The following is a 144,179-nucleotide window of genomic DNA, read 5'->3' on the forward strand; positions in this document are numbered from 1 at the left end:
CCACTTGTTTTTATCCTCGTTTAAGCGATCAATGGAAGGACTAACCAAAGGGAGAGATGGTTCTCCATGATTTGAGAGGGAAAATGGGTCATCTTGCCCATGAGAAAGCTACCCACCTGCTAAGTATTCATGCAAAACTGTCTTTAAAATCCACAACACTGAACTCTGTGGACTGCTCCCTGTTTGTTCCTTCACGGTGTCCCACTCCAAGCTCTTTGGTGTATGCTTCGCTCTGGCAAACAAACTTCTGTCTTAAGTCTTCAATCTCTTGATTTAGCCCTCTATTTAGAAAAAGAAACAACCAAGAGACCCGCCCCCCCCCCAATACCAGTGTTATTTATTCAAACTAGTGAGAAAAAAAATACATAATACAGTAACAGTGGAGTTATACATGAATAAAGAAAAGAGTGAAGGGTGCGCTGGGGAGAGAGCACAGCAAATAAAGGCCCTAGCCGCCAAGCCTGACAACAGAGTTGGCTCTCCGGGTTCTTCGTGTTGCCCTCTGACCACCTCCACGCGACGGTGTGGGTCCCGCTGGACACAGTGTTTTGGAAGCTCGCGGACCTGAGTGGGAACAGCTTTTGGACCAGCAAGGGAGGCTTCGGGTGGGTTAAATAGCACTCTGCCATGGAACCGACCACGAGGCCCAGACGCACCCCGCGTGACGTCAGCACCACGTGCCGCACGACTCCTCGCCGCTCCCAAGGCGAGACCGCCTTCCTGATGTCCGTCACTTCCGGCTGACGCTGCGCGTCTACCCGCCGTCACTTCCTGCCGCTACCGGTGTGGACGGTGGTGGTGGCGGCGTGCCGGCTCTCCGGCGCTCCCCTCCCCTCCTCCCTCCCTCCCTCCCTTGTCCCTCCCTTGGCGACCGCGCGTCGCGGGGACTCCGGACCCGGCCTCGGCGTGAGTGCGGGGACTTAAAGCAGCCCGAGGCGCCGCGGCTGAGAAGAAAAGCGACCGTGACTCTCAGTCCCCGCTCCGCGTCACCGCGCTCGCCGCCGCCGCCGCCGCCGCCATGGCCATGAGGCAGACGCCGCTCACTTGCTCCGGCCACACGCGGCCCGTGGTGGATTTGGCCTTCAGCGGCATCACGCCGTACGGCTACTTTCTGATCAGCGCTTGCAAAGGTGAGCCGAGCCCGCGGCTCCCGGCTGCGGAGGGGGTGGGTGGGTCATAGCTGCCCATTGAAGCGGGACACAGAGCTGCTGGGGCAGAGGCGTCTGCTCGCCCCTGCCACCAGGCTTTATGTGCCGTCCTCCCCACCGCGTTTAGTGCTCCTACTGAGGACCCTGCACTGCGGCTGTCTACACTCAGAACTACGTTCTGTTTCCCAAGGACTCACGGGAAGAAGAGATTGGGCCAGGCCGAGAGGAGTGCCGCTTACGTCTCCTCACTCATCTCGTTGTATCATCCCATTGTGGTGCGAGCCTCGTTTTTCAGAGGATGATGTAGTTTCGCGTTATTTGGCCCAAAGTAAAAACGTCTATTTAGGTACCTTTGACACATGTCAGTGGTGTCCAGCCTTATGGTTTTTCAAAACGTTTTTAATCGTGTGTGCCTGTGTGCACGCGTGTATATGTGGAAGGTGTGCCCAAAGAGCTTAGAAGAGGGTATCAGATTCCCTAAAGCTGGAGTTTTAGGAGGTTGTCGGCCTCCAGGAGGGTGCTGGGAATCGGAATCAGGCCCTCGGTCCTCAGAGCATCTCCCAGCTCTTTACAGTTGCTTTGTAGTCCAAGTTTGCCAGGGTGGCGGAGGCCTCTGATAGGGTCCCAGAGCCCCTTATGCATCCCAGGAAGAGTGACCAGGACTTCATGGTGCAAACTCTCTGCTTAGTCAGAGTAAGTGGGAACAGTCAGAACAAGAACTTTGCAGTTGGCTGCTCAGTATTTGCTATTATGTTGTGGACTTCCAAATCACACGTGTCTTCAAATATCTTCTAGATGGCAAGCCTATGCTCCGCCAGGGAGATACAGGAGACTGGATTGGAACATTTTTGGGTCATAAAGGTGCTGTTTGGGGTGCAACATTGAATAAGGATGCCACCAAAGCTGCTACGGCAGCTGCAGATTTCACAGCGTAAGTGAAACTAGCTTTCTTCTCTCTGAATCGTGTGCTGACATCATCAGAATCTTCAACTTCAGTGAGGCATAAAGATCTGACCCGGCTGGTGCCATAGAGAAAACACAGGATTCTGCCCTGGGTCTCTGAGCATCCCTGTCTTCACAGAGTCCCCAAATGAGTCTCTTCTGATTGAGACCCGGAATCTTGGTGATCATTATGCAGCTTGGATAGCAGGTGTTGGTGATAGCCTTTACAGATACTGTTCCAAAGTTAGTGCTTTGAACAGCGATGTCCCCATAGACACTTTCACTCAGTCTTTATTAACTGGCTCTAGACATATTTACCACTGGGTCCCAAATAGTCTTAATGATGGCTGTCGGAAAGATTCTTGGTTTTCCTTAGATCCTCATTATCGTCGATTTTTTTATTCTATCAGAATTCATCGCATTCTTATCTCTTGTGTTTGCCGCTGCCTACATTCAGGCTCACCTTAGCGCCGAACTGCTGGGGACTTTTTCCTTCTGTTATTTGTATTGCGGTCACGTGTCTTCTTAAATCAACTAAATCACACTGCTTCTCTTGTGAGGATTTGGTCTTTAAGTTTCTCTTCATCACCTTAGGTGCAGAGGGTCGGAGTCTGGGGAGCTTCTAAACTATTCAAGTGCTTGCTTAGTCTGTGGATAAAGTCCTTTTCAGCTCAGATGTTTCCTTGAGTGATCTGCAGTCATGAACCACTGTAGTAATGGAGACGTCACCTTGGTGACTAAGTTTACTTTGTGTTTTGATATAGTCTGAGATTGGCTAAACCCTTGCCACGCTACACTTTACCTGTTCTTTGGGTTTTGCATATATTATCAAACTGACTTATAATGATTCTCTTTGCTCTTTTGAGGCATGTGTCATATTTTCATATAATTTTTATGTATGGCTACTAACCTGTGTTTGTAGTCACCTTTGTTTTTAAACTAAATTTACTATTGTGTGTGCAGGTGCATGCACGCCGTGTTGGGTATATGGAGGAGGTCAGAAGACAGTTTTGGGGACATGGGTTCAGGGATCCAATTCAGGTGGCCAGGCACCTGCTTTTGCCTACCCAGTCATCTTGCTGGCCCAGAGGCAATGCTAAGAGCTGCTGTGTGATGATAGAGCAGAGAGCCTGTAGAGTGACTGTGGTCTGTTGATTTCTTGCTGAAAAGAATCTCATACTTAGAAGCAATTGCAAATGTGTTTCTAACGTTGATTTAAGCAAATTAAAAGTAAATGGTTGTGGAGTGTGGTGGCACACACCTCTTTAATCCCAGCATTTGGGAGGCAGATGCTGCAGGATCTTAAGTTAGAGACCAGTCTGGGAACGTATCAGCTCCAAGCCAGGACTGCTGATAGTGATCCTGCCAAAAAGAAAAAAAGACAGAAAGGAGGATGGTCAATTATTGAAGATAGAAAATTAAGTAGAGATTAGCATTTAAGATGAGGATGCAAAGAAGTTTGAGCACACAGATATGAGCATCTGTGAGAGCTGAATGTGGGGCTTGTCTGTGAGGAATAGGTCATCTTGGGTGGCTAGAGTCAGGGAAAAAAGAGGTTGGGGCAGAAAAGAGAAGAGACTGCAGCAGTTATAAGAGAAATACTGTGACACTGTTTCTCTCAAACATGTTTTTACAGCCATTCATAAAACTCTTAAGTATGTAATGTGTAAGATTAGATAATGAATCACCAGTTCCTGTTTCTTAGGTTCATAAATCCTGGTTCTTAGGTTCTGGTAATGCAGAATGCTTTGCATTCTTGGCCCTTGGTGTAGTTCTGCTTGCTCCTTAGCACCTCTGCCGCTGTCTGAAATCTCTGGACTTTTTGCATGCACACTTATGTACTTGGAGTGGGCTGATGGTTGCTCGCTTTTATTTTATTTCTACTTATATTTGTGTTTTGAGAAAGGTCTGTGTAATTTAGGCTAACCTAAATCGGAATCCTCCTTCTTGTAAGTGTAGGGATTATACCCACCAACACCTAGCCTTCCACCCTCTTGATTTACACTTTGTTTGCTCTGTATCAAGGTCTAATACTGTAAAATTTTAAAGTAGTTAAATTCAAAGAAGTCCTTTATATTTTGCTTTGGCATGCAACTAGATAAAAGGATGAATTGAATTGGTTAAAATATTCTTTAGGCTTGGTTAAAAAATACATACGTACATATATATGTATATATTAACTGTAAGCTGAAAATTAGGTTGAGTTAACTCATGAATCTTGTATAAATTGTTATTTTTCAATGTCAAAGAAAATTAAAAGTTAAAAAACGTCCTACGGAAAAATCTTTTGATAAATCAAGTATCTTAATGAGTACTATGGGAGATGCATAATACACTTATGTAAATATTATGCATATAATTTTGTATTGATTTGAATTACCATTATGTTTAACCTTGTAATAATGTTATGTATTATTTGTTTCTGTTCACATTTAGCAAAGTGTGGGATGCTGTCTCAGGAGATGAATTGATGACCCTGGCTCATAAGCACATTGTCAAGACTGTGGATTTCACACAGGTGTGAGAAAATGGAATTTTGGCTAGGGATGTAGTTGAGTGTGCTCCACTGTTTGCATAGCACAAGATAAGTCCTGAGTTCCATTTGAAATCAAAGAAGTATTGCTGGGTGCAGAATGGCAGTTCCTGTGGTACAGGGAGGAGATGAAGAGAAGGCGGGGGCATAAATGGCAGCTCCTGTGCTACAGTGCAGTATATTTGAAGGGAAACTTGAGCTTGGCAATTCTAAGACATTCACAGTGGGCTCCTAGAAGAACTTTGGCTACAGTTGTATCTTTATTGGTAATTATATTTAACTAACTATTAAAGTGGTGAGTCTAACGTTTTGTTTTGTTTTGTTTCCAGGATAGCAATTACCTGTTAACTGGGGGACAGGACAAGCTGTTGCGCATATATGACTTGAACAAACCTGAAGCAGGTAAACACAAATCAGCACATTGTGGTTTTGCCTTTCCTTGCAATAACTGGCTAAAGAGCTATAAAAATTTGAAAGTTAAGATAATCACCAAAAAGAGGCATCCATTATTCTCCTTCATTGTTAAAATCTTAGCTTTTGTCAAAATGTATCCTGTCAGGCTTTTTTTTTAAATGAAATCTGCCATTTTAATATTTGCATATTTTATTGCATAGCTCAAAACGTCATTATGGTGATGATTTTTTATTTCATGATACTAGGTTCTGTAAAGGTACTAGACCAGTGTTGCTAGATTTAGGGTAATGAGTAGTGTGGCCTCTGGAGGAGAGGATGCTGAGACGACAGGATGCATGGTAAGGGTTAGGGTTTCAACTATTTAGCTGTGTTCATTGTTCAAAAGAAACATTCTGTAGGTGAAGACAGGGTTATTTATGAATTCAAATTGACATTAACTTTTAAAAAGTACATTGTGATTAAGCAGTTACTCTGTAAGAGTTTGTTTGGAAAAACCGTTCTAAGGTGGTGGACTGTCCTTGCCGCCACTAACTGCATTCATTACCTGCTATGCATTTTTCTCTCTGCCTGCTTTTTGGTATACTTCTGCTAAAACATCAGAGTGTTATTGACTTGTCTGACGCAGTAAACGTAGTTCAAGGTTTGGGTGGGCGCTCCTCAGCCTCACCCCTCCCCAGTCTGGTTTTGAAGGTGGCTTTTCCAGTAGATGAGCAGTAGAAGTGATAGCAGTTAATGGCGCTTTGACTGGATGTCAGACAAGTGCTAAGCACCTTAGGTGTATGTTTTCACTTGATCCTCATATGTACAATTTCTATTGCCCTTTTGTAAAGATGAAGAAATGAAATGTCTTTCATGTGAGTTGCTTATTTTCCCTTTCTCCATCCACCCTCTACTTCTTTGTGTGCGTGCGTTTATGTTTGTTTCTCTCTTGTTAGTTACTGCCAACAGTGACTTGGACAAAGGTCCTACAGGGAAATTTAATAGGAGGATTAGCTTAGTACACTCTTGTTCCTGGTCCATGTTCCTGTCCATTATTAGTATTTTTGGTGTGCTAATTCTTTTGAATATATAGCCAGTGTAGTAAACTACCTTTGAGGGGATGTCTCAGCCTCACAAAGCCAGGTTGATTTCGGTTCGGTTCATTGTCATGCAGATGAGTTAGTGGTGCACTGTAGAGAACCTGAGCTCAGCTGATGGATGTCAAGCTGGAAATGCGCTGGGCTTTGGGAAGTGTTGTAAAAGTAACAGTTGTTTTCATACTGCTCAATTTAGAAGCCAAATATTAATTATTCATTTAAAACTGTTTCATCTAAAGAACCCAAGGAAATTAGTGGTCATACTTCGGGTATTAAAAAGGCTCTGTGGTGCAGTGACGATAAACAGATCCTTTCAGCTGATGATAAAACTGTTCGGTAAGTTGGTTTTTCTTCAGTAACTTAAAGTTTGAAAAGTATTTTACCTTGGGGTTTATAAATATTTTTAATAATCATGTAGGAAAAATGTGTATAACTTGAATCAGTACATATAGGTTGCATTGACCTGGCACTACTATCATGTGGGGTAGAGTTCAGAAAGTCACTAAAGCTGCTGATGTGCAGCTGCTCCGAGCATAGTTCGGATAGATTGCCTGAGGAGGTTTATGATGCCCTTAAACCTTTGTGTGTTAACAGCTATTGGATTTTTCTGTGAAAAGATTTGTAGCTGTGAGATAGACCAGAATAACTCTTGAGATTAGTTAAGCTAGGACTAGGTGTTTTATAACATAGGAAAATATAAAGTTGATTTTTTTACCAGCAGCCTAACAAAGATTTTTACATTTCATAGGAATTTATAATTTGTAATGGAAATTCTTTCAGTTTTGATCATTTCTCGTGGATTTATGAACAGATAAAAATGAAGTGTTTTTTTTTTCTGGTCTCTGAATAAATATTTCTTATATACTCATTCATTCCTTCATTTATTTGCAGGCTTTGGGATCATGCTACAATGACAGAAGTGAAATCTCTAAACTTTAACATGTCTGTTAGCAGCATGGAATATATTCCTGAGGGAGAGGTCCTGGTTATTACTTACGGGCGGTCAATTGCTTTTCATAGTGCAGTAAGGTTTGTCTGATAAATTCCTTCATTTATTTTGGGGATGAAAAGGGCAAACTAGCTTATTTTAAAAGTAAGGGTTTGAGGCTGAAGAGATGGCTCAGAGGTTAAGAGCACTGGCTGCTCTTCCAAAGGTCCTGAGTTCAATTCCCAGCAACCACATGGTGCCTCACAACTATCTATAATGAGATCTGGTTTTCTCTTCTAGCATGCGAGTGTACATGCAGGCAAAACACTATATACATAATAAATAAATCTTAAAAAAAGAAAAATGTTAAGGGTCTGGAGTGCTGGCTTAGCTATTTAACAATGGCTGTGCCTCTTATGGAGGATTGTGTTCCCAACACCATTAGGCAGCTCACAGTCACCTGTGACTCTCCAAGTACATAAAATAATCTTTTAAAAAAATTAGAAGGGTTCTACCAAAAATTTGCATGTGTGTTTTCAAGACAGTGTTTCTCTGTGTAACTGTCTTGGCTGTCCTGGACTTGATGTGTAGACCAGGCTGGCCTCAAACTCTGTGACCTGTCTGCCTCTGCCTCCTTGAATGCTGGGACTACAGGTGTGTGCCATCATGGCTGGCTGTTGCATGATTCTTTTAAAGGCAGACTGTTACCTGTGCTGTATAACACACAGGAAGTGTTTCCACACCCCTTAACAGCTGTCTCTTAGGGTGAGCATACTTTAGTCAAGAATTAGCTAAATTACAGCTACCTAGGATTTTTTGGCAAATTTTATATTCTATTTTTATTAAAGGAACCATTGACATGATACTATATATTCCTTACTATGTAGAAATCACTATGATACATTTTTTCTATTTTCTAATTACAGTTTTAGAGAATCGGGGCTTGGGGGTACAGCTCTGATAGTGCATGTATCAGTTGCTGTTTGGGCCCTGTAGCTAATGTTGTGGTACGTCTTGGTTCTCAGTACTGGAATCCTGTAAGCACAGTGTTGAGGCTAGCTGCAGTACAGATGGTACAGTCCTCAGCCTTGACACTTAAAGGGCCTCTGTGAAGATTACACCGCATCACCCTCTGACTGTAGTCTTAGGGTATGGTTCTGAGAATACTTCAGCGTTCAGCTTCATTGAATGGGAGACAGAAAAAGTGACATGGAAGTTCTAAGAATGTAAGAGAGCACAGTAAAACTAACAATGCTGAGAAATACCAGATTGTACAGCTATAGCTTTCATCTCTGGACCATGCATTTCTGCTGTAGACTGTTGCCTCAGATCTCATTTGGTAGAAATTGGCCTATTGAATATTTGAAACAGCCAAGTGTGTGTCTGTAATTAGAGATATGTCACAGCTAACTTTAGGGGTTTTGTTTGTTTTTGTTTTTTGAGACAGAGTTTGTATAGCCCTGGCTGTGCTGGAATTGTCGCTGTAGACCAGACTGGCCTTGAACTCAGATTTACCTATCTTCCTGGGTGGAATTAAAAGTTGTGTGCCACCATGCCTGCCTATTCATATGTGGCATGTATTAATTGATGTTCTGTATTGAAATAGTTTTCAGAACTGAACTGAAGCATCAGAATGAAGCTGATAAAGGAGTTAGACTAAAGTCCCATATGACAGCCAGCTCCATGCATCAGACTGTACAGTCGCTGTACAGTAACAGCAGCAGGCAATAGTGAGCAGTCTGAAGTAAACTCCATACTGATCCTGTCTTAAAAAAATAAAAGGTCCCTGCCTACTGTTCAGAACATGGAGTTCCCACTACCAGCTATCTTCCTGAGATTAACAATCTTTTGAAGTTTTTTGCTCATGTTAGTTTTTTTTTTAAAGTCCATTTACACTTGACTGAATGTATATTTAACGACTGTGCCTTGGGTTTCAAGATTTAGGAATAATTATAATGTGGATAGTTATTTTATTAATACAGGAGTAAAATTTTTGTAGACATTTATGTTTTTGTGGTTTTCTTCACAGTTTGGAGCCAATTAAATCCTTTGAAGCTCCTGCAACCATCAATTCTGCATCTCTTCACCCTGAGAAGGAATTTCTTGTTGCAGGTGGAGAAGACTTTAAGCTGTATAAGTATGATTACAACAGTGGAGAAGAACTAGGTGAGCCCCCTTCCTTGTCCCTGGATCAGCACCCTCAGCTTGTGGGTTGTGACCTCTTTGAGGGTGTGTGTTAAATGACTTTCCACAGGGCTTGCCAAAGACCATTGGGAAGAGACACAATCATAACAGTAGCAAAGTTACAGGTGTGAAGAAGCAACAAAAAAGGCTATGGTTGGGCATCCCCACAGCACCAGGAACTGCAGTAGAAGGTCGCAGCTTTAGGAAGGTTGAGAGCCACTGCCTTTAAATGATTGACTGTCAAAATATTAAGTTCTAGCAATGAGTATCTTAGGTATTAACCTATGGTGTGTTGAAAGTAAGTTTTCCAGCTAACTAAAATGTAGTTTTAAATGAAAATCCCAGATCGTTCTGGTCTACCAATAAAGACTCAGAAGCTAGATGCTGTGGTGAAAAACCTGCTAGCTCAGAGAGCCAGAGAGAAAGCACCCAGCTGACCTTTCAACTCAGCTCTCCTCCTAATGGGAAAGGCCCAAAAGGCTTACTAGCTCAGCTGACAGTCCATGAGGAAAAGGCAAAAAATCCCAAGGTCAAAGGCTTGTGGCTTAAAGCCCAAAAAGCCAAAGGCCAAAGAGCTGAGGAGCTCAAGAGCTAACAGCCAAAGATCTAAATGCTCAAGAGCTCCTCCTGCTTCTACATGCTGTCTTAAATGCCCCTCAACTCAAAAGTCCCTCCTACTCTTTTGTCCCTGTCAATTTGTTTCTTGCTCTACCTCTTGGCCTAGGGTTAACTTTATTAAATTCTGTGTACTGAAAACTTTTGGACTAAAGGTGTGTGTATGTGTGGTAAGGCTGGCTGAACCACATCTTAATCACCTGTTTACAGTAAACAGAAAATTCTTGGCCTTAAAGGTGTGTGTTAGGGCTCACCCACGCTAAACAAAAGACAGGTTTTTACTGTTCACAATCTCAGGGATCACACAGGGATCAAGGTTCGTGCAATACAAAAACTCAACTCGTAATATTAAAAAACAAAGATGTTTTCTCCATTTTGATTAGAAATACAGACCCATTGACAAAATATGCTGAACTCTGTTTCCTTTTAACTGAGTTTATCTTGATACTTCTGTACTGTACTGTACTGACTCTTCAGACTTTATGCGGTGGGGGGGGAATAGCTGCATTTCAGGTGAAATATGAAACATGCAAGGATATTTGTTCTTTCTAAGGAGAGAGCAGGTACTAAATCTCATTTACCTATCTTCCTTTCTTCAACTGGGCAATCCCCAAGAATCCTTAAGAGTCTCTAGAGAACATATAAAGTGTTATGTTAATTATATATTTAAGTATTATATATTATTTTAATTTTTTCTGAGTCTTGCTACTTCCAGAATTGTTATTTCATAATAGTTCTTAAGTAGAATGGTTAAGCTGGGTTGGTGGCACACTCTTGTGATCCCAGCACTTGGGGAGTCAGAGGCAGGTGGATCTCTTGAGTTCAAGGCCAGCCTGGTCTACAAAGTGAGTTCAGGACTGCCAAGGCTACATTCAGAAACCCTGTCTTGAGAAACAAAACAAAACAAAACAAAATGGTTGATAAATGATAATTTGAAGCAAATATATCCTAACTTGTAGTATGTATAATAGTAGCGAGATAGTTCAGAAAGCAAGACTTTTTGTTCCTTACTTACCAAATCCAAATATGTTTTGTTTTTAGTTTGAAAATCTTTTTTCTGTTTATAAACTGAAACTTCTTTTTTCCTTACCTGTATCTAACTGTTCTGGTTTTCCACACAAAGAGCTGGGGTGATACACAAAGAATAGCAAGCAGCTTTGTTTTGTTTCTTGGTGTAAACTGGTGTGGACTGGGGTTGCTTAAGTCGGGGTTAGAATGTTTCAGTCCCATGTTCTTTCCATTCTTCTCAGCTTGAGAACACTGTGGCTGGGCTGGGGGAGGCGCTCAGCAGCCATAAGACCCAGCCTGTGCTTAAGGCAGGAAGGGATGGGTAGATGCTGGAAATTGGACCTGGCCAATTCAGGCTTTGTTCACATAACGTTTTGTCTTGGTGTGGCTCAGGGTGAGGGTTGAATTCAGGAGCTTTGTGTATGATGGTAAGTGTTCCTTCCACCCAAGTCCCTCTCAGATGCTTTCATTCTCTGGCTAGTCAAAGATGAGAAACTCCAGAGTAAGATGGCGAGACATTAGATTATATATGAGTGACACAAGTAAGGGTTGTACTGCTGTAGAAAACCCTGTGATCCATATACTTCTCCTAAAATGTCTTTTATTACAATGTAAGGCCAATATTGAGCCTGTGTGTCACCACTGCGGTGGAATTAGGAAGCCTCAATAGCCTAGATAGGGAATTAAGAGATAAAGTGTAAAAGAGCTCCATCTGGTGGCTCTCTCTAGACATGGATGAAGTTGGTTCCTCTAAAAGCAGGTGGTAGATTCAGGACATAGAAACTGGGATGAAGCTGACAGACTTCAGCTCTAGTCTGTAGAGAATTTAGTCTTTATTGACAGCTCTCAACTCTCAGTGGGCCATGAACCCTCTTTTTCTTTTTTAAAAGACAGTCTGTGTTGGAACACGGTCACAGGAATGATGCCTACTGAATAATAGCTGAGGGGACCGTGAGAGGCCTTTACCTCAGGTGCATTTTGTCTTATGGATAGTTCTTGGGTATGACTTCATGCCTCCTGTGAGAGACATTTACATTCAGTTTATAACATTCTTATTCTTGATGTCAGAACATAGCTATAGAGCCCAGCCTGGTGACAGGATGTGCTGAATGCTGCTGTACCCTGAAGCTGGATATGGCCTTCTGCCTTGCTTTTGTGCTTTCTCAAATAAAATCTCTAGAACCTACCAGACAGTTGTGTTTCAGTGGACTGTCCTGAGAAAGTCCTGGGAAAGGGCTGCTCTGTTAATATTTAGTATGTGCATATTGGAGTTTATTTACACATTTTCTGAACTCAAGCAACCTTTCTTGGGTCATTGATTTTTTTTGTTGTTGTTGTTACCGTTGTATATAAAGTATACTGAAAGTGAAGTAAGGTTGTCTACAGCATTAGTAGGTTACAGCGGACTATAGTGGCCCCATTCTTTCAGGTCCACAGATCCCACGTCCAGCAGACAAGATATGTAAGTTGCCAAGTCTTCCTCTGATATAGTGAATTAGAAAGGGCTAACCCTAGGGAAATGGTAGAGATGATCTCCCCAGCAATGCAGATGGTATCTTTTTAAGTAAATCCGGATTTCTGTAAACATTACCTTTACAGTTATTAAAATCTGAGAGCCCCTCTCTTCCCCTTTTTCAGAATCCTACAAAGGTCACTTCGGTCCCATTCACTGTGTGCGATTTAGTCCTGATGGTGAGCTCTATGCCAGCGGTTCAGAAGATGGGACATTGAGACTGTGGCAAACTGTGGTAGGGAAAACCTATGGCCTGTGGAAATGCGTGCTTCCTGGTAAGAACTTTCAGTCAAAGTTACCAAATTATAATGCATAGATTTTGTATCACTTATTCTGTTTCATTGTATCTATTTCCTTTAGATTTTGAATTGTGTAATAGGTATAAGCAAAGTGAAACCATGATTCTAATTGAGCAGTGTCCTTTATGTGATGAATTGAATGAACTGAATTTAACTAGGGAGATGGCTCAGTGATGACACACAAAACAAAAATAGAACTTGTTGGAAAACCGTCTTACAGTATTACTTGATCCTTACCACTGAAACATGTTTAGTTTAAAAAAGAAACCAACAAGCCAAATGCTAATTACTAATCTCAGAGTGGCTGTAGTAGTAGAAGTGATGTTGAGCTATCTGTCACGGTAACTTTTAAAGGAGGGATTGTCTGTGGGAGTCATGATGTCCTTTTGTGCTTTGTAATCAGTTGTCAACTGCTTTTCTCTTTACAGAAGAGGACAGTGGTGAACTGGCAAAGCCAAAGATCGGTTTTCCAGAAACAGCAGAGGAGGAGCTAGGTAAATTACAAGTTAATTTAATTTTTCTAAGAGTTCTGGGGATGTAAAAATTGAATGTTTTGGTCAGTAGCCAAAGTAACTTATGAAATGTTAATAAATCATAGGAAGCTTAAACACAAGTGTGTAAGCATTAGCCACAGGGTTCCAGGCCTCATGTGCACTGTGGACATGGCTGAGGGGAGTTCCTCTTGTAAACTCAGGTGGCAGGTATTGTTTTCACAATTCCTTAGTTTAGAATTGTGAAATGAGGTATGTCCTGCAAAAGTGACATTTACACTTGAGACTTTGGGATGGGCAGGGGCGGCTGGTGAGGTTTTTGAGGATGCACTGTTGATGACAGTATGGACAGCAGAAAACTGAAGACAAGCCAGGGAGCCAACAGTGAAGAACGCTGTTGTCTAGCTTGAAGAGAAAGAGCAGAGTGAGAGAGGAGAAGCTGGACCATCCAGTCCCTTGTTTGCTCTGTTACAGCCTCTGGTCTTAAGTGGAGGAATAGATAGAAATTTAGGAAATTGCCTTGGCACATAATGTGGAGAAAGAATTACACTAGGGACAATACATTCTAGGTTAGTATCTGTGGGACAGACACCAAGAACAGGAGGAAGGTGAGTTTGTCCTTACTGGGAGGGTTGGCAAGATTCATAATGGTTGGATTGGAAGCTAGGTCTCTGCTCATCTCTGCACTTGGGGTGGTGAGGAAGGGAGAGTTGACCTCATACTCTAAGGTCAGTGTCCCTCCCCCCTTTTGATACTATTAGAACCTGCGCCCCCTCACTTCCACCCCAAAGCAGTGTTCAATGGTTATGGTTTTGAATTGCATGACCTTAAATACTAACCTTTGATTCCTAAAGGACAGGGCAGGACTCACAGAGGAATGATTTTAATTAAATGCTGATTGGGTATTTGGAGTCAGTCAAAGCTTATCCTGAAAGGAGAGGAGTGGGAGTTAAACTGGTGTGAAGACGACAAGTGGCTATGTCTGAGCTGGAGCATGAGTATGGTGGCCTGAGTCCAGCTGATAATGCTTTGTGTTTTCTCATCCTCCCCACAGCATACTTAGCCACTTTCCTATTCATTTCCTCCTTAAACAGAAATAATTCCTCCCTTTATTCTGTTGACTGTTTTTGTCTTTTAATTGCAGAAGAAATTGCTTCAGAGAATTCAGATTCCATCTATTCTTCAACTCCTGAAGTTAAGGCCTGAGCATTAAATGGATGCTGCAGATACCAGATCATGGACTGAACAGCAGAGACGAGCATCAGCCTTCAGTTCTCTCTGCCTGAGGCAAAGAGGACACAAAATATTGGGGAATACAAATTAGCTCCAGTGCGCGAACACTATTCAGGGTTGCCTGTGAGTGAAAGTAGCTGAGTGTGTGAGGTGCAGACAGGAGGACCAAGCTCACGTAGTGCCATGACCTGCTGTCTTGAACGAACAAGCCAATGTACAGTTTCCATCTTTACCTAAATTCCTCATAGCCATTTATGTTATGGAGAACAAAAATATATTGGCCTATTTTTCTGACTTTACCCACAAGCCAAATGCCTTTTTTCCTCTTGGCTTAGTTGTGAAGAAGAGGAAATACATGATAAAGTAACTGGTCTGATCTCTTTCGTTGTACACTGACTACTTCTAAACAGCTAATATTTTTTAGTTATCTAAATAAAATGCCTTTAAAACAAAATAACTTTTTTTTTTTTTTTTAAATTCTGATACATTTAAATATTAAAAGTGTAAATACCCAGAAAGTTTTCTACATCATCACAGCCATCCATAGCAAAAGACAATTTGGCTACAGAGTCTGAACTAAACATTTTCTAATTTGAAATTCAGTTATTTGCTGGGTGTTCATTTATCTCCTTTCAGATTGATAGAATTGCTTTTTATTGCCTCTTTAAACGTGCATGTTAGTTACTGGGAGGAAGAAAGCAAGCGAGCATTAGAGCAGAGGGATGACTTGAAACCCCAGTTCTTCTGCAAGCCACTACTGTCCATAGAACGTCTGCTTGTTTGTACAGACAGACACATGGTTCTAGGGAACTGTGTTAATCATTAATTTGCAGTATTTTACGACATATCGACTATCACATTGTTAAAGTTTGGGTCATTCAAAAAGTCATCAGCCTTCTAATAAATTGGATCAGTTGAGTAAATTTGTAGTTTATTTACTTATGTTACAATATGAAGAGACTAAATTAGTAATTTGAAATATGGATGAACGACATCTGTTAATTTGCTTTCTTGTAATTTTTCTTTTGAATACCTTTAATACTTTGCTTAGAGGAAAAAAGCTAAGGTTTGACTGGTTGGCGACAGCTGAAAGAAGACACTACAGGCAGTGCTGGTCTGGGAGAGCCAGGGGAAGCATGTCTCAGGCAAAGTCCATTGACGGGCCTCTGGCGGTGGTCCATGTTTAACATGCCTCGTTGTCTGTAGCAGAATTGTTAATGTACTGAGATTAGACTGAGAGTCTGACCGTAAATAAAATTTACATGCATCTTTTGGAATGGAAGTTGCTTGGTGTTAATGAAATTAATAAATTAAGGGCATTTCTTAGTTTTGTGCCATTGGTTTCATATTGGTGCAGCAAGTTTGGAATCTGAACCAAGATGTTTACTAATAGATCACAGTGTCCTGAGGCTGAAACATGTCTCCCTTGAATAAAAGTCCAAGGTGCTGGCAAAGTGACATTTTGCCTGGAGTCACCAGGAGAAACTTGCTCTACCTTCTAGGTGCTCCAAGATATTTTCAGCCCTCAATCTCTCAACTCATTGCAGTTTCTTTAGTGACTGATGCTACCTTAAGTTCAGGTGCTCAAGGGAAAAGGTGTGGATGACCCTACATGCATGTTCTGATCTGTACAGTGCAGATGACCCTACATACATGCTCTGATCCGTACGTACAGTGCGGATGACCCTACATGCATGTTCTGATTCGTGTGTCTGGCCGCGTGTCTGACGTGGGGCCTCTCCAGATCTGTTCTTTGCCTCTCTTCTGTTTCCACCCTGGCCAAGCTGCTTGTGTCCTCCCTCGGCTGTGTTGCCTTCCTGTCTGCTCCCCTCTGCCTTTACCTAGTGCTCATCCTTACCGCCCACACTGTAGGAAAGGGCATTGCTTTAGAAATTGAGATTAAGGAGGTTGGGTTATTGGGTTTGGGTGCTGATAGAGAATAACAGTGTGCCAATTCTGAGTGGGGCTACAACTTGCGGTTTGAAGAAGTGGCATGGGTGAGTTGACTTAGTAAAAGGCATGCTGTGCAGGTTTGAGGAGCACCCTCCTAAGAAGTCAGACACGGTGGCGAACATGCCTGTGCCACACATGTGATAGGTACATATTAGTCATTGTGGCTGGGGTAATTCCGTGGGTGTTTGTGTTGAGCATGAATATTATGGCCATGCTTGACGTTGGCATTCTTGGTGGTCTAGTGAGTTCCAGAAAAGCTCCAGGTTTGTATGTATGCCTGCTTTTCTTTTTGGCAAAGAAGTAAAAATAGCATAATTTTATTACCATTATATGATCTAGACACAGCCCAAATACGTAGAAGCAGCTGTGTGTGCACTAAACTAGATGGCAGCTCTGTGTAAGGGAATAAACCAACTTTTATTTAGCTGAGTAATTATGTTTCCGACACTACCACTAATAGCTTACATTTATCATGTCCTCCAGTATTTATAAGCCATACAACTTTGCAAGGCAAACTTAGTTTGATTACCCAATTTTATAGTAAGTAGACCATAGCATCCCTAGAACCTTCTAGTCATTAAGTACAATTGAAATATGAATAGGCTTAGTTCATTAGTGAATCCTCTACCAGGTTGCTGCTCAAAATGTAGGCCTCTGACAGGGCTTTGCTGACAGGAAAATGCTTTCGCACATCTGAAAACACCTACAGTAACTGACTCAATAGGCAAACCTGTAGCAGAGTTTTTCTGCCAGCAGAGATGATTCCACCTGTGAGGACATTCCATGACCAGCAGTCTGTGCTGAACCTGGAGCAATCTGAAGAAGCCAGGCTGAAAAACCGCCTCGCGCCATCTCAGGTTTAGAGAGGCAAGTAGCTGTCAGGATCTTTCTCTCACAGATAACAGAAAATGAAGTTCACAGAGGCCAGTAGTGTTCCCAGGTCACATATTCAATTATTCACAGAACTGAGTTTTAAAAAGTCCCTTCACTGCCGAGTGCAGTGGCGCATGCCGGTAATCCCAGCACTTGGGAGGTTGAGGCCAGCCTGCCCTACAAAGTGAGTCCAGGACAGCCAAGGCTACACAAAGAAACCCTGTCTTGAAAATAGAAAAAAACAAAGCCAGCCAATCAACCAACCAACCAACCAACCAAAGAGAGATGGCTCAACAGAGTGCCTGCTCTTCCGTAAGACTAGTTTGGATCTCAGCTCATGACCACCTCTAACTCTTGGCCCAGAGGGTCCTGTCCTGGCTTTTGCAGGTACTTGCACCATATGGTACATACACGCGTATGTATAGAAAAAATAAAAATATTATGTTTTTTTAATAATTAAAAAAAAAACCCAATCTTTTGTTGAATGTGGTGGCAGGCACCGTACTCCCAGCAGTGGGGGAGTTTGGGCAGGAGGAACACTGAAGTTTCTGGGCCCCGAGTTAAAACAAACAAACAAAAAACAAAATGGTTACTGACTGAAACCCTGTCTTAAAACAAGAAACCGGGTCTTACCAGGTTCATGACCTACCTGCTCTTTCATTGAGTCCAGACTAGACATCACTGCGTGCTCTAGGGCCTAGACTGCCTTGGCATCTGAGGGCTGGGGAACACTGCCTACAGTCCAAGGCTGCAGAGCTCTGCCCATGCAAGAAGAAACCCAGTCCTGCTACTCACGTGGTCCTACAGCTGAAGTTCCTAAAACTCATTCTGTTTAGCTCAGTTAGCAATGTAAGCATTTTTAAATGGTCTGGGAAGACTTCTGGGAGGTGGAACATGCTGAAGTCACGTGCCTGAACCGGAGGGACCAGGCAACAGTAGAGGGCTTGGTTTAGTGTCACGCCTTGGCGCTGGCTTGGGGAAAAAGATTGAGGCATACAAATTGTGGGGCGTGAACATGAGGGGTGGGGCTTAGGAGGGCGAAGGGGCGTGTCTAGGGGGCGGGCACTTGGCAGGAAGTAGGAAGCATTGGCGCGAGTGTTGGTCTTTCAGGGGTGGCTACGATGGCTGCGCACTGTCGGGGCACAGAGCTCGGTAAGGGTTGGTGGGTCACGCTCCCCTTTGCCCGATCGCGTGCTGAGGGTGGGGAAGCAGGGCGGTCGCCGCTGGACAGAGACCTGAACCGAGCAGAACCCCGGAGTTCCCTACTGCTCTGCTCTTTGCAGTCTTACCCTTTAAGCGGAAGCAAGGAAGAATTAGCTAGACCTTTCCACCTGGTGGCAAAGAAAGCAAACCGCTGAGAGGCCGGACGGAGTACCCGTGCCATAGTCTGCCCAATTCACGTAGCCATACCCAAAGTTGGCGCGCTGGTGGAGGAGTTGTCATGGTCTTCTGCTAAAAGTGATTTAAGGTGCTTACATACAATGTCCCTTTTAAAACGAATGATTATTTGGCTAAATTACTTTGTGCTTACGTGTACTCTTTTGTAACATAGTTATTAGGAAGGTACTTCTGTATGACGGTGGTTTGGATACTGCGAGGCGGGAACTGGTAGCCTCTGGTACATTTCTCTCACTTAGTATTGAAGCGAGTGGTAAACACGTTTGACAGGGACTTTGTGTAGCAGGTTCGTTTCATTTTAGGCTTTGCCCCCGACAGACGATGACTTACAATATGTCCTCTCCCTGGAATGTGAACATTAGCAGTGGCCAAGCACGCCCTGGGTTGGCGGATCCTTGAAGATGGGGCCTATAAGGGTTGAAGGTGAGGTGTGACTGTGTCTATGCACCTGTGGAGGATTTAGCACAATTTTCCCCCGAGCAGTTATTTTAAATTTTTCACATTTTCCTTTCAGGAGATGTAATTAAACCATTTTTACTTTTGTAATGTGTATGTCCAGGCTCTGTGCTGTTACACACATCTGTAACCCCAGCATCAGGTGTGTGCGGGGCCAGCCTGGACTGTATTATACAGGAAGAGCTTTTCTCAGAAAGCAGTCAAAACACTACCTCTCATTTGTTGAAAAGTAACAGTGTAGAAAGAAACAGTTGCTATTTAGAATAATAATAAGTGTATAATAATAAATTGCACTCAGCACCCCACTTAAAGGTTATGTTTTTCTTACTTTTCTTGCTAAGATCAGGTAGATTGCAAGGGTCTTTCCTTCCCTGCTCTGCTATCAACCTTAGCAATGACAGCTTGAGTCTAAACCACTAAAATAAATGATGTGAATTATATATGTACTAGGAAAACATTATTCTATATTAATTTCACCATTGCTTTAATTGCTGATATTTGTGTTTTTTGCTGATTGAAGACACCTTAATACTTTTAGTGAACCAAGGTGGCCAAGGCTACACAGAGAAACCCTGTCTCGAAAAACCAAAAAAAAAAAAAAAAAAAAAAAAAAAAAAAAAAATTAGATTTATTTAAATACATTTTTATTAAAACATTTTTTTTAAAAAGTGCAGTTATCACCAGACAGATTGTAGAATTCATTTCATTTTAGTTTCATTTTATGTGTGAGTTTTGCCTGTACGTGTCTGTGTATCATGTGCATGCAATGCCTGTGAGGCTCGAAGAAGCCGTCCATCCCCTGGGACTGGTCTTTCAGATGGCCTGGGACTGCCCTGTGGGGCTTGAACGCAGGTACCTCTGGAAGAGCAACAAGTTCTCTTAACTGCTGGGACATCTCTCCAGCCTTTAACCCAGATTTTAAACATTAAATTTATTTAGCTACTGTTTGCGTGTGGGGTACGTGTGCGCGCACTTGTTCACACGCCCTGGAGGGCAGAGGGCAGCTTTCAGAGTCGATTCACTTTCCACCATTTGCCACCTAGGACTTAAATTCAGGATGGCCAGCAGGGCAGTAAGAGTCTTTCCCCACTGAGCCATCTGGCTGGCCCTAATCTTGATTTTTAGGATGAGAATTCTGCAAGGAAAGCTTCTTCCCAGCCTGGCATTTGGCTGTGTGTACGAGGTTTTCCAGATAAGAATGCTGTGATTGTAAGATGGAGGTCCAACCATCCGGGCCTGGGTGGTTCTGGAGCACACTCAGGGGACTACCATGTTGGTTGCATTGTTACTTCCTCCAGGCTCTGTTTACATGTTCTAGACTTTTCTGATGTTTTCGTAAAATGTAGGTGCTGGTAAGCATGGCTTTTCTTTAGTCCCCCGAGTAACTAAGGCAGATGGAAGGCCTTCATGTGTGGAATGAAAGAATACATCTTGAACAACTGACTGCAGGGGACTTGTCCATGCACCTGGGCCCTGTGTGTGAGCAGGAGCTATGAGTGCCATACCTTCCTAGTTTTGGATGTCAGTCAAAGGCAGTTTGATGACGCCCTTTGTTAAGGTCTAGCACACTTATCAGGGCGGTAGGCAGTGGCTTTGTCCTGGGGTTTCTATTGCTCTTAATGAAACACCATGAGCAAAAACAAGTAGGGGAAGAAAGGGCGTATTTCCCTAACTGCTCATTATCGAAGGAAGTCAGGGCAGGAACACAAATAGGACAGGATGTAGGGGCCATGGAGGAGTGATGCTTCCTGGCTTGCTCCTCATGGCTTGTTCAGCCTGCTTTCTTATAGAACCTGGGACCGCCAGCCCAAGGATGGCACCACTCACAATGGGCTGAGCTCTTTCTGCAACAATCACCAGCTAAGAAAATGCCCCACAGGCTTGGCTATATCCTGATCTTGTATGAACATTTTCTTTTTCAGTTGTGGTTCCCTCCCCTTGGATGACTAGCTAATGTCAAGTTGACGTAAAGCTAGCCAGCAGAACTTCCTTTTGAATTTGTGCATTGCCAGAGGCATCTGGAAAGTGGGGATTTTGTATGAGGGGACATTTTAGTAATGTCTTACTTTATGTCAACTTTTTTCTGTTAAGGGAAAAGTTTTAAACAGATCTTAGTTGTGAGGAAATGGGGACAGTTCATTCAGCGGATACTGTTACTAACAAGAGGTGGATATAGCTACAATGGAGGGTGTTCAAAACAAAGAGTAATCTTGATGTAGCACAGAGGAACACCGGGAGGAAGCCAGAGTAGCTCTCTTTAGGAAGGGTCTCCGGAAGCCAAACAGTGCTAGCACGCACCCTGGGCAGGCAGTTCACTTGGCTTTTATTCTAAAAAAGTCATGACTGTGTCTTGTCCCTGTTTGCTGCGGTCCAACTTCAGTCTTTTGAGGCTGGCTGGTTTTGTTTTTTAAAGATTTTATTTATTTTGTGTGTGTGTGCGTGTGCGTGTGCGTGTGCGTGCGTGCGTGCGTGCGTGCGCGCGCGCGCGCGTTTTATCTGCATTTACACCTGCCTGCCAGAAGAGGGCAGCAGATTCCAGTACAGATGGTTGTGAACCACCATGTAGTTGCTGAGAATTGGACTCTGGAACTCTGGAAGAGCATTCTGTGCTCTTAACCACTGAGCCATCTCTCCAGCCCCCTGGTCTGTTTGTTTTGGTTTAGTTTTGTTTTGAGATAGAGTTCCTCTATGTAGCATTGGCTGTCCTTTGCTTTGTAGACCAGGCTGGCCTCAAACTCAGAGATCTGCTTGCCTTGTCTCCCAGAGTGCTTGGATTACAGGCATGCACCATCACACCTAGATTTGTGTTTTTGTTTTTATGTGTATGGGTGTTTTACTTGCATATATGTAGGAATACCATGTATATTCGTGGTCCCCTTGGAAGCTGAAAGAGCTCACCAGATCTGGAACTGGAGTTTCAGACACATGAGACATCATGTGGGGTCTGGGAATAGAACTCGGGTTCCTTGCAAGAGTGGGCAGTTCTCTTAACCACTGAGCCATCTCACCAGGCCAATACAAAATCTTTTTTTAAACAGACTGTAAATATTATAACCACTCATCTTTCATTCACCATTTATCTTTGTGCATTTATGAAGTTAGATATATCCAGATTTTTGGGGGGGGGGAGTTGTCTCTGAGATGGTTGAGATCTTGTATTATATTTTATTTTACACGTATGGGTATTTTGTCTACATGTGCATTTATGCACCACATGGGTGCCTGGTGCCCTTGGATTACCTGGGTCTGGTGTTATAGACAGTTGTGAACTGACATCTGGGTGCTAGGACTTGAACTCAGGTCCTCTGGAAGAGCAGCCAGTGCTCTTAACTGCTGAGCCATCTCTCCAGTCCCGGAAATGGTCTTATATATTCCAGTTTGGCCTAGAACATTTATTTTATTTTATTTTTGTCATACATCTACCTTTATTGTAAACAGCCGGTGGGACAAGTGTAGCAATGGTAAAAAAAAACTTAATTTACAAAAGCAGGGACTTGGTGAGCTTCCTGGTGGGTACCCTTAGGGACTCACACATAGATGCCGACCCAGAGCAGGAAGAACAGGACTGCAAAGCCCATGAAGAGTGAGGCCACCAAGGAGACAAGGAGCTCTTTGTAGATATCGCGTGTGTACATGGTGGAGGTGACCTCATAAATGGAGAACCAGGCAGTAAAGAGCATGCTGGCCTGGCCTAGAACTTTCTGTAGTTGAGTGCAACCTTGAATCCTAATCCTCTATCCTCTACCTCCCAAGTGCTTGGCTTATAGGCTGCCCGGCTTAGACTGATCATTCAATGAGTTGTGGTAATGGTGTCCTAGGTCCCACCCCCCCTTGTTGTCTTTTATTTTTGTTTTTATAGGAGCTTGTGTGAGATTAGGAACACAGGAGGAAGCTGATTTCTTCTTGTGTCTGGACTCTGGGCCGCTGTAAGCATGGTGCTCTCTTTATCTGTTAGGGCCCTCCATGTCCTGCTCTGGGCCTGAGGGTGTACAAATGTGGTGGTTCAATTGCCCATCTTGTTTACCTCCTTTTCTATGTTCACCCTGGTGGTTTAGGACAGGCGTCTAAGGAAGAGAAGAGAAAGGGGCTAGAGTGCACTTAAAAAAAATGTGTTCATATGCACAGAGGTTTGGAGAGTCCTGTGCAGAATGCCGGGTGTTCTGTGGCTTGACTGGACCCCTGGGGCACCCTGCTTGGTCCTTGATCACTCTGAGCACTCAGGGAGGCAGAGGCAGGCTGAGTATTGTGAGCCTGGTCTACAAAGTGTGTCCAGGACAGTCAAGGGTACACGGAGAAACCTTGTCTCAAAAAAAAAAAAAAAAAAAAAAAAAAAAAAAAAAAAAAGAAAAGAAAGAAAAAGAAATTAAAAGTCATGCAAGTGGAAGCCCTAGATTTATTTCCAGCATTGTGATTCGATCCCACTACTAGGATGTGGAAGCAGAAGGATTAACAATTCTGAGGTCATCCTGCGGTTCATGAGACCCTGTCTCAGAACTAAAGTAAGCAAACCCAACAGTGGAAGTGCATTTGAGGTGCATAGTAAAGAAACGGCCCACATCACTGTGCCATTATTACGGAGAAGGTGTAGCAACTGGAAGAGTCTAGAGCGGAGAGAAAAGAAAGCAGCCTGGATGTTGCCAGGGCCAGGGAAGCAGGAGAGAAGAGCGGAGATAGCGGGGGAGCAAGAGGTAGAGACAGAATAGAGCACAGGAGAAGGCGAGCTGGAAACATAGGGAGAGTAAACAGCAAGAGAATGAGAGAGCTTTTGTTTTGTTTTGTTTTTATGTTTTTTTGAGAAAGCAAGACAGGGACCAGTAAGCGTAGCTGGATTCTGAGGATGAGTAGGTGTGGGGAGGCCAGGCCATGAGCTGTTGAGCATTTAACGCAGACGAGTGTTGGCTCTGTTTTCTTAACAATTAAACTTTATTATACAATCCAACTAACTTGCACAAGAGGGAAAAATGGGTAAAGAGAAAAAAGAATGAACCTTCCGGTATCCGTTCCACGGGCAAGCCAGGTCTCAACCGGCTGCCCCGCTCATCCTCTCCGCCTGCCTGTCTCTCACGTGCAAGGGCGGTTCTCCTCCTCCCTTTGAGGAGACAATAGTCCAGGTGGAGTCCCCTGTCCAGGCCCAGGATGGCTCCACCCAGTCTATCTCAAGGTTAATCTCAGGGAGTATCCGTGGTGTGTCCAAGGGCAAAGCCCACCAAGATTGCTTTCACCTGTGACAAAGCTTACACTCCTTCCTACAGAGGAGGAAGAGGTGAGGAGGGCTAGGATGCTAGTGTGGACTTTAAAATGTGTAACAGGTACTTGTGATACTGAGGGAGCTGAAGGCCAGCATGGGCTTTGGTATGCTGACAGCCATATGTCCCTTCTGCCAGAAGTAAGGAAAATGATTCCTTTTGGGGGGACAGAAAACTTGTTTCACAAGTTCCTGAGGAATTCTGGCTTTTATCCAACTGCCAGAAATCCTACAGTCCAATTTGAGATCATTTCTGGATATTTGGACTGTCCGAGACCTAACCAAAAAGCCTTCAGAGACATGGAAGGACAGGACGAGGTGGATTCACAGCAGTTCAGGGGAGGCGTTCTTCGCAATGCTCTTCCTCATGGGATAGTTTGTGCACAGGGATTGAGCAAGAGCACTTTAGAAGGTGTCTTTAAATACAGGAACTGTCAGATTTCTAGTACTCTTATTTTTCTATAGTAGATATGACTAATATATTGAAGAAAACAGAAATGATTAATTCTGTGTATGGGTCACACAGTCAGTGTGTGATTGTACATTTGTATATTTTAAGTGGGGTGTCCTTTTATGAACAATTTTATTCTGTTTTGAAGTCTGCTAACTGTTGTTTATAAGCATACACATAAGGCTGTCTTTTATTATTCTGATACTGTTTTGATAAATAGAATACTATAAATTGATAATGAGTTTGTTGTATAATTAAATAATTAAAAGTCCTCTGTGGTACCTGCTACGCTGAAACACATCTTTTCATAGAAGTATCTAAGCCCTGTGGGTTTTAATTATTAGGAGGCAAGGCAAACTTCAAGCCCTCGTTGAAAACGGGATGCCTCTGCCTGGGAAGAAAGACTACTAAATGAGACCGCAGACTGGAGCCCTTGAGGACGCGATTGAAACGTGTCACTAGAAACGGTGAAAGTGGAGAGTTCTGGCCCTTTTAAAACACTGTCTGTCGCTTGAGGATTGGGTCACCTTGAAATGTGTTCATCTTTGAATTAAAGGCATGAAAAGGCACTTTGAAACATTTCAGTCGACTTTGGTGTGTGTTGCAAGCATCTGTGGGTGTACCTCTCATGCGCCTGCCTCACTCAAACGTCAGGTCCCTGGAAACCAAAGTGGCCGCAAGAGGAGGATAAATGTTTAATCTTCGTGCCAGCAACTGTACATATTTTTTAAAATGCTGAGACACTCACATCCCAACTCCTTGCTCACTTTGTCTACCCGGGCTTTCCTCCTCCAAAGAAATGCCAGGCAGAGAAGTGGCTGCTGGTAATTGCTCTCTAAAAAACGACTCCACTTGGCCAGTGCCAGGGTTGCTTTAGACTCCAGTTAATGGTGCTCAGTTGTGGTCTTTTAAGGAAGGAAAAATACTGAAATGATCTGATCAGAACCTGATTCTGACAAGCATTTCAGATGAGCACCTAGGGGACTTACTTGTGTCCTCAGAGTAGCGATGTTTTTAAGTGTGAGTGTGCAGGCCATTCAGATGTCTACAGCCGGCTGGAGAAGGCGCTCAGTGACCCCAAATGCCAAACAACCCTCAAACCTTGACTTCAGCTTCAGAACCTACATAAAAACCTCCCAGGGATGTATCTGTAATCCCAGAACTCCTACACTCGGAGGTGGAGACGGGGGACGTGCCAAGAAACCCAAGAGCCATCTGTCCTTAGTAATTGTGCAGGGGATAAGTAAGTACCTGTCTCAAGGTGGGAAGAGCGAATCAGCTGTCCTTCAACCTCCACATGTGAGCCATGGTACACACATGCCTCCTCACGGCCACATGTCCACACAGGTCATCCAAGAATGACAATGTCTGCCATGGTACATACATGCCTACTCACGGACACATGTACACACGGTCATCTAAAAATGAAAATGTCTGCCGTGGTACATACATTCCTACTCACGGGCACATGTACACACAGTTCATCCAAGAATGAAAATGTCTCCAGCTTAGCAGGACTTTCTGTATTTTATGATTTTTTTTGAAATGGTCTGAATAGGCCAGTCTATCCTGGAGCTTACAAGTCTCCTACCTCAGCCTTCCGGCTGCTGGGATTACAGGCCAGCTCTACCACCCCTGACCTCGGAGACATTTTGAAGGAGCAGAATACCAGTTGACTACATGCAGTGCCCAGGGATGAGCAGTTGGTCCGATAACTGAGACAGGTCTTCAGGAACCAGGTGGCCAGTTGTGTGTGTGACATCAGTGCGCCCGTATGAGGATGGCGTTGAGCCCATGTAGCACTGCTCGAAATGGCGCTGACTTGAAGACTGCTGTGGTTCTAACCTGAAGAATTTTGGGTTAATACAATGGATCAAGTGTGATTGAAAGTACGGGGATTGAACTTGTCACAGCCTGTGAGAACTCTTCTTTTTCTCTTGATTATCTGCTCTTAAAACAATGAGTCTTTCACCCATTGAGGAAGTTAGTGTAGGAAGTATGGGGTGTCGTTTGCATGCCTGTGTGTCCTGTGTCATCGTCCCTAGCACTTCTTCGCTGTGTTGCCCTCTCTTATGTCCCTCTTGCCCTCCCAACTGTCCCGTTCCAGTTTCACTTTCACAAGCCAAGTTGAAACCAGACATCTGTGGATGGCTGTCGAAAATCTCTGCCTGGCTGTGCATGTTGCTCCAGATGCACTGATGTTTGTTCTCTGTGAAGGAGAAAGGTGGCCTTGACCTTGAACAGGGACCTCTGTGTCCTGGCATGTCCTTCCTAATCTGTAAGAGAACTTGTGCTGCTGTGGTGACAGATGTTAATAATGGTGGGACTTACGGTTCTGTGGACACATCTTTGTGCCTTCTGCTCTGTTTTTGAAAGCCTAAAGTGACTCTAAAAATCAGCTTCGAAACAAAACAAAAGCCAAGGCACGATCTCCAAGATTCTGAGAAGTTTCCCAGGTCTGTGTTTTGAGCCACGTGACCCTCTGGTGGCCGTTCATGCAGCTGTGGTTGCTGGTGTTCCTGGGTTCCTTCCCTTCCTCATCTGCCTGGTGCTAAGTCTCTCTGGGTTCCAGGCTGAGTCCCGCTGGTCAGTTTGCGCATCTTACCCTCTTGTTGACTTAATGTGACTGGACACAGTTCTACGTTGCCTTTCTCTCTGGATGTCTTAAAATGTCAACGCTGGGTGTCTTCCTTAGTTGCGCTCCACCTGAGTTTCTGAGACAGAGTCTCTCCCTCGATCTGTACCTCGCCATTTTAGCTAGCCTAGCTGGCCCGTGGGATCTCCGCTCCTGGCACCCTTGGTCTTCCCAGTGCCCTGACACGTCTCGCCTCTCTGTGCTGCTCAGTGTACACGTGTGTGGTAGTAAAGTTCACCTTCCTGGGCATGGGTCCTGTTTGCTAGGTCTCTGTGTCTCTGACACCACTTAGAACAATACCTTTCATGACACAACTTTGTGTGTGTGCCCGGGGTCCCCTGGATCCCAGGGGAGCCTCAGGCTCTGTATGTAGCTGAGAGTGACCTTGAAGTTCAGACTGCCCTTGCCTCCCGAGTGCTGGGTTTATATGTGTAGCAACATGCTCAGTTTATATGGTGCTGGAGTCAGACCATGCTTTCTGCATGTTAGGAAAGCGCGCTACCAGTGACAGCCCCGGTCTCTCACCGTAGCCCTCTGGCTGGCTGATGTATTTAGCTTGTACAATTTCTTCTCTTATGCGTTTATGCGTTTCTGGGCACCATCCCTGCTCTAACCACTTGCCTCACTGCCCCCTCACATAGGCACCGTACTCTTCCATGGCCTCTGTGTTGACTCTGGGATATTCTAGGAACCTCATCAACTCTGCTAGGGCAACTGTCGCTGGCCTTGGGAGTCAAAGTTAAAATCCTCACTTCGATGAACTTGCCTCCTGTCTTTTTCTTATGCCGGGATGGAACATAGGACTTCCTGTATGCAAGGTAAACACTCTTATCTACCTAGCTGTGTCCTTAGCCCTCATACAGAGAGTCAAAGCCAGGAAAACAGAAAACTACTGTAAAAGTCAACTGTTTTTATAGTTAGTTCTTGGTTATTGTGTGGGAGCATTTTATGGGCACACAAAAGAAGACTTGTGGGTCACCCTATTTGGATCTTCGCCAATAAGGACTTTGGTGTCACCTGACGTTGGATGGCCCTCAGGAGGTGAAGAGGTTTGCTTCTGAGTGCACAAACCTCTTGTTCACCCCCCCCCCCCCCAACTCCCTGGTGCCCCCCCCCCCCGTGTTCTACCCCTCAGTAACTGTGTGGGAGGATAATAGAATGTTCAGTTCCTGCTACAGTGCAAAATACTCCCAGTCTAAAGAGCTTCTTTTCCTTGAAGAAACCTTTAAAAAGACACTTTAATGGTACAGCTTAACATATTTAACTAAAGGGAGCCTGTGGTGGAGGTGGTGGAGGTGGAGGGGACTGTGCCTGCTCTCTCTGGAACTTGCGATTCTGACTGTCCACTCTTCTTTGTACACCCTATCTCAAGGCCTTTCTCCACCTCAGCTTTCTGTCCCTGTGGCTGTTAAACTCTGCCCTGCCCGCTGGAGCAGATTTCCCTGTGAGGGTGGAACAAAACTCAACTTGTCATGTGACTTCTACCCCACCTTGAGGTTCACTGGGTCAGTGGGGCTGGCAGCGGGGCAGGCAGACTTTCAGTTACTGTCACAATACACCAGGGAACTTCAGTGCTTTAAGGTCTTCGGTGGTAATTGTCACAGCGCATTGGAAAGTGCTGGGGAAAGGAGCCTGCCCTGTCAAAACCTGAGCCACAAAGCACTTCTTCCTAAGGAGAGGTGGTGGGAGATCAGGTACTTTGGCAAACAGTGTTAGACTCAGGACCCAGCAGGGGCTGAGTTCCACTCTGCTTCATTCCAGGAGCATGCACTTCCTGGCGGCCTTGACTGGTATTGTGCTCAGTAATGCAAGGCTGGGAGCCTGGCTTGTTTGTTTTGGGAAATAGTATCAATTCAAGCTTTGACTGCTTACAATCAGGATTTTAGCACTTGTTATCTGTTGGGGGGATCTGGATCTTAGCTGCTTCTGCCTGTGAGTGTGCTGTGTGTGTGTGTGTGTGTGTATATCTGTATGTGTGCATGTATACATATGTGTATATATACATACATATGAATATAAATATACATATATATGTGTATATGCATGCATATATACATGTATGTGTCTGGGAATGTGTGTGTCCATATAGATCGGGGCATATATATATATGGACACACACATACATGCATACGTACATATGAGTTTACATGTGTGTGCATGCATGTGTGTGTGTATTTAAGTACATAAGGAGCGCATGGGCCTAGTAAGTAGGTATCTAGAGAACATTCAATTATTTGTTGTGTTTTTTTGTTTGTTTGTTTGTTTTGGTGTTTTTGGAGAGCAGGGTTTGAGACAGGGTTTCTCTTTGTATCCTTGGAACTCACTCTGTAGACCAGGCTGGCCTCGAACTCACAGGGACCTGTGATGCTCTGCCTCCCAAGTGATGGGATTAAAGGTGTGTACCACCACCGTCTGGCTATTGGTTACTTCTTGTGGTGGATGACATAGACATGCCAGGTCGAGTGGCTGTACACCCATCCTTTGTCTTTCAGTTTGGCTTTAAAGGGCAGTCTTGTATCCCAGTTTGAGAACTTGTCTGTGTATTTGTAGACTTCTCTGTTTAAACTTTTTGTGAATAAAATATATACTTTGGGTGGTGACTCAGCTAATTAAGTATATCCCTAGCCCCTGTTTTGGAAGGAAATTGGCATGTGTGTCTCTGTGTGTATTTGTGTGTGTGCTTATGCTTATGTGTGTATGTGTGTGTGCATATGCTTGTGTGTGTGCATGTGTATGCTTGTGTGTGCATGTGAGTGTGCACATGTGTGTGTGTACATGCTTCTGTGTGTGCACATGCTTGCGGGTGTGCATGTGTATGCTTGTGTGTCCATATGTGTGTGTCTGTGCTCTGATGTTTTTGTTAGGAGGCCAGAGGGTGACATCAGATGTCTCACTAGATCACTCTCCACATTACTTTTTGAGGCAGGATCCTGACTGAGGTGACTAGAGTGATGATGAGCTGTGGCTTCTTCCTGCCTTGTCCTCGTCCTCCTCCCTAGGGCTAGGATTATTGGCACATGCCACCAGGTCCAGCTTTTTATGTGCATGCTGGGTCTTGTTCCCAGAGATCAGGAATCTGACAGCCTGGGATTTAAGTCCTGATCCTCTTCTATCTACCTGTGGCTCTTGAGTTTTGATATTTAAGGCATGTGGTGAACACAAGCTAGGTTGTGGAGTTGCCGACACAAGCTAGGCTGTAGAGTAGCTGTGGGCATTCAGTGACATAGGCGTGGACTGGTACCAGATGCCCAGTGGTGGTGAGCACAGGAACTCCTTCCTGTATCCAGGTTCTGTGGTGTTCTGACCTGCAGCTTCAGAAGTAGGTGCCTGTGGACAGGGATGTTTGCTGATAGAAGCAGAACGTGAGCATGGGAGGGAGAACACCCCCCTTGTATGCTGGGGTACAGTGGTGGTTCAAGTTAGACATGAATGTAATACCTTCCAGTGGGTTTGCTCTCCTTCATGGGGAGATGTGACCAGGCCACCGCCCTCTGGGATCTTACGCATCTTAGTTTTTTTCTCTTGGTTGGTACCTTTTACATTGTTGTGAAAGATACCTAGAAGAAACCACATGAGGGGAAAAAGACATCCTGCCTCATTGTTAAGTGCACCTCATAGTGGAGAAAATATGTCAGTGTCCCTCTGTGGTTGTGTGTTTAGGAGTTGGAGCAGGGAGCAGGGTGGGCATAGCCTTTGAAGGCCCACCCTGTCTGCTCTCTTCTGGCAACCAGGCTCTACCTCCTTCAAAATAGCTTTGTAACTTGGAGACAGAGCGCTCAGAACACAAGTTTGTGGAGGACATTTTAGATTCAAATCCCAATGTGAATATCTTTGAAAGTTAGTCATTTATCAAAATATAGTGTTTTTATTCAGTTAGATTCATTGGTGCCATATTGTCACCTCTTAAGATAAATAACCAGAGTTTGGGCAATGTATGTGTCCTAGCTTCCTTTCTGTGGCTCTGATAAAATGCTCTGACTAAAAGCAGCTTTGGGGAGGAAAAGATTTATTTCCATTTACAGGTTAGAGTCCATCATGGAAGGACATCAGGGTGGGAATTGAAGTAGGATTGGAAGTAAAAACCATGGAGGAATGCTGCTTGCTGGCTCACTCAGGTCCATGCTCAGCCAGCTTTCTTATATAGCCCAGGACCTAGGGAGTGGTGCCACCCACAGTGGACTGGGCCCTCCCACATCAGTTAGCACTTAGCACACTCCCGCTTTGTGCCCAGAAGCCAGTCTGCTCTGGGCAATCCCTTGATTGGGAGTCCCTTCTCAAGTGACTACAGTTAAAGTGACAGTTAAAGCTAAGTAGGACATCATTACTTGTAAACAGCAACTTTGGGAGATACCTCAATAGTATCACTTCAAAATGTAAGTGTATGAATTTTAACTAAAAATACTAGCCATTCTCAATAGATCATTAAAAACTATCTACTGGAAATATCAGGTGTCAGGGATAACGTGAAGACAACAAATATTAGGAAATAACAGTCTAGTAAGTTCTTATTCGTAGTCTAGTATATAAGATGCTTTCATAGAGGTTAAACCTAACAGTGTGTCCCTGGGAGAGGTTATAAATTACCCTAACTTCATGGTAAAGAATAATGGGGTTTTCCTGAAACAGATTTACATGGGCTAATGTGTGGTCAGAGCTGGTCATTGGGTATTGGGTGGTGGCCATACAGCTCATGAGGAATGGGTGCAGATATTATATATCATTAATTTCCATTAGCATACTGAGTCATTTGTAGACCATTATTATTGCTGACCCTATTGTGGAGTATTTAAATAGGAGTTATGATATTTTCACAGAATTAATTTTATGTAGGCCTGTTAAGCACGTGTAAATTAGCTTTCAGGAGTCTCGAAGAGATAGCAGCTTTGTGAATGGTACACATTGGCTGATAGCATTGGGGGGGGGGCGTGTCACAATCGTAATTTAGAAAGCTTCATCAAATTTCATTGTGGAGTCTTTTACAAAAGGAAAGCATTAAAGAGGTTTTCGCTGAAACACTGGGCTTCTAGAATAATCCATCAAATCTTTTTAACGGGCTACATGTTGAATCTTTACCCAAAACTGATCCAGCCACTTGAATTTCTCTGTTCTATCTAATCCTTCCTTTCCTTCCTTTTTTTTGAGACTTCTCTCTCTCTCTCTATCTCTCTCTCTCTCTCTCTCTCTCTCTCTCTCTCTCTCTCCCTCCCCATGGCCAACCTGGAACTTGCTACATAGACCAGCAGGCTGGCCTTGAACTCACAGAGATCCACCCACCTCTACCTCTCCAGGCAGTTCTTCTTGGCCTCTCACCATATTTAGGACCAGGGCAGCAGCTGTCAGTACTTTTCCCAGAGCTCATCTGTGGGAAGATTGCATGTTTAGGCCAGGACTGTAGCTCAGAGGCGAGCACTTGCCTAGCAGGACCAAGGCAAAACACACTAGTAACACATCCTACATGTTTGGGAATCCAAATGCGGCTTAGAAATTCTGTTACTAACTACTGCTGCGTACCTGGTCACTGGAATAGCCACACGTGAAAACGAGTGGTATATAAATTGGTTACCTATGAAGATGAAGGTTGGGCTGAAGAGGTTTATGCAGCTACTATCTACTGAAGATGTGTTAAATTCTTTAGCCTCCAACTTGACTCAACAGTCAAGTTTTGAAGTAGCTACACTGCTTTTTTTCTCTCATCAGTGTTAGCCCTTTGCCTTCTGAGGTGCATGCTTGTAAAATGTGCAAATTACAGATAATCAGTCTTCCTGAGAAATGGAAATTTACAATCACATTTTTCATTAAATACACTTTTTGAGGCTGCCGGTAGGTGTGTGTGTGTGTGTGTGTGTGTGTGTGTGTGTGTGTGTGTGTGTGTGTGTGTGTGTGTATGTGTTTGATATTGAAAAACCTGGCCTGAAGTAACTCATTACAGATTTACAGAGTAGATGGATGGTAACCGCCTGGCCTTTAGTCTGCAAGGAGGCTCTGCGGTCCTCGTTTATACTTCATGCTTACACATCCCACAGCCAGGCCTGCACCTTCACCCTGCTCAATGGGGTCCCGTACGCCGTTGCTCTTGTGTGACTGGGCTCAGGCCAGGGCATGAGCGCTGAGTGCTTCTCCTGTGAAGGCAGTGACTGTGTCAGGGCAAGGGCTGGGACATCTTGTTCAGGGAGCTGTTCAATGTTGCTGTTTTTTTAGTTTATTGTTTATGTACAGACGAGGTCTCATGTGTCTCAGGACCCGATGACGGTGACCTACAAAGCTTGACCATCTTTGTCTACTTCCATATTCCGAGGCTGGGATGTCAGGCTTGGGCCACCGTGTCTGGTTTTTTGGGGTCCTCAGATTGAACCCAGGGCGTCACGCATGTTGAACAATGTGAGGTACATCTCTGCCCTGTCCTTCTCATTTGAGGCACTCTGTTGACTGGCTCCGGTCTGTTTTCCTAGCTTGAGCTTCCAGTCTCTGCTCAGCTGTGAGCCACTCACACCCTTCTCTTCCTCTCCCAGTTCACCAAAGTAAGTTTTCATTATCTACTTTTAAGTGAAAAAGCTCTAATAAAGCCATGGAACCAGCTGGGAAATGTTGGTCGGATGCATTGACTTTGCCCATGTAAGTTTGTCTCATATTGGGCGTTGCCAGCCTTCCTCACACCTGCAGCTTTCCTGGGTTTCTTTTGGGTAGCTGCACCCTTGTTATGCGGCTGTGTTTCTCACATCATTTACACCCCACTGCACTCTGGGAGTGCTAACTTAGTGGTTCTCAATCTCCCCAATGCTGCCACCCTTTAATATAGTTCCTTATGTTGTGGTGATCCCCAACCATAAAATTATTTTTGTTGCTACCTCATAACTATAGTGTTGGACCATTATGAATTGTAATATAAGTTTCTGATGGTCTTAGGCGAGCCCTGTGAAAGGGTCATTTGACCCCCAAAGGGGTAATGACCTTCAGGTTGAGAACTGCTGTGCTCTGGAGAGATGGCAATTTCTGCTCTTAGGCACTCAGGCGTAGTCCCCATTTTGCTCAGGAACTGTGGCTCTAGCTGTTGCAGACTCCAGGGTGGTCACTGAACGAGCAGTCGTAAGGATGCTGGGAACAACTGGACCTGAAATGACTAGTCCTAGAGCTGGACAGAAGATACCAGAAGAGGAGACCAGGATCTTCCGGTGCTCAGAGCACCCTCTGGTTAACAGCTGCTGAATTGAGAAGGGCTGTCTTCAGAAGTGGACTGAGGAGTGGCTCCTGCCTCAGGGATGGATGGAGGGTAAAGGGAGGTGGGAAAACTTTAAGCTCAGGGTATGATGCAAGGCTGTAGTTACCTTGTGATATGGCCCAGGCTATCTTCTACTGTGACGATAGCCTGACAGCGTTCAAACCCATTTAACTATGGTTGCACGACACACCGGAAATGACAGCTCAGTGGAAGAGAACAGACAAGGTTGTCACAGAGGCAGAACTGGGAGATCAAGCCAGGCTTTATCTTGGTATTAACCAGCTGAGCTGAGGTTGACTGAGGGATATACAGATGTGTTCCTTACCCGATTTGGATTGATAGCTGTAGGTGAGTGTATAGTCGATAGGAATTTAAGGTTGGGCGCAAACAGTAGTGCAAGCTGTATCCTTGGAAAGTCTACCTGGGCTATGGTGGTGTGTACATCCTGGTTGTGGGTGTTTGTGTTCTTAGCCTCTGGATTCTCAGGACCAGGTTAACAGGCAGAGGAGCATCAGATCTTCCTAGTGCCCATAAAGTGCACAACTGTCCTTGAACACCTGTCCCCCAAGTCTCATAGGTGAAACACTATTGGAAGAAGGCTACTGATGCATCTCAGTTGCCCTTAGTAAGGATGGGGCTCACAGCACAGCTCCTGATTTCTATATCTTGGGAATAGAAACTGGGCAAGGCACCATCTTCTCATTTACTGAGGAAGCTGACTTTGAAGTTAGCAGTAGCATCCTGGTGTCTTTGTTTCTAGCCAGCCGGCCCCTTTCCAAGGTGAAGGTTGACAGATCAGACATGATCATGAAATACTGAACAAGTTTCAGTGACTGATAACAGCACAGGGTTGCCAGAATAGAAAAGGTACCAACAGTTATTGGTGAGCTGTTTCTGCGCTGAACACCTGCACAGCTGGGAGGGTGTAGCTGATTTCTGGGAGGATGCAAATTAGACTTGAAAACAAACAGTACAGAAATAATAGACAGCTGTGTGAGTCCAACTAAGCAGGGTGCTTGGGAAGAAGAACTGGTATTAAAATATGCAAGTGCAAAATAAAAGAAAAATGCAAGTGCATGTCAGAAAGCATGCGCTTGGAGACAGTACCAGAAACAGGGCTAGGTGGGAGTAGTTAGAAAGAATTAAAAGAAAATGGGGAATTTAATATTTTATTTATTCCACTTTTGAAGGGTGCTGTGTCAAACAAAGTATGATTCATTTTTGTCTCCTGGGAACAAAGGTGAAGTTGACATGTTTCTCATCATGTAAGGTTGTTACTTCTCATCATGTGAGTCAGGGATTATGTAAAGGACCCCAAACAGGCAAAAACAGTGTTCTGGTAAGGCTAGAAAGTCCCTGTCTGCTGAGACTCAACCCAGAAAAATGAAAATAAAAAAACAAGAGACACACATTTGAGAACCAATTAATAACAGACAGAGAGGCCAGAATGGCACCAAATTGACAATCTGAGAGAAACTGTGGAGCTTTCTTTATTGGGAAGTATGCTGAGGAGCATGGCTGCCTTCCAGTTATGGGTTCATGTCTGAGCTCCCCAAAGACACATGAACCTGAAACCTCTCTTGGCCTCCGAGGCAGAAGAGTCTATGGTCCTGATGAGAGTGTGTGTATTAGAGTCATTTCTCCTGGCAAGGAGACGCTAAAGGGTACTTGAATGAAATATTAAAAGTTATGAAGGACATAACAAAGGCCAATCAGTCCTTTCTTTTCCCCAGACCCCATAATACGAGAACAAGGGTTACTTGACGAAATTAAAGAGTAGCAAATGAAGTGCTAATAAAATGAGATAGTCACTTATATAATTCATTGCCGTGGGAGGTCACAGAGGCAAATTCTGTGGCTGGATTAAATATGGGGCCGGGTAATTTTATGACCATTAATGATATTTTTAGCAGCCGAAGCTGATGCTGGGAGAGGTAATTCGTGTTTCATTCTCCTGTAGATGTTTCACAGGGACCTGTGGCCAGGGGCATCAGCTGTGTGAACACCAGCCTCATGGGTTCTAACCGTAAGTGGGAGGTGCACAGCATTGGATGTTACTTTTTAAGGAAAATGTGCCCAACCGTCCATCTGGGCTTCCATTATTTTCTCTTCTGGAAATCCAAAGTCATTTGTGACATGAGGAAGATAGGATGAAACTGCTTCTGGGCTCAGAGAAACCCTCATGTTACTTGAATGTCACCCATTGTCATATACGTTGCTTGGGATTGTAAAGACCTACTGGAGATTCAAAGCATTAACATTGTCTGTTCCAAGTGAAGAGGCAGGACTGAAAATAGATGGCAAAGTCACCTTGAAGAACTGAGTACAGAGGTTGTGCGACTGTAAACCTTAGAAAGGATTCCCAGACAAGGGTACCTCCCCTCTCCTTTGCTCCCCCTCCACATCCCCTTCCATTTTCTTTTTCTTTTCTTTCTTTTGTTCCTGAGACAGGTCTCCTGTAGCCCAGGCTAGCCTCGAATCTGCTGTTTTGTCTTAGGATGACCTCATACACTACGATTCTCCAAGTGCTGGAATTACAAGTGTGTGTTACTGTAGCTAGTTTTTATGGAGTTCCTGCCTGCCAGTCAAACACTTGACTAGCTGAGCTATGTCCTCAGTTCTTGACGTGAGTCTTAGTGGGTGGGTGGGAGTTCACTGTTCACGCAAGGTAAGGGAGGGCACTGTAGGTGGAAGGAACAAATAGGACACAAGATCCGGAGACAGAATGTAAGACACTGACTCAGGAAACTGTTCAGTGTTTAGGGACACCGAAGCCCAGTGTTGGAGGGAGGAGGGAGGGAGGGAGGGAGGGACGGAGGGAGAGGGAGATGCCTGTCAGAAAGCCAAGTGATTGGTTGGTGGAACATTGGGGCTTGCTTGAGGTTCCCCCAGCAGCAGAACTTCAACAGGTGTAAGGAGTGGAGGAGGAGGAACTTTGAGGAAAGATCCCTGGGCCGCCTGGCTTCTGCTTCTTGGCCACGAGGCTTAGGTTTCTATACACATTTACCGTCGGTCTGAAACAATCTTTACCATGAACTCAGTCCATTGTAGTAGTGGTCAGTTGGTGAGGGATATATTTTTTTTAAGCCTCCCCTATATTTGGGTGGAGCACATTCTTCTAGGTCTTCAATGAGTTGTGTGCATCCTCTCTGCTTAGTCCTACTCCCCGGGACTCTGTATCTTTGGGTAGGAAGAAGGGGCAGGAGGCTGCCTGACTCTGGCATCTGTTTTCTCTTGAGTTGGCTCTGCAAAGAAGCAAGACAAAGTGATATTTTAAGGAGCAGAGCAGATGGATAGAAATGTTGAAAATCTGTTTTATTAAATGGTTTCATCTAACAAAATTATTTAACCAGAAATGAAAAGAGATAACCCACCCAAATATGGTTCTTGCTTTAGTGATATTGAATAATAATAATATTTCTATAACTCATTTTAACCCAAATTTGACATTTCTATACCATTAACATTGATACTTGTAGGAACCCACAAATGGAATGGAGGAAGAAAGCATCTCTGGTAAAGACCTACTAATTGTCCTGGTTCCTGGTCTCATCTGTGTGATGAACAAACTCATCAGGATTGTGTTACTAATTAGTGTGATGCTCAGTTGTGGTTGTCAGTGTGATAGGACTGTGGGATGCCTGTAGCATTGATGAGGAGCACCTATGGGCATCTCCAGAGGTAGGTAGATCATAAAGGCTCTGACCGAATGAATGAATGAATACATGAATCCCTTAATGGACTCATAATTTATATGATGGCTTTAATGACAGATGGTAAAAGTGGGTCTCCCAGGAGGAAATAGGTAACTGGCAGCATAGCAACATGGTTCCATTCCTCCCCTTCCTCTGTGTGTGTGTTTGTGTGAGTGTGTTGGTGTGCACATACCTATGTGTAGAACTCAGAGGCCATATCTCTAGAGTCCATTTGTCTCCTACCATGTGTGTTCCAGAGATTGAGCTCAGGCCATCAGGGTAGGCAGCAAGCACATCCTTACCCTCCGAGCCATCTTAACAAACCTCTGGTCCTTTCCTGAGTTACACTTTTTCTGCTTCCTGGTTGACCTTGAGGTGAACACTTTTTCTTTGTTACAAGGTCCCACTGAAACAATATTATTTCCAAATACAGAGTCATATGACCATGTGCCAAAATAAATCCTTCCTGCTTTAGGTTGTTTCCAATAAGTATTTGGTCACAGAGACAGTTTACCTGGCTGATACACTGTGGGGTCTGCAATCAGCAGTTGTCCTGCATTTTAGAGGGATGTGTGATTGACACCTTGCCCACCATTGTCTTTTAGGACTCTGTTTCAAAGACATGAGGTTCCTGGGGGAGGGGCTGGGATGTAGAAATAAGGCTAGCTGCAGGCTGTGAGTTGGGTGGAGTTGAAAGTCATGGGCACCAGACTCTGGACTCCCAACAGGGGTGGGGTGGGGTGGCGGGGGGGTGGGGGGGGGGGGGGGGGACATGACTCAGGCTGAAATGAGTACAAAAAGCAGGTCCAGCTCTCCTCAGACACCCCATCCACGGTCTGCGGTAGAGATGCATTCAAATGCTGTGTCTTCTGAGAAGTTGGCTGACTTCCCACTGAAGCCAGTTGGATACATATAGCCAGCCTGAAACAAAATAAACAAAGCAGGACAGACAGACCATGCTGAAACAGAAGTGCCAGGGATGTTTCTTGCAGCTTTGGGTGGGATTTTTTTTTCTTTCCCTGTTTTAAACACCTGCTACACTGTTGTTATTTCTAGTACATTTTGAAAAATTCTCTTTTGATGGCTTGTATCACATCAGCATCTAACAGATATTAATCTTGTCAGTAAGTGGGTAGTGATCAAAGATGCCTTGAAGTCTTCACTAATTCACTTAAGTATTTATTAATCATTTGCTCTCCTGGACTAGACACTCACAAATAAGTCTTCTCTGTCAGAGGTGAGACATGTGTGCCCAGGGAGGAGGGCACACCCACTGCCGTGCTTCTGTGTGTAATTAATCAATACAGCTTCCTGAAGTTTCTTCAGAAGCACGTGGTTTTGCATGAAGCGTATCTGGCGGTGACTCGGCTTGCTACAGGGATGTGCATTTCTTATTGTGCGAAAAAGAAGCATGACTTTAAAAAATGCATTTATTTTTATTTTGTATATGCATATGATGTGCAGGCTCGTGCGTGCCACCGTGTGTGTGTAGGTCAAAGGACAACTTTGTGGAGTTCTCTCTCCCACCTTTCTGTTGGTCTTAGGGATTGAACTCAGGGTGTCAGGCATACGCAGCAAGCGCTTTACTCACTGAGCCATCTTGTTGCTCCCAAGGTACATATGTTTTAAACGAATACTGATAATGAATTAAAAGACGATAAGGGAACTCTGAAAACATAGAAGTGTCACTCTTTCTCTTCTAGATCTGAGCTGGATCTCCAAAGTTCAGGTAAATCATGCGGCCGTTCTGAGGCGGGCTGCACAGATCCAGGCTCGCCGAAGTGTGAAGAAGGAGTGGCAGGTGGGTCCTCATGAGCATTCTGTCCCCACGCCTCACAACGTGCGCCTCTTCCCCCCAAGGCCACAGTATTGAATTTCCCTCAAGATGCATCTAGACTTAAAGGATTGCAGCTGTCCATGGCTTATTTTAATAATTCATATATGATGGTGATGGGTTGGAGAGCGATAACGCATTTATCCAAACAAGTTAAGAATCTTACCGCTCTTGAGTGGCCAAACCGCAAATGAATTTGAGGCATCTTTATTCATGAACGAATTAAATGGCACATTTCCTCAGCACATTGATTCAGTTTCTTAGACATGCTTTCTTTTGCTGTCTTCTATTTTAATTTTAAAGCCATAAACATCAACACCTGGTGTGTCCACTGTTGAGGCCTGAGGTAGGAGAATTTACCTTACTATTGCTTTTCATAAATCACTTTTCAAATTTCCAAGAATGATGTTTGGTGGCGGCCTTCCAGTCAGCATATTCCTTAGTGTGTGGCAGTCAGAGACGTGCTATGCAGGCCTAAAAGGACCTGGGGGTTCATTTCCTAAGAGCCAGAACATTGTGAGGGAGACCTTTCAGATGACAGCTCCATCTGCCCATCCTGCTTGGAAAGATAAAAGGAAAGTTGAGTGGGTAGAGAATATGAGAGCTGTTTTAATAATGGGATTGGGCTGAAAAACAATAAGGGACTTGGAGATTTTAGGAATATTGTATCACCTTGGGTTTCAGGAAGGAAGGCAAAATTAAGGTAGATCTCATGTTACCATTGTGGCTGGTTCCTTACAGATGAGCTGGAAAAGTTGAAGATGGCAGGAGTTGGTGGAGGCTTCAGTTTGGAGTTTCTGAGGAATAAAAAAGATAGATTAAGTCTATTCTGAGTAATGTTTATCTCAATTCCCATTCTTTTAAAAATAATTTAAAATGTAAGGTGTGTGTATGTTCATGTGCGTGTGTGCCGTGTCTTGTGCACACATGCGCAACCTGGAACACATTTGGAAGTAGAGGACCACTTGTAGGAGTTGGTTCTCTCTTTCCACCGTGTGGGCTGCGGGGATAGAACTCAGGCCCTCAGGTTTGGCAGCAAGCCCCTTTCCCTGCTGAGCCATCTCGCTGGCCGTTGTTAATTGTTTCTTAAACTCCGTTTACACCCTGTATCAGAAAACGCCTTATAGCAGCATTGATCTTGCCTCTTAACACTCATATTTGTCTCAGCGTTTTTTTCTGCCCTCTAACTAGGCTCACGGTGCATCTATTTTTGATTCTCTTGTTTCTCCCTCTGTTCCAGGCCGCGTGGCTCCTGAAAGCTGTTACCTTTATAGACCTTACCACACTTTCCGGGGATGACACATTTTCCAACATTCAACGCCTTTGTTACAAAGCCAAATATCCAATCCGGGCAGACCTCTTAAAAGCTTTAAATATGCACGACACAGGTGAGGCTGTGCATAGTACACCTGGGTTTGTCCCCGCTAATGTGCTGTGACAATCATGTCTCTGGTCGGTCGACCCCTGCTTGTGTGTGTGCAGACAGGCCACTGAGGATCCCTTCACAAACCGAAGAGACTCCAAGCCTTGTGAGGTTTTGCATCTGTGAACTGAAGTTGCTGGCTGAGTTTCCTTCAGTTCTTCAGTTTGGGGACTGCTCTGTCTGGTGGCTCTGATTGCCTGGCCATGAGAGAAAAAGCCAGTCTCATTACTTAATGTTCACATCGCACACACGAAGCAAAAGAAAAAAAAATGCAAACGGAAGTACTATGAATTAGATTAAAACTTAAATAAAACAAAAAACAACTCCATCTCTCTCTTAGTGTATGAGAGAGAGAGATAGGGAAAGCTGCCCTGAGGTTTGAGCTTTCAAATTTGAAACATGAGGAGACGAGGGGCAGGGGAGAAGGGGGGTGCACAGGGGTGGCAGGCATGGCTGGGGCGGCAAGGGGTGGCAGGCGTGGCAGGGGTGGGTGGGGTGGCGAGTATGGCTGGGGTGGCTGGGCGGCAGGGGTGCATGGTGGTGGTGTCTATTTTCTAAGTGAGAAATCTAAGACCTAGGGAGCCAGGATGTGTTGCCATGGCCATGTGTTGTCACTGGCTGAGCAGTTGTGCGAGGCTGAGATCCTCTGTATAGATAGTCACTTCCTGACTCTGCAGTGCATGAAGGGAAGGTGCTGAGCTAGCCCAGTGCAGGGATCACAGGCTGTGGGCTACCAGTAGACCTAAGCCATTCCGTGGCCATTGCAAAGCATCGATTACGCTTCTTTCCAACTGGCATTAGAACTTTACCTTATTAGAGCTACAGACATAATTGAGTGTTGAGTACTAAACAGCCTGGCTCCCAACCCCAGTGCTAAAAACAAAAGACAAACACCCATCTTTTCCCATTTGCTGCAATCACATTGTGAAAATATTTCTCCCTCCATTTGCTGTCTGCCAGTATTGTCCTAGAAATAGTGACTAAAGGTGTAGCCTGTGAGCCGAGCTCCATGTAAAGTAGGCTGCTGTGCTTTCCCCTGCGTAGGCATCACCACGGCTGCGGTCTGTGTTTATCCTGCCCGCGTGTGCGATGCTGTCAAGGCACTGAAGGCTGCAGGCTGCAGTATCCCCGTAGCCTCAGGTAAGACTTTCAGTGGCTTCGCCTCCTCTTCTTTTTCAGCATGTCTGAAGCTCTCTAGCTCACGTGGCATGGAGTGTCCTCCATACATGGATGCTGTGGTTGGTTGCATTCATTTCATATATTTAGTTGTGCTGATTCATCGCGTAGTAAAGGGAGATACTGAGGTAGGCGTGAAGTCTCATATGCAGAGTCGCTTCACTTCAGGAGCTCAGGGGGAGGTCTGTGAGTTTGAGGCTAGTCTGGGCCACATAGTGAGGTGTCAAAAACAGATAAACTCCAACCCCAAACCTCCTAAACGTGTAGAGCCATGTTTTTGTTCTTATAAGGGAATCACTCTCTTTATGAGCGTCATCAGATTTATAAAGTCGTGTGTCAGCTGTACCATGCACACGCACATGTCTCTGCATTCTGTTACATGCGTGTGGCATATGGTGACCAAGCAGTGAACGCTTTCCTAAGCCAAGGCTGGGGCCGCAGAGTAAGAATGTGCCCCAGCAAGCTGGGTGTGGTGGCACACGCCTTTAATCCCCCAGAACTCCAGAGGCAGAGGCAGGTGGATCGCTGTGAGTTCGAGGCCAGCCTGGTCTACAAAGGGAGTCCAGGATAGCCAAGGCTACACAGAGAAACCCTGTCTTGAAAAACCAAAAAAACAACAACAACAACAACAACAAAAAGTGCCCCAGTAGTGGTGATCATTGCATTGGATGTTGAGGACGAGGAGGAGCTGACGTGCTATTAAGGCAGGGGATGATATTTAGACAGGGACAACTAGCATAGGTAAAGTCACAGAAGCACATCGGGAAACAGAAAGGCTTACACTCATGAACAGGTAGCTGTGGGAGTGGAAGCTGGGGCGGCTGCTAATGGCTGGTGGTGTGGAGGCTTTTTTCCGATGACAGGGTTAGCTCTGGAACATTTAAGCAGAGTATGATGTGATCAGCCTCACCGTGGTAAGTTAGTTGATGTCAGGGGAAAAACAAACAAACAAGCAACAACTAAAAAAGTAGAATAAGCTAAGGTGGGAATCAGAGCCTTCAAATCCCAGAAGGGCCACTGGTGAGATAATGGTGCTTCTCGACAAGGCTGGCTACCTGAGCTGGGTCCCTGAAGCCCACACAGTGGATGGAGGCAGCCAGCTCCCCTAAGCTGTCTTTTGAAAATACTCCCCTGCCACACGCAAGCATTAAATGAGTAAATGAAAAATAAACAGACTATAAAAAAACCCCCTAAAGCGTGTGTCTGTGGATAGACAGACAGATGGCCAGGTGAAAACAGATAGTAGTAGCTTGAAAAAGGCTACAAGAATATCCTGATGCTTTAAATAAACAGTCTGAGCTAGGTGTGGTGGGACATGCATGTAAAAGTCTAACATTTAGGAGGTGGAGGCAGGAGGATTACTGCTAGTTGAAGGCCAGGCTGGGCTACATGGAAAGACTATGTCTTGAAAAGAGAAGAAGAAGAAGAAGAAGAAGAAGAAGAAGAAGAAGAAGAAGAAGAAGAAGAAGAAGAAGAAGAAGAAGAAGAAGAAGAAGAAGAAGACGAGGAGGAGGAGGAGGAGGAGGAGGAGGAGGAGGAGGAGGAAGAAGAAGAAGAAGAAGAGGAAGAGAAAGAAGTTGAAGTTGAGGAGGAGGAGGAGGAACAAGAACAAGAAGAATTTATAAAGACCAGCTACTTATTTTATTAAGGAAACATGATGTGCTATGTCTTTTTTTAAAGTTTAATGTTTAGATGTATATGTTTGTGCTTGTGTGAGGTCTTCTGCACCAGGTTCCTCTGAGTGCTCACAGAAACTGGAAGGCACCATTAGATCCTCTGGAACTGGAGTTAAGAGACAGTTGTGAGCTGCCATGTGGGTGCTGGGAGCCAAAGTTGGGTCCTTTACAAGAGTAGCCAGTGCTTTTAACCACCGAGCCATCTCTCCATGTACCATGTTTGTATATAGCCTCTTGGAGGGGATTGCCAGCATATGTGAGTGCTATTCTCTCGTAGACCTTAGTTTTTCCACCCATCTCGGTGCACCCAGCCTCTCACTTAGGTAACCGGGCAATGTGTTTGGCCTATGATAGCTGACTCGAGGAGTTGTAACTAGAGGAGCGGTCAGCAGGCGTGCTTAGAAGCAGGGATGGGATGAAAAAGTTCTGGTTTTCAGACCCTTTAGGTGTGCGTTCTTTCTTCTCAGGTGTTCTTGGCCCTTTCCTGCACTCACAGGCCCTTTTCCTCCTGCCTGACTTCTGCTTGGTCTCAGCTGCCTGGCTGCTTGTTTTAATAGACACGGGGAGGAACCTGGCTTACAGTTAGTCGGCTTGCTCCAGTTCACTACGTCTATTCTTGAGTAAATGGAGATTAGACAGGCAAATGGGCAAAACAAGAAAGCCAGCTTGAAACAACCAGGCTCTGTCACGGGAAGCCTCATCAGTGTTTACTCCTGTTGACTAGCGTATTTAGTTGGTAGTTACTGAGCGTGCCTTGCAAACGTCTCCACAGCAGCTGGACTTCTGGTCTTCTGGAGAGTACCACGCTACGATTTCCCCTACATCCCTCGTCTCCGCTTTGTTCTGTGCGGTGTGAGCCTTGTTAAAGCACCATTCGTGTGCTCATCTCTAAATGCCGTACTTACGAACTGAGCTATTGAAGTTTATTTTTGTTCTTTCCTCCTTCCCTTCCTCTCTCCCTCCGTTTTCCTCCTTTTAAATCTCTCCCAGTGGCCACTGGCTTTCCAGCCGGACAGACTCATTTGAAGACGCGGTTGGAAGAGGTCAGATTGGCAGTGGAGGATGGAGCTACCGAAATCGACGTGGTCATTAACAGGACCCTGGTGCTCACTGGCCAGTGGAAAGGTGGGTGCTAGTTGTATCTCTCAGGGAGCCCCAGCCCTTCCTGGGGGGGTCATGTGGGGATCTGGAAGGGAGGCAGCAGGACTTACGAATCAAGTTCCAGGTAAGACTGTGCCTCTCCATTCTCCTATGAGTCTATGTTGGTTTCTGTCTGCAGGAACTTGTTACATCCCTTTGTGTAATTAGGCACATAGTCATTCCATGCAGTCAAATCAGTTTAAAAATATTACTTTGCTTCTCTTTTGGAAGAGTTATTACTGCTCTGTACTGTTTTGTTATACGGTACATAAATCACTCCAGGCAAGTCTTCTAAGCAGGGTGTCTTCTAGTATGTTGGGGGAGGTTACCCTTTTTTACGTTAATCTTTGCGGGCTTTGAGGACGTGCACTATTTTTTTTTTTTTTTTTTTTTTGTTTTTTCGAGACAGGGTCTCTCTGTGTTAGCCTTGGCTGTCCTGGACTCGCTTTGTAGACCAGGCTGGCCTCGAACTCACAGCGATCCACCTGCCTCTGCCGCCCAAAAAATATGGAACGCTTCACGAATTTGCATGTCATCCTTGCGCAGGGGCCATGCTAGTCTTCTCTGTATCGTTCCAATTTTAGTACATGTGCTGCCGAAGCGAGCACGAGGACGCGTACTATTAATATGTTTATCAAGTGTGTTTTCACTACCATAGATGTTACTGCACACTCATCAGTAGGGTTGGTGTTTTGTTGTCATGCCAGGCTGTAATAGGTAACATCTGCACCAGTCACAGGATGCTGCTTTTCATCGAGGTATGAAACAATCAAATGAATTTTACCTGTTTGTATATATATCTTGTATCCTAAAGATGAGAACGTTAATAACTAAAATAAATACAGTACTCTCTGAAAAACACTACCATAGCAAGTGATTTAACTAACATTTTAAATGAAACTAATATATATATGAAACTGATATATATGAATGAAACTAATATATGTACATATATTTTATATATATATATATATATATATGCCAAGATAATATGTTGTTTCTTAATAGATGTCCATATCAAGTAAAATACCTATTTTAAGATGGAAGGTCAGTGGGTCACTGTTAATTCAGTTTTCACTTATTTGTGTGTATATGGGGGCTCTTCTATGCCAGGGCTCAGCCGCGGAGATCAGAGGACAACTTCCGGGAGTCGGTTCTCTCCTTCCTCCATGCGCATCCTGGGGATCAAGCTCAGGTCATCAGGCTTGGTTTTCAGCTTGGAGAGTTAGCTACATTTTATAGTCTCTCCTATTTCCTTCTGCTTTTCCTATATATATTTTTTAATTTTGTAATTATATTTATGTACAGAAAACAGTGTACTGTGTACATTTAACCCAGTTTAGTGGTGAGTTCTTTTTGTTTGTTTTGTTGTTGTTGTTTTGGTTTTTTGAGACAGGGTTTCTTTGTGTAGCCTTGGTTGTCCTAGACTTGCTTTGTAGACCAGGCTGGCTTTGAACTCACAGCCATCCGCCTGCCTCTGCCTCACAAGTGATGGGATTAAAGGCGTGCGCCACCACCCTCCTCTGTCTCCCCCCCGCCACCCCACCCTGCTTATAGCGAGTTCTTTAGCCTCTGCCTTTTCCAGCTTGGCAATGTGAGCAGCAGATTTAGGACCCAGGACGTTGCCTCCCCAGCGGCAACAGATCTCATTGTATCTGTCATTGTAATTGGTCCTAATAGCTTCCACCAGTTTAGCCAGAGCAGCCTTGTCTTCTGAGTTAACCAACCTGTGTGACTTGCAAGTGGTGCAAGTCTTCCTGTGGACCAGCCACCCGAGCCTGGCGGTTTTCTTGCTGATGCAGTAGGGGACCCCCCCCCCAATCTTTTTTTTTTTTTTTTTTTTTTTTTTTTTAATTTATTTATTATGTATACACTGCTCTGCCTGTACACACACTTGCAGGCCAGAAGAGGGCACCAGATTACATTATAGATGATTGTGAACCACCATGTGGTTGCTGGGAATTGAACTCAGGACGTCTGGAAGAGCAGTCAGTGCTCTTAACCTCTGAGCCATCTCTCCAGCCCCCCCCCCCCAATCTTTCGACACAGAACAGGTAGGAAAAACTCCAGCTCAATGGGGCAGTCACCACCAGCTGAGCCTTCTTGTTTTCCACCAAGGTGTGTTGATCCCGCTCGAAGGACAGTTGGTCTCTAAGTTGGGATGTCCCATTTCCGAGCAGCTTTCTTCTCAGCACGGGCCAGTAGCCTTTGCTTCTTCTCTTACTTTGTCTCTGGCCTGTACTTGTGGAGAAGCTTAAGCAACTGGGTAGCTGTTTGCGGGGGCCAGGGCCTGAGTGAGCTGGCTAATAATAGCAGGAGGTACTTTGAGTCGCCTAGAGAGCATGGCCCTTTGCTGCTGCAGCCTGACGTAGTATAGCGGGGCCATTTAATGAAGCGAGTGAGATCTCTTTTGGGCGGGATGTCCTGCCCGATGCTGAAGTTCTTGTGTCTTTAGGCCACCTTCTTCCACTTGGCCTTCTTTACCTTGGCCATCTTGCTGGGCTAGAGGAGAGCGCTATACGGCCATTCTTGACAGTTGCAAATATCTTTTTTTTTAATTGTGCACCCCCCCCCCACTTTCATATTGTTGCCTGTGTGTGCTTTGGGCATTCTTAATCCTTCTTAAAAGTCATACATTATATATATTCTTGTTCCTGTGTATTCTGTTTTATCTGCTTTTGGTCACAGGTTTCAGTGTTGTAGATAATGTAAATATGCATACTATTTTAAACAAATCTGAAAGTATATGTCCTTTATGTCTTTTATAAGCAGATGGGGACAGATGTGTATTTTATAATATACCCTGTGCTCTTGCTCTCAAGTTCTACTAATTGAAAAATAAAATCCAATAGGAGAAGGGTCTTGATGCAATTGGCTATCCCTTAACAGACTTAGGAATGGCTGCTTTTGAGATAATAATTTCTCTAAAGTAGGCATTTCCACAAAATATAATAACACATTTTTGTCCTAGGCCATACTTTTCCATTAACTTTTTTTTATGGTGTTAATAACCTCTTGACCCAAACCAAATCGAAAAGAAACATTTAATGCTAGAAATTTATTTCTAAATAGAAGCCAGCAGTGACTTAAACCTTTTCCTCTCTGCAGTATTTTGTCTTAATTTTGATTCTCAGCTTGATGATAAATTGTGTTATTCACTGTCCTGTTTTTATATTAGGTGTTTACAGAACTAAGAGTCTCTTACTCGTTTTGTGGAATGTGCCAGTGGGAAAGCCCACCAGGCTGCTACATTTTCTGTCTTGGGCCCTGCCCTCCTCCCTGCTCTGAGGTTTGTGAGCTACTTTGTATAATAGTTGCTTTTCTCATCACTGCAACACAATACCCAATACAAGCCACTTAGGAAAGGAAGGGCTTGCCTTGGCTCACAGTCTGAGATACAGTCCATCAAGGCAAAGACATCGTTTCAAAATCTAAAGTTAAGATTCAGAGAGAGATGAATGCAATATTCAGTTTGCTTTTAGTTCAGTCTGGGGTCCAGGGGAGGACCACTGCCTCCTATATTCAGGGCCTATTCTTCTCAGTAACCCAGTCTAGAAGTTCCCTCACATGTGTGCCCAGACTTGTTTCTAGAGGATTCTGGATCCCAGCAGGTGGACAATAAAGATCACTTGTTATACTTTGTAAAGCAGAGATAGAAAAACAGAAACAGACCCAGCTGTTTAGAATGCCTCCTGACCATGTCCCATAGCCCAGAAGCACGTGGTCCCATGTTGTGTGCTCCCTGAGCTCTGCGGGGAGTCTGGACATGAGTTCCCTGTCATAGGCAGGGCTTCTGTTGCTGTGAAGAGACACTGTGACTGTGGCAGCTCTTGTAAATGAAAGCATTTAGTTAGGCTTGCTTACAGTTTCGGAGGTTTAGTCCATTGTCATCGTGGCGGGGAGAGTGGTGGCATGCAGGCATCCTCTACATCTGGAACCACAGGCAGCTAGAAGAGAGAGACACTGGTCCTGCATTGGGCTTTTGAAACCCCAGAGCCTACCCCTAGGGGCACACTTATTCTAGCAAGGCCTCGCCTCCTCCAATAAAGCCACACCTCCTAATCCTTTCAAATAGTGCCACTCCCTAAGTATTCAAATATATAAGTCTGTAGGGGTCATATTCCCATTCTTCTTGTTCCTTTAAATATATATATATATATATATATATTAGTGTTTTGCCTGCATGTATGTATATATATATATATATATATATATATATATATATATTACATGTATTCCTGGTACCCAAGGAGGCCAGAAGAAGGTGTTAGATCACCTGGAACTAGAGTTACAGATGTGGGGGCTACGGGGAATAGGACTCAGGTCCTTCACAAGAGTATCCAGTACTCTTAACCACTGAGCCATCTCCATAGCTCCATCCTCAGTTCCCTTTGAAAGACCCTGTCATGTCTCAGCTTTGCCAGGTATCTGGCTCTCGCGTTGTCCTTGTGGCGTCTGTGCCAGCAGAAGCCTCTGTTGCATGGCTCCCCTCCCGCAAGTTGAGGTGTTTACTCTGTGCCATGGCCATCATCGTCGCTGTGCGTTGCCAGCCCCTTCCTTCTCGTTTATTCCCATAAGGGTTTTCTACTTAAAAGCAAAACTCCCCTTTGTTGATAGCTGCAGCTCCCTTTCTTTTTTGCTCTGCACCACTGGACTCCTTAAGCAACCGCTGTCTCTCTTTTGTAGTCTGTAAGCGCGATGGCAGTGGCCTCTCATTTCCCAGTGTCCAGGCTCTGCAGTTTGATATTCAGCCCTGTTCAGCCTTTGACAGGGTAAACTGTCCTTTCCTTCTGAAACACCGTTTTGCTGTGACTGTGACTTCACATTCCTGAGGTTCCCTGTCACTTTTCAGCATCCTCTTTTCTTGGTGCCACGTTCCTGCATGTCCACTGTCCTCCCTCAGGTGTTCTGTCCCGGAGTGACTTCTCCTCATGCTGTTCAGATCCCCGTAGAGAGCCATGTGGGCTGTCAGAGCTCTGAGCACTAGCTCCCTCATCTGCTCGGTCGACCTGTGTGCTCTAGCCTCTGTCCTCACTCCTGCTCAGCTATGATGCTCTTCATCATCCCCAGAGAACCAGAGACTCAGAATCAGAGTCTCCTGAAGTCAGGCCATCTAGTCACGTGAGAAAGAAACGCGTCAAAGCAGGTACCCTTCCCTCTATTAACAATTTGATGAAGAAGTCGTATTTAGATTCGGTACTTTCTTGACTTTTCAGGATGTTTTTGTTGGTGGTTGAGCTATCTTGAGTGTGGCGATGCACAGGAGCTGCTGAGTACCCTGAGCGGTGCTCACTGCTGTGGTCTCTAGTTACATAGCGCTTTTTATTGAATCTTACCTCAGCCCTTGTAGCCTGGTCCTTTTCTGTTAAGCCTTTTCCCAGCAGCCATGTTTAGCACTTTCACACTGCCCTGTCTTGATAGTCACTGGCTTCTGCTCATGCAGACATGTGTGTATTTGTCACTTCTGAGACAGAGACCAGGGTTGTGTGGACTCTCAGAATTACTTGACAAGTATTTCCCTAGTTCTCGATCCACACGTTCCTGGCCTGGTTTTAATGTGGTGTTGACGTTGGCACCTAACTTGCGTTTCTTAGTTAGCTTAAAAGCTTTTGCTACGAGGGGCTCATGTCCACACACTCTATGAGCAGGCTTTGGTAACTGCTTGCCTTCCATAGCCGATATATGTAGGGCTGCTCTCATTTCTGCCACAAAGAGATCTCTCATATGTTTACCAGGGACCTGAAGAAGTTCAGAATTTGGATCTTGCTCAGAGCCTAGTTCTGTGAGCCTTAGGAGCAGAGCTGCCTTTGCTGGCCGTGGGGAGCAAGTCTCCATGGGCACCTGCAGTCGTAGGCAGTTCAGACACAGATTTTCTGCTGCAGCCATATTCAGTGAAGCAGTCGCGCTGTTGTCCATTCCCCGTGTCCACAACCTCGTCCTCTCCCCGTCTTTCAGTTGCTCACTCTTGTTGCCCTCTGAGCCTAGTTTGTAGCATGCACACTTAACACTGTGAAATTTCAAGAGCAAAGCCAGTCTGTCTTTCATTTTCTCCTGTGAACTGGACACTAAATCCCTGAAATCTGGTCAATAATTTGCCTTTTGGTATTTACTTACTTTTTTTTTTTTTTTTAACAGAAGAAGAATGGGGGATCCCCGAAAAGAATTTATTCTTGTTTCTTTTTATAGAGCTGTTATTAATAGTAGCTCATCAGAGAAGCTATTTCTAAATCTATAGATACTTTTGGGAGTGTAATCACATAATCCATAGTTTGTAGTTCCTCTGTCTTTGGTTTTTTATAACAGAGAGTCTGGAGATAGAAGAACCAGTGCTTTTATTGGCTTTGTTTTTTATACTATGATTCTTCAACATTTCAATAGTATTGGCAAAAATATGTGTGTTTTATTTCTTGTAGGTTATTTTACTGCTGGGTGATTTATTAAGCTCATTTTCGTTTTACCCTTACAAGTTTAATTAATTGCTCTGGCGATGAAACCATGTTCTTGAACATTTTGTGACTTTTTTTGGTATGAAAGGTTGCCGTACAATTTTATATTAAGTGGTTTACAGTACATATAATTATCCTAAGCATTATTTTCAGGACATTCTTGTGCAGTGTTGAACATCTCTCTAGCACTCAAAAATAATTGCTTAGATATGTTTGCTAGCAATTATTTTCTAAACTGCTTTTGAACAGCAAGAAACAAGAAAAACTGGCTTATGACTTTCAGGCAGGAATCGGGTGTGTAAAGTCGTGGAGTCTTACCCAAATCGCAGTTTTATGTGTGCAGGATGCACTAGTGTGGCCCTTCTACAGTTAGACCTAGGATGCTTTTCCAGAAAATGCTATGGACTCCCAGATGCTGTGAAACTGACTATAGAAAAGAGAATGTTCTAGTTGCTGGTGGCAAGATGGGGTGTGTGTGGGGGGCGGGGTGCAGTTTGCAGAAATAGACTCTGTCATCAAGCTGCAGGGAGGGTTCATCACTGGTTAGGGAGTTAAGAGCAGGAAGCTGTGGTGAGCCGTTGTATGGTGAAGAGCCTGTAGACAGCAGTTTTGCACTACATCTCAAAAAGCTAAAAGAAAAAAATATTCAGTGTTTTCGCCGTAAAGAAATGACAAGTGTCTGAGGAGATAGATATGTCTGCACTGACATAAATATCAAACAAAACATGCATGCATTGAAATATCTCATGGTACCCCATTAACTCGTACAGTTTTTGTATTTTTATTTATCAGTTAAAAAAAAAAAATAGATGTAAGAAAGAAACCAAACCCAAACAAAATCACAACGCAGTCTGACTTTCCGCCTCCTGTCTACCCCTGGACCCAAGCTGTTGACGCACACAGGCCTTGCTGGTGAGACCGAGCTCGTGACTGCTGTCATAGCTGCAGTGCCACGCAGCCTCCCCTGCTCCTCAGCCAGGAGTGATGGGGCAGAGGGTGGGTTCTGACTTCACTTCTCATCAGCATTGCGGTAGTGGGAGGGACCCCAGGGACAGGCTGGTGACGACTCCCGTGAGGTGTGTGACAATATTGATTAAGTACCCACAGTGTGATATATCCTGGTCTTCTGGTACACCCCCTTCAAAGTCCTGACAGCCTCATTATAAGTCAAAACATTTATTATGCGTTTCTTACGTGACATCACTCTACCAGCCGCTTCTCTGGTGTATGTGTTTTGTTAAATTTTGCATTATTCTGACTAATTTGCAGTCATGGTATTTGAGTTCTATTTTCATTTGTCAGTCATCTTTTATAATAGCCTTCCAAATTATTATTTTTCTGGTACGTGGCAAGAATTGTTCTTTCTTCTTTTCTCTTTAAATGAGGAATTCTCAGTTTTGTAATGTTTGAATTTTAAACAATGAACATCTATTACTTGGAAGTATGTGAGCAGAAAAAAATAATAAGGACTCTAGGGGATAGAGTGATGAGGTAGGCAAAGACCGTTGTTTATCACGGCCAAAAACCTGGAACCTTAGGCTTTTAATGACAGGAAAATGATTGAGTAAAATTTTACATCTGTATAATGGAAGATTGTATGGCCATTAAAAATTATATCATATATACATATGTACACACACATATATGTACACACACACACATACACACAGAAAGTTGTAGCATAAAGGTAAGCAGGTTATAAAATATGTCCCATAAAAAATCGTGTTTTTAAAACGTTCAGCACCATAGACTAGTTGACGGTCACAAAAGCCCCCCATGAGAAAAATACTTAGATTCTAAACAAGCTTTAAAAATTTTCAAATATGTTGTTTTAAGTTTCAGTTTTGAGTAATTTTATTAAACCTATAGAAAATTGCAAAAATAGTGTGCAGAACTGAAGTTTACTCGCCACTCAGATTCTTCTGCTGTACAATTCTGTTATTTATCTTTTTGGATTTTTTGGTTGTTTTTGCATATGTATGTGTATATATATATAATACATAAACATAATTTCATAAAGTATTTGAAGCTAGTTTATATACCTGTTGACGCATTACTCTTAACTACTTTTCTGTGCATTCTCAAGAAATGAAGGCAAGATGACAGCACACCAGAGCATTCCGTTGTGTCCCACATTAGATGCACAGGTTCCGTTCAGGTTTCTGAGGTGCCCAGTGACACTGTCAGGTCTACATCAGTCATGCCTATCTCTTTTTCCTTCTTCAGTGTGGAACAGTCCCCAGTTTTTTCTTGTGTTTGAAGAGTGCAGCTCTGTTATTAATAATGTACAAGCTGTGTTGTAGGGGCCGCAGACACAACTCAGTCGGTAGAGTGGTTGTCCAGGATGTACGAAGCCCTAGATTTGATCGCCAGCATCTCGTAAAACATGTTGATGCATCCTGCGCCCAGCACATGGGAGGCAGGGGCCAGAGGCTTGAGAATTCAAGGTCATCTTCAGCTATATAACAAGTTGGAGGCCAGCCTGGGCTACGTGAGACCTTATTTCAAACATACACATAAGACTCCAAGGTCAGACTTACTTTTTTTTTTTTCCTACTATTAGGTTCAAGTTATGTATTTGGGAATAAATGCTAGAGTTTTTCTTCATTCTTTGACAGTCACGAGATATGAACCTGCCCAGTTCTTGAGGATAAGTTTTGCTGGGCTAGGATGATTTCTGCCAAGTTTCTACATCATAAAAATCAGTATCTTCTTTTTAATAAGTAGTTATGTTGATAATGAATAAAGATTGTTTCAGACTATGTTAATATCCCTCTCATAACGCAACTTTTATCCAGCATTTCTCCACCCAGTGATGCTTCTTCAGCTATATTCCAGTGGTTATGGCAGAAGCCAGTTCTCTGGTGGGATCATTCCATCTACACTTCCTGTCCCGCCTGCTTCCCTCCCTCTCTGCCTCCCTCCCTCTCTGCCTCCCCCTCTTTCCCCCTCCCTTTTTGTAAGAACTCACAGATTTCTTTTGGATTAACTTGGCAGTAATCTTCTACTGTAAGTTTTTAACTCCCTTTTGATCCCTTTGCAGTTTTGAAAATATCTTAATCGACATACATAATAGCAAGCTTCAACTATGGCGTTTTTCACGATACACAGGCTTGGGCTTCACTCATATTCACACACAATCCTCTCCTCCCCCCACCCCCCATTGGCCACTCCCTCCCTCTAGTGTCTCTTCTGCTTTCAGGACACATGTAGAACTGTCTAGAGAAACCCGCATGCGGTCCTCCTCTGCAGTGTTCTCCCCTGCCCCTCCCCCCCTCCTCCCACAGTCTCCCTTCCACTTTCATGTCATAATATCATTGTGATCTTTGACACTCATACTGTCTGACATTTGCTCAGTGGGAGAGACTTCAGACTGCCTCCCGTGCCCTCTCAGGGAGAGACTGAGACTTCAGACTGCCTCCCGTGCCCTCTCAGGGAGAGACTGAGACTTCAGACTGCCTCCCGTGCCCTCTCAGGGAGAGACTGAGACTTCAGACTGCCTCCCGTGCCCTCTCAGGAAGAGACTGAGACTTCAAACTGCCTCCCGTGCCCTCTCAGGGAGAGACTGAGACTTCAGACTGCCTCCCGTGCCCTCTCAGGAAGAGACTGAGACTTCAGACTGCCTCCCGTGCCCTCTCAGGAAGAGACTGAGACTTCAGACTGCCTCCCGTGCCCTCTCAGGGAGAGACTGAGACTTCAGACTGCCTCCCGTGCCCTCTCAGGGAGAGACTGAGACTTCAGACTGCCTCCCGTGCCCTCTCAATGTGCCCGTCATTCTTTACAGCCTCCTTTCTTTGTTATAGAAGATGATTCAGGGTTGTCTTTGACTTTCTTTAAGGCCTTTACCCTGGAAACAGCTATTTTCCAAGAACCTCAGTTTCCTTTCTTGAAGAAACTAAGATCTGGGTGCCAGACACATTTGCCACTGTTAAGGTGCTGTTGTTGCTGTGAGCACTGAATGTACACATAGACACAACATTCATGAGCACACACCTGCAGTTGTATCTGTTTGTCTACCTGCCTATTCCTATGTGTGTGTATATGCATCTGTCTGTCTGTCTGTCTGTCTGTCTATCATCTCTATATCTATATCATCTATTGTCTATCTTCTATCTATCTATCATCTATCTATCTTTATCATCTATTATCTATCATCTATCTATCCATCCATCCATCCATCCATCCATCCATCCATCCATCCATGTACCTTAGAGTCATTGAATTCACAGATAATCTGTATTATGATCCAGCACCTCAGGTGTTATCCTCACATCCCCCCCTCCCATTTTTATGTTTTTCTTTCATGTTACTAAGAAATCTTGTTCCCATGAATGTCAGTACGGCCATGTGCTTGGTCAATGTTCACATGATCATTTCCATTGTATGGAGCATTTTTGAGACTCTTTGACCATCTCCCTGCCCAGTCCTTCTGACTGCATTCAACAAATCCTAGCCCACAGTTCTTAGCACTCACCTGTTAGAGTGCCCATCTCTTTTTCGTGGCATCTCTGTTCAAAGGTGTCCCAAGTCTGCTGTGAAATACTAGTTCTCTGCCTGTCTCTGCTCTCAAGGCCCGGGGTAGTTGGGAATGCCTCGTCCCTCTGCCATCTGCAGAGATGTGCCACAACCCAGTTTCTGAGTTGTTCCGAGTCTGCGGTGAGGCCAGTGCTCTCAGTTCTAACAGCTTAAGCTTTTAGAGTAAACCAGAGCTTCATCTTCATTTCCCATGTGCCTGTTATTAAAGGTGGGCACCAGAGAAGCATAATTAGTTGATTACCTTCATAATCATCCGAATAATTACTTTTACCTCTATTCTCAGAACTTGAAAAATGGCTGTGAAATGAAGAAAAATGGAGCTTAGGGGAAGTTCAGTAACTCTGTCAAGTGCCATAACTAATTAGTAGACATGGGGCCTGGAAAGTCCTGATATAAACCTGTGGGCACTGCAGAGGGCCACCAGAGGAATTCATAAATTGTGTACGTGTGTTCTGGGGGGTGGGGTGAGGGCAGGTATGCATGTATTTGTGTGTGTGCATGTGGAGGCCAGAGGACATAACTCTTCAAATGCCACCCATTCTATTTATTGAGACAGGGTCTCTTTCTGGCATGAGCCTGCTGATTTCTCTAGGTGAGGTGGGCAGCAATCCCAGGGACCCTCTATGCCAGTGCAGAGATGGTTGTTGGCACATGCCTCCATGCCTGGCTTGTTTTTTATGGCTTCTTGATTCTTCATGTTTTTGTAGCAAACACTTTATCAGCTGAGCTGTCTGCTTATCTGTCAAAAATGTTCTATATGGAAGGATAAGTATTTCATGTTCCTGAATGACCTTTAAACCTTTCATACCCTGGAATGAGAGCCAGGATTTCAGTGCCCAACTCTAGTGAATAATTTAAAGTAGATGAGAGCCGGCCTGTATTTAGAGTCTAGGTTTTGATTACTCTATTACCTTGTGAAGTTCTATGGATTTCTGGAAAATGCATTTCATTTGTAGTATGCACTGGGGTGATGTCGGGTGTGTGTGTGTGTGTTTGGGTGTGTGTGTGTATTCTGTGCTCTCTACTAGAAGTATTGGAGGAAGTACAATCTTTTATTTTCATGAATATGAGTATTTTGCTTGTATGTATGTCTGTGTGTCACATGGATGCCTGGTGCTCACGGAGGTCAGAAGAGAGCATCAGATCCTCTGGAACCAGGCTTATAGATGACTGTGATCTATCATGTGGGTGCTGGAACTCGAACCTGGGTCCTCTGCAAGATTGTCCAGTGCTCTTCACCACTGAGCCCTGTCTCCTGCCTGAGGAAGTACACTCTTACTCAGAATCTGAAGACGCCAAGTTCTCTCATCTCTGTCCCACTAGATAAGATGTGAGGGTCTCTCCACATTTCACCTTTCATGGCTGAAGTGGGGAACGTACAGGGGTCATTCCAAGGACGCAGAGGAAAGGCTTAGCATTTTGAAGGGAAGATGCTATGAAAACTTAAGTCTTTTTATTCTTTAATTAATCACACCTCATGGAGAATCATATTGGAAGGAGCATCGCTTTCCTTTATCTGTTATTGGGAACATCTTCCACTCAAATAGTCAAATAGCAATTACAACAGACGCATACCCTCCTCCTGTCCTTTTCTGGCGTGGAGGGGCATCTATCCGTCACTTTCTGCTTGTGGTACTTACTGTACCCAAAGAAAAGTATCTGCTGAGTGTGGTAGGAGACTTAATTTGAGTGTGGCTGGGTTTTATTTCAGCCATCAAATTCTTTCCTTTACATACGTCATGGTTTCCCAGTGTCTGTCACTAAAGTCAAGGAATAGCACATAAAACTACCTGTGTACGAGTTGTACTTTTTCAGGGTTTCTTTGGCTTGGGCTGTGGTGAAGTGGTTGTTTTTTTTCTTGTATGTAACATTTGTAAATTCTCATGATGGTTTCATAAATCTTAGGACAATTCTTACTTTGTGTTAGTCTGTAAAGTTATTTTTGCATTTATGGAAGTATATATGAAAAATGTGGAAAGCTATCATTGAAGAATAAATGCCTACAAATCGCTCCAGTCTCCTGCAGACACATGGATTACTTTATTGAATCTCCCCAGAGATATGTGAGCAAAGTTAGCCCGTCTAAGTAAATAGGCTAGAGAAATAGGGTAATTCTAACACACTTACACAACTCAAACAGCAGTGGCTCTGCTAGCTCTAGTGCCTTTTCTGTTCAGAGGGGGAAAAAAAGACAAAAAATATGGGACAGAGCTAGCTATATCTCAGTGGATAAAGGTATGCTGCTTAGCTTGATAACCAAGTTCAATTCCTGGGCCCCACATGATGGGAGAACCAACTCCTGCAGGTTGACTTCCGGCCTCTCACGCACCTATGCATGGACACCCAATAGATAAAAGCCTAATAAGCAAATAAAATGATATATAGTAAATGTCCCCCAAGACTGCTACCTTGCTTTATTTCCAAAGAGGTTATATTTTATGTTCTTTGAGGAATTCACGTTGAAGCAGGAAAGAGGTAGGGCTCGGGCAGTACAGGGTTCGAGCACGACAATGAGTCTGAGTTCTAAAACTCACATAATAAATCAGGAATTCACAGTGGTCCCCATTTGTATCCCAGCTCTGAACAGACAGAAGCATGCAGATCTCTGGGATTCACTGGGCAGCAAGGCCAGCCGATTGGTGGGACCCTGTTCATAGCTCTCTTTCCTGTTCCCTTGAGTCAAGGTCTCCACAATCCTACACATAGACCACATACACAAAAAGTAGAATAAAACCAAGCTCTAGCTGTGAATGTCATGAAGCTGGTAAAAGGATGTGAGAAATTGGCACATTGAGAATGAAAGGGCACCAGTGCGTAGGTGGCTCCTGCATATCCCTTCTGTTTGGGTTATGAGTTAAAGAACACACCCTCCGGATGGTGGTCATAAAATACAGCTAGTTTTCCTGATTTATTTCTACATGTAAATAAATCCTAGTCATTAAAAAAAATGTAGCTTTTTCTTCAGCATGGTCATAATGGTTTAAGAATTTGTTATTCAGATCAAAGTTCAACAAAAGCTGTAGTTAAATATTTTTTTTAAAGATTTTATCCATATAGCAGAGCTTCTGATCATTACAGGGAGTGAGTCAGGCTATGAAATAGGACTTGTTTTTTTTTTTTTTTTTTTTTTTTTTAAATCAGATATCATAAGATGGAATATCATTTCACCAAAATGCTAAAGTACTAAACTTTATAGCAATGTTTAAGCTTTTCGGAGATTCACAGCATGCCAGGCAAAGTACAAACTAATACTACTATTACTACACACACACACACACACACACACACACACACACACACACACACACACATGTGCATGCGTGCAAACACACATGCACGTGCGCACACACACATATACACCTTTTAATCTTCATAATAACCCAAAGGGCATGCAGGACACAGTAAGGACAGGACTGAGACTGGGCAGAATATTGCCTGAGGTCCTACAGGAAGTGGAGCGACTGCGTCTTCAGTCTTCAGCACACCTGTCCGGCTGCGGAGCCTGTTGTCACCTGCACTAGTTTAGTGTAGAACTCTAAGTCACAGGTTAACTTTGGGTGGCATTCTTCCATCTTTATTCTAAGTCATTGCATTGATTGCTCTTCGAGAGCAGTGCTCTCTTTAGATTCACTATCAGGAAAGGCACCTCCACCCTAGAATCACCCTCCTGAGTTGAAAGGATGTAAATTGTGACTGCATGGTGTGGGTTAGGATTTGAGACAGTCCTGTGCAAGTTGTCACGGTGGGTACCCAGGTCAGATGGCTTTTCCCCACATCAGGTTAAGTGGACAGGGGAAGGCGGTATACAGTGGTGTCACCTAGACCTCCTGTGGGAACAATCTGGTGGTTACAAACCTTCATTTCTACCAGGTCCCCTGTGTTATTTGCTTCAGTCTGTCCGTATGTTAAACAGCTTCCCCTAATCATACCCACAAGCCACCTTGGTCCTCATGGTAGGCGTTTCCATTTCCTGAGTGTAGGAAATTAGGTGGACAGTATGGTAGGGAGTAAAAGCTAAAATCCTGCCATCATGGACAGAAGATTCTTAAGTAGTTTTTTTCTGAAAAAAAATTGATTTTGTTTATTAACATTTTTGTTTCTTTACTAATATTTCTATTCTTTGGTTTATATATTTGTGTATTTTTGTTTCTGCTTGCATTTTATTTGCTCACTGGCTTTTGTTTACTCTGTGGTTTCTGTTTCCTTGAACTGCCTTCCTCAAGTTTATTTTGCCATATGTATATATGCACATATCTTTGTCTGTTTTGTCTGTCTGTCCCTGTCTGATGTAGTTACCAGGCTTTTGGCAGGTACTGTTTGGAGCTCTGGAAGGCCCGGCGTGATCTAGGGTGCACACCTGTACCAAGGGCTTTCACCACGTGCATCCAGTGTTCCCTCCTGGACACACCACTTCCGTGTGGGTGTTTGCTCATGTCCTCTCTTCAGCAGGGGCCACATGTTCTTCCTGCATCATTGTTGGCTATCTCCCAGGAAGGATCTGCTCTGCAGTGTCACAAGAGGACCTATTACCTCTGAGTAGAAGGATTAATAGAAACATCAGGAATTATTTTTTCTCTACCTTGAAAAGTGGTATAGCAGCTATACGTAAGGGGATAAATTTGGTCTTATGTCCTCCCTCAGGCCACAGTCACATGGAAAAGGTAGAAAATATTTATAATTTGCATGTCCTTATAATGGTATTTAAGAAACTTTATGATTCGCTACCCCGGGGCCAGGGCTTAGAAACAGTTTTATGATGGCAAACCAGGCTTTCCTTGTGTAGGATGTGATCCATAGCAGAATGCACTAGGAAATAGTAAATTGGGATAATGTTTAGTAAGTGACAATTGTTCTGTTTCCTAAATCTGAAATGGGTTTTCCTGGCTCTAAAGAGTTGCCACGTCCTGTTACCACTTGCCTGCTTTGTAACTGTCTCAATACTTTTCTTCCACAGCCCTCTACGATGAGATCAGTCAGTTTCGCAAGGCCTGTGGGGAGGCTCATCTCAAAACCATCTTAGCTACGGGAGAACTCGGCTCTTTCACCAACATCTACAAAGCCAGTCTGGTAGCAATGATGGCAGGTAAGCTTTGGGCATTCAGACATGCTTCCTACCGGATTGATGGTTTTAGGAGGGAGGAGTAAATGAAAGCATTTGGACGTTATTGAAAGTAGTCATCAGAGAAATGCAAATCAAAACAACTCTGAGATTCCATCTTACACCCATCAGAATGGCTAAGATCAAAAATTCAAGTGACACCACATGCTGGCGAGGATGTGGAGAGAGGAACACTTCTTCATTGCTGGTGGGAATGCAAACTAGTACAGTCACTTTGGAAATCTATCTGGTACTATCTCAGAAAACTGGGAATAGGGCTTCCTCAAGACCCAGCTATTCCACTCCTTGGAATATACCCAGAAGATGCTCCAGCACACAACAAGAAAATTTGCTCAACCATGTTCATAGCAGCCTTATTCATAATAGCCAGAACATGGAAACAGCCTAAGTGTCCCTCAGTAGAAGAGTGGATAAAGAAACTGTGGTACATATACACTATGGAATACTACTCAGCTATTAAAAACAAGGAATTCCCAAAATTTGTGGACAAATGGATTAAACTAGAAATGATCATAATGAGTGAGTTAATCCAGAAGCAGAAAGAGTCAAATGGTATATACTCACTTATATCTGGACACTAGGCCAAGGGGCATGTCCCATGAAATATTCACTCACTAGGAATGTGGGTCAGAGGGGAGGACATCCTATTGGGTCTCTAGGTGAGAGGAGCATGGGAGAATGGGGAAATAGAAGGATCCAGGGGGTCCTAGGAACCTACAAGAAGAACATTACGATAGGCGGAGCTGGGCCTAGGTGTCCGGCGCAAACTATGGCACCAGCCAAGGACAATACGTTCAGTAAACTTCGAACCCCTACCCAGATCTAACCAATGGACAGGACATTCTCCAGAGTTGAGTGGAGAGTGGGGACTGACTTTCACACGAACTCTGGTGCCCCATATTTGACCACGTCCCCTGGATGGGGAGGCCTGGTGGCACTCAGAGAAAGGATAACAGGCTACCAAGAAGAGACTTGATATCCTATGAGCATATACAGGGGCAGGAGGCTCCCTCAGTCACAGTCATAGGGGAGGGGAGTAAGGGAAAAATGGGAGGGAGGGAGGAATGGGAGGATACAAGGGATGGGATAACAATTGAGATATACTATGAATAATTTAATAAAAACATATTTAAAAAAGTACTAATCCCTATGGGTGGGAGACAGACTCTTTCTTTCTTTCTTTCTTTCTTTCTTTCTTTCTTTCTTTCTTTCTTTCTTTCTTTCTCTCTTTCTTCTTTCTTTCTTTTTTCATTCATTTATTCCCCCCAACTTTCTTTCGAGGAGAGCTGAGATGGTTTGTGAATATATTTACACAATGTGATGTGGTCAGAGACTTTGGGCTTCCAGCTTTTTGTTTGTGGAATTTCTTTGCTGCATTATCCTTATGTAGCAGTAGATGGCGCTCTTGTTAGCAAATTACCTTTGTATGCTCTGATCATTCATCAAGGTGCGCTGGACAGGATTTCTCTGTGAGTTTAATGTTGATTTTTTTTTTTTTCCTCAGATTTGTCTGTGTGCGTTCTGAGGTGGCCTCTGCCTTTGTTCCTTCTAACTTAAATAAGAATTGGTGTGGAGTTTTCTAAACTTTGAGACAGGTTGACTCTCTGCTTTGCGTGCACGGTGGATGGGTCTACCTGTGTTGGAATTTCGCTGTACTCTTTCTCACTTCCACTACCCCAGGCATTCTTCAGTCTCCCTTGTTTCTGGAAGCTTCTCTCCACTCTGCAGAGATGCTGCTGTCCCGGGCAGACCCTCCTGAGAGGGTTACTTCAGCCCAGTTTTCTGTCACTACTTCTGGTCCCTTCTAGCCTTCTCACCTATGTGCAGTTCCGCGGTCTTTTCCATGGTGCTTGGATTATAGCCTTGCTTCTTTAAAATCTTGTAGTCGGTTGCTTTCCTCTTCCAAATGGAGTGGTACTTCCCTGGTTCTCTGTCTGTGTCTTCTGGCATCTCACTTTCCCTTCATGTAATGTGACTTAAACTTCCTGAAAGTGGTGCATCCGGCTCCTTTGCATCTTTTACATGCTGAGGCCCCTGCCTGGAAGGCTGTCTGTCAAAATGATTGTCCTCAGCATGTGTGGCTCAGCACCACTTCCGTCTCTACCACTTGATTCATCCGCTCCCACATGAGCCCTATTTTCTGTTGACTAAGTCTCCATAAGCTGACCCTCACTGCCCTGGGAGCAGGAGCTGGGCTTTGAGGTGCCCTACTATGCACCCTACACCCTTCAGATGCTCGTACTCTTGTGTGCCTTTTAAATGCTCTGTCCGGCCTAGTAGATGGCCAAACATGCCAGCGCCACCTGTGGTCAACCCTTGAGGGTGCTCTGGTGTCAGCATGAATATGAGGATTATTGGGGTTACAGTTGAGCTGCCCCTGAGATGTCACCTTCACAAAGGAAGGTCAGCCTGCCCACTCTCTGCACCTGTTCCTCACAGAGGGACAAGGCGTTAGGCCACCTCCATCTATACTCCACCTCAGAGAAAACTGGCGGGAAAACAGGTCTTGCCACTCGCTTTCTGTCCAGTTTGCCCTCTGTGTGTTTTTCTGCGTCATTTCTTCACCTAACTAGTCTGTTGAGCATATAGCTGTGGCCTACGTCAATGGGGTCACTTTCCGTTCATTCTTATTATGTTCCTATTGTTTTGGTTAGTGTAGAAAATGAGGGGCTTTGTGATAAACATTTCAGACACACGTTACCATTGGATTCTGTTCTTATTGGCTTCTCCATTACTCGCTTGTCCTTCCTACCCCACCATCTGTCTCCTCCCTCCCTCCTGACAGTTAGCTTCCCACTGCCTTGTTTAATGTGTGTGTGTGTGTGTGTGTGTGTGTGTGTGTGTGTGTGTGGTGTATGCGAGAATTACTGTCTATCTTATTAACTTCCTTGTCTTTTAGACATCTTCACTTCTCGCACATTAATAATTCCTCTTTTACTTTCCTAGTACAAGTGTAGAAAGAGCGCAAGTGGCTGAATATACTCAAGTGCTTGGTTTTGTTTTTGTTGTTGTTTGGCATCTAAAAAAAATGGCTCCATTCTTTGGTCATTGTGAGTAAATGTTAACATGCTGGTGTCTCCACTTGTTTTGACTTAGATTTCTTTGGGTATGTACCCAGGAGTGAGAGAAGTGGGCTGCACAGTAGTTCTCTTTTCAGTTTTCTGAGACCTGCCTTTCTGGTTTGCATGGGGGCACACTAAGTGTTCAGTTGTTTGTGTGTACTTACTTCTGGGATTTGAATCTGGGTTCAAACCGGGCACATGCCGGACAGGTGCCCTACCAGTGAGTTCTGTATCCTCGTTGTTGACACATTAATTTTAGCTGGACAGGTGCCCTACCAGTGAGTTCTGTATCCCCGCTGTTGGCGCACTAGTTTCAGTACCCTTTATCTTCATGCCAGTCCTGGAGCTGATGTAGAGACTTGGAATTCACTGGTTTTCTGAAGGCTGCAAGGCAAGCTCATGCACACCTAGAATCAGTGTTTGAACCAGATTTCCTGACTTTGCGCTTGCAATACAGGTGTTTTTCAGATGTTGTACTAGCTCTCATGAAGGACACAGTCTTGGGGTGTATTGTGTTTGTAAGCATCTAGCCCATTTGCACGTTTTAAATATTTTTGTGGTAGTTTTATATAACACACAAAATAATCCCAGATAAACTAAAAAAAAAAAATCAACCTTGAGGGAAATTTACATTCATTGAAGTGTGGCGGTTAAGTATACAGTGTGAGAGGTTTAGACAGTGTTTTCACCTGCACCTGAACTGCTGCAATCAAGAAGTAGAGCTTTGCCGTTATCCATGTAGACTCTTAGTGATTCTCTTACTGGCCTAGTGCTGTGAAGAGTCACCACGACCAAGGTAATTTGTTAAGGGAAGCATTGAATTGGGGCTTGCTTACATTTCAGGGCATGAGTCCATGACCATCAGGGTTGGGAGTGTGGTGGCAGCCAGGCAGGCATGGAGCTGGAACAGTACCTGAGAGCTTAAATTTAATTTATTAATTCTTCACTTTACATCTTAGTCATAGCCCCCCCCCCTTCCCTCTTCCTTGGCTCCCTGCTCCCTGTTTCCCCTATCCCCCCATAGTCCTCAGAGAAGGGGAGCCCTCCTACCCAACCACCCCAGCATGTCAAGTGATGTCAGGACTGAGCACATCATTTTCCCCTGTGACTTGGTGAGGCAGCCCCACCATGGGGAAGTGATCAAAAAGCAGGCAACAGAGTCCATGTCAGAGTCAGCCCCTAGTCCCCTTACTGGGGGACCCATATGAGGACAAAGCTGCCCATTGGCTACATTTGTGTAGGGGGCCTAAGTCCAGTCCATGCATGGTCCTTGGTTAAAGCTTCAGTCTCCACAGGCAACCCCCGCTACCCTTGTCAGTTGCCTCTGTTGGTCTTCTTGTGGAACTCCTGTCCTCTCTGAGTTCTTTTGTCCTTGCCCCCACTCTTCCACAAGACTCCTTGCATCCCCTATGTTTGGCTGTTAGAGGACAGCTATGCTAGGCTCCTGTCTGTAAGCATAGCAGGGTATTGTTCCTAGTGTCAGGGGTTGGCTGTCTCCCATGGGGTGTGTCTCAGGTTGGGTTAGGTCTTGGTTAAACCTTTCCTCAATCTCTGCTTTATTTTGTCCCTGTATATCTTTTAGGCCAGGTAAGTTTTTGTAGGTGGGTTGGTGTTCTCCTTCCACTAGGAGAGAACGACACACATGGTATGTACTCACTTATAAGTGGATTTTAGCCATATAGTACAGGATAAACATACTACAATTCACAGACCTGAAGAAGATAAATAACAAGGAGGCCCAAGGGAGGATGCTTAAATCTACTCAGAAGTAGAAATAGAATAGACAGCGGAAGTGGTTAAAGGGAGGGAACCGGGAAAGAGAGGGAACAGGGAAAGAAGTGAGGATCGCTATCAGACCTGGGGAGAGTGAGGGTGGGAGGACAGAGGGCTTGCAAAGGGAGGATATAAGGGTGACTCTAGCTGAGACTCCTAGTAGCAAGGGTCATTGAGACTGAAGAGGACACCCTCTAACTAGACATGACTCCTGGTGAGAGTGTACATTTTATCTGTAAGTTAGTGGCAGAGAGGGAGAGCTCACGACTGGGCCTGGCTTGTGAAACCTCACCCCCCACCTCCCCAGTCACACACCTCCCCTGACAAGGCCACGCCTCCTACTTCTTCCTAGCTAGTAGATCAGCTAGGATCAAGCACTCAGCTCTATGAACCTGTAGGGACTTCCCCATTCAAAGTCACTTCCTGTCCTGTCCAGCAGGACCAGTAATTACGGGGTCGCAAGGGGAGCCATACCTAAAATGATGAGACGGGAAAGAAAGGGGCGAGACCAAGTAGCGTTCCTATCAAGGTCCGTTTATTGACTCAAAAGCAAAAGCTTATATGGGGTGGAGGCAGGAACTAAGCAGTAGGAGGGGCCCGAGAATGTCTCCAGATAATACCATCAGGTCAGGGGAACAGTTTCTATCTTATCTTAGCTAACTATCTCTCGGGAAGTCCCAAGCTAACCTGCTAAACAACATCTGCAGAAGCTGAAAGGAGGAAGTTATGCAGAGGCTGAAGGAAGGAAGTTATGCAGAGGCTGAAAGAAGGATGTTAGCTTTGGAACGGGGCATCAGTATTCTTCCATAGCCAGTAGACTCTTTTAACCTTGAATGACCCCGGGCTGGCTCCAAACAACTTCCATGCTTTTCACTTGCTTCCCCAGCTACACAAGCTCTCACCTGATTTTTTTTTAACACCTGTTGGCTTTGTCACTTTAGACCACCCTCCCAATATTAATGACTGTGAGACGTTAACTTTTCTTACGGCTGCTTCATTGCCACATATATGTGCTGAGCGGATAAAATTATGGTTGTAAAGTTGTTTATGAACTCTTCCTTGTCTGGCGTCTGTAGGATCTGTAGTAACACAGCTCATTCTTCATCCTGATGACCGTTTTTATGCTTTTCACCATTTTTCTTCTCTTCTGATTGAGTCTTGTAGGGGTTTTTGCCAATTCTATTAAGTAGTCTTTTCAAAGACCTAACTTTTGACCCTGTTTTCTTTTTGTTCCTTCTTAGTTAAAGTGTTTTCTGGTTTCCTTTCTAAGTTTGCTTGGCATTTAGAATATTATTTAAAGTGTCATTTAGTTTGAGATCCTTAGTGTCTAGTGTTTAGTGCTTTTCTGGTAACTGAACTTTGGTCCTCTGTAAGAGCAGTGTATGTGCTTAACCAATATGCAATATCTCCAGTCTCCAGAACCATTATGTCAAATATATTTTCTGCCCCATGCTATCAGTTATTCCTTCTAGAACCCTAAGTGTGTAAGTGTAAGATTGCTTGATATTGTCTCATAGGCTTCTTAAGCCTAACTGCTTAATTTTAATTTTCACCACCACCACCATCACCACCACCACCACCACCACCTTGCCATTATCAATCACCACTGTTCTCCAAATAGGAAATTAGGAATTATGAAGCGATTAACATAATTATTTATTCAGGTCTCTTATCCTTGATTTTGTTTTAAACCTACCCAGTAAAATTTATCCTAGTGTACATATTTTTCCCCCAGACAGGGTTTCTCTGTCTTGGACTTGTTTTGTAGAACAGGCTAGCCTCAAACACACAGCAATTTGATTGCCTCTGCCTCCTGAGTGCTGGGATTAAAGGCGTGCTCCACCATGCTTGGCACCAGTGTACTTTTTTAGGTTTGGGATTTTTGTTTGTTTGTTTTTGCTTGTTTGTTGATTTTGAGATTATCAATTAATTACAATATTACACTCTTCTACTGAGTCCTTGTCTTTAAACTCATTGAAATCATGTTTTCCTATATATCTTAGAACATATTTACAACAGCTGCTAACTTGGGTGTCTGAGTTATCTCAGGCTCTGTGTTTTCAGTTACCAATTTCCCAATGCCCAAACACATTTGATGCCACTTTCTAGTTATTAATAACTGGTAAATGAGTCCATCAGCATTCTGATATGTCTGGAATCCTCCAGAAACATTTTCTCCAATTCTTTAAAATTTAAATTGTTACAATTCTCATTTACATTCACCATAATTTTATAGTTTTGATAGCCATTAAAATTACTGAAAAAACAGTTCTTCTAGAGAAAGAGTAGAGAAACCAGACAGCGTTAGTGTGGTGCTGTTCATCACTAAATGAAACCTTAGCTAACGGAGGCATTTGTGTGTTGAGTCAGAGCCACGATGTAAGGGCCACCTCCAACTTTTGGCCTGAAAGTGAACCTGCTAGCTACTAGTGCTAAGAAGGCTTTTCAGGAGTTCTCACATCTGGCCTTATATGTAGATCAGTGCCATCTCCACAGGCACGCGGTAGCCTGCTGTATGTTTGCCTCACTCTTGTCTGTCTCCTGTGTGCTTGTGTGCTTTTCTGCTGGTGAAGCAGCGCAGAGCTCCTCACCAAGGCTACGTTCTGCGTCGCATCCAGACCTGTGAGCCAAGTTAGCCTGTGTTTAATATGTGCTGTGTGCAGTATCCCGTGATAACCTCAGAACCAGGTAAACAATCCATGTCCTACTTTTATGTGAGTTTCAGTTAGCATTCTTTCAGAATAGTCCCAGTGAAGGAGCACACACAGCCAGAGGAAGATCTGGGCTCTTGTTCTTTCCCCGCATGAGTTGACTAACCTTGTACACTTAAATTAATGTGATTATCAAACAATTGAATTAAGGTATGAGAATACATCGTAAACTCTGAGTCAGTAACCTTGCAAGTCATTGAAATCTCAGCACGCATTCTATACTGCCTGATTAGGAAGAAAGGAGACACAGTTGACTCTTTCCGCTAGGTTGTTGCAGGCGTTATTCAGAGTACCACTTTCTGAAAGCCTTGACTGTGGCTCCAGGAGAGACGTGATGTTCCGTTATGAGTCTCTGTGCACATCCCAGAGCCTACAGGACTGGCCAAAACATTTGGATATGAACTTGTTAGAAGAGAGAGTTATAAAAGAGACCTATCTGGTTAAGAATCACCATTAGTTACAATCCAGCTCTTTTTTGATACAGACTCTGTCCTTGCATACTCGTCTCTTAAACTTCTGTACCCAAGAAGCGATAGCAGCCACACGAGCTCTTCAGAGGCGTAGCCAAATGAAATATCGCATAGCTGTAGATTATCAGGCAGCTTTGGCTCAGCTGGGCACCTGACAGCGAAGTGAAAATGAATTTTTCAAAAGCAGATTGTTCACACCTGCGCCCGAGGTTCTGCAACCCCAGGATTCACCAGGGCCAGTGCAAGGCTTGCCGATGAGGAGGCAGGGTTCTCCTGGAGAGGGCCACTTGCACGGGCCTTTGATTGAATTAGCAGAAATCAGGTTAGAGAGTCACTAGTGAAGAGGGAGTGCGCAGCCCGAGCTGAAGAGAATGGGGGTTGGGAAGAGCTGCTTTCTCTTTTCATCAGGCAGTCCATAAGCGATGGCGTGCTAGGAAGCGATGTACGCTTGCTTACTGCGAAGCGCTTTCAGCCCAGCAGAATTCGAGGATGTAAACTGCTTTATCTCTGGGAATGTAAGGCTGTCCGCACACGGGCAACAGCTAACAAGCTCTCCTCCAGGTTATTCTAGACCTTATCTTGAGGAATAATACCAGGCGTGATAAATAGGTGTGGAATGGCGACGCACTGAAGATGCAATCGGAATGTCGTCGGGTTTGAACTGCTGATGCGGATCTGTGCAGAAAGCATTCGCAAAAAATATGGGACTGCAAGAGAGTGGACCTTGAAGGAATGTAGAATGAGTTTTGAGCTTGGCCAGAATTTTGTAAGGTAGAGGGAGTGAAAATGGGGGGGTGGGGAGGCAGGAGCTAGGGATTAGATGACTTGAAATTCCACCTAATAAGATCAGAGTAATGCAAGAACAGTGAGGTGAAGCAGAGATTAGGAAAATAATATAAGTGAGATCATTAAATGATAAAAGAAAGAGGGAAGCTGTGGGAAACTCAGTTGGACCACAAGAAGCCGAAACATCAAAACCATGTGTGATTAATAGCAAATTAATACCTAAAGCTGAAATATGATTCAAATGGTAAGCGGCACCAGAAGATTGTCACAAGTCACACTGAGTCCCCTGTCACACGTTGCAAGTCTTCCTTGCTCAAGGAGTATTGATCCAGATGGCGCATTCTGATCCCCGTGGTGTGCAAGCCTGGTGTTTTCTCCTCCTCTCTTTTAAAAATAGGATCTTGTTTTTCCTAAGTAAAAGTGTTTAACTTAAAAAAAGAGGAGCTATTAATGAAAATCCGCCACTGGAGAAAGCATAAGACTATAGAAGTGTTGGATTAGAAGATTATCTGTGAGAGCCTTCCAGTTTGGGGCTCAAGGAGGGCACTGAGGTGAGATGCATTAGAACAGTTATCAGTGGTGCGGACAGACGGACAGCAGTGTCGCAGGGGCTCCCAGGATGGTGCGCGCCCACACGGCAAGAGTTGGTGTTCCTTCTTCGAAGGCTCTGTGTAGGTCACGTGATGGATGGGTAGTCCGTTGTGCAGGTTGTGGGGCGATGGGAATCTAGAAAATAGTTACTTTACTTCTGGTCTCTAAATGACTGTAGCTTTGACAGTGGTCACAGTTCAGTTACAATGGAGTGGCTTTACAAGGTGGCATGGCCTTGCTAACAGCCTGGAGCTGTGGCCCAGAGTTTTGAGGCACTGCAAGGCCACAGTTGTGTGTCATGGAAGTTTGTGAGGGGAGGGAGAATGCGGAGAACTTTTTGCTTTTTTTTTTTTTTTTTTTTTTAAATCAAAGGAGCTGCTGCATGACTCAGGGTAAATACAGGGAGAGAGGCACAGACGCGCTGAAGGCTTGTGTGGGGTCAGGGCTTTTAAAGTGTAATTTTATTTACACTTACATAAACTAGGCCCAGAAGTTAAACCATTCACAAGATGAAAACGAAGTGCCTTCCTATCTGGGAGGAAATTTAAATGCAGGCCCCCAAACAGACATTTCAGTATGGTTGCCCCACCTACTCTCCACCCCAAAAACAGGCATTTCTGCATGTTTACCCCATCAATGCCTCCTGCCCTTTGCTGAGTGTAAAGTACAAGCTCCAGGAAGAAAATAAAGGTCACGGTGGCTTCCCTTGCCTGGTGGGTACCCTCTCCAATGGAAGCCTCTGCAGTCACAAGGCATGTTCTCTGTGTGCCTCAGTCTCTTCTGTCGGCTTCAGGCAGTCAGTGTACACCTCACTCAGGATGGTTTCATCCACTGATTACAAATGCCATCACCCGCTGGGCATGGTGGCGCACACCTTTAATCCCAGCACTCGGGAGGCAGAGGCAAGCTGATGACTGTGAGTTCGAGGCCAGCCTGGTCTACAAAGCGAGTTCAAGATGGCTAAGGCTACACAGAGAAACCCTGTCTCAAAAAACAAACCAACAACCCCCCCCCAAAAAAACCACAAAAAACAAATGATATCACCCCATTTCCAAAGAAGTTCACTCCCTCAGGAATCCAAGGTTGTAACTTTGACATCTTTTGTTTAGAGTAATTCAACCCACAGCAAAAGAAATAGGATTTCTTCCTTCTGAGGAAAACATGTGGAGGCAAACTAACAAAACTTGAATTCAGGGACAAAAGATTGATTTCACCCCCTTTAAGCTATATATGTTGTGTGGAATGGGGAAATCTAGTAAACATTAAATATTTTTATCTGCAAAAAGCATTTGGTAAGATTCTCAATGGGAGATTAATGGCTAAAATAAAGAATGAGGCATTAGGAGATAAATTTGCTTATGAGCAAGCGGCAGAGACTTACGGGGAAAGGAAATACCTTCCAGATTGGAAAGGAGTGACATACAGTCCAAGCCAGGAATCAGTTTTGGGACCTGTGGGCTTTTCACTTTATTTTTATTGGACTTTGTAATAAAAATACAGGTCCTCAAACAGTCCAAGACAGAGTGAGTAATACTACGAGCATCAGTAATCAAAAGTTATTCTCCATCATAAACTAAATGACTGGAAATAAATACTGACACGAGACCGTACCACGTGCCGTAATATTATAACGTGGAGCCAGAGACTCTCCTGTGTTCTCTTTTCTTCTGCATGGGTGAATATTTCTTTATTTGATTTGAAAAATATTTGAGAGTTTCTAGGTTTACTTCATAAGAACAAATAAATGAAGAAAGGTGTATTTTTTTTTTTAATGTGGGAAGCTATGTTAACTGAGGGAAAAACTGTCTGACATAAGCCAAAGGTTATATTGCCATTTCTAGAATAAATAAAAGAGAGACCCTCTGTGTTAAATTACAAGCTATTCAGTAAAGAGACTTAGGTAGTGAGGGGGCATTCTGGAAATCAACAGCTTAATTCTGTGGCCCTGGCCCTAATGGAAGTAGATACAAAAAAGTCATTGTTCGATTGATTGAAACTACAAATGAGAAGGAGGGAGCTACAGCATGGAACTGCCTTTCTTTCTAAATTTTAGCACAGCTTTTAAAAGTCTACAAACTTCGGTGATCTCCTATGTAATTTTTGTCTTCCCAGGAGCTAGTTAGGCAAGTGGGAAATGGGTTCTTCAAGTTGGAATTGAGCCTGCAACATTTTTATTTTTGTGTGTGTGTAAGTCACTAAAAAGATCTTTACTTCTTCATAGATCTCCCCATTATTTGGCAGTCAAAGAGACTAAATGAATGTTGTAAGTTAACTATGGGGACCTGGGGATGTACCTCAGTGGTGGAGGGCCTGTCTGTCATGTACAAGGCTTTGGGTTCGATCCCAAGCAAAAAGTAAATAAGTAATAGATAACTTTTGTTGAAATGCTTGGAAAACTGTTAGGATTGTAAACTATGAGAAAAATAAGGGATGGAGAGACGGCTTAGCTCTTCAGAGCACTTGTTGCTCTTGCAGAAGACACGTGTTCTGTTGCCAGCGTCCATGCACATGGCAGTTCACAACCGTCTGTAATTGCACTTCCAGGAGATGCGATACTGTTTTCTAACCTCCAGGGCTACCAGATTCATAGACATGTATAGACCCGTGCACACAAAATAAAAATAAATCCTTGAAATGGAAAAAAATATTTGCAAAAATGATGTTTTATTTATCTGTTTGTTTGAAAATAGTTCATTAACCCTGAACCTTTCATTCTATAGTGAGAAACCCTGAAATAGAAAACGGGAAGGAACTAAAACATATAAACCTATGTAGAAGGTAAAGTCACTATGGGAGGTCACATTCTAGACCACGATTCTTTAGCAAGACTTTGTATGAGAGTTTCCTGAAGGGCTTCATAATTAAACTGTTGATAAATCCAACTGCCAGGGATTCAGGTGTCCCCTGGTCCTGGGTGGACATGGTGGTGGGGTGGTTAGTACTTTTTCAGAAGTAGATATAAAATGACCCCAAGTACTTCTGTGGAGCAGGCAGGACCTTGAATCTCTGATATAAAATCCAAAGAAGACAGGACGGGGGTGTGTGGGGGGGGGGCTGTCTTCAGATCTCTGCAGTATAGAAGCCATTTAAAGAAAGCCTCAGGCATGGATGGGACCCTTGGCCCATCACAGAACAAATCCGTTGTTCCACAAGCTCTTTTGTGAGTTGTCTGTCTGCTTGGAGCCTGTGGGGTCAACTGTTCTCAAGACCAGTCAAGGGCTGGGCCAGCATCAGCCATTCCGTAGAGCAGTGTAGACTCTAAGTAGCACAGGTGATACTGGCTTTTGCCTTGTTGCTGTTGTGTGTGAGGGGTGGGATCTGGCTTTTGCCTTGTTGCTGTTGTGTGTGAGGGGTGGGATCTGGCTTTTGCCTTGTTGCTGTTCTGTGTGAGGGGTGTGATTTTTGGATTTCTGGTCTTTCACAGTCATTTCTTGTCCTTCAGTACCATGAAAACAGACCATTGTTTCTCCTCCCATATTGTGCATGCTAGTGAGGTGTGGGGTTTGTGTGGGGACTTGCCCAGTTCTGAGTCCTGCGGACCGAGAAGGAGGCTTATAAGAGAGGAGAGCTAGTAAAATAAGTGACCTAGCAGCTGGCAGGTAAAAAGATACCTGTCTCTTAGTTTTGTATAGGGGTTAAAAATAGAATGCTTGGTTTGCCCTGTGGGGATAAAGAGGCCACAGGGTGGAATTTCCATGCACCTCTTCCAGCTGACCCATTTTGGGGGAGTCAAAAGAACTCTGTGGGGCTCCTCTGGATAAAGTTGAAGTCTGACATCTCCAGATGGCCATATTTGCTCTCAGTCTATGATGGTGGACTCCCTTTTTCTCAGAGGGGTCCTCAGTCCTCCTGATCTTGTAAGGCTAGATCTTGTAAGGAGTGTCTCATAGCCCTGAGGGAAGATTACAAGCCCCACTCTTTTCTTATAAGGAACTTGTTCAGCAAGCACAGGGAATTCCTGAAAGTACCCCACCCTATGTTGAGCAGATCCTAGCCTCCAGCAAATGACCTTTAATTATACTTAGAAGACATGCTCTTACACATAGGATAATTAAGTACTGCTCTCTCCTTGTGATAGGACCTCATGCTACTGCAAGTAAATGAAGCACTGAACTACTGTATGTAGATTAAGTATCCGGGCATCCCTAGCCCCAGTGAATCAGACACATTCGCCCTCAAACCCCACCCCAGTGCCCAAGGTTTATAAATAGAGATTGGCTGGCTGGCTGCAGGGAGTACTCTCTGGTACTGTTTGCCATTCCTCCACCATGACCATCTGAGGGTGAGGTGGGGAAGGGACAGGACCCCCGCTGCGATGGCAGAGCTGCCTTGGCAGCCACTCCACTACCGCCAGCTCAGTGCTGACACCCAGTGAAGCACAGCACGGCCTGTGTTTCACCCGACCTGCCTGCCCGCCAATTTTAGACCTCCACCTGCTTTCTCTGCCATGCTTAGCACAGCAGCTCACACAAGACGCTGCAACACTTTTGGTATTATCGTGGGCTTATTGCGCTCCAGAGTCTCCACTGCCTTCTGATACTAGCAATCTCATTCTAAAAGAGCTAAACTGTAACACCCCATGAAAAGCTCATTTCTTCCCTCTTCCCTCCCCTGTAAGACCAGGAACCTGGCCTAGGGCTCAGGCTGTGGGACTCACCCTGAGTGCTCTAAGCTGCCCCTAAGTGAGAAACAGGGCCTTGGGACCTTTGATCTCAAGGTCCACCCGTTCATCTGGAAGCAAGCAGCACCAGGCAGACCCTCAGGACTCAGAATCCAGGGCACTTGCCAGATGCTGAACAAGAACAAAGTCACAAAGCGTTTTGCCTCTTACGAGTGTTGTTGGGGACAGGTGTGAAGGAAGGCCTTTTGGGTGGAAAGTTGTTGGATCTATTTTGCAGAGATGTAGAGAGGTGGTATGGTCCCAAAGGCACAGTCCCGGTTTATGTGGGGGGGAAGAGGTGGAGTTGTGGCCAGAAGGTGGGAGGTCAGCTAGCCAGTGTCTTAGAGCTTAGAGCTGTGTGAAGAATGCAGGCTTCTCAGATTGGAGGTCTGGAGAGCTTTTAGTCTGTGGAATGAGCAATGGACTAAGTGAGTCATTCCCCGCATTGATTTATTCCTTCAGGTATCGGGGTTTGTGGGATGTTTGCTGTGTGCCAAGCATCTAGAACAAAGAAACAATCCCCTAACTCAAGGATCTTCGTAATGGGACAGTGATTGCATTGTCATCTTGGCAGCGTGCTTGCTTCTCCTCCTCATTGGAGAAGTAGAGCTTTGAGGAAACTGAGGTGACATTATGGCTGGCTAGGAGATGAAGCCAAGAAAGCCCTGTACCTGTAGAGCAGGAGTGACTGTGGGCATTGTCCTGGTTTTGTTTCCGAGGGTGTGATAAAATACCCTGACAATAAACAACTGAGGGAAGAAGGGTTTATTCAACTTACAATTCCAGGATGCAGCCCATCACAGTCAAGAGTAGAGTCCGTGTGTAATCTCCTGCCTAGGAACTGTGCTGCCCACAGTGGTACTTACATCACTTAACAATCAAGACAGCCACCCCAAGAACATGCCCACAGGCCAACTTGATCTATACAGTCCCTTAAGATCTTCTTCCCAGGTTATGTCAAATTGACAGTTGAAAACTAACCATCACAGACATGTTAGAAGCAAAAGCAATAGTAACTGGTCAGCCATATGCTGTGTGGAGGAGCAGAGGGAAGGTAACGGAGTGATTTTGTTGGGACATGTGATTTGGGAGAAACCAGCTTGTTTTCAGTCTAAGGACCAGGATGTTTGCTTCTTCTACCTCCCACTCTGGTTGCATTTATTATAGAATGTGCCATAGACCGACCATCATTTTCCTTTTCTGTTTATGTAATAAGAGAAAACAGTAAAATATATATATATATATATATATCTCAAAGCCAGGAGGGTAAGTAGGAAGCCGTTTTTCTATCTAGAACACATTAACAAGAGCGGGCATGTAAATCCAAGCGAGGACCTGATGTAGCGCTGCGTTAGTTAGTGAGGGCGAGGGAGAGGCAGATCACGCTTTTGCTTCAATTCTCAGGATGATGCTTTCCCACTGGTGAGCTAGAATGAGTGCACTCGCTTGCTTTTTGTGAAAAATTTATCACCAACTGGGGCATCGGAAGGTAAGTTCCCTGTGCTTAGTAGCTGCTAAATTGGGCAGGGACGACTGGGGAGGCTCCAGATAGTCAACGGAACGGGAGGGAATGTAGATGATGCTGCACCGGAGCGGCGGAAGCTGTTGGTAGAATGTTCACTGTCATCACACTGGTATGATATTAGCATCCTAGTGAATAATTAAAATATGCCTGTTTATTTTTTAATAAAAAGGAAAAGCATGCAAGTTACCTCTGTGTTTGTAGTGACGCCCATCACTACATCCATCATGTGCCGAGGCATCTTCTTAGCTTGTACATCAGATGACTAGAAAACGTTCTGCATTCTTATTCTGCAGTATTCAATATTATAATGCCTTTCCAAGCCATAAAGTAAAAATCTTTAAAACTGCTCTCAGGTATTTCCAGTACAGCTGGCATTTCCTAAATTGAAAGGTTATTAAGTATATTTTTCTGCTGAAGTTATTTTTGAAGTTCATTTCTCATTTCATGTTCTTGCCAACACTGTACACCCAGCATAGCTATTGCTTATCCTATTCCTGCCCTGATTTTTAAACTCCAGACTCCCATGGTGTGATCCAGTTCCTCTCTATAATCAAATAGGCTTTACCTCTAACGTTTATTTGGTCCTTCAAGGCTAGAATGAAAAAGTTCTGACTTTCTATTGTTGTTGTTTGTTTTGTTTTTATTGTTTGTTTATTTAATCCAAGACAAAGAAAAGAGCAGTTCACACAGAGGCCAGAAAGCAATTTGTACTGACTGACACAGAGCCAGACAGAAATATGTGATGCTGGAGCCGCATAGCTTGGTCCTCTAAAGGGTGCTAGGACCCTGTCTGGGAGCTTGGGGCATGCAGGACCCCAGGATCCCAGAAATTCCCAGATGAACCGAGCCTTCTCTAGGGACGGGCGAAGATGGGGTGGATAGCATCAGAGAAAGAGCTGGCTCAGGTGGGCGAGGCAGTGAGCTGACAGGGTCTTAAAGACCAAATGTCCTATTTCCTGTCACGAGCGTGCCATGGGAAAAGTGTTTGTTGGGTGATGTAGCCTGACTTGACCTTGAGTTCGCCTTCGTCTCCCAGACGCTGAGATTATAAAGCTCACAATGCCCCAAACCCAGCCTCGCAGCTGACAGTGGTGCAATGAGCTGCCGAGGCATTCCTGTGTCCCAGGTAAACTCCTGTTTGCCGAAAGCTCACCAGGCCTGGGAGGCCTGAGCATCATACTGTAGGAATAAAACCTGTATTCTGGTTGCCTGGCATTCATTGCCATCCTCAATCTGGAGAAATGCCTTTTCACTTCAGCCAGCCGTGCATTTATGAACTTTGGAATACAATCTATTTTTCGGTCGGAGAATTGTATCATGAAACTGTTCAACTTAATAATTAAAGATAGAAAATTGCACTTGGTTTATCTGTGCTGCCAACTAGCAGTTTAATGCATACAGATAACTTGTGCCTGAGTCTAAAACCAAATATTCAAAGATACAGACCGAGAAAAGATAAAAAAGCTCAACTAATTCCCCTAGAGGCCTCACGTAAGATGAAGGGCCTCTCTGCAGAAAAGAAACAACCGAATAAAATCACAAAACTATTTACTGCTTCGTGACAACCTAGTCCCCACCAAATCTCATATCCTTCCTCTAGTTTATAAACCCGGGACGTCTTTTGCTTCCTGGAACCATTATTAGGAGATTACAGGTAAATACAGCAGTTCTCAGTTTTTGTTACTACATTGAAAATGGAACCCGGAAGCCAGCAAATATAAAGAAGCCTACCAGTGTCTCCTGAACAAGAAAGTAAAGGCCGGCCCCCTCCTCCGTTTTATCAGAAGTCGCCTTAACTTGTGCAGTCACGCCTGCTTTCTTCTAAAACAAGAGAATATCTACAAATACACTCTTCTTATAATGACAACAAATAACGGGCATTAGCCTTGTTTGGAAGATTGAGGTGAATTACATTCGAAGTTCTTTTTAAGAATTAAAGAAAACCCTACCTCAAACGAAGACGGGGCTGCCTCTGGACTTCGTGGGATCAAGATTGAGCCATTATAAAAGTCATCTGAGTCGGGCGTGGTGGCACACGCCTTTAATCCCAGCACTCGGGAGGCAGAGGCAGGTGGATAGCTGTGAGTTTGAGGCCAGCCTGGCCTACAAAGTGAGTCCAGGACAGCCAAGGCTACACAGAGAGACCCTGTCTCGAAAAACCAAAAAAAAAAAAAAAAGTCACCTGTGCATGTGTCTCTTAGTGCAGGTGAGGGGACTTCAGAAAGTTTATGGATGCATGAAGCTGTTTTACGAATGAGAGCCTGTTTGGGTGATTATTAAAGAAGAAACAGAAGAGCTGAGACTTGGGCTTCCTGCTCTGTGGAGCTCACTCAGATTACACCTGACTAAAAGACAGATTCGAAATGGAACTATCAAGCTTTCTTTCTTTTCGTGCAATCTACTTAAGGACACATTCCATAAACTTGCTGTAATAGAGTCAGCAACATGAATAGGGTGGCCTGGAATCGGCCCTACGAAAGCCCAGTCAAAACAGGAGAGATTCTCCTGAAGATTAGCATCCTGAAGCCAAGGTGAGGACAGAAGCTCGTGTGCTGGGGGCTCCTCTCAGCTATAATCTGATTGCTGATGGGATCTGCTAAGCAGTATTGCCGCACCGCCCTTTCTGACAAAGGGTTGCCATGGTCTAAGAACCTTGGGGGATACTGAGTACTACACACCCCTGCCAGCCACGGTGCACTCCCTCCTAGGAAAGAATGCGGTTGATGACCCGAGTTCAGTCCCCAGACCCCACAGGTTGGAAGGAAGGAGCTGATTCTTGCACGTTGTCCTCTGACCTCCACGTGTCTGTGGAAGCCCATCATTCCAAACTCACATTCAACTGGCAAAGTTTCTCTCATCCCAAGAGTAGAGTTAAAAACTTACTAGATGCTGTCGGGTCCTACAGACAGAAGATTGTGCTCCGTGGGAGGATAAATGTTTAAGCAGGCACAATTACAATGAGCTCATAACTCTAAAGAGCACACTGTCGATATAAGTGGGACAATTTTAGAATATCTCCCTGTGGTAACTTTAAATGTTGTTCCCTGTCCCAGTGGCTGCTGTCTGAAATTCTGTGAGTTGGAGCCACATAATCGAAGCCCGTTAAGTCCCACACCTGTTTGGAGGAGGCAGCACGCTCAGCTAGTGTGCAGCAGCATCTGTGCAGAACTCGAAAATATCTTATTAATAATTCTTTAAAAATCCAAGCTGGGTGAGCATGGGGACCCAGGTTGTAATTCTAGGATTTGGAGGCTGATGCAGGAGGATTGTCAGGAGTTTGATGCCAGTCTGGGGTGTAATAGTAATAGTAATAGCTCCAGGCCAACCTTTTTACAGTAGAAGACCTGTCTCATAAAAGTCCATTACGTGACCCTTCCTTCACCCTGCCTCTTCTCTACCCATGATTCTAAATTACAATGTTCATCCACCAAGACTAAGGAACCTCAAAAAAAAAAGAGAATGTTTCTCTTTGGACTGACCACAGTCTTGACAGTTGTGATTGTCTGGTAATGATTGAAAAAGGAGAGAAGAAGAAATTGAACCCAGATTTGTTCAGTTACGTCAACTGAACCTATGATGAAGCTCAGGACTGTGGAGTGAGAACGAGCAGCCCTATTGTGCAGGAGCGACACCAGGCTTCTTCAGTCAGGAACTACTGCTGGCCTCGGTGGACCGGAGACCTGCCGTGGTGGCCCGCTTGTGTCTCCTGACTTCTCCTTTCGAGGACTTTACCACATGGCTCACCGTCCCTCACTCCTGTCAGCCTGCAGCAGCTGCCAGCCAGGGCAGAGGACTTATTGATTATAGCTGAGTTCACAGCACAGTATGTAACGCCTGCTCTCAGATACTGCTAGGAGGGCAGAAGAGGTCAGGAAACGTCCCCGGAGCGGGGAATAGTCTCCTTCTACTGCTAGCCAGCGTTTCTAGAAATTCCTGCGTGGCTACTTTAGGCTTGAAATACAACTTCTCCCTGGAGTGCTCACAGACTCTTCTAGGATGATAAGCCTAGGGGAGTTCCAGAGTGTCACTGGACACAGGACTGCTTTCATTGTTTAGAGCTGTGTTGAGTTAGTTATAAAGTTTCAAACAGTGCTTGCCTCAGAGTGAGTGCGGAATGTTTATTAAAGAAAGTAATTAAACAAAAGCTCACTCCTTCCTTCTTCTTTTTTTTTTTTTTTTTTTTTTTTTTTGGTTTTTCGAGACAGGGTTTCTCTGTGTAGCCTTGGCTATCCTGGACTCGCTTTGTAGACCAGGCTGGCCTCGAACTCTTAGGCGAAGTGCACAGCTGCCCCTGGAGAATGGCTCAGGAGGCCGTGTCCATTGTGGCCGTTCTTTTTAAATCTGGTCTGCCATGTAAAGGGCCTCACTGTGGCGTTTTCATTACACTTTGTTCTTCTTTCCTCCCATCATTGTCCTGTCTCCCCCTCTTCCTAGTCCTTTCCCCAAGTCCCTCCTGCTTTAACGTTGCATGTTTGCCATCACCCCCTCCCATAGACCTCCGCTTCCTCTTAGCCCCCCGTTCTACTCTCAGGCCCTGATCACACTCACGGGTGTACAGATTCCAGACTAGATCCTTGCGTACAAAAGAAGACATGGGATATTGGTCCTTCCAAGTCCAGCTTTCCTGGCTTACGTAATGATGGACGCCTTCCCAGTAGGAGTCACTTAGACTCTCCTCGTTGCAAGTCATTATTTGCTAAGGTGATTGCTAAAGTCATCCTGTCCTCTTGGGCTCTGGTGTGGTTTGCAGTGGGATGGCGATCGAGGAGTCACCAGTTCCCAAGGGTGAGGTGGCACTGTCCCTCGGCTCCTTCAGGTCTATAGCACCTCCTCACTTGGCTTTTGCAGACTTGAATGTCCATCCTTCTTTCATTTTCTGCTGATGCGGAGCCTAATATTCTCTCTTCATCAGCAGCTCTGTCATCCCAGAGGGGCTGTCCAGGTGGAGGGTTGTGGTGATGTCTGTTCTTAACACCCGCTGCACGGTGCTTCCGCCTACTAGCTTTCCGCTTCTCCTAATACCGTGTTCAAAGCTTGCTCATCCCCTTGCTTTTCTTTCCACAGTTTATTCAGTTGGACTTTGCTTCTTCTATGATTTCTCAATGGAGAAAGAGTGGGGAGTTGGGGGCCTGCATAGGCATGAATGAGACCAGGCAGAACATATGTGTGTGAGAAGGGAGGGGTGCCAACACTGTGAACATAATTTCGGAACATGACACTCATTGGAAGTGAACAGATGTCGAGAGTCACTGAACTTCCAGATCTGCAGAACAAACGTAGTCAGTTCAGTAGCCAGGGACTGAGGGTCTGACACAGAGCTTGCCCACAGTGGCTTCCAGAGCTAGCTTGGACATGTAGGCAGTTACCGATGGGGCTGCCAGCGCCAGCTGTGGCACTGTTCTTATTCTCTAGGTAATTCCCTCATGGTGGTGAGCTGGATGCCACAGCTCCAGTCTTGTGTTTATGCTCAGAACAGGAAGAAAACCGCAGCACTGGCGATTGAAATGGCCCAGGTCGGATTCTGACGGGGAAGGGAAAAATAGAGCCAGAGCTGACAGGGCAGAGGGTGACTGCAGAACAGTCAGGTGTGTGGTTTAGAAAGCAGAAAGCACTCTGATATTTAAAAAAAAAAAAAAACCAGATGTTGACGAAAGAAGTCTCTGTTCACATCTCCTGAACAGAACGCTCTGCTCAGCTGCAGTGTCTATGGGTGCTGGCTTTGTCATCCATGATGGCTCTTGAGGGATTTAGTCAGAGTAGGTGTACAACATGTGTAGGTGCCTCTCGGCTCTGGAGTTACTTTCAGAAAGACATTCGTGCTTGCTGCTCCTACATGTATGGCCCTTCCTGTGGCTGTGTCTTGGTCACCATTGTCAGAGCTAGCTAGGCTCTGTGATGCTTTAGTGAGCAGCAGATCAGGATGGCAGAATATTAGGTGGAATTCATATCTCGGAGTGTGGAGCCCTCAGGGGTGTGCACGCATGTGTCTGTGTGTGTGTGTGTGTGTGTGTGTTCATGGGTGTGCACAGATATCTCTGAGGGTGTTGGTGTGTGTGAGACCAGAAGTAAACCATGAGTATCTTCATCAGTCATTTCCACCACGGCCTTGTCAGGCAGAGTCTCATGTCTTAAAGGTTTATAATTAGTTTCTAGATACAACAACAAAACCTTGGACCAAAGTAGCGCAGAGAAGCTTCTCAAGGCCTGTTGTGACCAAAGAACAAGTCAGTGGGATTCCAGACGTGGGCACAGTACTCCTTGTCTGTCGCCCCAAATGTGGGTACTGCTTGTCTGTCACCCCAAGTGTGGCACAGTACTGCTTGTCTGTCACCCCAAGTGTAGCACAGTACTGCTTGTCTGTCACTCAAGTGTCTCCCCACCTCCCTTTTTTTTTTCTTGCTTCCTGTCTTGATAATGAACTTAGCAGTTGAGTTGTGTTTACATCTTTAAGTTATCTGCATATGCCCTTTGGGTCCTGACAAGGAATAACACCGCTGAAACACACGGAATGAATATCTCTGGATGTATGGGCTCCAATGTGTATCTTAGGGGAAGAGATAGCGCCTACACTCAACAGCAGTCCTATAGGTAATATTCAAAATATTAAATGCATATTTAAAAAGAAGGTAATACTGAGTCCATGGGAGCTGAAGTTGCAGGTGGTTCTGAGTCTCCTGACTCTGACGTGAGTGCTGGGAACTAATCTTAGGTCCTTTACAAGGATGATATGTATTCCTATCCACTGAGCTATCTCTCCAGCCCTGTCTTCAGGAATTTGAATGATCCACCTGACAAACTGCCACAAGTTCTGGTGACCTTTGCTGGCGGTGCCCGTCCATTAGGTGAGGCTTTAGGGCCCCCTCCCCTTCTTTCTTCACATGCATGCCCCTCTTTTCTTGGAGAGCCACAGTCTTTAGTGATAGCCAAGTACAAAGGAATACAGATAACAAGGAGGCCGTGACTAGTTGTAAAACAGAGACATGATTTTGACTTGAAAATAACCTGGCATCAGCATTGTCTTTGTGAGTGGCTGGTGAGTGGTTTCTGCAACAGACGGCCACTGGAGAGCTCTGTACACTAAAGGCTTTGCACTGAGAGCCTTTGCGGGGTCCACCCATCTCTAGATCTGCTAATGGGAGGCCAATGAGTTCTCTAGGTGCCTCAAAACCATCACCTAGAGATAAAGCTCCCCACAGAAAAATTAACACAGTCTCCTTTGTGAAAGGCAGGCCACTGTGCAAAGTAACCCTCCAGACTCATCATCAGTTGTTGGGGGGGAAAAGATTTGTGATGACATTGAGGTATGACAGTCTCAAATATGTACTGCATTGTTTTTAAAAGCTTTGTGTTTAAAATTCATAGCACTTTCTAATCCTGATAAAGTAGCCTAATTTTCCAGCCTGCTTTGTTCAGTAAAATGTATTTCTAAATCCATTTTAAGCAGCTATTTCTTCAATTTGAGTAATTTTCTCTTGAGTTAATAGATTCCACACAAGCATACCTGACTTTTAATGTTAATATATACTATACATTCCAAACTCACTCATGACAATAGGAAGCACAATCAAAATGAAATTCAGTTGTTTAAAGCACACCTTACCTGTTATTTCGTTAAAACGTGCTTTCTTCCTTGCCAAAGTATAGTGATAACCCAGTTGTTTTTCACCTTGCACGGAGGTTTCTCTTCACTGCCCCACCTTGCCACAAACATCAGGGAAGACAAAGAATATGCTGCTCTTGCCATTTTAAGATGTCTTCAAAATCATCTTACCAATGGGGGACATTGCGTGACCTAGTCAGTCCTTATAGCTGGAAAGGTCAGCTTGAAGGGCTGGCCAAAGGCAAAGCATTTTGATTCGGATGGACGTGGATCTGTAATTTGTTGTGTGTAGATCAGTGCTTTTATTCTGTGATGGCCTAAAACACTTTATTGTTTTAAAAAACTTATTTTCTACTGTTACTCGTGTGTTTTTATAGGTGTCTTTGCCCGAGTGTAGGCAGAGCCAGAACCAGCACTGGCTTCCTCGGAGCTGGTGGTAACAGGTGGCTGTGACAGACATGGGTGCTGCGAATAGAACTCATGGGTGCTGAGAACTGCCCTCCAGAAGAGCAGTTTGAGTAACTACTGAACCATCTCTCCAGCCCCCAATACTCTGATATTAGATTTAAACTCTTATGCCTGTATAATAAAGCTTTGGATATTCAAGATTTTTCTTACAGTCATGGGGTACTGATCTGATTCCCATGACTCTCACTTTCTCTTCTCTGCCATGCCATGAGGTTTTTGGGAACAACTATAACACGATGGCGACAGATAAAGATTCTTTCTAATCTATGTTGTCATTCCAAGGGAAAACATAATTTATATAACTTGGGTCAGGACATCTGCTGATGGAGCAGAGTCCCTTCAATAGGCATCTTCTAAAGCCAGTGAAATGGCTCAGTGGGTATAAGCCTTGTTTCACAAGCCTGGCTTTTGTTTGGGAACCCATGATGCAAAGAGAGAGCCAGCTCTCAGTTACTCACCAACTTCTACACTTGTTTTGACATGTGCACACCTGCACATAACACACACACACACGCAGTACTTTTTTTTTTTTTTTTTTAAGAAGAGGACCTGGAGATACGGCACAGCTGTTAAGAGCATATAGTGCACTTGCGGAGGACCTGAGTTCAAATCCCAGCACCCATGATGGACACCCTAAAGCCTCCTGTGACTCCAGCTCCAGGGGCCTCTGATACCACTGGCTTCTGTGGGTCCTTCTATACACACATAATTAAGAATAAAAACAAATTTTTAAAAAGTTTCTTTGTCCTTGTCTCAACGATTTCTAGCAGTTTCCATGCCCCTGTTATTGGGAGTAGAACCCAGCAGATATTGTAAGTGGGTCTTATTCTTCTTTGTATTTCTGACCCCTGTTTACCTAAAGAAAATGTTATACAATTCCAAGTATCTAGGTCTATAAAATAGATAAATCAAACATTACTGATTTTTCTAAAATAGAAATTTGTTTTTTAAAACAAGTTTTGGCATACATGTTCTATAATTTAATACAAAGTCACACTCGTATGTTAACTATATAGATGTGTTTCTTCATTTTTACATAAGGAATCAATTCTTGGCTGAATTAGTTGACACTGCAGGGCCTAAGCGTGTTCTAACATTTTCCTCAGAGTTGACCCGTGTTTTTATTTTATAACATGAAATTGCAGAAGGCTGTTTAAAGCCACTTCAGAAATGGTTGGCAATTCTGTCCAAGTCTCATGCTAAAATTCACTTAATTTTTTTTAATGAATCCCAAGTCATCAACTAAAACCACTTTTAAAATTCAACACGCTAACACAATGCAACGTAAAGATATGCTAAGTTGACAATTATATGCTAGTAATGAAGGCAGAAAAGTATGTCAAGTCTTTGTTTTCTGTCATTAAGCTATGCCATGTCTTTTAAGAGTGGAAAACTTGATGTTCAGAGCAAACACATTGCAGCTTATAACTCCAGTAGCCTTGAACCTGAGCTGTGGTCTTTGCGGAAGTATTTGTGGCATTTTGTGGTGCAGCCGCATGTACTTGCAACGTGTGCTCATGCACGAGGCTGCAGTGAAGTCCTGTGATGCAGTGTGTGTTCAGGCTGCTGGAAACACCATAGATTCATTACGTATTTCATTGTAGTTAACTTCTGCTCATAGAACATTTGGAAATCTTTTATTGCTGCAAATTGTTATTGACGCCTGTATTCAGTTATATTTGCTTTCTCTTTCCAATTCCATATGTGCGTGTGCGTGTCTTTGTATGTAGGTGGGTAGGTATACATTATGTGATCACTGGCGCATGATGGCCAAGGGTCAATGTCTGGAATCATCTTCCGTGCTTCCTGGTCCTATTCGCTGAAGCAGGCCCTGTCAGTTACCCAGAGCTCCCGTTTGTGGCTGGTGCATCCAGCTAGCCTGCTCTGAAGATGCCAGTCGTCTCTGCCTTTGGGGCTGGGATAACAGGTGGGCTGACCTCACCCAACTAAACGTCTTCAGGGTTGCTGGGGATTCCATCTCCAGTCCTCACAGTTGTGCAGCAAGTACTGTGACCACCGGTGCCTCTCTCCACCCACTTAACAATCTTAGACCAATGTTTAAAGGATATTGGCCTAGCGGAGAGGAACTTTTTAGGATGCAGAGAGAGTCCATGTTGAGGAAACTCACCGAAGCCTTAGACTAGAAAATATTATATTGCAACTTTTTTTTTGTAGCGCCACTAATCAAATGAAAAGAAAGGTCAAATAGTAAATATGAGACTTTCTTTTATTTTTCCAATATTGTTACAGTTCTGAAATTTATTTTAAATAAACAAAATTTAAGTGAAAAGTTTCTGAACTCCCAGTCTCATTTTAGTATGTAATCAAGTTTAACGTTATTAAGAAAAATTTCAGTATATTTTTTTTTTTGTACTAAATCTTCAAAACTGTGTTTTTTACATTTACTCCACACCTCAGTGTAGAAGAACTTACTTCAGTGCTCAGCAGCCCTAGATGTGGTCCCGTTGTCTGAGACAAGGTGGCCTTTTGGTTCACAGGAAAGTGCCAGGGACCCCCAGCCACCACAGGACTTTGCAACCACGTTGCCTTGCATATCAGCTAGTTTTTCTCTGTTTCCTCTTTCTTCTCTGTGAACTCACCCTTTCCTCCATTTTTAAATTTCTATATAGTTGACATACGGGGCCATGAGTATAAACAGGGAGACTCGCTGCCTTTGTGGGGTCTCTGTTCTTGTCATAGATCTCCCTATGACCCTTCTTCCTCAACAGCGTCACACAGAAGAGGGCAAGGAGAGTGCGAAGCCCTAGAATGGGGGCTTGAGCATTCGATTTTGGGCTCTCTTTATATATTTGTATATATATTTTCTGGACAACTAACAATATATAAAAGTAGAGACTGTGTACAGCAAAGTATGAGAGACATCCGGGGTTCACTATTGTAATTCTTAGGTCAAAGTGTTGAGTAAATCAAATTGGCCATTTGAGTTTAAGTAAAGCTTTTCTTTTTCAAAATTTGCAGAAAAATGAAACTTAGCGCTGTTTCCAAGATTGCACAGACGACATCATTCTTAGGTGTTACTTGCATTGGCTACTCACCTGTTTCCAGTGTAGTCACAGTTCTGACATTTATTTTAAATAAATAAAATATTTTAAATTAAATGAAACTTCTGGAGTATAACCTCCCACCCCCAAGTGGAGCTGGACATTGAGATGTCATGTTAGCCAAAATGGCTGTGATGTCAGAGAGGGCCTTCTACTCCTGTTGTTCCTGGTCCAGCTCCTGAATGCTAGAGCTGTAAGTGTGAGCTTATGGGGTGCTGGGGATCAAGGATGCTAGGCAGTCACTCTACCAACTGAGCCACAACCCCAGCCCAGACTGTTGTCAGTATTCTTTGAATGGTTTAATCTCCCCACAACACTACCTCCAGGTACCAAGAATGATGCTGTCAGGGTCCCTGTCCCACAGTCCGTTTTCCTCCAGGTACCAAGAATGATGCTGTCAGGGTCCCTGTCCCACATTCCGTTTTGAATCACACTCTCTTGCTGTATTTTAAGTGACCACATCTTTATTTTTATTTAATGGAGACCAACTGCAAGGAATGTGGTTTCCGGGAGCTAAGCATACCCTTGGGGTGTTAGAGACATTTTAAACCCTGCCCGTGTGGTTGCTTTCTGATTGCCACTCTATTTGAGCATGCCTTTGCTTCTTGCTAAATTGTGACACCCGTATAGGGTGTGGACACACACAGCAAAAAGAATCACCACTGCTGTGTATCAGAAAGAATCAACTAGAGAGAAGAAACACTCCCCTTCCTCCTTCCTTCCTCCTCCTTCTTCTCTGTCTTTCTGTTTGTCTGTCTGTCTGTCTCTCAGAGTATTCCTCCTTTTCTCTCGTGTGAAGGTGTCATATGGCTCAGATGGCCACATCCTGGTGGATCAACTGTCCTTAGATTGAAGATTAGCATCCCATTGCTGTTTCCAACTTTCTTCCTCAGACGTTCTTCAGCCATGAAATTGGATCTTTGCATATCACCCTAAATTATCTATAAGCTCATATGGAACAAATGAGTCTAATAGGTTTTAATCTGGTGCCTCATATTTTTATACATTCTGTTTATTTTTAAAAGGATCTCATTGCAGATTGTAAGTGTAAATTACTGTTAAAATCGCCATTAAAAAAAGTTCCCACTCCCTTTAATGGGTAATTTCTCGGGGAGCGATAGGAAACACGGGGCTAATGAACAGTGTGCTCAGGAGCTCTTATTCTAGGGTCCATGCGACTTCCACTTAGGGACACGCTTTCTCCAGGAGCAGTTGAGTTTAAATCCTATTTTTCATTAGTAAAGCATACAACGTTAATAACAGCTTCCATTGTGTTGTCCTTTTGTGCATTGGAGCACATTTTCCATAGTCACCAAGGCTTTCAGCTCTTTCTAGAAGCAGCCTGTATCATAAATAAGATTTGTTCAGGAAATAAAAATGTATGTTTTCCCATTGTTAGTTATACTTTAAAAAATAATCACATCTGAAGCTTATTATGCGGCAATAGCCCTAAGATATTATTTTTGTAAATGTACTACTTTGGTCTTAATACTAGTTTTTAATCTCTTCTTGTTTCTATGAAGCCTGAATGAGATTTTGAAAATTGAATAATAATTTGATCCGTTAATCTTTTGAAGCTAGTAATTTTATTTTCCTCTCTTTGCAGTCTCTGAGGCTCGCAAATGAATAGGGCTTCATTACTGCAGTCTGCATTTAATAACCATTATCCATTATCTTGTAATTAAGACTCCCTGTAACGAATCATGAGGACAATGCAAAAATACATAGTACATTTCTTTAATGAACTGGAAAATGTTCGTCTTGTTCTATTTAGTAATGAGTTGCTGAATAGTCATTAAATCCACTGGAGACCAGAGTTAGATGGATTTTGAAGACTGTCTTGAGTTTGTGGTTAATCTATTAGAATTAAAATTTCATCTTCTATTTTTATCAACAGCTGATTAGAAGTCATTCTGTTTGACCAAATTGATTAGAAGACCATATACAAGGGCAGCTGTTGTTTAATGAAAGTTTTTAATGAAACTGTACCATGGAGACTTGTAATTACAGGCCGCAGAAAAGCTTTGGGTAGCCTTAGACCACAAAAAAAAAAAAAAAAAAAAAAAAAAAGAAAGAAAAAAAAAAAAAAAAAAAAGAATTGTGCTTAAGGTGCCAAATTAGGAAAATAAGAAATACAGTTTTATGTAAAGCAGTGCATGTATTATTAATTTTAATTTCAACTACTCTTAGTTGAATGCTGGTCCATTTATTGGGCTATTTTCTGAGTCTCTCAGGCCGTTCTTCACCTAGTTTAGTCAGTCGCTCATTTCATCAAATGTGTAGACTGGTTGTATGGATGAATTATTGTGATGGTGAGATATTTTCTCTTAAGGTTTTGGCACCTAAGCTAAGTGTGCTGGAGGCAGGGTTGGCTGTGCTGGGTTCACACACACACACTGAGGTGGGGTTGGCTGTAGTTGGGTTCACACACTGAGGTGGGGTTGGCTGTAGTTAGATGCATACACACACTGAGGTTGGGTTGGCTGTAGTTGGGTTCACACACTGAGGAGGGGTTGGCTGTGCTGAGTTCACACACTGAGGAGGGGTTGGCTGTGCTGAGTTCACACACTGAGGAGGGGTTGGCTGTGCTGGGTTCACACACACACTAGGCTGGGATTGGCTGTAGTTGGGTTCACACACTGAGGTGGCATTGGCTGCAACTGGGTTCACACATGCTCTGAGGAGAGGCTATAGTGCTCTGGGCTTTTGGTGATCTGAAGGCAGCATGTATTTCTCTGAGGTAATTTTGTTTTAGCAAAGGGCAGGAGCAGTGATATTAAAATGAGAAATGAAACAAAAGCGTGCCTCCCTAGTCTCGCTGGAGAGTCCAGTGTCCCTCAGCAGTGGAAAACACTGATGCAACGCATGTTCTAAAATACCCTGTGTCATCAGATCTTGATTGTTTTGTTTTTTGTTTGAAATTTAATGAAAGTTAGTTCCTAAATGCCTGGACTATGTGTTGTGCGATTCTCTACCATCCTTCTTCCTGACATCCAAAATAGGCAGTAAAGGCAGCATCTGCAAACCTTGGAGTCATGTGATCAGACCTCATGTTGCCCCAAGGACAGAAGCCAGACGTTTGCAGGTTCAAAACTGTCTGTAGTGTTTTAGCGTAAGAAACATTAACAGTAGCTCTGATGGAACCCAAGGCTTCACATATGCTGAGCTGTCCCCAGACCAACAGGACCACCCCCAAACACACGTTCATATGATCGCGTGTCCCCCTAGCAGTTTAATTACCTGGACAATGTGGCTGCTACTCTGCTTTTGGTGTTTTTGCCTGATGGCAAGGTTCTGTCGGGTCCCTGCCCACTGGAAAAATCAAATCAGGCTTCACCTGAAAGAGAAAGTGGGGATTGAAAGTAGGATACAGAGATGCGAGAAATAACGAATCAAGTCAGGAAATTTCTGATCAAGATTCACTTTAATGCTGACTAGCAGGAACATATATAGAGCAAGGTCAATAGCTTCTATTCTAATTTCACTCACCCTATCCCCCAGGCAAGAATACAATAGCCTGAATTGCTCCCTGTAGAACTTCCTAGTTCGCTGAGTAGTTCCCTGTAAGAATTTCCTAGATCCTCTGGGTGGTTCCAAGTTGGGACTTCCCTACTTCTTTCAAAGGTAAATAGTCCAAGGATAGCCTGGAACACAAGACCTGGTGAGGCAAAGGTCAGCAACTTGGAGGTCACAGCATACAGCCTAAGCACAAGATTCCTGACATGACAGAATTTGGCATGTCTTCCCACAAGGTTCCTCCACAGACCTCCTCATCTTTCAGTTTTGTCTGTAACAAACTGCACCCATGAGCCTTTGCTGTCGAGTTAGAGGGACCACTTTGAATTTCGCAGTTCTTTCTCACCATTGTATTTATTTGGTATCTGTCTACAGTATTTCTTATGTGTACTATAAATATTCTGATTCTCTTCATATACCTGATCTCTAAGATGGAAGGACTTGGCGTCTCACTTAATATTTCCAGATTCTGCTCGGCCACGTGACTGTGACAGTAGGTTGATGGATGCTTCCTAGACTAAAATGTGAAGAGAAAGAGTGGTTAGGAAAGAAAGACCCTCCAAAGACTTGGGGGGACTTTCAGAAGTTATAACACTGGTGTGATTGCAATACCAGAAAGAGAGAGAGAAGAGAGGAAGAGAGGAACTGTACAGATGTTCCAGGATCAAGGGCAGGCCATATATCACAGATCTAGGAAAGTCAGAGAATGTCAAGGAAGACCAAGAAAGGGCAATTGTTCCTAGTTGTGGCAGAAAGACTAAAGCCAGAGAAAGAAACAAAATACCGACCCAAGACAAAGGAAATGACCTCAACAGACAAAGGGAATGTCCTCAGCTCATTTCCAGTCAGAAAGCAGGCCTGCAGTGAGGGGAGAGAAAATCTTAGCAGTGGAGTTCTGTAGCAGTGGTGCTGTCCCTCTCCGCCAATCTCCAGCCAAAAGCTGAGAGAGGCAATACTGCAAGACCTTTCCACAGGAAGTATTAAAAACAAAACAAAAGGCCTTTGCGGGGGAAAGACCATAAACTATCATGAGTGACAGCAGGGCTTTGACAGACAGAAAAAACTATTTAGAAACCCTTCATTAAAAGCAAAGGCCCAGCTGGGTGTGGTGGCCCAGGCCTGTAATCCCAGTACTCCAGGAGGCAGAGGCAGAGGCCGAGGCAGGTGGATCTTTGTGAGTTCAAGGCCAGCCTGACAAAGGGAGCCCAGAACAGCCAAGGCCACACAAAGTAACCCTGTCTTGGATGGGAGGTGGGGGGAGGCAAAGGCACTGGCACTACCCACATAGCAGTGTAGTATTATTTGAAGATGGACTGATGTTCTGGGCCAAGCTCTAAATAGTATGAGAGAATTGCAATTGCTATGGTGAGAGGAGATAAAATGCAATCATGTAGAATGCTCAGGGAAGTCAGAGAGGATCCAAAAGGGTGAAAATTAAACAAAAAAAGTGTAACAGATGGAAGAGGTATAAATATGGTAGATATTAATCCAACAGAATCAATAATCACTTTAAATGTTAATGATCTAAATATACAAATTAAAAGAAGAGTCTTTAAAAAACAAAACAGCAATGACAACAAAACCCCAATCCGAGTGCCTACCGAATGTTTAAAGAAATCTCTGATAAAGACTCAAAAGGTTAAAAGTAAAGGGCTGGAGAAAGACACTGCGCCCACTTGTAGGAGTAGCTGCGTTAATTCCATACAAAGCAGACCCAGGGACATCAAGAAGGCTTAAAGAAAAGGTTTTATAATTGGCAAATGGACTGTTTTTTTTTTTAAAATTATTTTATTATGTTTCTGTTTTGTTTGTTTGTTTTTAAACAAGGCCTAAGTGTCCTTAATAAGTCTGTACTTAGGGCAAGGATGGCTCAGGGAACGAGGGCTCTTGCCTCAAGCCTGACCACCTGAGGCCAGTCCTGGTAACCTTCATGATAGGAGAGAATTGATTTCCATAGGTTGTCCTCTGATTGTCACATGTGATCCCTAGCATATCACACACACACACACACACACACACACACACACACACACACACACACAAACAAACAAACAAACAAACAAGTAAATATATATATTTTAATAAAGTCTGTACCTAGCAATAGAGCATCAAAATATGAATTAAACTTTGCTACAACTCAAAATGTGTTGCAGGAGCTGACTTACAACCGCCTCTCAGTAAATCGTAGCTTAAGCAAACAGAAGAAGGCAAGATACAGTTGCCCTGAATATCTCTGAGCCACTGCACGGCAGTCCTGTGTCCATTCTTTCAGTTGGCTTGTAGACTCAGAAAAGAAGATTCCTGGTGACCTTCTCAGTGCATTATTTTATGGTATTTATGCATAATACAAGAATATTTACCACTTTTCCCATTGATGCTACCCAACAAATCAACTAAGAGAGGAAGGGATTTTTTCAATCCATGGTTTGAGGGTCAACAGTCCATCATGCTGGGCAAGGCATGATGGGAATCTACTTCAATTTTGGAGGAGGGGGCAGAAACTTCAGCTTTGGCTGGAACTCTTCACCTCTCACATCCTGGCGGAATAGGAATTAGAGACAAGACCAAGATACAAACCTCAAGTTTTGCTCCTAGTGACCCATTTTTCTCCAGTGAAGCTCAGCACAGCTGTGTCTCTTAATGGTCCATAGTCTCCCAAGACAGTGCCTCTAACTAGGGCCCAAGCATTCACCATTCTGTTCCTAGTTCCATAGACTCATGGCCCTGTCCTTACAAAATACATTCAGTCCAACTGCCTGATTGAGAAATCCCCGTAGTCTTACAATTCCAACCCTGATCAAAGACCCCAAATGCTCCAACACTCAAAGAAGTCCCTTAGCTGTGGACCTGTAATATCAGAGCAGTTATACACTTCCACTGTACATGATGCCAAATAAAAGCTCCCATTTGAAAAGAAAGGAATGGGGGTGGCAAGGAAAGACACTACCCAAACCAGACTGAAACCTATCAGGGACAGCATGTCGTCCTGGTGGGTGCAGCACAGGGCTTTATCTGTCCTATCGTCCATGCTCCTAGCATCTCTGTTATCGTGGGATCTACAATGCCACTGGCTCTGCAGCTTCATGAACATCTCACTCAGGAGCTGCATGCAGAACGTCTGACCATGGTACATGTTGACCGGCCCAAGCAGCTTTCTAGAACCTCAGTGCAAGTCAGCAGGATGTGGACATTGTCAAGTTCTGCTGCCTCATCTACTGCTACCTTGAGATGCCCTCCGTCCTCCTTGCAACACAACTGTAGCTATAGTGGCTTCCGTGTGCCTTTATGACCAAACCCATGAAAACACTTCTGTACCTGGGTACCCTTTCTCACTTTAAGTGACTTTGCATCTTTGACTCTTGAGCTCTTGATCTCTTGATGAGTGGAGTTCATGCGTTCAAGGCACCTTCTCCTTAACAGCTATAAATATTCATTGCTTTGTTTGCACCTGACTTGACCTCAGCGTTAACCAGATTCGAGCTCCTTTCATTGCCAAAAGCTGTGCATCTTTCTTTATCTTTCCACTCTGCTTTCTGCCCTTCTCACAATAAATCTGGGTAAATACAGTGACCGATAGCCATGCCACACACTCACAGTTTCTTTCACCAAAACCTCATGAGCAGCTTTTCCTGGCTGTTTCTCTCAGGATTCTGGTTTTTGGAGGCCCCTTCAGAATGCCTAGTAATTTCTGCTGCTGAGAGCCTTGTGGGGCTTCTGTGGGCCACAGCCCCAGACTCTGAGGCAGGCACCGTACCTAGGCCTGGGCTTCATTTGTGTTTGTATAGTCCTTGAAGGCTTTGGGTGCTTTGGTGTAGATTATCCCGTTTGACACCCTGTCTAACTCTGAAGCAGTTAGGGATTTTTCCGACTTGCTCTAGGAAGGAAAAAGATGGAGTTTGCATAGCTACCAAGAAAGCCGGAACTAGACACCAGGCCGACTCCCAACCCTTTATGTTATCCCTCAAGGGTCACCATGGTTTTGAAGGCATGGCTGTGCATTTGCTTTTACGTTTTCCACTTGTGTCTTCACAGCATTTATAATGAAAGAGGGTCTAATTGATCCTTCCCGTGCCCCCCGAATAGCTGTCGAAGTATCTTTTCAAGCCGATACTTTGAGGGAGGACTTAAGTTGTCTCTCCCTTCATATTCTGTCCCGTGTCTCTACGGTAGATTCAGAGAGATGCAAATTAATTGTAAGTATTGTTCTATAGATGCCCTGAACAGGAGCTGTGAGCCTGGTATATGGTTCTCAAGGTCTGATTCAGGTGGTGTGTGGTGGCCACAGGGAGCGAGCATTTCTTTCATCCAGAAATGTAATTCATTTAAACTGACAAACACAAACTGAACATAGGGTTTCAGTACATATGGTCCTTCGGTAATATTCAGATCTGTGTGTATACGTGTATGCAGTCACTTGTCATTTCTTCCTGTTGAAAGCATTTAGAGCTCACACTCCGGTTTTTAAAACCGCGTGTCTGCGATATGGGGTACAACATCTCTGTCGGCTTTTTCACCATCCTGTAAAGCAGGACTCTAGAACAAACTCTCTCGCTATAGCTGGTGGTCCCACGCTGTACATGGACAGGTTGGGTTTTGAACATTGCTGTGCTCACACCGGAAGGAAGGCTTCTCTGTTTTGGCTGCCGGTGTGGCCTCAGATAAGTGGGACAGTTCTAACTGACAAGCTAAGGTGGACTGCTTTAGCTTAAATCACACACGCACACACGCACATGCAAGCACACACATACACACACACATCCTTGGCAACAGTGGTAAGGCTTGACTGTGCTGACACCAATGAGGCACCTGCCACTGTTATTATTTGTCTCACGCTGTTCTTGTAAATTACATAAACAGGCTTAAGATTCAAGAGAAGGAAGTTGTTGAAAACATCTGCAAACTATGAAAGGCCATGGTGTCTTTCATGAAATCCTCATCTGGTTCGGGAGGCCTACTGCTTCATTAATGCAACAAGAATTAGCTCGTGATAGTTCCCGGAGCCGTCCCAACTGTGCTGTGTGCTTTCCACAGAGCGTGAGAGAATGAGGGGGCAATGAGTAGGCACTCCACACTTCTGTGGGAAAGTGCCAAGATACATGGTAGCGAGCACAGGGCATAAAATTGTTTTTATTCATCTCAGTTATATGCATTAAACAAACCAACTTGATTTTAATTGACTGTGAAATATGGAAGCTAGAATAGGGGAGACCATGAGAAGCCATCAAGTGGCGACTTTATCTGGTGGTGAAGAAAGGCAAAATTCTTAACAATTTCTTTTCATTTTTGTTTCCTATCTGTGTGTCATGCTTTCTTATTACTCTTTCCCCATCCTTCCTCATAAACAAACTCCCCCTTCTAGCCCTCCTGCCCACTCTTCTACTAACCCACTTCTAGCTCCCCCACCCACCCACCCACCCCAACCCTCCCCACCCCCCCCATGTCCCCCAACCCCCTCACCCCCTGTTCTTCCCTTTCATACATTGGTGTCTTTGTGTTTTGTTTTGCGACCCACGGATTTTAACCAGGGCCGTGCACCTTTAATCTCAGCACTCGGGAGGCAGAGGCTGGTGGATCGCTGTGAGTTTGAGGCCAGCCTGGTCTACAAAGCGAGTCCAGGACAGCCAAGGCTACACAGAGAGACCCTGTCTCGAGAAAAACAAAAACAATAAAACATAAAACAAAAAACCTGTCCCTTGGGGCCTGGCGGACTCATGGATATTCTACCAAAGACAGTGGCTGCCCCTCCCCAGAATCCAGCTGTAGCAAGATATTCAGCTGGGAGGGGTAGAACCTCATCCCTGACTGACGAGTGACAGGCTCAGTCTTGTACAGGCCTGGTAGCGACAGCGCTGCTGGTGTGGGGTACCAGTACCTGTGCTGTGCCCAGACGATGGCAATTTGCAACTCGTCTCCCTTGCTTCTAGCTCTTACATATAAATAGAATTATTTTAAAGGTAGCTTTTCATTTTAGTTTTTTTCACATAATTACCAAAAATAAAGTCTTTGGGAGGAGTGGGGGAGATCGCACACAACTCATTTCTTTCAGTGACTTAAGTGTAAAAAGTAAGTTTTTAATTAACCTGGGACTTTTTCTTGCTTTTGTTTTAGGATCAGATTTTATTAAGACCTCTACTGGAAAAGAAACAGTAAATGCCACCTTCCCTGTAGCCATCGTAATGCTCCGGGCCATTAGAGATTTCTTCTGGAAAACTGGAAACAAGGTACGTTATTGCCAGCAAATCTGCCTTCAAAGGCAAGAGAGTGCTATTAATAACCCTCCTTCCAGCCCGCGCACGATAGCCATCTCCCTATGCAGAAGGTGTGAACGAGTCACCTTTATTAAGATAAATGTTTAATTTACCTTTCATTACAAAAGAACACCTTCATAGGGGAAAGTTCGTGATTAGCCGCGTGAGTGTGAGTGTGGGAGTGTACGTGTGTGATCAAGATGTAAACTCACTCTGTCCTTTTATTAACTGAAGACAATTTTATCGCAGACAAGAGATTCCTAAATGGGTTCTTTAAGGAACTAATTGGGCTGCGACACGGAGGTTTTTCTGGCAAGGCGTTGGCCAGCAAAAACAGGTTAATGTAGAAATTGAACTTCCTCACGGAATGGGAAGAATCGTGGAGTAACATTCATTGAATGATAAGCTCGGGTGGTGATATGAAAAGTAGGCAGCATAATGGGAAATAATCTTTTCCTGTCATTATTGAAGGACACACATAAATTGGTTTTTCTGTTGGGAAACCCCCGGTCCAGAAAAACTTATTACTTTTAATAATATGAGGTGAAGAGAAAATTCTCGAGGAGATGAACTTATTAAACAGAATAATGAAACGCCGTGCAACAGCAGGGAAAAGCTAGCTTTCCGTCCTTTACCTCTTGAATTAAATATCCATTTTTTTGCGTTTTATGGGAGGTGGACGTGCTGCTTGGAAGAGTGTTGAGCTGAGGAGGGTATATGCCAGCTTTTATCAGCTTTTCGAAGACTAACACAGAATTTTTTGGAACATAGGAAGCTAAAAGGAAAAATGCATACGAGGTGTTTCTTAAAAACTGAATTTGGATTTTTCACTTCAGGGTGCTTGTCTAGTCACGAATTATTCAAGAAAGATTTTTTGTTTTGCGTGGTTAGAAGTGTGTGTGTATGTGTGTGTGTGTGTGTGTGTGTGTGTGTGTGTGCGCGCGCGTGCATGTCTGTGTGAGTGTGTATGTCTCTGTGTGCGTGTGTATGTATGTGTGTGTGTGTTTGCTATAATGAGAATTCCCTTCATAAGGGGCATCTTTTAAGAACCAATATCTTGATTTCTGCCACCTAGAACCTCCCTCAAGAAGACCTTTAATGCTTTGCCTGGTGCATGGATTGTCTTTATGATTCTATAACTGACTGTAGTAGATTTGTTTTGGAATTAGAGACTTACATCGAACGTGCTTCTTGTGAGAGGAAATAGTCTTCCAGAATTCTCTCTGAATAAAGTCACACTGCTAAGTACAGATGGGAAAGCGACCTGCTGTCTCCTTCAGATGCCCTGATCCAGTACGAGTGCTATTTGATGGTCTTTCTGCATTGACACAAATCTGCCAATTGAAAGAATGTTTTGTTGTTATTATTTTGTTTTGTTTTCTAAAGCTATAGAAGAAGTCTGTCTATCTTTTTCCTTCAGTTGTTAACTGTCACCACTAGTTAGGCCCACGGGCCTCGTCCCAAAGGCCGTTGAGCAGACTCACTCTGCTGGGTCACAGAAGGTTTCTGATAAAGTATCGGCCTGAGAACATCAAAATCAGATGTGCAGTTTGCCAAGCTGTGGTCCTGTGAGAGTCCCTTGGCATCCATGTTTCATGAGCTCCATCCTTAGGGGTAAAGGTTGTCACTGGGGACTAAGGGACTAGGTCCTGAGTGGGTAACCACAGGCTATGCTAACCTGAGTTAATTCTCAGGTGTAAGCATGAATGTCCCGTCCCAGGACAGCTTTCACACAACAACAACAACAACAACAAACGGGCCTCAGAGAACGTGGCGAGTGCTCCGTCCATGGTCCAGGCTGGAGCTTGGAGGGTACTTTGCTTGTTTCTGCATCTTTTCTTCATGGCTGTTCCCTTCCCCACTTAACAGCCAGTGCTGCACTTAGTGTTAAGCAAAAGCCAGAAGCAAGACACACCCTGTTGACTTTATCACATTGATTTCCAGCAAAGAGAACCTGTGTGTGTCTTTGCACCTGCAAGCCAGGTGTGGCGTTTACGTTGCTGACAGTAAGCCCAGGAGGCCTGAGACTGGCTCCCCCTTCAGTGATGTAAGCCCGTGGTATGGTGCTAGAGCCCACATTCCGAGCGTATGTTTAGCACCACCCCCGAGAAGCTGCAGTTTAGTATTTCATAACTCATTTCATTACAGATTTATGTTTTTTATATTCTCTCCCTTAAACAATTATTAACTTATACAAGAACTTTTTGGAAACATGACTGAATGGAGTTGCTGACACTGAAATTTTCTATGTTTATAGAAAATCTTGATGAACACCACCCAGCTTGCAGAAAGGCTTCTCCGACTGACATATGTGCTACTTTCAGCTCACCAACTTTGTTTCACTTGTTTGTTTATTTGCCAATTCCTCAACAATGGCTAGAAGTGCCCTGCTCTTTCCGAGCCAGTGATCTCATGCGTGGCTGAGGCAGGGGAACCACTTAGGAGATCATTTGTGACACTACTCACAGCAGTGGCCAGGTTCACGGTGAGGTTTCTGTCTTGCTGGGAGGACCTTCATTCACTGGCTCCTTTCTGTGTTCTGTGCACAGTGCCTCTGCTAGTGTAATCTATCTGAAAAAAAAAAAAAGCTACAGTGTGCTTCGGCAGCCTGTGTGTATGTGCACATGCATGAGGAAGCCAAAAAAGGACACCGGAAGTCCTCAACATGAATGCCGAGAACCCAAGTCCCCTGGAAAAGTGTGGGTTCAAGATGGCCCTCAGCCTCTCAGCCATGAGTTGGGCTGGCTTATGTCCATCCCTATGAAAAGCAGGATGTCATTTTTCACCCATGCTTATGCTAATGGTCTGCACTCTTTATAGGACCCCATGTGCCTACAGCCTTGGAAGAAACTTGCAGTTACCTTGGCTAAAGCAAGCAAAGCTGATAGCTGCCAGCGTGCATAGGCTGGCCTCGGGGCACGCTGATCCTGTACACGTGAGCGCTTCAAGAAGGTGGCTCACAGGGCAGACACCTGTGGTGGATTTTTTTGTCCCTTGACACGTTCCTTGGCTTCTCCAGGTGTGCAGATTTAGTCTAGAAATGGAGGTTTTCGAGGTGGCACGTGCCCTTATTCTTGCTCCTTCAGAAACAGTGGCCGAGTTCCCGTTTATGTTGGAAAAGTTGTCTTGAACTATGGTCAGGGAGACAGCTAAAATAGGTCCCTTTGCTGAAGTGAGGAAGATGAAGAGGAAAGATGTGACTCAAGACTCTTTGCTCGCAGTGACCCCTTGGAAATCAGCCGGTGTAAATGTACCACAGTTTCTCTATTGTAATCTGAATAAATTAATAAAATTAAAATTTAAAAAAAAAGAGAGAAAGAAATCAGCCGGTGACAATGGCTGCTCTCTCCTCCTTAGGTAGGCTTTAAGCCTGCGGGAGGCATCCGCACTGCGAAGGAGTCCCTTGCGTGGCTCTCTCTGGTAAAGGAGGAACTGGGGGACCAGTGGCTGACGCCTGACCTCTTCCGGATAGGGGCCAGTTCCCTGCTTTCAGACATCGAGAGACAGGTGAGTGTAAGCACATTGTCCTTGAAAGGAGTGGAGGCTGGCCGCGGCAGAACCACGCCTCCGCCTCCTCCGAGCGGAGGTGCGCGTTCTGCTGAACAGTGCACTAATTCAGTGCCAAGTGAAATTATTATTGTGCAGTAGTATAATTACTACTTAATGTGTATGGTTGCTTAATTATTAATTAAGAAACTGGTTTTCCTCGCAGATTTACCATCATGTGACTGGACGATACGCGGCGTATCACGATCTTCCAATGTCTTAGCTCAGCAGCCAGCCTGGAAAAGCATCTTGCAACAAATTTAAAAAAAATGTTTTTACATAATTGCTAAGGTTTAAGAATAGGTAACTGACTTTTCCCTGTTAAAATGTCCCCTGAAATTAACTCAAAATAACAAAGGAAACAAACCAATTGAATCTATATGTGGAACTCAAATGAAATGGGGCTGAAATGGTCTGAATTGCTAGGAGGTCTACATGTATTAATTTTGGGAAGATTTTCTTTGAAAATCTCAAAGCAAAATGTTCCTAATAGCCTGTACTACAGCTGGTTCTGAGGAAAATGAAGTTAAATTACTTGAGACATGAGATTCTAGGACAGGCAAGAGGGCTTGACAGGGAAGGGAGCTTGCCACCAAACCTGACCCCTGTCCAGTTCTCAGTAACTGCACGGTGGATGGTGAGGGCCAACTCCCAACGTTGTCCGCTCACGTCCCTCCATGCATGTCCCCTACCTCTGACACACAATAGATAAATAAATAAAATGTAATAAAAATTAAAATATGTGCTACAGCAAAATAACAATCAACCTCCCGTGCCATCTGCGAGGAGGAGCCCTGCCCTGGATGGTCACCTGACTTGCTGTGCTGGACGGACACTTTCATTAATTGTTCTGCTAATGAGATTCTAATGTTATTGAAAATGTGAACATCACTGAATCTTTAAATACAAAAGTCTCTGTGCTTATTTATGTATTTATTTTGTTTATTTTTGGTGGGGTTGATAGGGGTGGTCTGGACTAGAGCTTAAAAATACTGGGAGGATAGCAGGCTACCAAGAAGAGACTTGATAGCCTATGAGCATATACAGAGGGAAGAGGTCCCCTCAGTCACAGTCATAGGGGAAGGGGGTAAGGGGAAAATGGGAGGGAGGGAGGAATGGGAGGATACAGGGATGGGATAACAATTGAGATGTAATATGAATAAATTAATAAAATATATTTAAAAAATGAATTAAAAAAATACTGGAAGCTGGTGGTGGTGGTGCACACTAGTAATCCCAGCACTCAGGACACAGGGCAGGTGAATCTCAGTGAGTCTGAAGCCAGCCTTGTCTATACAGAGAAACTCTGTCACAAACAAACAAACAAACAAACAAACCTACCTTTAGCTAGGCATGGTGGCGCATGCCTTTGATCCCTTGATTCTAGCACTAGAGGCAGAGGCAGGCAGATCTTGTGAGTCTGAGGCCAGCCTGGATGACAAGTGAGTTCCAGGAAACCTGGAGCTGGTACAGAAAAACCCTGTCTCATAAAAAGAAGAAGAAAAAAAAAAAAAAATACTGGGAACATTACCATGCCTGACTTGGTGGTGGTTGTTTTTTATCTTTTTAGATTATTACAAGGAGGAGGAGGAGGAAGAGGAAGAGGCGGGACTGGGCATGTGGTAGCTAGCACCTGCTTGTGATTCCAGTACTGGCAGGCATCTTACTGTGCAGTGAATTACAGGCTCCTATCTTTGCTTGTTGACACCTCTGCCATGTTTCGGAACCTTAGCCTTGTAAATAGTGCCTTTTCATCCAGAATCATCTCTTCCTCCCTCCCTCCCTCCCTGCCTCCCTCCCTCCCTCTCCCTTCCTTCCTTCTCCAGTCCCTCTCCTGTTAATTACAAGCAGAAGTGCTGGCCTGAGTCAGTTTTGTTCATTGTCTCACGAGCCAATGTCTAGTCCACCCTCTGCCTCTCTCTCACCTTGGAACATTGGTCTGGTCTGCGCATCCTTCCACCTGCGCCTGCCTCTGTGAAGTGAAGGAGGTGAGGGCAGGTGACATAACGGCGCTTTCAGACCGAAGATCACGTCACCCCAAGGCTAATTAGAACAAATCCAAGAAAATGTTTTATGGATAGAAAGAGAAAACACTTTGTACCGATGATCTAAATTGGAATTTGCCTCCCGGGAGTCAATTAAGCAATTCCCTCAGAGCACCTCTCTGACTGTAAAGGAAACAACTAAAATAAGAGCAGAAAAGAAGCCCTGCTTTCCCCAGCACCGCGGCAGAATGCTGACTCTGGGCTTGTGCGTTAGTTCTGAGTGCCCTATGGAGCTTCATGGTGTGCTGGCCCCTGTGCTTGCCAGCGCCGAGCCAGTTTCCTTTGGAGAGGAAGCATTACAAAAAATAATTACACCTATCACCTTCGAAGCTTTTCTCATTTCACTGGGGTTTCTGTTTTCCTCCCGTTAAACCCAGCTGGTCATTTTAGTTGATCTAGTGACTAGGCACCATTATCTTCAATTTTAATTTATATGAGGTGTCCAACTGAAATTGACCTCTGTGGACAATTACAGACACGCATGCAAGAAATTAAGACTGGCGAGTCTCTCAATCCTGTTAGAGTGTGGCCTGATCCAAAGGTAAGTTGTGTCATATTTTGAGGGACCATTTGTTCTAAGACTTCGGGGTTCTTCATGAGGCATGCCTGGCTCTTCTCACCTGACATCTGTTTCTGCATGTTACACAAATGACTCTAATGGGGACATCCTAGCTGATGGCGATGGCTGTTAAACACAAAGAAGAGGTTGTTTCTAAGGTGGCCAGGTTTTACACCAAGGAGATCTGTGTACCTCAGAGCACTAGGGACAGTTGTTTTCCACAATCGTAAAATGAATGGCCGGGTTCTGTGTGGAAAGATGCAGGTAATAGGGACCACCTTTCTCCTCCCCCCAGGTGGTTACAGTGTTGCAATTAAGCATGGCAGGCCAAAACTGTACTCTTCAAACAACCATATGAAAGGGAGCTGGAAGGGACTCCAGAGAACAGTCTCGTTGCTTCCTGCCATTCTGTACGTGGGGAAAGACTCAAGAGCAGAAAGATCAGTTCATCAAAGTCACGTTCAGGTCAGAGCTGAAGCTGGGTGGGTGCAGTGGTGCGTGCCTGTGGTGTCTTCAAGGCAGGCCTCAGTGACTTCCGGGCCATCCTGATCTACATGGACACCACATGGCTTCGTCTAAAAAAAAAGAGTCAGACCTGAAGCCCAAATCCACATCACCACATCTTGAAGTGTTTGACAGGACATGGCCAGGGTTTTAAATCTGAAATAGTCTCGCCCGTTGATTCGCCCCACCATTTAAAATCATGGCTGTGTGCTAAGTGTAGTCAGACTTAGTGTTTTAGAGGCCAACCCTACCTAAGCATTGGATGTAGTGGGCTAACGTGGTGGAATGTTGGTTAGAACGTCATAACGTTGGATGACCTATAGTTCGACATTTTTAAGAGATTATATTTGTTTTAGGAAAAATTTTTGGATTCTAATTTGTGTATGCACGGGAAGAAAATGACTTGTGTAATCACAGCCGTTTTATAATTACAAATTCTTTGCTTCATTCTGGATCATTTCAACACTAATGAGAAATGCAGATGAGTTAGTCTGTGTGAAAAACAGAGCTGGGCAAAAACTGTTAGTGGTATCTGCAAATGTGTCCATGTGTAAGTACTTGCTCTCCAGGGCTGGAGTGAGCCAGCGCTTTACGTGGTCATGCATACACACCAAACAGAAGCCAACCCAGTTCTTTGGAAAGAACCAAAGTACAGTGGGAGGCTGCTATTCAAACAGATGGCTGCTGTTTGTTTTCTGGTTCTCAGTTAACACAAGCAGGGCCAGAATGCAGAGGTACGAGGAAGGAAAATTCTGACTAGATCTTTGCGTTCGTAGACCTGAGCTATTAGGCCTGTTTTGTCAATGGCATGAGGGGACCAGAGTAAATCAGGTGTTCTTCTGATCACACTCAGGAGACCAGTCTCCCAAAGGAAGATAACATGTTTTATAACCTCCTCCAAGTGATCTTTTCCGGAAATGACCACAGATAACATCTGGCTGGTACATAAAATACATAATAAAAATAATCATTTTTAATTGCTTAAAACCTGCTCAGGAGAGAGAACAGAGAAATATCCATCTGGTCAGTTCTTATTTAATAGGACAAATGAGGCCCAAGTGCTTAATGCAGTATAGGTGAAATATAGTGACCTTACGATGAACTAAAACTTTTTAAAACAAAAAGCAATAAGAGCTAAGAGGAATCTATAGAGAAGACAGGCCTACATTTTGATTAAAAAAAAAAAAAAAAAAAAAGTCTTAGGGCCGGAGAGGTGGTTTACCAGTTAAGAGCGCTTGCTGTTCTTGCGGGATCCGCGTTTGATTTCCAGCACACTATAGTGACTGACAGCCACCTGTAACTCCAGTTTCAATGTATCCAGTGCCCTCTTCTGGCTTCCATGGAAAGCAGCGGCACACGTGCACAGATAAACAGTAAGCAAAACACCCTCTCACAGTAAATTTAAACCAAACCAAACCCCATGATTGGCTTAGGAAGAGCTTGGGAAACTGAAGGAGCTAGGTTTGCAGCGCTGTCGGTAGCATGTAGTGCCTACCGCATACGCTGGGTGGCGCCAATCTGTAATCCTACTACTTCCGGAAGAAAAGCCAAGAGGGACCAGAAGTTGAAGGTTATTCTTGGCTACGTACAGGGTTTGATGCCAGCTGGGATTATATGAGGCCTGTCTCAGAATGAAGAAAAACCTGGGAGATTTTTTTTTTTTTTTTAAACCTGAGAAGACCCAAGTTTCCTTCCTATCTGTTAGTCTCAGGAGACTTCTGTATTTGTAAAGTCCATTGAGTTCCCAGGCAGGTGCCTTCAAGGAGGTGTTTCTTGCTGTTCCTGTCACCAGATTGGGGTGTCTTATGCTGCAAAGAGGATGACTGCCAAAGGTTAGCAATCAGAAGTGCTGGCCTCTCACAACACAGGGTTGGCGGGCCCACCTAAAGAGCCTGCAGCTTAAGCCTGGAATCTGAGAATTTACCTCAAGGTGCGGACTGTGACCCTGGATGCACACTTAACAACCTCTGGCCTGGGAAGGCTTGTTCTCAATCCTGGGATCCCCAAGTAGTGAGTGCATCCTTGAGCCAGTTAAACCCACTGGCCCGCTGGGCTTCATCGAGCATCCCCAGGAGTGGTGTGTGTCACTCTGTGTAGGAGTGAGAACAGTGGTAATGACACCATTTCTTAATCCCCTCACAGTGGGCGATGAACTCGGTTCCACATTTGGGCTTTCAAAGCAAGCACTGGAGCCTAGAATAAACACTTTAGACACGTTTAGAATCATTAGCCTTGAACTCTCCAGAGAATTCCAGCAAACCAGCCCAGTGAGATGCAGCTGCACTTCATTTCAGTGATGGGAAGCGCTTTTGATGACGCAAGTGTAGTCAGGTGCTTGAAACTGAGCCTTATTTTAACAGCCGCTTGTTCTGGAGCTTGTGCTTGGGATCGATGACGCACCCTAGGGGCGGCACACTTCACAGATAGCTGGCTCTTCATTTGAAGGCTCTGTGTGGGGAACCCCTGGGGATAATGGAAATATTAGGTGCTAAGTGTGTTTGAGAGTTTAACATTTGTCTTTTGCTTTTTAAGCACGTGCTCTGTCAGAACCTTGCGTAGCCATTCATGGCTTTCAGTTCTAAACAACAGAATTCTGCCCTAGCATATGCACATGAAGGGTGCTTTCAGTTTGCTGGGCATTGTACCCAATGCTGGAATGTAGGCAGTCAGCTAAGGGCAGTGTTCAAACCACTCCTTAATATTGTAGTGTTTGGCCGGGAGTGATGGTGCACACCTTTAATCCCAGCACTCTGGAGGCAGGGGAAGGTGAATCGCTGTGAGTTCGAGCCCAGCCTGGTCTACAAAGTGAGTTCAGAATAGTCAAGGCTACACAGAGAAACCTATCTCAAAACAAACAAACTGTAGTGTTTGCCTTGGGCACTTCTGCTATGATGGCCAAAGGTGGCTTTGTCATACTTTTCTGTTGGGTACCTAGTTTCTGGGTTAGCAATTCAGTTGTTAGAAATTGAATCACCTGCCTAAATCCTGGAAACCCAGGAGCATGGGGGAGGCACATCCTCGCTGCCTTTGTGAGGATGAAATACATAATATTTCTAAAGGTGATAATCAACTACAGAATAGCACAGTGGTGCCGGGCAGAAGCTTATGGACAAAGTGTCATGCAATTACGTTGGTGTTCACTGATGCTGAGCTCTCAAAGCTGCCCTTCATCTTTTGGCCCCATGCGGGAAGTTCAGAGAAGTCTGACAGAAGCATTTTTTGAGGGGACTTTTATCAGTGACGTTTACCTTTTGGTTTTGTTTTTTTACACAACTATCTAATGGTTTTGACCAAGAGAAGCACGTTACTCTTTTTTTTTTTTTTTTCCTGCAATTCCTTCCCCTCCTGTTTCTCTTAAGCTCATGGGACTGTTGGCGAGTCTATAAGCTTTACATTAAATTCCTTCGGCTTTGGAGTGAGCCTAAGCTAAACTTCATGGTTTCTCCATATCAACAATGTTATTATCATCCGTTCTACCAGGTGTTATTCGAGTCAGCACATTAGCCCTTGCCCTATCTTCTTTCCCTCCTAGCCTCTGCTCTCATGTTTCTGCACTATTGTGCCTTTAAAAGCCACTGGATGATGACGATGAAGAAGATGACGATGAAGAAGATGATAATGATGACGACAACGATGGGTGAGGATGTGGGGATGTGTGTGTGTGCACATGTGTGTGTACATGTGCATGACTGCTCATAAGTGCCAAGGATACTCATATGGAAGCCAGAGAACAGCTTTTAGTAGCAGGCTCTCTCCACCATGGCTTCTGGGTTTTGAACTCAGGCCACCAGGCTTCTACAGCACACACTTTCACTTGCAGAGCCGTCTTGCCGATCATCATTAGAGCTTTTAATGTTTACATTCTGGTCTGTAGTCATAATTCCCACACTTGCCTGAGTGGTGTACTAAAGTTCTATGGAGTCAGCATCACGCATGTTTTGTATTTCATTGTACACTGATTTTTGAGGTTTTCTCAAGAAGGGCTTAGTCACCACATTCCCTCAGTGTTTGCAAGTTCAAAACGTCTGTCTTTGCTTTAGTGAGCATTCAGCAGTGTCCAGTGCTCAGATCCAACAGTTTTTGTGACAATGCCCTACTGTTGCTGTGATGGCTTCTAGTTTTCAGAACTGCTGTGGAGAGCAAAATTCAGACCTAACCTAAACCTGGTGTCTTCGCAAGCAGCAAAATTTTCCTCTTCTTTCTCAATAAAACCTGATTCAGGGTTGGATGATTTTTGGCTGGGATTCAGTGATCTTTATTTCTGAAAAATCACTTTGAAGTATATACTTAACCACTTGCCTATTTTATTATTTTTAACCTCTTTTTAGAGATGCTAAGTGTGGTGGATATTTAAGCCCTTAAAAAGTGCATGTATGTGTGTGTGTGTGTGTGTGTGTGTGTGTGTGTGTGTGTGGTGCTTTTGAGTGCCCATGGATGCCAGAAGAGGGCATCAGATCCCCTGAGGCTGTAATCACCGATGCTTGTAAGCCACCTGATATGGGTGCTGCCAACTGAACTTGTGTTCTCTGTAGGATTGGTACAGGCTTAACCACTGGGCCAGCCCAGCCCATTCAAGTATTTTTTTTTTTAATCTCTCCCCTCTGTTATTTGTTCCAGTTCTTTTGAGTGACTTAAAGAGTACTTTAAAAAAAGATTTATTTATGTTATGAATGCTCTGTCTACATATACACCTGCAGGCCAGGGGAGGACATCAGATCCTGTCATAGATGGCATTGAGCCACCATGTGGTTGCAGGGAATTGAACTCAGGACCTCTGGTAGAGTAACCAGTGCTCTTAACCACTGAGCCATTTCTCCAGCCCTTTAGAGTATTTTTTAATATGCTCTTTCCATTCCTGTCATTCTTGCTCCCTGTGCTTTATAAGGGGCCTGCTTGTTGCTGGGTTAACGCCTGCTTCCCCAGGATCTGCTGGATTGTGCTTCCTTTCCTGATGCCCTGCAGTAGCATACCTTGGCCTTCCATGCTTGCTAGGAGCTCTTGCTCTGTAGGTAAGGTAGCTTTATTTGGTTTCTGGTTTGAAGGTCATGTCAATGTATCTGATTTATAATTTTGTCTTCTGTATGAAGATGTCTTTGCTGATGAGTAAGTATTCTTTGCCCTTTGTCTGTTTCTTATCTGATCTTCTTGTAGTGGCTTTGCATAGATGCCCAATTCTTTACTTTTTTTCCCTCTGGACCAGCTGCAGGCTAGGAGGCTGTGTGTGGAATGCATCTCATCCTAGTGGGAATTCTTGTGTACAGACACACAATTATGTGGTTTTGCACATCCCTTGGGCCTTAGCTGTCCCCAGCTGCCAGAGAGCAGCTCATGACCACTTCCCAACTGCCAGCCCATCCTCAGTGACCAGTGGTTTCCTGCGTATACAGCACGCAAGGTGAGGTCTGGTAGCTTCATCTGTCTCCTTCGATGCCAGGATGATATAGGAAACTTCCTGCTGCCAGCACTGCAGACCTATCCGGAGTAGATCTGGCTCATCTTTGCAGTGCATGCCACTTGCCTTGATGGGATGCCTTTCTGGCTAAGGGGTTGGATGTTGTGTGCTACATTTAAATGGGGAGAAGACATATGTGTTAAATGTGTAAGACTCCAGTTCACTTTGGAAAAGTGGAAGCACTAGCAACTCTAAAGCCAGATGTGCTGAGAGATGGGGGTGGGAGCTGCTGAGCCTGACTCATCTATTTATTCAATATCTCACCCGCAGATAAAGCTTATCTTTCCCACTGAAATGTGGAGGGAATAATAAATAAATAAGACTGATGCTGGTTTTATTTCTGTTTAATTGCATGGCATGTAGAAGCAGTTTGATAAATTTCAGGTACTCTCCTGACCACCATAATGCTGTGTGTGTGTGTGTGTGTGTGTGTGTGTGTGTGTGTGTGTGTAAAATCAGACTCATAAAAGTAGGGTTTGAGCAATAATAATCTCTTTATATATATATATTATGTGTGTGTATGTGTGTGTGAGAGAGAGAGACAGACAGACAGATAGAGACAGAGAGAAAAAGAAAGAAAGAGAGAAAGAGAGAGAGAGAGAAGGAGAGGAGATAATGCAGGACTGATTGCTTTGGGGAGCTGATTCTTTCCTTCCACTGTGGGTCCCAGGGATCAAACTCTGGCTATGTGGTTTTCCCATAAAATCCCTGTCATTTTGCTAGCCTCATGTGTGTGTGTGTATGTGTGTTCACATGTGTGTGTATGTGTGTTGTGTTCACATTTGTGTGCATGCGTGGATGTGTGTGGATATGTGTGCATATGTGTGAGTATATGTGTTGTGTTCACAGGTGTCTGTGTGCAGGTGGAGGCCTGAGGTTGACTTTGAGTCTCTTTCTCACTCAGTCTTCACCTTATTTATTTGGAGTCTGTGTTTTTCACTAAACCTGAAGCTCACTGATCTAGTTTAACTGATCCTAAACCTCAGGTATCTTTCCACCGCAGGCTCAGCCAGTGCTTGGATTACAGGTTTACAGTGCACTGCTGTGCTTGGCTTTTCTTTTTTTTTAAACCAAAACCCAACCAACAACGGCGGCAGCGGCAGCGGCAGCAGCAGCAGCAGCAGCAGCAGCAGCAACAGCAGCAGCAACAATAAACAGCAAACCTGCCAGGCCTTCCGGGGATTGAACTCACATCTTCATGCTTGCATACTGTATTATTTTGCCAGCCCAGTCATCTCACCCGTAAACAAATCTAATTTCTTAGTACACATGCACAGGTACCGTCTGGGGTTCTACCTGCAGGGCCTCCTTTAAGCTAAGCTGTATCTGTCAGCTAAGCTGTACCAGAAAGGGAGGGTCAAAATCAAAAGGCGTTTCTCCCGTCTGTCACTGTAGCGACTGGTTTCCATGATTCTTGTCATTTCATTAATAAAATCATTGGCTTGTGTCTCTTTCTGATTCCCCTCCCTTAGCAGGCAGGTTATAAAGCCGCAGGAAGCAGGGCGGGGCTGCGTCTGGCCCACGAGGGTAAGTCTCCCTTAGCCTGATGGAAGGATCTGTAAACCAGAAGGCCACAAGGATTCTGGAGTCCAGTGGCGAGAAACCCATCGGTAAGGACTTGACGTGCATCCACACGCTGAGGCTGGATACAGCTATGTAGGAGTTCAGGCTTGAAACTGCGCAGTCGCAGAGGAAGAACGCTTGTAACAGTAGCAGGTGAGGGGAGAGGAGCTGGGCAAGCCAGTGGTCCTGGTGACTTGTGCATTCATTCTTCCTTCATGGGGCAGCATGTTAGACCTGGGCCTGTAGCGAGCCCGGCTCCGAGAAGCTGCTCTTCCATTTGTGAGCTTTATTGTCCATTCAGCATGGGGACTCCAGAGAATGGCCAAGTGTTCAACCTGAAGGGAAGACCGGGAAATGGTCCATTACACCAGTGCCTCTCTACTTCCTGCCCGGCTTGAGGACCATCCCACCAGATGAACTGGCATGAGCCTAGTGAGGTTGGAGCGTGTTCAAACCCCAAAATCTCACATCTGAGACTTAAAATCTCATCCCGAGAACGCGCTTGCCTCAGGAGCAGGGGCCACAGCCCCCAAGGTTACAGGTGATCACTCAGAGTTACAGGTATCAGTCTCATGAGCTTATCTCCTGCTATTTTTTTCCCATGCAAATGCAGCATTGCCGACATCCTAGTCCCAGCCAAACCGACACGCATTCATCCTCAAAACCCCTCCCACTGCCCAAGTCTCGTAAGTCTCTGTTCCACACAAAATAAATGAATTCTTTGTTTATTCTGGAGGTAAAGAAGGGCTCCCCTCTTCCCTGAAGAATTCATTACTGGATCCCCCAGACCCCAAGCAGCCACAGTCGAACTGCCTCTGTCACTGATAGAGTCTTCCCAGGCCACCACAGCAAGGATAGCTGCTGACCCCTTTCTGGATCAGCTCCACCTACCTTAGTGCCCATCTGTGGGAACGGGGGCCCAGCTGTTCCTGAAGTAGCGGGCCCTCGTTGACACCTGGCTCAGGTTTAGGAGTCCTGGACTTCCATCTGCCACCTGGCCTGGTGCTGGCAGTCCCACTAAAAGAGCAGTAACACTTATTTCAGAGAAATCTTTTCTCCCGCACCTCCCCCTGAACTGGAGATCTTCTGGCATGAATCTTGGGTCAGTATTCCAGCCTTCTCAGCCAGGGACCACCGTTCATCAGAGAGGTGGACTCTTTGACCACCCCGTGCGTCTCTCTTTTCCACCCAGAAGCCAACAGCAGGACAAGTGCACACTTCCAGCTGGCCAGGTGCTGTCGGGGCTTCCTGGGAGACTCAGAAACCTGCCCCCACCTCCCCAATTGCTGATCTTGTTAGGAGAATTGTAAATGTATAGAAAAAATGTTTGGAAAAAACATTTTTATTAATTAAAGTTATTCATTCAAATGACTCAATAAAGCACCTTTCTGTGTCTCTGTCTCTGTCTCTGTCTCTCTCTCTCTCTCTCTCTCAATGCTGATTTTATGCTTTGAGTGACAGCAAAAGTAATTGTGTGTTTGAAATCTTTGAAATATACATCAATGCTTTTGGAATGACTTAAGAGCTAATATAGGAAATTTACTCCATTCCATGGTTGCATGTTAGTTTCACTTTCCAAGCTTTAAGGAACTCCTAAATGTGTTTTTAGATTCTGTCTTTTAAACTGTAGTCTATATCTACCTGGTGGACTAATTACAGCATCTGACACACATGTAGCGAGGTTTTGCGAAGATAGAATATTATGGTTGTGTAAATGCTTGATTTGAGCTTTAAAACAATTAGATGTGAATATTTGAGATCTCGTGTACTAGAATCATGCAAATTTGGTCTTCACTTAGTAAGTTCAATACACAGACGCTTGGTATTTATACTACAAATTAGTTTTGCTTTTTAAAAAATGCTATTCCAATTGAGCATGTGGCTCAGGCTCTAAATGCCAGAGCTTAGTAAACTGAGACAGGAGGATCGCAAGTTTGGGGTGATCCAGGCCTTCTTGTGTCAAAAATAAGAGGGTGGTGGGCTACCTTTCAAATTGGAAAAACATTTTGCTTAGATGAGATACTATTTCCCGCTCTAGATGTGGTCCATAACGTTCATACCCAGTAGCACCATCAAGCGCATCTGACGGCCTTGAAATGTGTATTTCAGGTTTGCTGGGGTCCACAGTTTGCTTGGTAGCCACTGATAATTTATTGAACGGTGGGTTAGTGCTGATCCCTGGGGTTTGTCTGTGTGAGTTATTTGCTGCTGCAGTGAACCTGTGAGGCCAGTGGACTATGATGCTCACTTCGCAGATGTGCTGATGGATGGAGAAGTTAAAGTGTCTTCAGGCCACTACTCCAGCTGGGGTTTGAGGCCAGTTGCAGTGACAGTGATGTCTATGCCTTCACCTCACGTCACAGACTATGAGCCGCTCACTGTGGCAAGTGGGCATTGTATCGTACTTCCAAGACTTTCAGAAGGCGAAGGCTATACCCCCAAGTCAGTCGCCCTAACTCACCTGGTGAGCACGTACTCTGTGGCACGGTGCAGGGATAGGAAGGGATGGTGCCTGGCAGGTCTGTAATGAGAGATGGAGGGGCAAGACAGTGTCCTTCCTTGGGCTGAACATTGCAGGAGATTTTATTGTCTTCACTGCTCTTAGGACCTAGAGTGTGGCCCTCGTCAGCTCCCATATCCTTACACAGTGAGCCGTGATACTACAGACTTCTACTGCTAAAGTTAGAAATGTAAAACACAAACAGAAGCGTCAATGAAATCATAAAATAAGTAAGAGGGTGAAAATTGGTCACTGGGGTGGAAAGATAGCCCTCAGTGGCATTGGTCTGGCTGGCTCCTGACAGGAAACAGACATTGTTTGGAAAGGTTTCAGGCACAAGAGGAAGGCTAGGGGATTTGTGATGGCCACGACTGTAGATTGACTGCAAAAGTAGAGGGCAGTTGCGATGGCACTATCAGGAGGCGTGGCCTTGTCAGAGCAGGTGCGACTTTGTTGGAGGAGGTGTGTCACTAGGGGGCAGAGTTTGGGGGCTCAAAAATGCTTAAACCAGGCCAGGTGGACATTCATCTCCTATTGCCTGCAGATCGAGAGGTAGAACTGTCAGCTCCTCTAGCGCCATGTCTGCCTGCACACCGCCATGTTTACCTCCATGATGATAATGGACTAAACCTCTGAACCTGTAAGCCAGCCCCAATTAAAGGTTTTCCTTGGTAAGAGTTGCTGTGGTCATGGTGTCTCTTCACAGCAACAAAGCCCTAAGATAGACATGCATAAATTATCATAGTGAAATGGACAATATTTCTGTGTCTGATGCTTCTAAATTTGTTGAAGGAAAAGTTGGAAACAAGGCATAGATCCTGCCATGCATACTGCCTGGAGGCAGACAAGGCATCTCATCTGTGTTTGTGTTCTTGGAGTCTTGAGTGCGATGGTCTTAATATCACTTTGAATGCGTTTGGTGTAAAAGACGCCATGAGACAGGATAGTAAGTCCAGAGACTAAATAGGTGCTGTTTGAGCATATTGGGAGATTCCTTAGGCAGAGAGTGCGGGCTGTGCTGTGTGTGTGGTTGGGGTATTGGGTAGAAAAGGCTGTAGCTCCACCCCATGCCCTTTCCTAAGAAGGGAAGCTGTTACTACTGTGCCACTGCTGGGTTCTCTCTTTCCTTCCCCTTCAGGGAAGATGCAGTGATTTTCCTTCTTTTGGACTGTGAGGTGAGAAGGAAAACAGGTGCACACACACACCTTACCACACACAAACTGGGCATTTGTGTAATGGCTCTTCCCCTTTGGTATTGGGTGGATCCTTACTCCAGTATCAAAATGTAGCAGAGAGGTGGTGGACTCACGCAGGGAGGATTATACAGTGCTGCCAGGACCTGGGTAGGGCTCTGTAGATTTCCTATGAGTAGACTGTCAGAAAGCTCATTGCACATTGTAGGAAGCAACAATCAAAACTCAGTGCTGTCCACACGAGTAGTGACATGTGCTTCTCTCCTCCTTTTCTTTTCTTCTCCTTCCCTCACTCCTCCTCTTCTTCTTCCTCCCCACCCAACTTCATTCTGTCTCTGTTTTATTCAGAGTTTTGAAAAGGGTACTTTTTTTTTTAGTGAGTTACCCTTCAAGTCCCAGGAGAGTGTGTTGGGACAGCCATTGTTGGAAGACAAAACAGTACTGGGAAAACATACGGAAGTGACAGTTTTGTGCACTTGAGCAGGAGAGGGATTCTACATAGCTTTAAGAAGGAGTCTCTCAGGGCACTTGAGGCATAGCATATGAGTGATGGCTCACTGAAGGCCAATATTACATACCTAAAAACCAGGTTTCATTCTTGGGAGCTGTTGATTCTTAAAAGTCCAGATGTTACTCCAGAACCAAATAACCTGTGAGGGTGTTCATGACTTAATTTATTTTTCTTTATTCTCTCATGAATGTGCATCGAGTTTTTCAGTAGGTACATGACATATCAGACTGAATGCAGAAGATACAAGAAGATGCAAATGGTATATAAAGTGTCTATTTAAAAACAGAACATGAAGAGATTTGCCAAAACATAATGTCATGTGCTTTTTTATAAACAGCTCTCTTTCAAAAATTACGTAACATGAACTAGATTTATTATTAATAAATTGAATAGTAAATGTAACTATATTTTATAAGTGTATAAAATAATTTTCAGCACATTAACTATGAAAAAAATATCAAATGTGTTAAGATCCTTAAGAAGATGGCAGTCATAAAGAAGGGAGGATCTTGGGAGATCTCATAAAAGGGAGTCAGGACAAGTCATATTTGATACCTAATTCTTTAAAACTTACAAAGAATAGCTATTATTTTTTATAAGTTTAGAAAAAATTTTTAAAAATAGACCATTAGGTTACCATTTTACACTCCAACCAGTGGTGAGTGGGTTTTGTCCATCCCTGCAAAGCCCTTAAGGCACCTTTTCTATTGTTCTAATGCAAATTGTCTGCTTTGAAAAGAATGAATCTTGTTAACAAATATGGCTTCCTTGACCACCACTAACAAGCTTCTTTTCTACCTGAACTGCTCTTTTCTGCTTTTTGTTCTCAGTTTTCCCTATAAACATGAACAAATGCAGTCTCCGATAACCATGCCACAGCCTGACTCTTGTACTGCCCTGAAATTCTCTACACCCAATTAGTCCATTTCATTAAAAAATTTGTTCATTTGATTTTATGTTTACAAGTGTTTGCATGGGTGTATATGCACCGTCTATGTGCAGTGCCTGTAGACAGCAAAAGGCATCATCAGAGTCCCTGGAACTGGAGTTGTGAGCCACCTTGTGGGTACTGGGAACCAAACCCAGGGCCTCTCTGCATGCGCAGCAATTGCTCTCAGTCACTGAGCCATCTCTCTATTCATCACCTACTACTTTGAGTTTGACTCAAAATTTCAAGACATGGGCAAAATGACTTTAATAAGAATAATCTCTAGTCCTATTCTCAACAGAGACTTTACAATTGCTCTCAGTCACTGAGCCATCTCTCTATTCATCACCTACTACTTTGAATTTGACTCAAAATTTCAAGACATGGGCAAAAGCTAGACTTTAATAAGAATAGTCTCTAGTCCCATTCTCAACAGAGACTTTATCCTCATTCGAAGCCCCCGTGTCTCTGTCAGCACATTCTAGTCTTCTGAACTCCCACAAGAAGTGTCCACCAATCTACAGCTGTCTTGGGTTTCTCTAGCTCGTATCTCTGCCTAAGGGACCAACTCTCCAAGCTGCATTCTATCTGTAAAAGTTCCCAGAAATGCCCTCTCCGTACGTAGGTTCAACAAATAGGGGCTAAACATCAAAAATATGACTTTGTGGTTCAAACCAAATAAATAAAAATGCATGTGTGCTGATATAGTGTTCCTATCAACACATCTATCACAATGGGCTTTCTCGGTACAGAAAACAGAAACTAAAATAAAGTCAAATACTGTCTTCACTACTTTTGCACATTGAGGTAAGAATACAGGGAGTTTTAGCTGTGCACTCTGGCTTCATCGCATCTGAGTCAGGGACCCATGGCGGTGTACCATGTCTTTCGATCCCGGTCTAATTTCTGTTTCCTGCTATTCCCCGGTACATCACCCTCCAAAGGGAACTGTTTTCTTCATCTCCTGCCTTTGCTTCTTGTTTTCTATCCTCCTGTGGCATCTGTACTCATCTTTACCCATGCATTTTCCAGGACTTGTTTTTTGTTGTTGTTGTTGTTGTTGTTGTTGTTTTGTTTTGTTTGTTTTTGTTTTTGTCCTGTGTTACTCTTTTCATCTTTCTAATTCAAACCATGTGTATGATGTGGTATATCTCTGTGTGTGTTTGTGTGTGCATGTATGTGTGCATGCTCGTAGAGCCAAGAAAAGGGTGTTTGTTGAGTGTCCTGCTCTATTTCTCCCCGCCCCCTTTTTCCTTAGAGGCAGGCTCTCTCATTGTACCTCAGCTAGGTTGGTGCCCTACAAGCCCCAGTGATCTTGTCTCTGCCTCCCACAATATTGAGATCATGGGTAACTGCACCCACACTCAGCTTTTTATGTGCTGGTCCTCATGCTTGCACAGAAAGTCCTCTTACCCATCAGCCATCTCTCTAGCTCCTAATTCAAATTCCTGAGGGAAAATCTGAGCACACAAGCTAAGTGGCTGTTTTCTGTAGGAACTGCACCATCCTAGTGACCGTGTAACGTCTGCATGTCTTTGGTCAGATACTTGCCCAAGCCTTTGCACTCATCATTCAAAAAAAAATCCATATGGTAGAAAAAAACACTATATCTATTGGATGGGCCCCTTGGAACCACTTTCCCGAACAAGGGAGCGAGGATACAATACCTTGGAAGAACAATGCAGGCATGCCATTCTGAGCCTCAGCCTGGTAAAGTTCTTACCTCTGGGCTTAGGAATAGAGAGAACTCTGGGAGGCCATCTTTCAGCATGACAGCAGCTGCAGGAGCTATCTTTAGGCTGCGTGATCACAAGCACATTTAAAGCTTTCCCTTTCCCCACTTATTATTTATGATTTCTTTCACTCAAGATCGCATCTGTGAGATGTATCCATGGTGCTGCATATCCAAAATTTGCTCTTTTCATTGTTGAGTAGTACCATGTAATAAAAGATCATTCATCTATACATTTGTCTGTTAATGGAAATTTGAGTTATCTCTAGGATTAATGCTTTGATGAATAAATATGAGTCCTACTGTATGTGCCTTTTAAAAATTATTACATTGTGTGTGTGTGTGTACGTGTGTGTGTGTGCACACGTGCATGTGGAGGTTAGAGGACAACCTGAGGGGTCAGTTCTTCTCTTCCACCATGTAGGTACTGGGGATTGAACCAACCAATCGTTGGGTTTGGTGACAAGTGCCTGCTGAGCCATCCCACTGGCTCTAAAAGCCTGTCTTTAATATTTATTATCATTTTTCTTGAGTAAACATTTTAAAATGGCACCATAGGATTGCTGTGTGGGTTATGTTTAAGTTAGGAAGAACTCCTATACTGATTTCCAAATAGTTGTGCCCTCTCACACTCCTGCCAACAGTGTATTGTTCTTGGCATCACCAGCCTTGGGTCATCAAACCAAATTTGTGTTTCCTTCCCTCCTTCCTTCTTCCCTTCTTTCCTCTTTCCATTTCTTGCTAATGCTGTTGGGCAGCTTGCCTTACTCACTTAACTCCACCCGAAGTCAAGTGGAGATGCTATTACTTAAAACCAAGCACACGAATGATGTGAAAGTCCCAGCCTCAGACAGTTCCCATGCTGAGCTACCTTTACCCCCCATCAGCTGGAAGCGCAATTGCAGACAGACCCCTACCACAGGACACTTCTTTAGTTTCTGCCTCTTCTGTACTTTTTTTTTCTTCTTCTTCCATTATTTAGCTGGATTTAGCACCAAATAACTGCTCTCTAGATAAAATCCTCCTGATAATTTATATGATAATACAAAGTAGAGCCTTTCGGATTTAAGCTTTGTCTTTAGAGCAAGCCTTCCTTCAGAAGTGCCTAAAGCCTTTGAAGTTAGTATTCACAACATCTTTGTGAAGTGGGAGGAAGCTGTGGGAGAAGAAACGGAAACTCCAGAAAGCAGAAAGACTTCTCCCAAATCTCAAAGTAGATCATCGAAATTCAGTCTGTCACTTGAATCACAGACGTTGCCCCAGACCATCTGTAGCTGAGCAAAGCGGCTTACCTCTCATAGGGTGATAAAGGTTTCAAATAAAGTCAGCTGGCTTCATAGGCTGATATAAAGTTAATATAGATCCCCACCCCATCTTTCAGAATGGGAAAGCTATCATGAGCCCAGTCGTGGAAAATCCCTGTGGATGTGTGCGCTGATGGTTGTAAAGAAAAGGAGTCATTCTGCCCCCACAGAAAAAGATGTGTGAGAATTCAGTAATGTAAAAAGAGCAGATTTCAAAGAACAATGCACCGAATCTATCCTCTCCTGCACACATAAATATTTTCAAATAAGAAGACTCCGGGTTTTGAGGAGAACAACAAAGGGAGAAATAAGACCCTTAGCAACAAAGAAAGAAAACACTAGTGTTCCAGGCTGCTCTCTGCATCTGAACATACTGCATATTTAAAGAGTTGCTCTCTAAAGTAATACGTCTGATGCTTAGCAAATGTGTCAGAGTCCACACCCAAATAGGTGCTTTCTTTTCTCGAAGAAGGCATCTTGGGATGTGGTGCATCTACTTCAATGTCACTTTGTCACCAGTAAAAATATGGGGGGGGGGGGTATTTTGAATATCTTCAGAGCCTTAGGAATATATTTCCAATGTCTTTACAATTCTGTCCTTCCATGAAAATACTACCTCAGTCATTTTCTTGCCATTTATTCCCTAGACCTTAGGCTTGATACCTTTAATCTCTTCTTTCTGCTCCAAGTCTTTGGATCCTCTGGGTTATATAAAAGGGTTTTATTTCATTTTTTTTTACTTTCATTCATGTGCATATGTGTGAGTCTTCTGTGTATGTGTAGGTGCCCAAGGATGCCAGAAGAGGGTGTGGGACCACACACCACTCACTGCAGACCTGGAATGACAAGTGGTTGTGAGCTGCCCAACCCAGAACACATGGAAGAGCCACAAGATGCTCAGCGGAGCCATCTCTGCAGTTGCTTCTCTCCAGTTTGTACTTTTGTTTTTTATTGATTCCTCCCATGAGTGCATATTTATGGAGAAAAGCGTGATGATCCATGTACAGTTTGTAATGGTCAAATATCGTTGATGTCCCTGGGTTTACAGAGCCACATAAGAGAGTCTGGTGGTTCCCCACATGTTGTAGGAAGGACAGTAAGATTGGAATGGATGGAGAGGGCACGGGAGTCCTGACAGAAGGGGTTGGGAGTCCCAAGAGGCTCTGCTTTTCTCCCCATCAATAAGCCTAGATGATAACCACACAGAAGGATGAGGAAAAAGTAAACAGAAGTTGCATTGTACTTTTTCTTTCCTCCTTGCACTCTCTTCAGGGTTTCCTACACACAGGGAGAAAAATAGAAAAGGCAACTGGTCAAAGCTCCATCCTGGAAATCTACAGGAAACCAATTTAAAGAGCCACAAGGAGGATTTATGACTTTAGGAACTTTTCTGAATTCTTTTATTAGCCTGGGGCATCACCGCTTTCCCATCTTTATGCTGACAACATCTCCTAGCCCTTTTCTGGATCTTTATTTTTATTTTTATTTTTAAGTGGGCATCTGTGTAATGAAGAGACAAGAGCTCCTGGAATGGTTTGGTTGACTCCTCACTGCACCTGTACATTTAGCAGTGGTGTCTTGGATTGCTTCTGACAGCCCTATATCCTCAAGGAGGTTTATTTGTCTTTCTGATGGTCTTCGTGAGGGTGTAAATCAGAGTGTAATGGTAAAAACATGCTAGCTTCATAGTTTTACAAAAGGTATTTGAAACCTGAGAGATTGCTCCAGGGATAGAGGCTGGTTTAAGCTCGCTGGGTAGCCAGCATTTCCTAGCCACTAACTTATGAATGTGAAACTCCAAAGGAGCTGGTCAAATGTTTCCTGCTCTCCCTAATCTCATCAAGTTGGCATTATTGAACTTAACCACCCAGAACTCTGTATGACTTCAGCTATGTGTACAATCCCTCTTCCCCAGCAAAGCAATTAGTAATCCAGACACCTATCTGCACTGAGCTATGTATACAGTCCTCTTTAAACAAAGGCTGATGGCCACTCTGACCCATAACATCCTCTGTTGATGCCCCTTTTGTGGTTAAATACTACCATATCTCAGAATGAGGGGCCATGGGCTGATCCAGCCTAAACTGATTTTAAGTGCATGCCCAGTAAGGTGAATTAGAGTCTCAAAATGAAATTTTAAGAAAAACAACTATTTACCATTTTATGCCTATGCATAACTGGGCATTCATATGATCAAAATCAAATGTTTCATGGGAAAAGTCATGTGCAATGAACAGAGGTTAACATAACCCAAGCCTGATGATCAAAATAGAAAACTACTCTTAGCCTGATCTTAGTAATAAGCTCGTCTACATCTCAAACTCACAAAGGAAACCCTGGATACAGCCCATGTGATCTTGAGTACATCTCACTTAGGACTCACTGATGAGTCACACTGTATCTATTCTGTACTTTTGCTTTGTTTCTGAATAAAATTCTTTATTACTCTGCTTTTTATGTGTGCTTCATCAGTTCTTTGAACAAACTGCCATGCACCAAAGATACCTGGTCCAGACAGAGATTACTGGCAATACAGCAACAGAAGCAGAAAATTAAACATTACAAAAATTTGGCAACTAGCTACCAGTGGAGTGGCTCTCAACTCGTGGGTCCTGACCCCTTTTGGGGTCATTTATTAGATATCCTGCAAACCGATATTTATATCACAATTCATAACAGTAATATAAACTACAGTTATGAAGTAGCAGTGAAAAAATTTTGTGTTTGGGGCTCACAAAAAAGTGAGAAGTGAACTTAAAGGGCCACAGGATTAGGAAGGTTGAGAACCACTGTCTAGTGACATAGAGATCATCCGGCACAATGAACACATTGACTGCCACATTGTCCTGAACTGAGGCTCTGTATAGTTTAGAGAGTTCTTTAGACCATACCTCTGGAAGGAGTGTCTTGTGTATGCTGTCCCCGTGACAAGTCAACACAGGACCCATGAGCAGAGCAGAGCATTTAAAAGTCAGTGGTAGCTGGGACTGTAGAAATGACTCATCAGTTAAGGGCACTTGTTCTTGCAGAGGACCTGGGCTCGGTGCCAGCACCTACAGAAATTCTCTAAGTGAGTGATGACAAGTTAGATATGTGCAGTTTGACTCCAGAGCACAAATTTCCTGCCTCTGCAAGAATAACTAGCTTTCTCACACACTCTCTCTCTCCTCTCTCTCTCTCTCTCTCTCTCTCTCTCTCTCTCTCTCTCTGTTTACATGTGCATATACCACCGTACATGTGTTGAGGCCATACATGTTACAGAGTCACTTCTTTCATTTCACCATGTTGGTCTTTGGGATCAAATCTATGTCATCAGGCTTGGCTGCAAATTTCCTTATCCACCAAGTCCCCTGCCCGGTCCTTTCTCTCACTCTTAATGACATATTGATGGTAGCCAGTGTTTCCTGACTGCTACACAGAACTAACTTGGACTTTTAAAAAAAAATTAGCTTCATGTTTTACTCATCTTTTCTGTCTTTGGATTAACTGAGCGGTAAGGAAGGATGAAGAAGAGAAGTCCATATGTGAAATGCCTCCCGTAGCCTCATGGATTTAAAAAAGTTGGCCCCCAGCTGGTGGAATGTTTTAGAACTTTCAGGAGATGGAGCCTCACTGGAGGAAGTGTGTCATTGAGGGAGACCCTTGAGAGATGATAACCCTGCCCCTCTTCCTGTGTACTCCTGCTTCCAGATTGAAGACATGATGAATGGGACCACCCGTCACATGTTTGTTTACTGCTAATCACCATGATGGGCATTACCCTCAAAATATAAGCTGAAGTAATCCTTTCCCCCTTCTTGCCAGGTATTTGGTCCCTGCAGTCAGAAAAGTAACAAAAGCACACACTTATTAGTTACAAGTGTAATATGCTTTCCAGTACTTGCTTTGCAGCTACTGACCTTCCAATGGACTTAGATGCTAATAGAGCACTCCCACACTCTGTTAAGGATTGTTGAGCTGTAGAGTTGAGTTACACACACACACACACACACACACACACACACACACACACACACACACACACATGAGTGCATCTCTTCTACTCAATGCAGGCTCCATTTAGGTTGTCAACCTGACTAAATTATTGACTGGAGAGATAGCTGGTATAGTAACTCATGCTCTGGGTGTTCTGTGAAAGCAGCTCCAGATTAACCAAGGAGGAGGACTCAGCCCGAATAGGAGTCACACCATCCCATCCAATAGGACATAGTCCTGCCTGGAGCAAAAGGGCAATGGAGGGAGCCAGTCGCAGTGCACACCCTCCTGACCCTCCCCCACCCCCCTGCCCCCACACCCCGGTTGGGAGAGGACAGTTTCATTCTTCCATGCCTTCCCTTCATAACATGCTGCCTTACCACCAAGGAGCTGGCAGAGCTTGGACTGAAACCTTTAGTTCCTTGAGCCAAAAATAAATGATTTCTCCCTTACATTGTTTGCTCAGACATTTTACCATGGCAATGAAAAAGCAGCTCACACACGAAACGCAAGTTTAAAGAAAAATGTAAAAAGTCAAGAGGAGCAAAGGGAGGCAGTCAAGTGTGAGATCGGCTGGCCACATGGGAGTCAGTCCCTCATTCTTCAGTTCTCACAGGAGGCGCTGATGGGGGTCAGACAACGCAAAGTGAGTTTAAATAAAGGGAAATTAAAGGTGTGTGGATCTGACCACTGGTCTGTTTTTTCTGAACTCAGAATTGACCTTCCTTACTGTTCAGTACAGTGATAAATCAGCCACATGTAGCCATTGGTTATATTAGTTATTTAAAAATAACTACTGGGAGGTGGAGGCATCATTCTGGGCTTAAGAACAGTGGCAGTTCCCACAGAGGATCCAAGTTTGATTCCCAGTACCTGTATGGTGGCTCGTAACTGTCTGTAAATCTAGGCCTAGGGGATCTGACACCCACTTCTAACCTCTGAAGTCAAGCATCACACACATGGATAGAGTGCATATGCATGCATGTAGGCAAAATACTCATACACATAAAATAATAAGTCTAAGAAGTAAAAAATCAAAAATAAATATCAAACTGTAGGTTACAGGAAGTCAAAGATCTCTCCTATTGTTATCTTCCCGGGCTAAACTTGGCTAGCATATATTTCATTATATTGGACTGATATTTTTCTAAATGCCGGTTTTTGTTTTGTTTTGTTTTGTTTTTACAGTCCAGGCCATGAATTCATAGGGAATGGGCTCCAGCAGCTCAGGCTCCTTCCCGTTAGTCCTCACAAAGTGTGCTTCTCTGGGTGGTGCAGGCTGGCGCTTCAGCTGGACCCAGGTGCCCGTCTCTTTGGCTTCCTTTTTCTTCTGGTCCTTCTCCTGCACATGCTTCAGGAAGATGGTCCTGCTCTTAGACAGCTTGATGTGCTCAGTGTGCACACTGATTCTCTTGGCAAGAATCTTGCCCTTAACCTGCTTGTTCACAGTGATGCCCGCAGCATGCTGGGTGACGTTGTAAACTCTTCCGGTTTTGCCATGGTAACACTTATGGGGCATTCCTTTTTGAACTGTGCCCATTCCCTTGATGTCCACAATATCACCCATTTTGTAGATTTGCATGTATGTGGCCAGAGGAACAACTTCATGTTTCCTAAAAGGCCTAGAGAACGTATAGCGAGTGCCTCTCCTCTTCCCCTTTGTGTTTGGCATTTTAGCGAGTTACTGGAAGATGGCCTCCACGCCCTAACTACTGTCTCATCCAAAACATTATTTCATTGTTTGTTGCCTCATCTCAGAAAGACCTCAGGCACCACTCACCTTGTAGGTACAATAGTCAGACTTTCATTATTATGTTGGCCATAATGATGGCAGGAATGAAACGATCTCCAGAAGGAAGAGTGATTTTGGTTCAAAGTTTCAGAGCTCTCAGTCAACAATCTTTGGTGCCGTTGCATCCGGGTCCAGCGTGAGGCAGAACACTGCCACATCACGAGTAGGTTGAGAGGCCACTTACCTCATGGCATCCAGGACAGCCAGTCAGCCAGACACACACACACACACACACACACACACACACACACACACACACACACACACACACACAGGGTTGGGAGAGGGGGGAGGGAGGGAGACAGACAGAGCATGTGGGAGGGTGCTGCCCACATCTAGAGCAGATCTTCCTTAGCCTTTCACCTCTAGAAAAATCCTCAGACAAACCTAGAAATGTCTTCTACAAGGCCTGTAGGCACTCCTTAATCCAGTCAAGTTGATGAAGTTATCGAAAACCTGGAGGTAGTGAGGGACTTTTTCTGGTCCACTTTCCCTATGGGGGAAAGACCAAGGTGAGAGTCCTTCCTTTTGTGGGTGCTATGGTGAGAAAGCTTTCTCTAGAACATACATTTCCATTGAATCAACAGTGTGACAGTATTAAGACCCAGGGCGAAAGAAAGAAAGAAAGAAAGAAAGAAAGAGCCAAGACTTCACGGGGGCCCTACCCTCATCAATAGATAAGTGACCCAATGAACAGGGCGCAGGCAAAAAAAAAAAAAAAAAAAAAAAAAAAAAAGACAGACAGACAAAAGAAAGAAAGAGGTACAGGCAACCATTTGCCTCTTTTAGCCTTTTCACTGTCTGTTATCTGGGATTGCAGTAGCAAGCCACTGTCTTAGACGCTGAGAGAACCAATGCCTCCCCCAGACATGGGAGCCATCAGTGTCCTGACCATACACTTCCCAGGCTCCCGAACTGTGGGAAATAAAATGCCATTGTTTACCAATAAACCACATTCTGGAAAATGGTCCCAGCAACTTATCTTAGTCCATTTTGTGATGCTACGGCAGAACACCAGACATTGGGTAGTTAACAAAGAAAACACATTGGCTTGTTCAAGATGACAGGGCTCCATCTAGTTGGCTTCTGGCCAGGGTCTCATGGTTAAGGCACAACAGGGCAGAGGTGAAGAAAGAAAAGCATCTGTGCACAGAAGGGACTGAACTAGCCTCGGTTTGCACCATCAGTAGCCTCGGAGTCAGAGACCATAAATTCTTAAACCTTTTCCTTTCCCAACCCTTTAATGCACGTAATTCTTCTACAATACCAGACACATAAACATATGCAATAGGCAGTAAAAACATGGGTTTACTGATAATACAGTGTAAGTTAATTAATTTATTAATTAATTATAAGCCAGCATGGGTACTGGGAACTGAATCTGAGTCCTCTGCAAGAATAGCCAAGTGCTGTTGTTAACTGCTGAGTCATTTCTCCAGCCTCCCCCTGCCCCAAACCCCTATTTAATGAGTTTTGATGAAGCTTGAGGCAGCAACTCAAACAGCAATTTCTGAAATCAAACATGATAACACAATACAATCTAAATATATGCTAATTTGCTACTTACATGCTGGGGAATGACAGTAGGAAAATATTAGAGGTCTTTGTTTTCTGTAATTAAATCATTACGTTTCCATAAGAGCAGAGAACTGTCTATGTACAATAAAAATGTACCTCTTGAGGCTGAAGTACAGCGTGCCAGCCCGCATTTGCTGCCGTTGTGTGGTGGAGGCATGACAGCTTGCGGTGCGTAGAGTGTGATGTCGAATGGTTAGAAGCAAAGCTCCAGTCAAGTTCTGTGATACATGCATACGCCCTGTCAAAGTCCACCTGCTTTATGTTCTAAAACCTTTCACTGTGGTCCAACTTCCCTTGGGCCCCCATACTCAGTTATACAACCCCATATGGTGGTGTAACCACAGCTTTAAAATGTCTTATAGGGAGGTGTACGGAACTAATGTCATGATAGCAGCACTGGTACTTTCTGAGGTTGACACCCCTCTAATCTAATCACCTCTCAGGAAGTTTTGCCTCTTGGAGATCCTGCCACCTCTGCACCCACCCATGGAGACCAAGACTGCTATCTATGGATCCTTGGAGGACTAACCACATTTTAAACCACAGCACAGAACAAATGGACCGAGAACAACAAGCCACCTCTCAAGACAGAGCTGAGTTAAGCATAACTTACAGACAAATGATAGAGAATAAAGAACATTCAGTCATAAAGAAAGTGATTTTTAAAAGTTTTTTTCATGTATGTCATGTATGTTACGTATGTAGTATGAATATGTATGTACATGTATGCTTTGTGTGTGCACATACATGTGCTCAAAGGTAGAGGCTCAAAGTTGATGGCAGACTCCTCCTCCTTTGCGCTCTACTTTGTTCCTTGGGACAGGGTCCCTCAATCAAACCCAGAGCTCACTGATATGGCTAGTCTCCTGAGACAGCTTTTTGTGGGCACCCACTGTCTTTGCCTTTTTCTGAAGCTGGAATTACAGGAGAGCCAGCCAGCCTACCCAGCACTTAATGGGTTCTGGGCATCTAAATTCTAGATTGCATGTGTGCATTGCAAGCACCTTTAACCACTTCAAGCCCAGAAAAATGAAGTTTGAAAAAAAAAACAAAACACTTTATTTGATAAGGGTCCTGATTTAGTGGTAAGAGAGTGTAATGGACACTGTGAAGCGTTCCCCCCCCCCTTTTTTTTTTCTGCATGCGTGTTGTGGTGCACATTGCTCATATGGAGGCCAAGTAACAACTTTCAGAAGTTGGTTCTCTCCTTTCATTATGTGGGGTCCCAGGGACTGAACTCGGGTCATCAGGCTTGGGGACAAACAATTCCATCTCACTGGTTCTCTACATTGATATAGCCCTGCTGTTTCTAATTGGGCAAATCGGGCAACTTTTGTTTGAATCTCGAATTCTTCATATGCTAAAAGGGGAGTGGGGGGAAAGCGGGAGGGAGGGAGGAATGGGAGGATACAAGGGATGAGATAACTGTTGAGATGTAATATGAATAAATTAATAAAATATATATAAAATTAAAATATAAATTTTAAAAGGAGGGTTTTGTATTTATTTGAGGGCCTTTGTGTCAGAGGAGAAAACATGTGGTGCCCAGAGACCGAGTTTCTCTGTCCCCATGGGTCTCTCAGGTGGCTGGGACCTTAGACTCCCATCCTCTGCAGCAGGGACGCCATGACACCTGATGTGAATACAGAAAATTAGAAGCAGGACCTTGTTTCAGTCTTTGCCACACAGAGTGTCTGCTTCTGCTTCCGTTACGACGTCGCCATTGAGACATAAGGAAGAAACACCACCAGGCACTCTGACCAATATAGAAAAGATGTGCTAAGTCTACCAGGCATGGAGAGCTTGGTCTTCATATAATTCCGGTTCAGGGGTTTCACTGTAAAGTCATGGTCAGGCACAAACAAATGAGTAGTTTGGCCACAGCTAGTAGATTTGAAATCATTATTAATTTTTAGTCCCATAAAAACATTGATTTAGATGAACCTTTATAACATCGAAAGTGCACTGTATTTAGGAGTAATTAACATCCTTTAATTAGGAAGAATTGCCAAGTACTTTTCTCTCTTGGCTCTGTGGGAACTAGTGCAGCTGCATGCAATTTAGTCACAAAGGAAACAGCTTGTGTTTTATGTTGAATCTGCCTCTAATGGATTAAAAAATATTCTTTGGTATCCTATTTTATAATTAAAAGATGCGTTGAGTCACCAGTGTTACAAAATGTGATTACTCCAAATGCCATTAACCTTATGGATCAAACCTTTCACCTAGAAGTGTTTGCATGTGTGCACGCGCACACGCGTACACACACACACACACACACACACACACACACACACGCACAAGCACACACACACACACACACACACACAGAGGATGGAAGTATATAAAGTTGATCAGTGTGTCCATATGCTCATGGAGCTGTGTGGCTTAACACTGAGTTCAATATTTTTTTCTCTAGATTCACAGTACCACTCTCATATTTTCACGTGCCCTTAGACTCAACGATACTCTTTGCTCAGCAGAGAGGCGTGTAGACAATTGCTGGGTATGAAAATGCTGACATTTTCTGAATTCGAATGACAAGTGACATGCTCTTGTCAGCTGACTGTAACTCAGGAACATATGGTGCTTCTGATGGTGGGTGTTGTTTCAAAGTTTGCAAATCACACCATGAGAGAGAGTCCCTCTGGTGGGCTCCTGGAAATACTTAGCAACTGTGAATCTGAAGTGACAGTGCAGAGAAAGGACTAAAAAGAAAAAAAAATCCCCTCCACCTTTTTGACAAGGAGAAGACAGTAGAAAACAAACGAGTGGATGCTTGGTTAATGCACACAGTTGGCGGGGTTGAGATGCCAATCTACTGACAGGGGGAAGCTTCATGTTTTCCTTTTAGAAAAACTAGAAAATGATGTGATTTCTTAACCCAGCATGCAAATTATCAGATTTCAGAGAAAGAGTAATAAAAAAAATCCAGAAACTGACTAGATTTAGAATAATCCTCAACTATCCTACACAAAAGCATGGAGATGGGGGTAAATTAGTGCAATTTCCGGGGACAGAGAAAATTGGCAAAAGTACGTTCATCTCCTAGTGTAAATGCACCAGAGTTTCTTTATCCATTCTTCAACTGAGGGGCATTTAAGAGGAGATCCCCTTCTGTCATAGACCTAGGGGAGGGGAATAGGGTGAAAGCAGGAGGGAGAGATGAATGGGAGGATACAAGTGATGGGATGGCAATTGAGTTGCAATCTGAATAAATTAATAAAATTTAAAAAAAAGTACATTCATCTCTCAATTGAGAGATAACCTCAGATAGTGAAGGCTTGAAAGGGTATATCTGCTGTTGCACCCTGGGCAATTTACTTAAAGCCACCTTGTTCCACTCTTTGCACAGTCTTCCAATGGGTGCTTTGTGTTGCTCAGTGACGTCCACATTCAAAGCATTCCTACCACAGCCCAGCGGCCAGTCTGCAAGTCAACAGAACTAACTCACTGTCTGCTTCCATTACAGGAATGCTGTCCACTGCTCAGGGCACCTCCTGCGTCTGTCTACTCCTCCTTAGAATCCATCTGGTGTTTCTAACCACAAACAAGGCCACAAGTGGCCTAAAATGATACGTTTTTCTCAGCTAAACATCCCATTTCACCTCTCATCCAGAAAATTTTCAGAAAATTTCCCCCGGAAATCAATGACTTCTGAGATTTTTTTTTTTTTTTCATTCAAGAAATGAAAATTGTCCAGTAATTTGTAGAACACTGGGACGGATGGGTGTGTCCATTATTCTAGGCTTTTAAGTTTACAAGTGTTAGGGGTGGATCCCAGTGACAACAACAAACAGCAATAATTCTAAGCAAAATGTGTCCTAAGTAGAATGTATGAATTAAGTCAAATAACTACTCACTAATAAGTAAATTTATCATCCTGTCTCACAACTGGGGAGGGAAACTGACGCACAGAAAAATCCATCATCTTACTGAAGGTCCCCTGGGAAACCATGACGCCATAGAATTCTAATACTGACACAAAATAGAAACTGATCACCTTCCCTGAAAAGCCTCCTGTTTTTTGCCCATACTCCATCCCTAGACTGCAACACTGTCCTTTATACTTTACTACTGACTTTGTTTTCATAGTCACAGGTCCCTGGATCTAAGGGCAAATCAGAGGTAAACTGGGTTGGGCCAGATGTTTGCATTCTGCTAAGACTGCTGGACTCTTCTTGGGTTTGAATTGGCGCAGAGGCACCTGAGCAAACAGAAGTCTGGCCCAGGGAGGAGCCACTGTAGAGAGCATGTGAGTCACAGAGCCTCCTTTGGTGTGAACAGTTTCCTCTCCAGTTGTTGGTTGTGGGAGATACGGACTGGCCTTGCAAGCTTCTCAGATAAGTCCCATGGGGCATTTACTAAAAACTCCTTTGATTTCTTCTTGCTCACATGTGAGTGAATGCCTGGTACCTAAAAATCAAGTGATTCTTGAGAAAACTGGTTTTTCTTTGAGGGGCATCCGTCTTGTCTGCAACACACAATTAATTTGGTCAGAGCGGCTGAATAAGTGAGACTCTCAGGTGTGTGTCCGATTGCTACTGTTTGCTCCTATAGAAAAGCAAGTCAGCAGGAAGTGACAACAACATGCCATAGCCATGCTGAGTGTCCGGTGAAAGTTGCCATTGTGCCTATGTCCCCTGGTAGTGAGGACACTGTGGTGTTTTCATGGCACAAAACATTTAGCATCTCTGACAGATAATAACACAAGCTCCACTCATGAGCCAACCAGATTTCTCATATCTTCAGTAAATGCGGTCCTAGGGGAAGTTTTGGCACACATAAAATCAGTTGCAAGACCGATCCATACAACAACAAAGTGTTCATCTGTCCGGCTGCTGGCCAGAGGTCCTGAGTAACAGGAATGAACAGGGCAGAAAATCAGTCCCACCTTTGTGCACTCAGACCTTGATGTTGGGTTGGCATATACAGCAGAGTCATGAGGTCCTCAAATTCAGTCTGAGGCCATTGTCAGAGAAATCAAGTGCGACGTTATCCCAGGCTGTCTCAAGAAGTGGCTACCTTTACTTAAGTGGTTGTTCATGGCAGAGCAGGCCAACAATGGTTGCATGCCAGGTACCCTTGCATGTTCTCAGGATTCTAAACAATTCCCCCAAGGGCCATAGTGTGTCCTTGCACAAATATGAAACAGGAATTCCTTTTGGATGCATAGTTTAAAAAAAACCATTTTGTATCTGTATGGACTCAGTCATCAGTCTAAGCCACTCTCAATGGCCCAGCTAATGATGTTGGAACACATGGCATTAGCCTAAGTTTGCCAATAGAGGGCGCTGGAGGAATGCTGGAGGAAGAAAGTGTCTTTCCCTGGGTCAGCTTCTGTTGGCATTTGTGGCACCTCCCTTTTGGACTCTTCTGCCAGCTCTGCAGTTGATGGTTTAAGACAGCTTGCTGTCCCTGAATAAGCTTCTCTGACATTCAGTGCACTCTCTTGTGCTCTGTCCCTCAGCCCTGGTTGTCAGGATCACTTTTACACGTGTATTCCTTACTTGGGTGCTTTGCTCCCATCCTATAGGAAATGGCAGCTTCTTAAATCTGTTACTGCTATACCATTTAGAGGTTCCTCTGTTACTCATATTTTCCATTGTAGTTACATACCTTGAACATGTAGTATTCTTATTAATTCTTCGAGAATCTTATGTAATGTAGTTTGATCAGAGTCACTCTACACTCTTTTCCCTAACTCCTTTCAGATCTACCCCACCCCACTCAACTCCATGTCTTTTTTATTACTACCATTTAAAAATAGCCCACAGGGTCCAATTTATGCTGGCCATGTTCTCCTAGGACTGGGCAACCATGGTCAACCTACCAGGGGCTATACCCTCACTGAAAACTGGCTCTTCTTTCCCCCAAAATGTCAACTGTCAGTGGCTCTTCAGATAGGTGTAGGGGCTCCTGATTCCTCCCCCATGCAAGCTGGAATGTTGACTGGCTTGATCTTGTGCAGATCTTGTGCAGGCAACCATAGCTGCTATAAGTTCCTGTAATAGCCCTGCCGTTTCCAGAAGACACACTCTCCCTGTGTTTCTACCTTACCTCTGCTCTCTCTTCTGTGATGTCTGTCTCAGCTATGGTTTCTATTGCTATGACAAACTCAACCACCAAAAGCAACTTGTGGAGAAAGGGTTTATTGCACTGACACTTCCAGGTAACACGCTATATCCAAGGGAAATCAGGGCAGGACTCAGCTGACAGGAACATGAATTCAGGAACTGAGGCTGAGGCCATGGAGGAATGCTGTTTACTGATTTGTTCTCCATGGCTTGATCAACCTGCTTTCTTATACCATCCTAGACCATCAGCCCAGGGTAGTACCACCCATGGTGAGCTGAGCCTTCCCACATCAATCAAGAATATGCCCTACAGACTAGCCTACAGGCTGAAGCTATGGAGCTTAACTACATTTTCTTCTTTCTAGGTGACAATAGTTAGTCAACATGGAATGGAATGGAACTCAACCATCATAGTGGATGAAAGACAGGTGGCCCTTTGACAAGACTTAGTAAATAATGATGCTTTGTACAAAGGGGGAAATGGCCTTACTTTCCCAGAGCCAATGCTATCATCAAGGCATTCAGCTTGCTGGAGAGAGCTTGCTTGGCTGTGAACTGTAGGTTGCTTGCAGAGGTCAGTCTTTCTGGATCCCTGAAGCTCTATAAACTCAAAGGTAAGTTGCTATGTCTCAGATCTCAAGATGATGTTCTCCTAGTGGGAGAGGACACAGTTGGATGGAACTAGGCATGGGTGATGGGGATGGTGCTTTTGTGACGAGCCCTGTGAGCAGAAGGCCCCCTCCATTGACTGGTGCGTGAGCTATTAGTGATCTAAGAGATAGTCTTCCCAGAGTAAATGACTGAAGGGAAAACAAGGTAGGACTTAATACCTTTAGTTTCACAGTCCTGTGAAGAATCTGCGTTTATGTTTAAATCTGTATCATTTACCTGATTGAGCTGAACAGGGTAAAGAAACACTATCTCTAGTAGACCCTGTTTACACAACATTACCAGTGATGTTTTATAATGGACACTGACTCCAGCATAGGAGGACTTATCAAAGTTATTATATAAGCAGCACCAGTAGCAATGTAACTAAAACAAATAGCGTAAGCACTTTAGACATTCAATATCTCAGGTGCTTAAAGGGTCCACACTGGATACTTCCTGTGTTCCTGACTTTGTTCTGAATTATTCCCCGTGTATTTGCTCACATAGTTCTCAAAGAGGGGCACTGAGCAGCCAGAGTGGCAGAGCTGGGATTTCAATCTTTTCTGGCTTTTACCCTTTACTCTCTGTTGTTAGGGGGAAAAAATCCCTACAAATTATTTTGTAACCTTTAGTTATCTATGAACGGGAGTAATACTTTTTACATGATAGGAGTGTTGGATTGATACATAATTGAGATGGCATCAATGTTGTATAGTCCAGACAATCTGAAACTTGTTAGAAGTTAAAAAAATTTTTTTTGGAGAATGAAGTTTTTAAATTTTATGAGTTTGCCTCAATGTATGTGCATGCTGTGCCTATGGAGGACTGGAACAGGCATTCGATCACTGGGGATTGGAATTACAGATGCTTATGGGTTGTCATGTGGGTGCCAGGAGGGTGCTGGGAATTGACTCCTGGTCCTCTGGAAAAGAAGATAGTGCTTTTCACCTCTGAGCCATCACTCCAGCCCATCTTAAAAGTTCTAATGTCTGCTTTGCCATTAATCAAGGCATGAGTACATGATAGTTATTAGTTTATATTTTTAAAAAGTTTTTTCCTGACGTAGACAAAATATCACTTACCTGGTGGGGAGTGGGGTACACATGATATTCTTAAATTAAAGGAAAATAAAATTCTGTAGCCAGGATTAACGATCGAGGGAAGGGATATAGTGCTGGCCACTATCAGAAAATGATGAGCAAGATGCTGTGGGCCTCCTGCCTGCTTTATAGTGGCGAGCGATATTAACTGATCCCTGTCTGAATAATCATCTTAGTTTTAAAAACCTCAATTTACTAAATAGGTCAAGGTGCTGCAAAGCTGAGCTGTTACTGGTGAAGCCATAGTAGGCCTTTTGCCCCCCCCCCCCCCCCCCCCCCCCCCCCCCCCCCGCCGAAAGCCCTACACAGTCTTCAAGTAAGAGGAGGAAAAAAAAAAAAAAACCACATGGGACTAAAGAAGATGGGCCCGTAGGTGATTTCTTTTTTCCATCTGCTTTTAAGGAAAGGGAGAGTGGAGGATAATACAGAGTAATGGCTGCACTGTGGGGTTGTGGATTGAGCAAATGCAATAATGCCCTACTTGGGCGTAAAGCAGTAACTCAGATTCCATCTTGTTGTTCTGAAAGTCCATGAACATGAATATACAAATACTCAACGGAAAGCCTCCTGCTCAGGGTTATCTATTGAAAAGGCTTCATAAAAACATTGCTGTAAGAGTAGGGTCTTTTTATTGGCTTAAGCTGACTGGAATGCCACCCTTCGCTCTTGGTTGGGGTGGAGGATGTTAAGAAATGTAGAAATACAGCCGTAACTGTGACACTCAGGCATTGTGAGTTGGTAACCAAGGCAACTCCTCCCATTATGCATTCAGACTTTCCTGTTGATTATCTATTGTAATGCCAATAATTGCAGCTTGAGAGGAGTCTCTGTTTGTTGTGGAGACAATTAGCACTTGAAATAAAATAACATATTTGAATAAATTGGTAAGATCCAAGGTTTGACTGGACCTCTCAGGGACAAGCTGCAGCTTCGCAGTAGGAGCGACTGACTTGTGTCTCAGCAGCCTATGGAGGGAGCATCTTCCTCTCACATTACTTGAGGTCCTGTTGGTGGTGGTTACGGTTGAAAACCTTCTGCCTCTTCTTAGATTGTGTTGGGAAATAGCTTAAGTCACAAACACCTGCACGAGGGTAATACTGGGTTTTCACTGATAGGCTTATTCACACAGCTTGTCTCTACATGTAATGTTTCATTAAAAATATTCCCCCCAATTACTGTCATAATTTCTCTCCACTCTTCTAAGACAGTATATTGAGTAACTGTTTCTTTTAATTCAGGTGTGTGTGACCGGAAACCATGCAGTCTTTAAAGCCTGTATCTTTGCCTTGCCTTCAAGTACCACTTCATGAGTGAATACCGCCATTTGTATTGTGATTGTTAACTGAAAAACATCACCCTTGGACCCGTGACTATCGAGAGAGTTTTCGATACATCGCCTTAAACCTTTTGTCCTCTAAACACAAGTAAGTTTCCCCTGGAATAACTGTGTTTGTTTTCAGAGTTACACTAGTTACATAACCTGTTCTGGTAGAATAGTGAACAGTGTGCATAGCCTGGAGACCGTGCTGCCTTGCCCCACCCCCCCAACCCCCACAATGTGCAGAGACTGCAAGCATTCGTGTCACCATACCCAACTGGAGAATAGCCTGCAGTTTGTCAAACTACATCAATGACTAAGGGGGAAAAGGTCTTTTAAATTCAGCAATAGAAGCTAGTCCAAAGCCGCATTCTCCGATCAGCTTTAACAGTCATAGAGCTGTTGGATTGATCTCCATCTGTCTATCTTTTCTATCTCTAAATTGGTTCTGAATCCAACTGGGACAAGGAGGATGTTATTTATTGGCTGTCCCCAAACACCTAACATATGTTTTCCATATCGAATGTGGTTGATAAGTATTAACTGTTGACAACGTCAGAATGTAAATTCCACAAGTGCAGAGCCTGCTCTTATCTTCTTCACTGCCATTTCTCTGCACATAAAAGTTGTTAAAAAACAGAAAGAAAAAAAAAAAAACCCAAAACAGTTCAGATCACAAATGTTCCCACTCCCATTTTGGAATAAGGTATTTGGAGTACTTCGTATTTGGTTCTTTACATTAACAATATCTCCCCAAAAGTCATAGTTTGAGATTTCACTAAGAAATTTTTTGGAGGGGAATGCTTTGATTATATAGAAGAATGAGAGCTATGAACACTTTGCTATTCTTTGGCGTAATGACAGATAGCCAACAGCAAACACTCCATAGTGGAGATTCCATACTAAGTTCTCTTTGGATTCACAGCCAAGCCCTAAGGAACACGAAGGATTTGAACCTGGTTCAGAATGCTGACCTAGGCCTCACATAAAACTGAGTAGGAAGCAGCTTCATAGTAATGTACCTGAACTATTGTATCTAACAAGACACAAATGACGGAGCCTATCATGCTGTGGGACCCTGGGAAACACATTTTCAATATGGAAAGGTGATTCTTGTTACCAGTGAGTATGGACTTTTAAATCTGTTCTTGGAGCCTTGTGGGACTCTGCTGGGTAAGGTTGAAGTCTGACTTCTCCAGATATCCATTTGTACTATCTGTGTTGGTGGACTCACTTTTCTCAGTCGGGTTCTCACTCTACCTGATCTGGTAACCCCAGATTTTGTAAGGAGTGTCACATATCCTCAAGGAAAATTATAGGCCAGAACCTTTCCTGATCAGGAACTTGTTTAGCAAGCCCAAGGAATTCCTGGAAGTACTTTACCCTATGCTTAGGAGATCCTAGCCCCCAGCAAAGGACCTTTAATCTTACATAGAAGTCATTCCCCCAACCATAGGATAATTAAGTACTGTTTCTCCTTCTTGTGATAGAGCCCAATGTTATTGCAAATAAACAAGTTACTGAATCTCTGTGAGGAGATGAACTATCTTGGCATCCTTAGCTCTAGTGAGTCAGACACCCTCCAAACCCCTCCCCACTGCCCAAGGTTTATAAATAAAGGCTGGCTGGCATGTCATTCCTTTACCATGACCGTCTGAGACTCCATTTATTCCAGGGGGAATTGCTGCTGGATTCCTGGTGGTCAGGCAGCCATATTGGAACTGCTTTTGCTGCCAATGAGGCCTGCTCCACCATTGCTGCTAGCTAGCTCAGTGCTGAGCCCAGGTGAAGCACCTCAAAGCCTGCATCTCAGCAGACCTGCCTGCTATCCGGTTTTGGACATCCACTTGCAACTCAAACAAAGAGCTGTAACACTTTGGTATCATCACAGGCTTCTGGATCTCCCAAGTCTCTACTGCCACCTGAGACTGGCAGTCTCATTCTGAAAGAGCTAAAGTGTAACACTCCGTGGAAAATTCATTTTTCACTCCCCCCCACCCCCGCAAGAGAGGTCAGAAACCTGGCTTAGTGCCCAGGCCATGAACCTCTCACCCTTGCTCTATGCTGCCTCTGAGCAAGAAGCAGGACCTTGGGACCTTTGACCTCGAGGTCCCTCCTTTATCACCTGGAAGCAGGCAGCACCTGGATTGACACATGGGACATGGGACCCAGGACACTGAATGACAGATCCTCTCTAGAAAAGAGCCAGAACTTGGCAGAGTTCTAGCTGGACAGAGGACTCTGGCTGAGCAAGAAACAAACAGGAGAGAAAGAACCCTACGTTGGAAGATGGAAGCCCTGAGAAACTCCCAGAGCTGTCTAAGTTAGAGTTTCATTGCTGTGAAAAGATATCATGACCACAGCAAGTGTTATAAAGGAAAACATTTAATTGAGGGTGGCTTACAGATTCAGGGGCTTAGGCCATTATCATCACATTGGGGGAAGCATGGCACCATGCAGGCAGACATGGTGCTGGGGAGGTAGCTGAGAGTTCTGTATCTTGATCCACAGGCAGCAGAAGGAGTCTGTGAGACTGGGCATAGAGCAAAGGCCAACTTTACAGTGACACACTTTTTCCAATGAGGTCAAACCTCCTAATGATGCCACCCGCTGTGGACCAAGCATTCACACACATGAGTCTGTAGGGGCTATTCCTGTTCAAACCACCACAAGAGCACAGGGAATCCATGGTGCTGCAGGACATGAAAGGCTAGCTTAGGGGCTGAAGAAGAAGTGATGATACAGTTTAGACTGCAGAGTGTTAACTCTTTGTCTTTATCCAAAGGGCAGGGAAATGTCCACTGCTCTCATTTCTGTGTATAGATTAAAGCATTCACTGGGAAGTTCTTAGTGAAATTCCAGAGTTATTGTTCTTCTATTCAGTATTGTTAATGTAGAAGACTCGACTGTTAGAGATGATGCTAAGGGGCCTCACATGGGTCAAGCATATGAACCGAGTTGTTTGGCATGATTCTGTGTCCCAAAGGCTCATTAATCATGCAACAGAGTCCCCTTCATGCTGGAACAACTCCTAAAGACATACTTCATGGTTAGAGTGCCTGGGTTTGAACTCTACCCTCTGACTCCCTCGCTGTCTGTGAGATATCCAGGCAGCTTTTCATCACAAAAGCCTTAGTTCCTTCTTCTGTATAAATATATGTGGGAGTTAGGATAGCGTTTACCACACAAAAGTGTAGCGAGAGCTTTATAGCACGAGGCAAGACGCATGTAGTGCTTGTATAAAAGTGAATGAATTGCCCATGCGCATAAACGCAATGAGTTGGTGAACACTGGTGATCAGTGTGCAGAGACAGTGGTCAGGAAAGTACTTGCTGTACAAACATGAGGACATGAGCATGGGATGTGCTTTCAATGTCAGCACTGGGGAGGCAGAGCTGGGCGGATCCCTGGAGTTCTCATAGCCACATAAACCCTAATCTCTGAGCCCCAGGCCACTATTGTCTCAAATAACAACAGAAAACAAAACCAACCTCAAAACAAACAAAACAAAACCAAACAACCAAACAACCAACCAAACAGAAACCAATGTAGATGGAGCCTGAGAAGGACAGAAAGACACCTAAAGTCAAATCTTTGTCCTCAACATACAAACACATATACATCCTCTAGATGTGAATAAACAAAGTCATTAATTAATTAAGGTTGAGTATGAAAGGCTGTCCTCCTCTTTCCTCTAGGAATCTCAGTGACATGTAAGTTGGTGGTATGATCTTTGCTTTAACAGTCTGGGGCTAAGAATTATTCTATTGGATAATTTTGGGTTTATTCCTTTCTATATATATATATATGTGTGTGTGTGTGTACAGACATATATATTACACATATCCTATATATAAATTTTATTTTAATTTGTAATTATATCTAAGAGTGTATGCCTATACGTGTGTGTGCGCTCGAGGGTAGATGGCTTCAGAGTTCAGCAGGTGTCAGGTCTCCTGGATCTGGGGTTACAGGCTAGTAGCAGCATCTTACGTAGGTGCTGAAAGCCAACCTTGAGTCTTCTGTAAGAGTACTACATGCTCTTAACCGTTGACCTGTCCCTGTGGCCCCTTCTGATATGTTACTGAGCCCTTTGAATGTTCCTGATATAATGATAGAAGCTGTGGAAAAGCTCAAGAAGCAAGTAAATGTAAACTCTCTCTCTCTCTCTCTCTCTCTCTCTCTCTCTCTCTCTCTCTCTCTCTCTCTCCTCAAGCACTTAGAACTTGTTTGAAGAGACAAAGCATAAACCTTATATACAATGTAAAATGGCAATATAAAACACAAGATGTATGCCAAAGCCATTGACAACTGACAATCGATGATTTCAAACTTAGGATTTCATGCTGTCAGAATCCACTGTGTGTAATTTAGAATTCTGAGTCTTTTCTTTTACATAGGGATAATTTTAGCCTAAAGATCATTATGTGAAAAATCACTCAATTCCACAGTTGTTAGAGAAACGTATAACCTGAACCAAGAACGTGCTAGAGATGTAGAGGAGTGCATTAAGGAAACACAGTATCAGTAGTGTTTTTGGAATTAGGCCCACTAATTTAGTAGAAGGACTCTCAAAAATCACCCCCAAATTAGACTGGGTATGCATGAACATAAATATGAGCAAAAGTTCTCAAATCCTTACATTTTGATGAATGTAGTGAATATATTTGTTTAGAAAAATGAAGTATGGATAATCATATAGAAGGCAAGACTAGGAAAAGAATAACACTGAATGCATTGTGGGTACAAGCAGAAAATCATCATGACTTGAAGTAGATGAACACAGGAAATCTGTTTCTGTCTCCTCAGTGAGAATATTTTGGAATAATATACTCTGGAAAATGAAGACGTGACATGTGCAAGTAGTTATAAGGTCTTGCCAGACGGACTTATATAGGCAGCACAGCCACCATCTAGGCTTGTGCATGTGTGAGGGTATCTCTTACATGAACCAAGGATTAACAAAGTAATTATGACTTTCTCTGTTCTAGTTTGAGGGACAAGGCTTGATTGACATAAGCAAGGTCTTTTGACTTGAAGAGGCAGACTGTTTTTTTAAAAATATATTTTATTAATTTATTCATATTACATCTCAATTGTTATCCCATCCCTTGTATCCTCCCATTCCTCCCTCCCTCCCATTTTCCCCTTACTCCCCTCCCCTATGACTGTGACTGAGGGGGACCTCTTCCCCCTGTATATGCTCAGAGGGTATCAAGTCTCTTCTTGGTAACCTGCTATCCTTCCTCTGAGTGCCACCAGGCCTCCCCATCCAGGGGACGTGGTCAAATATGGGGCACCAGAGTTTGTGTGAAAGTCAGTCCCCACTCTCCACTCAACTGTGAAGAATGTCCTGTCCATTGGTTAGATCTGGGTAGGGGTTCGAAGTTTACTGCATGTATTATCCTTGGCTGGTGCCATAGTTTGAGCAAGACCCCTGGGCCCAGATCTGCCCTTCATAATGTTTTTCTTGTAGGTTTCTAGAACCCTCTGGATCCTTCTATTTCCCCATTCTCCCGTGCTTCTCTCATCTAGAGTCCCAATAGGATGTCCTCCCCTCTGTCCCACTTTCCTGATAAGTGAAGACATTCATGGGACATGCCCCTTGGGCTAGTATGCAGATATAAGTGAGTATATACCATTTGACTCTTTCTGCTTCTGGGTTAACTCACTCATTATGATCATTTCTAGTTCAATCCATTTGTCCACAAATTTCAGGAATTCCTTGTTTTTAATAGCTGAGTAGTATTCCATAATGTATATGTACCACAGTTTCTTTATCCATATTCTTCTACTGAGGGCAGTACATCAGAAAACTGGGAATAGGGCTTCCTCAAGACCCAGCTATTCCACTCCTTGGAATATACCCAGAAGATGCTCCAGCACACAACAAGAAGATTTGCTCAACCATGTTCATAGCAGCCTTATTTATAATAGCCAGAACGTGGAGGCAGGCTGTTTTAGAAATTGTCATCAGACAGGCACTATCCAGGAAATAAAAATATGTGGAATTCTCAGACAATTGATGAATTCAGGTTTACTCAGGAGACCAGGGAGACTCTGCGTCTAAAGACATATGGACCTAGTGGCAGTAGAAGTAAAGGGTAACCTTAGCTGCTAACAGCCATAGTTGCTAATAGAGTCATCCTTGGCTAACAGCCCAGGTGCTGCAATGAGTTGGAGGCTACCCTGAGCTACACAGTATGTGCACAGTCATTCATGACTACATAGAGGTTTTTTGCCAACCTCAACCCCAAAAGAGAAATTGAGATGGCTTGAGAAAATTTAATTATCTTTAAGAAGCTATATTAGAAAAAAGCAACTTGTTAACAAACCATAAAGGAATGAAATTTTATATGAATATGAAATTAATTTTAAGTATAGAATAAAATAAACATTGTTAGAGATAATATTTACTCAAAGAAGCTGACTATGCACATGTACATGTTATGAAAGCAATTCTTTTATATAACCAACAGACACTTTGGAATTTTACGGTGAACTTCAAAAATGAATCAATAAAAAATGTGAAGAATTTAGGAATCTATATGTCTCAACATGATTTCCTTTAAAAAGCTAAACTTTGGAATATATTCAGCATGATTTTTTTTTCACATTCAAAAATAATTGCCTAAAAGCAGAAAAATAAAAAAAAGTTATAGCATGAACACAACTTGTAAATCTCAAATACTTCAATGAGCGTGGCTTTCTATGCATTTATGCCCGAGTTTATGGGAAGTGTCTGGAAATTCATGCAGAACACTAGTAAAAAGTTAGAAGATAAATGATTCAAATTGAGGCCAACCAAGTTATCAATCAAACTACAAATGTACTTTATAGTACATTTAGTTCCAGGGTAGTTCATGAAATAACCTGTTTGCTTTTTGACAAAAAAGCATATAAATTTAGAATTGATTTCAGTAAGAACAAACATCTTTTGAAAAGACAAAATTAACTCCAGAGTATCCCTCCTTTTGATTGCTCATCATCGTTTATCGAATTAAATGCACAATTTGCAACTCAGTTCCTTACTCCGCAGTCTAGGTGACTCAATCTATGGCTCTTGTTCTACTAATTCATGGCTTATCTCTTCATGGCGGGTCACTAACTTTTGTAGTGAACAGGGTAATTTTTGTGGCCCTCGCACCACCACGGTACTGAGTCGAGGGCAAGGGACTGCAGATTTAACTCATGCACACACACACACACACACACACACACACACACACACACACACGCACGCGCGCGTGCACACACACACACACACACACACACACACAATAACACAGCGGGTGTTTCGTGCTAAGAGAGCAGCAGTTGCAACAGCAGCCGCGGCAGCAGTTTATTCTTCTCGTTCAGAGTTCCAAAGAGCCTTCTTATAGGCAGCAAAACAGGAATCCTTCCTCCCAGGTGAAATCTTTCAAGAGGTAATCGCACACAGGAGGAAAAGTCTCAAGGAAGGAAGGGGCGTGTTCTCAGAGCAGTAAACACAACTAGCTAACCAAGATAAACACAGACGTGGAAGCTGTTAGAAACAGGACATGAAACAGCAAGACAGGCAGGCAGCCCAGTTGGGCCTGGTTCCTACAAATTTTAAGTGCCTTCCTAGTCATAATGAACTTGTTCTGTATTTTTTAACCTTATCCTAGAAAATTGCCCACGTGTCTCTTTGGAGCTCAGTCTCGACAGCTCAGATGCCCATGGATGCTGTGCAGAAGATTGA

General features: G+C 43.9%; 3 protein-coding genes and 1 non-coding gene across 4 annotated transcripts; 2 read left to right on the plus strand and 2 right to left on the minus strand.

Moving 5' to 3' along the window:
• Positions 1–833: 833 nt before the first annotated feature.
• On the plus strand, positions 834–14,851 carry Strap (serine/threonine kinase receptor associated protein). Its single transcript, XM_051155516.1, has 10 exons — positions 834–1,130; positions 1,944–2,079; positions 4,527–4,608; positions 4,953–5,025; positions 6,353–6,449; positions 7,005–7,142; positions 9,071–9,207; positions 12,487–12,636; positions 13,089–13,154; positions 14,296–14,851. Exons 1-10 carry the CDS (start codon positions 1,019–1,021, stop codon positions 14,355–14,357), a joined length of 1,053 nt encoding a protein of 350 aa, XP_051011473.1. The 5' UTR covers positions 834–1,018; the 3' UTR covers positions 14,358–14,851.
• Positions 14,852–18,277: 3,426 nt separating this feature from the next.
• Dera (deoxyribose-phosphate aldolase) lies at positions 18,278–102,095 on the plus strand. The gene is made up of 9 exons (XM_051155517.1): positions 18,278–18,362; positions 40,010–40,107; positions 41,381–41,528; positions 42,608–42,703; positions 45,406–45,540; positions 61,492–61,620; positions 97,989–98,101; positions 101,486–101,635; positions 101,841–102,095. Exons 1-9 carry the CDS (start codon positions 18,332–18,334, stop codon positions 101,895–101,897), a joined length of 957 nt encoding a protein of 318 aa, XP_051011474.1. The 5' UTR covers positions 18,278–18,331; the 3' UTR covers positions 101,898–102,095.
• On the minus strand, positions 46,057–46,163 carry LOC127197814 (U6 spliceosomal RNA). Its single transcript, XR_007831770.1, has one exon. It is a non-coding gene; the product is annotated as a U6 spliceosomal RNA (small nuclear RNA).
• Positions 102,096–111,898: 9,803 nt separating the features above from the next.
• Positions 111,899–125,612, minus strand: LOC127197732 (60S ribosomal protein L21-like). The gene is made up of 2 exons (XM_051155686.1): positions 125,127–125,612; positions 111,899–112,132 (listed from the first exon to the last, which is right to left on the minus strand). The coding sequence occupies exons 1-2, from the start codon at positions 125,610–125,612 to the stop codon at positions 111,899–111,901; spliced, it is 720 nt and encodes a 239-aa protein (XP_051011643.1).
• Positions 125,613–144,179: the final 18,567 nt, after the last annotated feature.

This window comes from Acomys russatus, chromosome 13, assembly GCF_903995435.1.
Source record: "Acomys russatus chromosome 13, mAcoRus1.1, whole genome shotgun sequence".
NCBI classification, from domain to species: Eukaryota; Metazoa; Chordata; class Mammalia; order Rodentia; family Muridae; genus Acomys; species Acomys russatus.

Excerpts from the sequence above, each read along its gene's own strand:
- Strap (XM_051155516.1), top strand. The coding sequence starts at position 1,019 with ATGGCCATGAGGCAGACGCCGCTCACTTGCTCCGGCCACACGCGGCCC. Across the intron at positions 6,450-7,004 it reads GCTGATGATAAAACTGTTCG|GCTTTGGGATCATGCTACAA; the intron begins GTAAGTTGGTTT and ends ATTTATTTGCAG. Across the intron at positions 13,155-14,295 it reads AACAGCAGAGGAGGAGCTAG|AAGAAATTGCTTCAGAGAAT; the intron begins GTAAATTACAAG and ends TTTTAATTGCAG.
- Dera (XM_051155517.1), top strand. The coding sequence starts at position 18,332 with ATGGCTGCGCACTGTCGGGGCACAGAGCTCG. Across the intron at positions 41,529-42,607 it reads TTTAAATATGCACGACACAG|GCATCACCACGGCTGCGGTC; the intron begins GTGAGGCTGTGC and ends TCCCCTGCGTAG. Across the intron at positions 45,541-61,491 it reads GCTCACTGGCCAGTGGAAAG|CCCTCTACGATGAGATCAGT; the intron begins GTGGGTGCTAGT and ends TTTCTTCCACAG.
- LOC127197732 (XM_051155686.1), bottom strand. The coding sequence starts at position 125,612 with ATGCCAAACACAAAGGGGAAGAGGAGAGGCACTCGCTATACGTTCTCT. Across the intron at positions 112,133-125,126 it reads ATGAATTCATGGCCTGGACT|GTTGAACACTTGGCCATTCT; the intron begins GTAAAAACAAAA and ends TCTTCCCTTCAG.